This window comes from Oncorhynchus gorbuscha, linkage group LG13 (assembly GCF_021184085.1).
Source record: "Oncorhynchus gorbuscha isolate QuinsamMale2020 ecotype Even-year linkage group LG13, OgorEven_v1.0, whole genome shotgun sequence".
Taxonomy (NCBI): domain Eukaryota; kingdom Metazoa; phylum Chordata; class Actinopteri; order Salmoniformes; family Salmonidae; genus Oncorhynchus; species Oncorhynchus gorbuscha.
In genome coordinates, this window is record NC_060185.1 from 46,047,506 (window position 1) to 46,191,684 (window position 144,179).

General features: G+C 43.2%; 3 protein-coding genes and 1 pseudogene across 4 annotated transcripts; 3 read left to right on the forward strand and 1 right to left on the reverse strand.

Moving 5' to 3' along the window:
- Window positions 1–19,084: 19,084 nt before the first annotated feature.
- LOC123993010 (cytochrome P450 2M1) lies at window positions 19,085–29,968 on the forward strand. Its single transcript, XM_046294737.1, has 9 exons — window positions 19,085–19,378; window positions 22,789–22,951; window positions 26,640–26,789; window positions 27,018–27,178; window positions 27,344–27,520; window positions 27,780–27,921; window positions 28,325–28,509; window positions 28,662–28,803; window positions 29,177–29,968. Exons 1-9 carry the CDS (start codon window positions 19,169–19,171, stop codon window positions 29,365–29,367), a joined length of 1,521 nt encoding a protein of 506 aa, XP_046150693.1. The 5' UTR covers window positions 19,085–19,168; the 3' UTR covers window positions 29,368–29,968.
- Window positions 29,969–41,148: 11,180 nt separating this feature from the next.
- LOC123993011 (cytochrome P450 2M1-like) lies at window positions 41,149–57,293 on the forward strand. The gene is made up of 9 exons (XM_046294738.1): window positions 41,149–41,524; window positions 50,972–51,134; window positions 51,288–51,437; window positions 54,665–54,825; window positions 54,991–55,167; window positions 55,427–55,568; window positions 55,765–55,949; window positions 56,109–56,250; window positions 56,469–57,293. Exons 1-9 carry the CDS (start codon window positions 41,315–41,317, stop codon window positions 56,657–56,659), a joined length of 1,521 nt encoding a protein of 506 aa, XP_046150694.1. The 5' UTR covers window positions 41,149–41,314; the 3' UTR covers window positions 56,660–57,293.
- A 4,333-nt stretch (window positions 57,294–61,626) lies between these two features.
- On the forward strand, window positions 61,627–66,266 carry LOC123993981 (cytochrome P450 2M1-like). Its single transcript, XM_046296469.1, has 9 exons — window positions 61,627–61,951; window positions 62,643–62,805; window positions 62,946–63,095; window positions 63,528–63,688; window positions 64,595–64,771; window positions 64,964–65,105; window positions 65,325–65,512; window positions 65,612–65,753; window positions 65,992–66,266. Exons 1-9 carry the CDS (start codon window positions 61,760–61,762, stop codon window positions 66,189–66,191), a joined length of 1,515 nt encoding a protein of 504 aa, XP_046152425.1. The 5' UTR covers window positions 61,627–61,759; the 3' UTR covers window positions 66,192–66,266.
- A 65-nt stretch (window positions 66,267–66,331) lies between these two features.
- On the reverse strand, window positions 66,332–98,669 carry LOC123993012 (annotated as a pseudogene). Its single transcript, XR_006831345.1, has 14 exons — window positions 98,418–98,669; window positions 77,753–77,923; window positions 77,209–77,305; window positions 76,857–76,964; window positions 74,638–74,759; window positions 74,019–74,129; window positions 72,907–73,056; window positions 72,609–72,768; window positions 72,437–72,497; window positions 72,272–72,341; window positions 71,243–71,331; window positions 70,211–70,349; window positions 69,846–69,887; window positions 66,332–69,377 (listed from the first exon to the last, which is right to left on the reverse strand). The product of XR_006831345.1 is annotated as a glucagon receptor-like (transcript).
- Window positions 98,670–144,179: the final 45,510 nt, after the last annotated feature.

Consider the following 144,179-nt stretch of genomic DNA (forward strand, 5'->3'; position numbering starts at 1 on the left):
TTCTAGGGCCCTGGCTTCCTTATGCCAAGGTGAACGGTCCATAACGGATTATTCTATTGAGTTTCGCACTCTTGCTGCCTCTAGTGAGTGGAACGAGCCGGCGCTGCTCGCTCGTTTTCTGGAGGGACTCCACGCAGTGGTTAAGGATGAGATTCTCTCCCGGGAGGTTCCTTCAGATGTGGACTCTTTGATTGCTCTCGCCATCCGCATAGAACGACGGGTAGATCTTCGTCACCGGGCTCGTGGAAGAGAGCTCGCATCAACGGTGTTTCCCTGCTCCGCATCGCAACCATCTCCCTCCTCTGGCTCAGAGACTGAGCCCATGCAGCTGGGAGGGATTCGCATCTCGACTAAGGAGAGGGAACGGAGGATCACCAACCGCCTGTGCCTCTATTGCGGAGTTGCTGGACATTTTGTTAATTCATGTCCAGTAAAAGCCAGAGCTCATCTGTAAGCGGAGGGCTACAGGTGAGCGCAACTACTCAAGTCTCTCCATCAAGATCCTGTACTACTTTGTCGGTCCATCTACGCTGGACCGGTTCGGGTGCTACATGTAGTGCCTTGATAGACTCTGGGGCTGAGGGTTGTTTCATGGACGAAGCATGGGTTCGGAAACATGACATTCCTTTCAGAGAGTTAGAGAAGCCTACGCCCATGTTCGCCTTAGATGGTAGTCATCTTCCCAGTATCAGATTTGAGACACTACCTTTAACCCTCACAGTATCTGGTAACCACAGTGAGACTATTTCTTTTTTGATTTTTCGTTCACCGTTTACACCTGTTGTTTTGGGTCATCCCTGGCTAGTATGTCATAATCCTTCTATTAATTGGTCTAGTAATTCTATCCTATCCTGGAACGTTTCTTGTCATGTGAAGTGTTTAATGTCTGCCATCCCTCCCGTTTCTTCTGTCCCTACTTCTCAGGAGGAACCTGGCGATTTGACAGGAGTGCCGGAGGAATATCATGATCTGCGCACGGTCTTCAGTCGGTCCCGAGCCAACTCCCTTCCTCCTCACCGGTCGTATGATTGTAGTATTGATCTCCTTCCGGGGACCACTCCTCCTCGGGGTAGACTATACTCTCTGTCGGCTCCCGAACGTAAGGCTCTCGAGGATTATTTGTCTGTGTCTCTTGACGCCGGTACCATAGTGCCTTCTTCCTCTCCGGCCGGGGCGGGGTTCTTTTTTGTTAAGAAGAAGGACGGTACTCTGCGCCCCTGCGTGGATTATCGAGGGCTGAATGACATAACGGTTAAGAATCGTTATCCGCTTCCCCTTATGTCATCAGCCTTCGAGATTCTGCAGGGAGCCAGGTGCTTTACTAAGTTGGACCTTCGTAACGCTTACCATCTCGTGCGCATCAGAGAGGGGGACGAGTGGAAAATCGGCGTTTAACACTCCGTTAGGGCATTTTGAGTACCGGGTTCTGCCGTTTGGTCTCGCCAATGCGCCAGCTGTTTTTCAGGCATTAGTTAATGATGTTCTGAGAGACATGCTGAACATCTTTGTTTTTGTCTATCTTGACGATATCCTGATTTTTTCTCCGTCACTCGAGATTCATGTTCAGCACGTTCGACGTGTTCTACAGCGCCTTTTAGAGAATTGTCTCTACGTAAAGGCTGAGAAGTGCTCTTTTCATGTCTCCTCCGTTACTTTTCTCGGTTCCGTTATTTCCGCTGAAGGCATTCAGATGGATTCCGCTAAGGTCCAAGCTGTCAGTGATTGGCCCGTTCCAAGGTCACGTGTCGAGTTGCAGCGCTTTTTAGGTTTCGCTAATTTCTATCGGCGTTTCATTCGTAATTTCGGTCAAGTTGCTGCCCCTCTCACAGCTCTTACTTCTGTCAAGACGTGTTTTAAGTGGTCCGGTTCCGCCCAGGGAGCTTTTGATCTTCTAAAAGAACGTTTTACGTCCGCTCCTATCCTCGTTACTCCTGATGTCACTAGACAATTCATTGTCGAGGTTGACGCTTCAGAGGTAGGCGTGGGAGCCATTCTATCCCAGCGCTTCCAGTCTGACGATAAGGTTCATCCTTGCGCTTATTTTTCTCATCGCCTGTCGCCATCTGAGCGCAACTATGATGTGGGTAACCGTGAACTGCTCGCCATCCGCTTAGCCCTAGGCGAATGGCGACAGTGGTTGGAGGGGGCGACCGTTCCTTTTGTCGTTTGGACAGACCATAAGAACCTTGAGTACATCCGTTCTGCCAAACGACTTAATGCCCGTCAAGCTCGTTGGGCGTTGTTTTTCGCTCGTTTCGAGTTTGTGATTTCTTACCGTCCGGGTAGCAAGAACACCAAGCCTGATGCCTTATCCCGTCTGTTTAGTTCTTCTGTGGCTTCTACTGATCCCGAGGGGATTCTTCCTTATGGGCGTGTTGTCGGGTTAACAGTCTGGGGAATTGAAAGACAGGTTAAGCAAGCACTCACGCACACTGCGTCGCCGCGCGCTTGTCCTAGTAACCTCCTTTTCGTTCCTGTTTCCACTCGTCTGGCTGTTCTTCAGTGGGCTCACTCTGCCAAGTTAGCTGGTCATCCCGGTGTTCGAGGCACTCTTGCGTCTATTCGCCAGCGCTTTTGGTGGCCGACTCAGGAGCGTGACACGCGCCGTTTCGTGGCTGCTTGTTCGGACTGCGCGCAGACTAAGTCGGGTAACTCTCCTCCTGCCGGTCGTCTCAGACCGCTCCCCATTCCTTCTCGACCATGGTCTCACATCGCCCTAGACTTCATTACCGGTCTGCCTTTGTCTGCGGGGAAGACTGTGATTCTTACGGTTGTCGATAGGTTCTCTAAGGCGGCACATTTCATTCCCTCGCTAAACTTCCTTCCGCTAAGGAGACGGCACAAATCATTATCGAGAATGTATTCAGAATTCATGGCCTCCCGTTAGACGCCGTTTCAGACAGAGGCCCGCAATTCACGTCACAGTTTTGGAGGGAGTTCTGTCGTTTGATTGGTGCGTCCGTCAGTCTCTCTTCCGGGTTTCATCCCCAGTCTAACGGTCAAGCAGAGAGGGCCAATCAGACGATTGGTCGCATACTACGCAGCCTTTCTTTCAGAAACCCTGCGTCTTGGGCAGAACAGCTCCCCTGGGCAGAATACGCTCACAATTCGCTTCCTTCGTCTGCTACCGGGTTATCTCCGTTTCAGAGTAGTCTGGGTTACCAGCCTCCTCTGTTCTCATCCCAGCTTGCCGAGTCCAGCGTTCCCTCCGCTCAAGCGTTTGTCCAACGTTGTGAGCGCACCTGGAGGAGGGTGAGGTCTGCACTTTGCCGTTACAGGACACAGACTGTGAGAGCCGCCAATAAACGCAGGATTAAGAGTCCAAGGTATTGTTGCGGCCAGAGAGTGTGGCTTTCCACTCGCAACCTTCCTCTTACGACAGCTTCTCGTAAGTTGACTCCGCGGTTCATTGGTCCGTTCCGTGTCTCCCAGGTCGTCAATCCTGTCGCTGTGCGACTGCTTCTTCCGCGACATCTTCGTCGCGTCCATCCTGTCTTCCATGTCTCCTGTGTCAAGCCCTTTCTTCGCACTCCCGTTCGTCTTCCCTCCCCCCCTCCCGTCCTTGTCGAGAGCGCACCTATTTACAAGGTACATAAGATCATGGACATGCGTTCTCGGGGACGGGGTCACCAATACTTAGTGGATTGGGAGGGTTACGGTCCTGAGGAGAGGAGTTGGGTTCCGTCTCGGGACGTGCTGGACCGTTCACTCATTGATGATTTCCTCCGTTGCCGCCAGGATTCCTCCTCGAGTGCGCCAGGAGGCGCTCGGTGAGTGGGGGGGTACTGTCATGTTTTGTCATTTATTATCTTGTCTTGTCCCTGTGCTTCCTTCTATTCGTTTCCCTCTGCTGGTCTTATTAGGTTCTTTCCCTCTTTCTATCCCTCTCTCTCCCCCTCCCTCTCTCACTCTCCCGCTCTCTCTTCTCTCTATCGTTCCGTTCCTGCTCCCAGCTGTTCCTATTCCCCTAATCATCATTTAGCCTTCCCACACCTGTTCCTGATCCTTTTCCCTGATTAGAGTCCCTATTTCTCTCCTTGTTATTCGTTTCTGCCCTGTCGGTTCCTTGTCTTGAATTCACCGTGCTGTGTTTGTGTATCGCCCTGTCGTGTCGTGTTTTCCTCAGATGCTGCGTGGTGAGCAGGTGTCTGAGTCTGTCTGGTTCAAGTGCCTTCCCGAGGCAACCTGCTGTTCACCTGCTGTTCAAGATCGAGTCTCCAGTTTGTCCTCGTCATTTCGAGTGAAAGTTGTGTTTTTTTGATTGTATTTACTTTACTGGATTAAAGACTCTGTTTTCGCCAAGTCGCTTTTGGGTCCTCTTTCACCTGCATGACAATTAAAACAAGACACAGATGACAAATATAAAGACTCAGTCTATCTAAAAAACTGGAGGCCCCTTACACTTCAATGTTGTGATGCAAAACTACTAGCAAAATGGAGAGCATTCAGAATTAAAAGGGTTTTACCAGGTATTGTTCATCCTGATCAGACAGGTTTTTTACATGGAATATACATTGGAGATAATATACGACAACTACTAGAAATAATAGAACATCATGAAACATATAAGAAGCCAGAAATGGTATTTATAGCGGATTTTGAAAAGGCATATGATAAAGACTGGATTTTATTTATAAATGTCTGGATTTTTTCAATTTCGGTAATTCTCTTATAAAATTGGTAAAAATTATGTATAGCAACCCCAGGTGTAAAATAGTAAATAACGGCTACTTCTCAGAGTTTTAAATTGTCAAGAGGAGTTAAACACGGGTGTCCGCTGTCACCATATCTATTTGCTATGGCCATCGAAATGCTAGTTATTAAAATAAGATCCAATGACAACATTAGAGGATCAGAAATCCAAGGCTTAAAAACAAAGGTGTCCATGTATGCCGATGACTCAAGTTTTATATTAAGTCCGCAAGCTAGACTCTGTATTCATATCACAAAGGATATAAATAAGCTCTCCACAATGAATTTCAATAGAAAACTTGTAAAAAATAGATAAGATCCTGCCACCATGGAGAGGTAGATACCTGTCTATTTATGGAAAAATTGCCCTGATTAACTCCTTAGTCATATCTCAGTTTACTCACTTACTTATGGCACTGCCTACTCCTGATGATTTGTTTTTCAAATCATGAGCAAAAATATTTTGCTTTATCTGGGATGCTAAACCAGACAAATTAACACATGCCTATCTATATAATGAATTATTAATTGGGTGGGTTGAGATGATTAAATATAAAATCACTAAACCTCTCTAAAAGCTTCACTCATTCAAAAGTAGTTTTATTTGAACTTTGGTTCTCAAGGAGATTACTAAGAAATCATCAATTGTTTAAAAATGGCCTTTTTGCCTTTGCCATGTCTCATTTTCGATTAATTGAAAATGATACTTTTTTCAAAGTATCTCTCTTTTTCAAACAAGCATTGCAGAACTGGCTACAATTTCAATTTCATCCCCCTGAAAAGATATTAACAAATATTACAACAAATGTTATGGCTGAACTTAAATGTGCTGGTTGATGAAATACCTGTATTTATGGGAAAGATGTTTGAAAAGGGTATTTTGTTCTTAAATTATATTGTAAATTGGAATGGTAGAGTTATGTCCTTCATGGAGTTATCAGAATTGTACAGAAAGGTCTGCTCAATCCAAGAGTACAACCAATTGATTACAGCATTACCCCAAAAACGGAGGAGGTAGGTGGCAGCGGGAGGACGTAGGGAATTGGAGATAAAGTTCCTCCATCCAGGAATGAACAGATGCGCTTGAAGACATGTAGGTGCTTGTAGGAGTTATATAAAAGGCTATGGACATTATATGATTTTTAGAGCTCTCATGAATAAACTACAATGAACCTTTTGCAGAATCTGAGTCTTTGCCTAATTCTTACTAACCTTAGCTTTACAACCTAGGGGGAATTGGTCAAAGCTATAGTGATTGTTATCATCATTGGGATTGAAAATTCTCCTGACAGTGTACAAGTTGATAAATAAAACAACGAGAGATTCAAGACTTTGTGCTTTTCAGCTAAAATTATTATAAAGAATACTTGCCACCAACAAAATGTTGAATATTTGGGGTATAAAATCATTGAAGCTCTGCAGATTTTGAGGATACAGAATCAATAGACCATTTATTTTGGTATATCCCTCAGATAGCCTGTTTCTGGTCTCAGGTTCAGGAATGGCTGAAAATGCATAGCATTGATCTAAAATTGACCCTAGAAATAGTACTGTTAGGAGATCTGGAGAGACCGGGTCAGTCAATTACTAATACTCTTAGTAAAAGTATTTATCTTCAACTCGCAATCTGTGGATTCTATTCGATTAGATAGATTGAAATTGTACGTTAAACATCACAGCATAGTTGAAAGCTATGTGTAGCGTAGAAACCCGAAGTGGGTGGCCAACAGAGATAGATGGGATGGGCTGAGGGAAGCTGAGGGTTGGTATGTGGAATTGGAGACAAGTGGGAGTGGAGTTGCTGTGTGGGAGATAGAATGATGGTCAAAGATAAAAGTTTTAAAAAAGTTTTTAAAAAAGGTCAAAATAAAGCATAATAAAAAGTACATTTGAATGACACTAAGTGGTGGTGTTTTTTATAACTAATGCCGGTTTGCCTGAGGCTGATGCCATGCAGGTGTTTGTACATATGCATATACACACACTCTCATTCAAATAAGCACATACAAGAACACACACATACATGTAATAGTGCCAGACATGCACACTAACATATACAGTTGGTATTGCTGTCATGATTTTAGTTGTCCTTGATTTCCTTTGTCTAAGATGTATTATTTAAAAAATAAAATGTTGCATTGTAGTTTGCTGTTTTTCTTTCCTTTTTTCTCTTTAGTTCATTCTCTTGGTTGTTGGTGCATTGGGTCGGTTCTTGGGGGTGGGGAATGGAATTAATTGTATTTTTTATTTTTATTCCTGGGGGGGGGGGGGACTGTGGGAGGGGAATCGAATGGTTGAGGGACAGCTATTGGGGAACTGTGGGGGTGGATCTTGAAGGGTTCGGGTTCACTTTGTTTGGCCTGGTGGTAGATCGGTCAACATGCCCTTGAGCAGGGCATTGACCCTGGGTGCTTCTGTGGTTCGCTCTGAATGGGAATCTGTTGAATGACTGGTATGATGTAGTTGTTGAGCGGCTTCACTGCAAGTATATTGTATGTTTTGAATATTCAATAAAAAATAAATACAAATGTTTATAATAGAGTTGTTGGTGGCACAATATAACCATGATTTTAATGAGAAATCCACAGAGGAAGAACTGAAGAAATCAAGAGGACCTGAAGTTGAAGGAAATAATGGATTGTTCAGTTCACTTCAAGAGGACCATTACTGTATGGTCCTGCTGTTCAAGAGTGACATCACCATGCCTAACAGTCACTGTATTGTTGAGCAGTGTGTGCCGAGTTTGAAGAGAAAGTTGAGAAGTATCATGAAGAATATACAGCTTCTCTAACTGATGTTATTGACAAAGGGTATGCTGAGGTCGTGCCAGATCATCAGTTTAACCACAACGATGGTAAGAATTCCACATCATGGTGTGTACCACCCAAAAAGAAAAGCTTGAGAGTGGTGTTTGACTTTGGGTCAGTTTTTCAGCAGAACATCCATGAACAGCCAACTGCTACAAGGTTCAGACCGCCACAAATACTCTCCTTAGAGTCCCGACGAGGTTTAGAGAGGAACCTGTCGCTTTAATGGCAGACATACAAGCCATGTTCCACCAAGTGAAAGTGTCGGAGACTTTCTACGTTTTTTGTGGTGGCCTGATGAAAATGTTACACAGGACCCAGTGGAGAACAGGATGCTGGTGCATCAGTGGAGGACAGCATGACTCTCTTTGTGACTGATGTGTTTGATACTGTGCTTTATAATTTATTTGTGGATGATTGTCTGAAATCCCTACCTTCAGAAGAAGCCATGCAGATGGTAAAGGATTTTACTGCTATCTATTCCCGAGGAAAGAAGATCCAAAGCGACCAGAGAGCTGTGTTTGGATAAAGATGACTTACTAGTGTAAAGGGCTCTGGGATTGCACTGGTGTGTTGAGACTGACACGTTCCAATTCAAGACCTCTTGTTTAAACACCCATATACAAGATGTGGACTCTTGTCGGTGGTCAGCTCAATATATGACCACTTGGGCATTCTATTTCAGTTTACTCTTTCTCCAACTGTTGCTATAGGAGTTGTGTAGCAGGGACATCAGCTGTGATAACAACATACACCAATCTATCTCACAGCAATGGCAAGAATGCATGTCGCATTTAGGGAAAGTGGCAGAACTTAAGGTGAAAAGGTGCTTCAAGTCCGAAGACTTTGGAATGCCAGAGCATGCAGAACACATCATGAACACATCATCCCCACTGTCAAACATGGTGGTGGCAGCATCATGGTTTGGGCCTGCTTTTCTTCAGCAGGGACAGGGAAGATGGTTAAAATGGATGGGAAGATGGATGGAGCCAAATACAGGACCATTCTGGAAGAAAACCTGATGGAGTCTGCAAAGGACCTGAGACTGGGACGGAGATTTGTCTTCCAACAAGACAATGATCCAAACCATAAAGCAAAATCTACAATGGAATGGTTCAAAAATAAACATATCCAGGTGTTAGAATGGCCAAGTCAAAGTCCAGACCTGAATCCAATCGAGAATCTGTGGAAAGAACTGAAAACTGCTGCTAACAAATGCTCTCCATCCAACCTCACTGAGCTCGAGCTGTTTTGCAAGGAGGAATGGGAAAAAAAATTCAGTCTCTCGATGTGCAAAACTGATAGAGACATACACCAAGCGACTTACAGCTGTAATCGCAGCAAAAGGTGGCGCTACAAAGTATTAACTTAAGGGGGCTGAATAATTTTGCACATCCAATTTTTCAGTTTTTGATTTGTTAAAAAAGTTTGAAATATCCAATAAATGTCGTTCCACTTCATGATTGTGTCCCACTTGTTGTTGATTCTTCACAAAAAAATACCGTTTTATATCTTTATGTTTGAAGCCTGAAATGTGGCAAAAGGTCGCAAAGTTCAAGGGGGCCGAATACTTTCGCAAGGCACTGTATATCAGCATCAAGGAGAATCCTGCTGATGAGGCCTCTAGAGGTTTGTTGGCTGACAGCTTTTTGGCTTGTAAAAGATGAATAGAGGGCCCAGACTTTCTCTTGAAGTCAAAGGAAGAATGGCCAAAGCTGTTCTTGGATCCCACTCCAATCTCATCAGGTGATCCAGAGAAAAACGTGACCTGACGGTGAACTTTGTTGTTGTGAAGGACTCTGAGAGTGCATCTACTTTTCTGATTGGAGTCATTGCAAAGCCTTTTAAACTCAGAGATGCTCTTCTAGAGCTCAGAAGAGTAAAGAAATACTGGCCTCTGCGGATGACTCCCAAGCACAGTCAGTGGAAGTAGGAACTGAGAAGGAGGTCAGAGCTGCATTCGGTGGTTAACTTTTGACTACAGATTTCTCAAGGGCTGAAACCTCAATCATTTGTTTCAGTCAGAGGGAACGATTCCCTGCTGAAATATTTGCATTGGAAAACTGAACATGTGGTATAAAAGTAAAACTATGCTGGAAGATGGCTTGTTAAGGGTAGGAGGCAGACTCAGTAAGAGGGCCATGCCTGAAGAGGTGAAGCACCCAGTTATATTGTCAAAACATCAACATGTACCAACACTTATCTTACAGCACATTCACAAGCTGTTGGGAGATTCTGGAAGGAACCACATGTTACACTATCTACACTTCTAAAGAAGTATTGGATCACAAGTTCCAACTCTGCCTCCAAAAAGTTATTTCTGATTGTGTAGTCTGTCACTGTCATCAAGGGAAGTGTCATGACGTTGGCCTGTGGGTAAGATTTATGAACCTCCCATAAATACCTTTCTCCCTTCCCTCTCTCTTTGACTCAACTGAAGGACTCTTGAATAGCCTTTGTTAAACATAGAGAGCCTAGGAACATCAAACAAGTGGGGGGAACGGAACAATATTTCGGTAATAGAACAAGTTGAAAATATGCTATGGTACTTAATGAATATGTTGTCAGTTCGGTTGTCATCTGAGACATTATGACTGATGACAGGATGACATAAACTGTATCTGGGAAAATATTACGTGTAATTTTAGCTTCCAAATGAGAGAATTGGGTTTTCATAAAGGTTAGAGCTGTAACGACTCTCGTGGGTTGAAAAGGAGACTAAGGTGCAGCGTGGTAGCCGTTCATGATTTTCAATAAAACTGAACACCGCAACAAAATAACAAAGTAGAAAAACGAAAGCGCACAGTTCTGTCAGGCAAACAAAACAGCTAAACAGAAAATAACTCTCCACAAAACCCAAATGGAAAATCACAACTTATATATGATCCCCAATCAGAGATAACAATAGGCAGCTGCATCTGATTGGGAACCACACTATGCAAAAACCACAAAGAAATAGAAAACATAGATTCTCCCACCCGAGTCACACCCTGACCTAACCAAACATAGAGAATAAATAAGGATCTCTAAGGTCAGGGCGTGACAAGAGCTCTGCTCAATCAGTAGCCCGCCCCTGTGAAGAGACATGGGTTATAAACTATGAAACACACCCATCTCTCCCTCCACTATATAAGCCCTTGACGAAAATGTAACCTTCTGTTCTGAGGACTATAGGACGACGGTCCATACGTTTAAAAGGACTAACATGTCAACTAAGACAACCTCAGCATGAGCTTTGGTTGTGAATGCTATGAACTTTGACCTCTTATTCCCTAAAGAAGTGAGACATCCTAGCCGTTGAGTTAGCAACAGCAGCTATGGGCTAGGAAAGGACGGACAACGTATCCAGTCTAACACACAACAAAGATACTACAACGTATTCAATTTAGCACCAGAGACATTCTTCCGAGGACAGGAATATCTCTGTTGGCCAACACCGCCAGCATCTTCGACCAACCTACCGAAGCGCAGCTCAGAGTAAATATTTATTGCATTTTCCTTTTCCAAATGGGTGGTAATTTAGAATGCATAAGATACTGTATTTACAATAGCACAGCTTCTCCCTTTTTTCCTCAGTCTTCCCGCTCTTTCACTCAAACCCAACCCCCTTTCCTTTGTGTAACCAGCCGTCATATCGGCTCTGTCCACCAGGAACATTTTCTGTTTGACATAATTTGCATTCTGTGTATATGTAATTCTGTGTGATTAGTTAGGTATTTAGTAAATAAATAATTAAACCCAATTTTGTATTGCTGATTCAACTTGTTAGCCAGGGTGAAGACAACTTTCAGATGAGACTGAAATAAGGTGAAGATTAATATTGACTGCTATTGATGTAAAATATTACTAGGTCTTTCAGTTTATTTGGAAGACAACAGCTCTATAAACACTCTTTCGTGGTGCCCCGACTTTCTAGTTAATGTTATGCAGGTGAGTGAGGACCCAAAAGCGACTTAACAGAAACTGAGTTTATTAAAGTCCAAACAGGGAAAACATAAATCCTCTAGTTGTTGAGGAGAATTGCAGGACAAGCGGCAACAGACTGCAGGTCCCTTCGGGTAGGCACGGGCCGTAGCGGACAGAGACACCTGCTCACACGCAGCATCTGATGAAAAGGCAAAACACGACAGGACAGAACAAGGACACAGCAAACAAGAATCCGACAAGGACAGAGGCAGAAACCGAGAGAGAAATAGAGACCTAATCAGAGGGCAAAATAGGGGACAGGTGTGAGAGAGTAAACGAGGTCGTTAGGAGAATGAGGAACAGCTGGGAGCAGGAACGGAACGATAGAGAGAGAGAAAGAAACCTAATACGACCAGCAGGGGGAAACGAAGAGAAGAGAAAGCACAGGGACAAGACATGACAATATATGACAATACATGACAGTACTCCCCCACTCACCGAGCGCCTCCTGGCGCACTCGAGGAGGAAGAGGGGGCAGAAGAAACAGGAGGGATAGCAGACATTAAACATTTCACATGACAAGAAACGTTCCAGGATAGGATAGAATTACTAGACCAATTAATAGAAGGATTATGACACACTAGCCAGGGATGACTCAAAACAACAGGTGTAAAAGGTGAACGAAAAATCAAAAAAGAAATGGTTTCACTATGATTACCAGAAACAGTGAGGGTTAAAGGTAGTGTTTCACATAATATACTGGGGAGAGGACTACCATCCAAGGCGAACATGGCCGTGGGCTCCCCTAACTGTCTGAGAGGAATGTCATGTTCCCGAGCCCAGGCTTCGTCCATAAAACAGCCCTCAGCCCCAGAGTCTATCAAGGCACTGCAGGAAGTTGCCGAACCGGTCCAGCGTAGATGGACCGACAAGGTAGTACAGGATCTTGACGGAGAGACCTGAGTAGTAGCGCTCACCAGTAGCCCTCCGCTTACTGATGAGCTCTGGCTTTTACTGGACATGAAATGACAAAATGTCCAGCGGAACCGCAATAGAGACAGATGCGGTTGGTGATTCTCCGTTCCCTCTTCTTAGTCGAGATGCGAATACCCCCCAGCTGCATGGGCTCAACACCTGAGCCAGTGGGGGGAGATGGTAGTGATGCGGAGAGGGGGGACACTGTTAACGCGAGCTCTCTTCCACGAGCTCGGTGACGAAGATCAACCCGTCGTTCTATGCGGATGGCGAGTTCAATCAAAGAATCCACGCTGGAAGGAACCTCCCGGGAGGGAATCTCATCCTTAACCTCAGCGTGGAGACCCTCCAGAAAACGAGCGAGCAACGCCGGCTCGTTCCAGTCACTGGAGGCAGCAAGAGTGCGAAACTCTATAGAGTAATCCGTTATGGATCGATTACCTTGACATAGGGAAGCCAGGGCCCTGGAAGCTTCTTTCCCAAAAACTGAACGATCAAAAACCCGTATCATCTCCTCTTTAAAGTTCTGATACTCGTTAGTACACTCAGCCCTTGCCGCCCAGATTGCCGTGCCCCACTCACGAGCCAGTCCAGTAAGGAGAGATATGACGTAGGCGATACGAGCTCTACCCCTTGAGTATGTGTTGGGCTGGAGAGAGAACACAATATCACACTGGGTGAGAAACGAGCGGCATTCAGTGGGCTGCCCAGAGTAACACGGTGGGTTATTAATTCTGGGCTCCGGAGACTCGGAAGCCCAGGAAGTAGCTGGTGGATCGAGACGGAGATTGTGAAAATGTTTTGAGAGGTCGGAGACCTGAGCGGCCAGGGTCTCAACGGCATGCCGAGCAGCAGACAATTCCTGCTCGTGTCTGCCGAGCATCGCTCCCTGGATCTCGACGGCTGAGTAGCGAGGATCCGTAGTCGCTGGGTCCATTCTTGGTCGGATTCTTCTGTTATGCAGGTGAGTGAGGACCCAAAAGCGACTTAACAGAAACTGAGTTTATTAAAGTCCAAACAGGGAAAACATAATCCTCAATCCTTTACAGGAGATGTCCAAACAGGGAAAACATAAATCCTCTAGTTGTTGAGGAGAATTGCAGGACAAGCGGCAACAGACTGCAGGTCCCTTCGGGTAGGCGCGGGCCGTAGCGGACAGAGACACCTGCTCACACGCAGCATCTGATGAAAAGGCAAAACACGACAGGACAGAACAAGGACACAGCAAACAAGAATCCGACAAGGACAGAGGCAGAAACCGAGAGAGAAATAGAGACCTAATCAGAGGGCAAAATAGGGGACAGGTGTGAGAGAGTAAACGAGGTCGTTAGGAGAATGAGGAACAGCTGGGAGCAGGAACGGAACGATAAAGAGAGAGAAAGAAACCTAATACGACCAGCAGGGGGAAACGAAGAGAAGAGAAAGCACAGGGACAAGACATGACAATATATGACAATACATGACAGTTAATTACATTTACACGATTAGCTCAATCAGGTAATATTAATTACAGAGAAAGGATTTTATAGAATAGCATATTTTATCACTTAATCCGGCATGGCCAAAGACAAGACAGAAGGTTGGTGAACAGAAGATGACAGATTTACTGGTTCGCATCATGTGGAATGTGGGAGCATCTTATTCATCTTGTGAGGAAAGTGCTATACTAAATTCAAACCATTTTGTGTGAAGCAGCGGCAATTCTAATTGACTGTCCCATCAGAAAACCCTCAGATGATCCAAATGATTTGGATGCACACGCTCCAAACCACTTACTGCTTTTGAAGGGGAAAACCACTTCTTGCTCCTAGACTGTTTCAAGACTGTGATCTCTACACCAGAAGGAGGTGGAGACAAGTTCAGTACCTGGGTAATCTATACTGGAAACAATGGGTGAAAGAGTACCTACCATTGTTACAAGAAAGACAGAAGTGGAACAAACATAAGAAATGTTTTTCCGTGGGAAAACTAGTCATCATGAATCCTACTGCTCCAAGAGGTATGTGGCTGATGGGAAAGGTGTTGGAATCCTACCCTGACAAGAAGGGTCTGGTCCGGTCTGTGAGACTGAAAACTAGAAGAGGAGAACTGGACAGACCTGTTACCAAGATCTGTCTACTCCAAGATCTGACTGTGCGTGAAGAAGTCTTTAGTGATTTGGACACCAACAAACTTTGACGCTCTCGACCCACTTCACTGCAGCCCTGTCGATGTGGATGGGGGCGTGCTCAACCCTCACCATTTCCTGTAGTCCATGATCAACACCTTGGTCTTACTGACGGTGAGGGAGAGGTTGTTGTTCCGGCACCACACTGCCAGGGCACCAACCTCCTACCTGTAGGCTGTCTCATCGTTGCCGGTGATCAGACCTACCACTGTCGTGTCATCAGCAAACTTGATGATGGTGTTGGAGTTGTGCATGGCCACGCAGTTATGGGTCAACAGGGAGTACGTGAGGGGACTAAGCACACACCCCTGTGGGGCCCCCGTGTTGAGGGTCAGCGTGGTCGGCTCGTCGGGAAGTCGAGGATCCAGTTGCAGAGAGTGGTGTTCAGTTCCAGTGTCCTAAGCTTGGTGAATAGCGTGGAGGGGACAATGGTGTTAAACACTGAGCTGTATTAATCTATTCTAGGTGGGTGAGGGCAGTGTGGAGAGCAATTGAGATTGCGTCGTCTATGCATCTGTTGGGGCAGTATGCAAATTGGAGTGGGTCTATGGTGTCTAGGATGATGGAGTTGATGTGTGCCATAACCAGCCACTCAAAGCACTTCATGTGCTACAGGGCATTAGTCATTGTGGCATGAAGCATTAGAGTTCTTGGGAACAGGAATGATGGTGGTCATCTTAAAATGTGTGGACTGTGACACCAGGAGGTTGAAATTACTGTAAATATGCCTGCCAGCTGTTCTGCGCATTCTCTGACAAAGCACCGTGGAATACCATTGGGCCTTGAGGGTGTTCACCTGATTAAAGACTTTACTCACATCGGCCTCGGAGAGTGAGATCACCCAATCTTCTGGGTCTGTGGCGGCCCTCATACCCGAAACAATGTTATTATCAAAGCGTGCATAAAATACATTGAATTTGTCTGGTAGAGAGGCATCATTGGGCAGATCACGGCTGGGTCTTCGTTTTGTAATCCATAATGTACCGTAGGGCGTTGGAGCCTCTGTAATATGATTCTACTTTATTCCTATATTGTCCTTTAGCTAGTTTGGTGACTCTGTAGAGGTCATAGCGGGACATCACTTCCGGCGCCGACAGAGATGGCCGCCTCGCTTCGCGTTCCTAGGAAACTATTTTTTTACTTGTTATTTCTTACATTAGTACCCCAGGTCATCTTAGGTTTCATTACATACAGTCGAGAAGAACTACTGAATATAAGATCAGCATCAACTCACCATCAGTACGACCAAGAATATGATTTTCGCGACGCAGATCCTGTGTTCTGCCTTTCAACCAGGACAACGGAATGGATCCCATGCGGCGACCCAAAAAAACGATTCCGTAAAAGAGGGAAACGAGGCGGTCTTCTGGTCAGACTCCGGAGACGGGCACATCGTGCACCACTCCCTAGCATTCTTCTCACCAATGTCCAGTCTCTTGACAACAAGGTTGATGAAATCCGAGCAAGGGTAGCATTCCAGAGGGACATCAGAAACTCTAACGTTCTTTGCTTCACGGAAACATGGCTCACTGGAGAGACGCTATTGGAGGCGGTGCAGCCAGCTGGTTTCTCCACGCATCGCGCAGACAGAAACAAACATCTTTCTGGTAAGAAGAGGGGCGGGGGCGTATGCCTTATGGCTAACGAGACGTGGTGTGATCAAAGAAACATACAGAAACTCAAATCCTTCTGTTCACCTGATTTAGAATTCCTCACAATCAAATGTCGACCGCATTATCTACCAAGAGAATTCTCTTCGATTATAATCACAGCCGTATATATTCCCCCCCAAGCAGACACATCGATGGCTCTGAACGAACTTTATTTGACTCTTTGCAAACTGGAATCCACACATCCTGACGCTGCATTCATTGGAGCTGGGGATTTTAACAAGGCTAATCTGAAAACAAGACTCCCTAGTGTGCGTTCTGAGCCCTCTCCTGTACTCGCTTTTCACCCATGACTGTATAGTCACGCACGCCTCCAACTCAATCATCAAGTTTGCGGACGACACAACAGTGGTAGGCTTGATTACCAACAACGACAAGACGGCCTACAGGGAGGAGGTGAGGGCCCTCGGAGTGTGGTGTCAGGAAAATAACCTCACACTCAACGTCAACAAAACTAAGGAGATGATTGTGGACTTCAGGAAACAGCAGAGGGATCACCCCCCTATCCACATCGATGGAACAGTAGTGGAGAGGGTAGTAAGTTTTAAGTTCCTCGGCATACACATCACAGACAAACTGAATTGGTCCACTCACACAGACAGCATCGTGAAGAAGGCGCAGCAGCGCCTCTTCAATCTCAGGAGGCTGAAGAAATTCGGCTTGTCACCAAAACCACTCACAAACTTCTACAGATGCACAATCGAGAGCATCCTGGCGGGCTGTATCACCGCCTGGTACGGCAACTGCTCCGCCCATAACCGTAAGGCTCTCCAGAGGGTAGTGAGGTCTGCACAACGCATCACCGGGGGCAAACTACCTGCCCTCCAGGACACCTACACCACCCAATGTTACAGGAAGGCCATAAAGATCATCAAGGACAACAACCACCCGAGCCACTGCCTGTTCACCCCGCTATCATCCAGAAGGCGAGGTCAGTACAGGTGCATCAAAGCTGGGACCGAGAGACTGAAAAACAGCTTCTATCTTCAAGGCCATCAGACTGTTAAACAGCCAACACTAACATTGAGTGGCTGCTGCCAACACACTGACACTGACTCAACTCCAGCCACTTTAATAATGGGAATTGATGGGAAATGATGTAAAATATATCACTAGCCACTTTAAACAATGCTACCTAATAGAATGTTTACATACCCTACATTATTCATCTCATATGCATATGTATATACTGCACTCTATATCATCTACTGCATCCTTATGTAATACATGTATCACTAGCCACTTTAACTATGCCACTTTGTTTACATACTCATCTCATATGTATATACTGTACTCGATACCATCTACTGTAGAGCCTATGCTGCTCTGCACCATCACTCATTCATATATCTTTATGTACATATTCTTTATCCCCTTACACTGTGTATACGACAGTAGTTTTGGAATTGTTAGTTAGATTACTTGTTGGTTATTACTGCATTGTCGGAACTAGAAGCACAAGCATTTCGCTACACTCGCATTAACATCTGCTAACCATGTGTATGTTACAAATAAAATTTGATGTGATTTGATTTGACTTCTTTTACTTGTTCCTAGCTGCCTTGTTGACAACATGGCCGAGCGGCACATATAACTTTTTGATTTGAGAAAGGTGCTCCTCCCTCCCCACTTTCGCTCCATGATGTGCCGAGTCATTGCCAGGTTCAAACCGGTCCATCTTAATATAACACCCCCAATATCAGTGTTGCCAATGTAGCGACGTTGTTGCTATATTTAGCGAGTATTAAGACCCCTCTAGCGACACATTTTCAGAAAAGCGACAAGCGACAACTCTAGCAATTTTTTCTGGTGTTATTGGAGACGGATGAGCAGCGGGTGAGTAACGGCCGTTGGTGGAAGAAAGTGAGGACCAAGGTGCAGCGTGGTATGTGTTCATATTGTTTAATAGGAATAGATCACTGAAAATACAAAAAACAACAAAGTGAACGAACGAAACCGAAACAGTTCTGTCTGGTGCAGATACAAACACTCAACAGAAAACAACTACCAACAAAACCCATGTGGGCAAGAGCTACCTAAGTATGGTTCTCAATCAGAGACAACAATAGACAGCTGTCCCTGATTGAGAACCATACCCGGCCAAAAACAAAGAAATAAAAAACATAGAATAAAGAAACATAGAATGCCCACCCTAGTCACACCCTGGCCTAACCAAAATAGAGAATAAAAGCCTCTCTATGGCCAGGGCGTGACAAGGTGCTGCCATGGGCCCCACCCCTGTCCACAGCACTCACAGGCGGCCCAGTCCTCGCGCAGCAGTCCTTCCCAGCTGCAGTCAGAGCAGCTAACCTGAATTAGAGCCAGAATAGTCACCATCATTTTCTCACATTGCCATTGACAGTTTTTTCTATCGTCTCTTTTTTTTTTTTTTTTGGTCCATTTAGATTGTTAATGTAGATTTTATACAAATAAAAATGTAACAAATGTTATGGTTAAAAATGTTCATGTTTTACTGTGACTTGTTGTAGGCTCCTAAGTGGACCATAAGGTTAAAAACCAAACCAAATTAAATAAAATATGAAAAACGATGTAACTCCGCCAGAGTGTCTCTTTTGGGTCACTTTTGCTGGTCCTAAGTCCGGATAAAGGAGGAGGGTTGGAATTGTTACATTAAAAAAACAAGAATCGATAGAAAGTTAATTTGTATTTCTAAACATATTTAGGGTGTTTTTTACTCACTTTCTGTCTCTCCCACTGTGTTATTCCTCTCTCCGACATGGACAGCGAATAGCTACTTTCCTTACTGAGGAGTTGGCAACACTGCACAATATTTGCGGGGTCACTCGGCTTTCTTGTCAATATAATGAATCATCACTGATGAAACTCACAACTGTGCAAACTATTGCACAACTTCAACTTCTATCCACTTTTTGCAGTAGAAGGCTCTGACCTGGTACAGCATAAAGCTTTCCTAACTCTGTAGGTGATCAATGTCCTCGACTCTACTGAAGATGGATGTACTTCATATTTTGCAGACAAACTTTGTGTCTATTGTAATCGGATGTGTCGTTATTATATTATTGTGGATGAATCGAGGCAAACAAAGCAACTCACGTTTGCCTCCTGGTCCTGCATCGATTCCTCTGCTTGGTAACTTGTTACGAATGGATGTGAAAGCGCCATACAAGCTCTACATGGAGGTCAGTGAAATACTTGAGCTAGATCAGTGGGCAAGGTTAGGTCAAAGATGCAGAATCAGGTGTAGAATGGGATATCCATTTAATTAATTTTCCACAGAACTTGGCAAAAAAATATTATTTGCATTAATACAAGCTAAATGTAGGCTAGATTATTATTGTTTTACATTATTTTCTGTGTTGGTTACTGTAGCAACAAAGCAGTTCAGTATTTTCATGTGACTGCTTAGTTACCAGCCTGTACATTTTTATTGAATTGCCCCTCTTGGTTCAATATTCATTCAAAGTATACTACATGCATGTATTTGAGAACTGAAAAAGTGTGTGTGTGTGTGTGTATATATATGATTACATCAATTAATTTGTGGAATTTCTTTCCTTCTTCTTTGAGCCAATCAGTTGTGTTGTGACAAGGACATTTTCTGTTTTGACTGACCTTCATGTCTCAAAGTAATGATGGACTGTCGTTTCTCTTTGATTATTTGAGTTGATCTTGCCATAATATGGACTAGGTATTTTACCAAATAGGGTTATCTTCTGTATACCACCCCTATCTTGTCACAATAGAACTGATTGGCTCAAACTAATTCATTTGTAGAATTTCTTTCCTTCTTATCTTTAGAATTTCATTTGACTTCTTATCAAGATTTTAATAATAATGCACACAGACGCTTTTATCCAAAGCGACTTACAATGCATTCCAGGTGACTATCTCATAAAGCTGGTCAAGATAATGCCAAGAGTGTGCAAAGCTGTCATCAAGGCAAATGGTGGCTACTTTGTAAAATCTAAAATATATATTTTGATTGAACACTTTTTTGGTTACCACATGATTCCATATGTGTTATTTCATAGTTTTGATGTCTTCACTATTATTCTACAATGTAGAAAAGAATACAATTAAAGAAAAACCCTTGAATGAGTAGGTGTCAATTTTTGACTGGTACTGTATTTGCTTGTTTGTGCATGTGTTGGTTTGCATGCTCAAACCCACAGCCTTTGTGCATTTTCTACTACTACTGTAAAATGCAGTGATGAAAATGAAGTACAAACTAACAATTAACGTCACACCTTGCCAAATTTGGACTTTTTGCATAATGTGATATTATACATGATATTGTAGATGAACTTTCGGTTGAACAGATTTGTGGTTGCCAAAAACATTCTGTCTCTCTAGTTGTAGGCCATCTGTCTGATGCTGTCTGGTCCAAACGAGTATGACATTGTTCCAACCTCACTTTGCGGAATTCAAAATGATGATGCTTGTCTTCCATAATTCAGATATACAGTACCAGTTAAAAGTTTGGACACACCTACTCATTCCAGGGCTTTATTTTATTTTTTACTATTTCTGAATGGGGGATCCTGGCGGATCTGGAAGATCCTGGCTAACTGGCGGCTCTGGCTGATCCATGCAGACTGGCGGCTCTGGCTGCTCCATGCAGACTGGCGGCTCTGGCTGCTCCATGCAGACTGGCGGCTCTGGCTGCTCCATGCAGACTGGCGGCTCTGGCTCCATGCAGACTGGCGGCTCTGGCCGCTCCTTGCAGACTGGCGGCTCTGGCAGCTCCTTGCAGACTGGCGGCTCTGGCCGCTCCTTGCAGACTGGCGGCTCTGGCAGCTCCTTGCAGACTAGCAGCTCCTTGCAGACTGGCAGCTCCTTGCAGACTGGCAGCTCCTTGCAGACTGGCAGCTCAGGCAGTGCTGAACAGGCGGGAGACTCCGGCAGTGCTGGAGAGGAGGAAGGCTCCGACAGCGCTGTAGAGGAGGAAGGCTCTGGCAGCGCTGGACAGGCGAGGCGCACTGTAGGCCTGATGTGTGGTGCTGGCACTGGTGGTACTGGGCCGAGGACACGCACAGGAAGCCTGGTGCGGGGAGCTGCCACCGGAGGGCTGGTGTGTGGAGGTGGCACAGGATGGACCGGACCGTGAAGGCGTACTGAAGATCTTGAGAGCAGGGCTGGCACCAACCGCCCTGGCTGGATCTTCACCCTAGCCCGGGCAGATGTGAGGAGCTAAGATGTAGTGTACCGGGCTAAGCACGCGTACTGGAGACACCGTGCGTTCCACCGCATAACACGGTGCCTGATCAGTACCACGCCCGCCACAGTTAGCACTGCTAGGCGCACTGTAGCGCTGAGCTGGCACAGGACGTGCAAGGCTATGGAGGTGCACAGGAGGCCTGGTGCGTGAGGCTGGCACAATCTTCACCAGCCTACTAGCACGCACCTCAGGACGAGTTTGGTGAGCTGAACCAGGTGCCATCAAATCCCCGACACGCTCTGTTGGGCGAATTCCGGGCCTCATGCACCAAAACAGCAACTCCCTCATAACTCTCTCCTCCAATTTCCCCATTAACTCCTTCACAGTCTCTGCTTCACTCACCTCCAACACCGGCTCTGGTTCTGGTTTCCTCATTGGCTCCTTACGATAAACAGGGGGAGTTGGCTCAGGTCTGACTCCTGACTCTGCCACACTCTCCCTGTGTCTCCCCCCAATAAATGTTTGGGGCTGACTCTCGGGCTTCCATCCGCGCCGCCGTGTTCGTCTCTCCAACTCCATTCTCCTATAACGTTCCTCACACTGCTCCAGCGAATCCCAGGCGGGCTCCGGCATTCTCCCTGGGTCGACCGCCCACCTGTCTATTTCCTCCCATGTCGTATAATCCAGACTTCGTTGCTCCTGCTGCCGCTGCCTGTCACCACGCCACTTGGTCCTGTTGTGGTGGGTGATTCTGTTAAGGTTTTCTTCCGGTGAAAGAGAGGAGGACCAAAATGCAGCGTTGTTATCTTCATACATCTTTAATGAAGATAATGACGAAAAATACAAAAACACTAAACGTAACGTGAAAAACCTAAACAGCCCTATCTGGTGCAAACAAACACAGAGACAGGAACAATCACCCACGAAACACTCAAAGAATATGGCTGCCTAAATATGGTTCCCAATCAGAGACAACGATAAACACGTGCCTCTGAGAACCACTCTAGGCAACCATAGACTTACCTAGACAACTATACTACACTACAAAGAAAACACAAAATACTAAGAGCAGGGCGTGACACAGTTCTTATAAACATAAGCAATCTAAATAACTGTGGATGTTACAACCAGCACAAGGGAGCGAACACATAAAGTAAACCTAACCTACAGAATATACAGTCCACCAAGTCCTCACTTACAGGTGTGGTTGAATTATCTTTTTATTTGCTCGACCTTTAGGCCTATATATCACAAGGCATATGAATTTAAAGGTTATGGAGCAAACAATTAAATTATCACAACACAGGTTGTAATATGGCTTGGGGGGGGGCACAATCATTTCACTGTCAGCTGTGCTCCATATAAACCTGGGATCTGAGACATCACTGTCCTGGTTCCCTAACTATAATCCTGTGGTTGTTCTCTCCTCAGCTCAGTAAGAAGTATGGCTCAGTGTTTACTGTATGGCTGGGCTCCGAACCTGCAGTGGTGATCTCTGGCTTTCAGGCTATCAAGGATGCTTTTGTCACACAAGGAGAAGAGTTCAGCGGCAGAGCCAACTACCCCGTGATCATGACAGTCTCTAAAGGATATGGTGGGTGATTTATATATACACTGCTCAAAAAAATAAAGGGAACACTAAAATAACACATCCTAGATCTGAATGAATGAAATATTCTTATTATATACTTTTTTCTTTACATAGTTGAATGTGCTGACAACAAAATCACACAAAATCAAATTTATCAACCCATGGAGGTCTGGCGCCGACAGAGATGGCCGACAGAGATGGCCGCCTCGCTTCGCGTTCCTAGGAAACTATGCAGTTTTTTTGTTTTTTTACGTGTTATTTCTTACAATAGTACCCCAGGTCATCTTAAGTTTCATTACATACAGTCGAGAAGAACTACTGAATATAAGATCAGCGTCAACTCACCATCAGTACGACCAAGAATATGTTTTTCGCGACGCGGATCCTGTGTTCTGCCTTTCAAACAGGACAACTGAATGGATCCCATGCAGCGACCCAAAAAAACGACTCAGAAAAAGAGGGAAACGAGGCGGTCTTCTGGTCAGACTCCGGAGACGGGCACATCGTGCACCACTCCCTAGCATTCTTCTCGCCAATGTCCAGTCTCTTGACAACAAGGTTGATGAAATCCGAGCAAGGGTAGCATTCCAGAGGGACATCAGAGACTGTAACGTTCTTTGCTTCATGGAAACATGGCTCACTGGAGAGACGCTATCCGAGGCGGTGCAGCCAGCAGGTTTCTCCACGCATCGCGCCGACAGAAACAAACATCTTTCTGGTAAGAAGAGGGGCGGGGGCATATGCCTTATGGCTAACGAGACATGGTGTGATGACGAAACATACAGGAACTCAAATCCCTCTGTTCACCTGATTTAGAATTCCTCACAATCAAATGTAGACCGCATTATCTACCAAGAGAATTCTCTTCGATAATAATCACAGCAGTATATATCCCCCCCCCAAGCAGACACATTGATGGCTCTGAACGAACTTTATTTGACTCTTTGCAAACTGGAATCCATTTATCCGGAGACTGCATTCATTGGAGCTGGGGATTTTAACAAGGCTAATCCTGAAAACAAGACTCCCTAAATTTTATCAGCATATCGATTGCGCAACCAGGGGTGGAAAAACCTTGGATCATTGTTACTCTAACTTCCACGACGCATATAAGGCCCTGCTGCCCCGCCCCCCTTTCGGAAAAGCTGACCACGACTCCATTTTGTTGATCCCTGCCTACAGACAGAAACTAAAACAAGAGGCTCCCACGCTGAGGTCTGTCCAACGCTGGTCCGACCAAGCTGACTCCACACTCCAAGACTGCTTCCATCACGTGGACTGGGATATGTTTCGTATTGCGTCAGATAACAATATTGACGAATACGCTGATTCGGTGTGCGAGTTCATTAGAACGGGTGTTGCAGATGTCGTTCCCATAGCAACGATTAAAACATTCCCTAACCAGAAACCGTAGATTGATGGCAGCATTCGCGTGAAACTGAAAGCGCGAACCACTGCTTTTAATCAGGGCAAGGTGACTGGTAACATGACTGAATACAAACAGTGCAGCTATTCCCTCCGCAAGGCTATCAAACAAGCTAAGCGTCAGTACAGAGACAAAGTAGAATCTCAATTCAACGGCTCAGACACAAGAGGCATGTGGCAGGGTCTACAGTCAATCACGGACTACAAGAAGAAATCCAGCCCAGTCACGGACCAGGATGTCTTGCTCCCAGGCAGACGAAATAACTTTTTTGCCCGCTTTGAGGACAATACAGTGCCACTGACACGGCCTGCAACGAAAACATGCGAACTCTCCTTCACTGCAGCCGAGGTGAGTAAGACATTTAAACGTGTTAACCCTTGCAAGGCTGCAGGCCCAGACGGCATCCCCAGCCGCGCCCTCAGAGCATGCGCAGTCCAGCTGGCCGGTGTGTTTACGGACATATTCAATCAATCCCTATACCAGTCTGCTGTTCCTACATGCTTCAAGAGGGCCACCATTGTTCCTGTTCCCAAGAAAGCTAAGGTAACTGAGCTAAATGACTACCGCCCTGTAGCACTCACTTCCGTCATCATGAAGTGCTTTGAGAGACTAGTCAAGGACCATATAACCTCCACCCTACCTGACACCCTAGACCCACTCCAATTTGCTTACCGCCCAAATAGGTCCACAGACGATGCAATCTCAACCACACTGCACACTGCCCTAACCCATCTGGACAAGAGGAATACCTATGTGAGAATGCTGTTCATCGACTACAGCTCGGCATTCAACACCATAGTACCCTCCAAGCTCATCATCAAGCTCGAGACCCTGGGTTTCGACCCCGCCCTGTGCAACTGGGTACTGGACTTCCTGACGGGCCGCCCCCGGGTGGTGAGGGTAGGCAACAACATCTCCTCCCCGCTGATCCGCAACACTGGGGCCCCACAAGGGTGCGTTCTGAGCCCTCTCCTGTACTCCCTGTTCACCCACGACTGCGTGGCCACACACGCCTCCAACTCAATCATCAAGTTTGCGGACGACACAACAGTGGTAGGCTTGATTACCAACAACGACGAGACGGCCTACAGGGAGGAGGTGAGGGCCCTTGGAGTGTGGTGTCAGGAAAATAACCTCACACTCAACGTCAACAAAACTAAGGAGATGATTGTGGACTTCAGGAAACAGCAGAGGGAACACCCCCCTATCCACATCGATGGAACAGTAGTGGAGAGGGTAGCAAGTTTGAAGTTCCTCGGCATACACATCACAGACAAACTGAATTGGTCCACTCACACAGACGGCATCGTGAAGAAGGCGCAGCAGCGCCTCTTCAACCTCAGGAGGCTGAAGAAATTTGGCTTGTCACCAAAAGCACTCACACACTTCTACAGATGCACAATCGAGAGCATCCTGTTGGGCTGTATCACCGCCTGGTACGGCAACTGCTCCGCCCTAAACCGTAAGGCTCTCCAGAGGGTGGTGAGGTTTGCACAACCATACCAAACCAGTCATGCTGGAGGATGTTGCAGGCAGCAGAACGTTCTCATGGCGTCTCCAGACTTTTCACGTCTGTCACGTGCTCAGTGTGAACCTGGTTTCATCTGTGAAGAGCACAGGGCGCCGGTGGAGGTAGCGGTCCTGCTGCTGGGTTGTTTCCCTCCTACGGCCTCCTCCACGTCTCCTGATGTACTGGCCTGTCTCCTGGTAGCGCCTCCCTGCTCTGGACACTACGCTGACAGACACAGCAAACCTTCTTGCCACAGCTCGCATTGATGTTCCATCCTGGATGAGCTGCACTACCCGAGCCACTTGTGTGGGTTGTAGACTCTGTCTCATGCTACCACTAGAGTGAAAGCACCGCCAGCATTCAAAAGTGACCAAAACATCAGCCAGGAAGCATAGGAACTGAGAAGTGGTCTGGTCACCACTTGCAGAACCACTCCTTTATTGGGGGTGTCTTGCTAAATGCCTATAATTTCCACCTGTTGTCTATTCCATTTGCACAACAGCATGTGAAATGTATTGTCAATCAGTGTTGCTTCCAAAGTGGACAGTTAGATTTCACAGAAGTGTGATTGACTTGGAGTTACATTGTGTTGTTTAAGTGTTCCCTTTATTTTTTTAAGCAGTGCATTTTTTAAATGGGCGTGGGTGGGTGGGTGTCATTGTCCTTGACACAGTCAAAAAAAAACATTACATTAGGTTTATGTTATGCTATTCTAATTCTTCCTCTTTGTGCGTCTGTCATACTGTTTACTGTAGGGGTGATGGTGAGCAGTGGGAAGAGATCAAAAGATCTTCGCAGGTTCTCGCTGATGACCCTGAAAACCTTTGGGATGGGGCGCAGGAGCATCGAAGAACGTGTCCAAGAAGAGGCTAAGATGCTGGTGAAAGCCTTCGGTGAATATAGAGGTAGGTTATTCTCAGTATTATCTTCAGCAAGATTTTAATACTAAACATGTCATTGGAAAGGTACCATTTTTACGTTAAAATACATGGAAAATCGAGTGTTTAATTCAAATGTAGTTGTTGCTTCTCACAGCTATTTCTAAAAGTTTCACCATCACAATATTATATATGGATAACCAATCCGGTATTTTAAAAGTATCTGTGTGTTCTTGCCTTCCTTCTCTAATCTAGATTCAGTTGTCAATCCCAAAGAATTGCTTTGCAATTGTGTTGGCAATGTGATCTGCTCCATAGTCTTTGGGCACAGGTTTGAAAATGACGACCCAATATTTCAGCTCATCCAAAAGGCTGTTGATGCCTACTTCCATGTACTCAGCAGCCCTATTGGAGCGGTACAGTAACTTTTCAGCTCATCTCTTTTCATAGAATCTTCCATTGCTCTCAACGCCCTGCTAAACTGAAGGTCTATCACAGTAATTGCACAAAATGGTCTTGGGCTGACCAAGCCATTGTTTTCACTAACAAAACCCCCTCCCCTTCCATCCCCTTTCTTTCAGATGTACAACATGTTCCCTAGAATCGTTTGGTGCTTTCCAGGCAAACACCATGAGATGTTTGCTATCGTAAACAAGGCCAAAGCTTACATACAAGGGCAAGCAGAAATCCGCCTTAAAACCCTTAACATCTCTGAACCTCAGGACTTCATTGAGGCCTTCCTGGTTAAAATGCTGGAGGTAGAAAACACAGCATGATCCTCACATTGGAGGTTGAACCTCTTACACATTATGAAAATATGGAATGTGGCTAGAATTAAGATACTCTCCATGTCCACTTATGTGAGTTTGGCTATCATAAGTGAATAGACAATTGAGAGGCCAATCTCTGATTTCCAAACGTATTTAGTGGCAATAAGTATGTGGAGATGGCAACAACTAGCCACCAGATGTCGCTGTTTACCTACATAACTGATGGTGACTTATTCTCTTCTCTTAGGAGAAAGATGATCCCAACACCGAGTTCAACAATGATAATATGGTGATGACTGCATGGAGCCTGTTTGCTGCTGGAACAGAAACGACATCATCCACCCTAAGACAATCATTTCTGATGATGATAAAGTACCCTCACATTCAAGGTAGCCTGCTACCCAAGTCTTTATCAATTTTAAAAAATGTAAAAAAGATGTACCTTTATTTAACTTGGCAAGTCAGTTAAGAACAAATTCTTATTTTCAATGATGGCCTAGGAACAGTGGGTTAACTGCCTGTTCAAGGGCAGAACGACAGATTTGTACCTTGTCAGCTCGGGGATTTGAACTTGCAACCTTCCGGTTACTAGTCCAACTCTCTAACCACTAGGCTACCCTGCATCCAAGTCTCCTAAATCTATTAGATAACATTGCTATCCAAAAAAGTATCATTCTGGACTATGAATTGTTTAAAATGTGTTATTACGGTGTGACATGTAATAACTCTAACAACAATCCGTACATAGTATCAGTGCAACGTATTATAAAGTGTGACTTAAATCTTCCTAAGAGAGTGTTCAGAAGGAGATAGATGAGGTGATTGGCTCAAGAGTGCCCACGGTTGACGACAGAGTTAAAATGCCCTACACGGATGCTGTCATTCACGAAGTCCAGCGATACATGGACCTCAGTCCCACCTCTGTACCCCACAAAGTGATCAGAGATACAGAGTTCTACAACTACCACATTCCAGAGGTGACCACAATTGTGTAACTGTATAAACACTGAATGTTCAATCTCACTGTATCTTGTTTGACGTGGTGGAACTGTTGTTTTTGATTGACATTTTACGGATCAACATGCAGTTTTCATAGCAAGTGATGGGTGTTATTTTGTCATTCTTTCAGGGTACCATGGTCCTGCCTCTGCTGTCATCTGTGCTTGCTGATCCCAAACTGTTTAAAAACCCAGATGAGTTTGACCCAGAGAACTTCCTGGATGAAAATGGAGTCTTTAAGAAAAATGATGGATTCTTTGCTTTTGGAGTGGGTAAGATCATGGTCCAAGTAGTTTGTGGATTATGTGAGTTAAAAACAAGAAACCTAGTGGCCTGGGGTGGTCTTGCAGTCGACAGTAAGCTGCTGCCTCTCTGGAGGTACTATGTTCCGCTGCCAGCATGGGTTTGGTTTGAATCTGACCCGCTGCTTTTCAGCACACTCTCCTAATAACTTTCCTGTATCTCTCTATCCTATCCACAAAAAAACATTAAAATATATGAGATGATTGGGCCTTTCCTAGCCTGGATATCCCCACTCATTTAAAAAAACTTAACAAGAAACCTGACAACCTCTGGTCAACTTCAATTGAGTTATAGGCTCAGCTATAGGCTCAAATGACCTCTCTCATTTCTCTTTTCCCTCAGGGAAGCGGGCGTGTCCTGGGGAGGCTCTGGCTAGAGTGGAGCTCTTTCTCTTCTTTACCTCCCTCCTGCAACGCTTCACTTTCACCGGCACCAAATCTCCAGAGGAGATCAACATCGAGCCAGCGTGCTCCAGCTTTGGCCGCATTCCGCGTTCCTATGATTGCTACATCAAACTCAGGACTGAGGAGTGACCACTTTACTGTGGAGAGGTCACAGGCTCAGCTTCACAGTCAGCTGCTTGTCATTATACAGTAACCATAGCCTTACATTTACCTCCTTTTTTCTTATAGACAACTATATAAGCGTTAGTGAGTTGTTGTATGTATCTTGCTATTATCCTCAGGTAGGATCTCTAAGGTATGGGTTGATATTTCAAGGCTAATTACGGTCTACATTCATGTCTTTTAAAGCTTGTTCTTGGACAGGTTTCAAGAATTGCCTTCAGAGATGTTGGTCACCATATCTCTATGCTGTATATCACACTCTCCTACTTTGTACCCTTGTAAAATAGGCCTATAGGTTCATATTAAATTCTCTATTGAAACATTATGGTGAAAGGACCAAAAGTTTCAGGTGTTATAATGTAAGCAATTGAAATTGGTCTTGTTTTGTAGGTTGCTACGTGGTTAGGACTGTACATCTATACATGCAAAGCACTTAGGGGTACTGTACACTATGTATACTGTGGGGGTCACTATGTTATTCTGCCTTTGTTTTCAACATGATTGATGTATTGTAACAACATTTGAATGGAACTTTTGCTTCAACTAATAAATAGTACTGCGCACTTCAGCTAGATTCAAACAATATCTTGTGTGTCCAGACCAGTCATTAAAAAGTGAGCTTGGTGTTCGGATTACCTGCTCACATATAACTGTCATTTTGGACTTGTGTAGACATAAGTATGTCCATGTCCACATATAATATCTGTTTCACAGAAGGAGAACGCTGTTACTGGAATGTTAGTGGTTACAAGAAAAATGTATCAATTAACTCATGATAATAGTGACTTGGGCCGGAAAGTATTCAAACACCTTCACTCTTTCTGAAAATGTTTACTTAACAGCCTCATTCTAAAAGTGATTACACACAATAACCCAGAATGACAAAGTGAAAACAGGTTTTTATTCATACCCTTTACTCAGTAAAGAGAAGCCCTTTTGGCAGCGATAACAGCCTCAAGTCTTCTTCGTTTGACGCTACAAGCTTGGCACACCTGTATTTGAGGAGTTTGTCCTCATTCTCTGCAGATCCTCTCAAGCTCTGTCAGGTTGGTTGGGGAGTGTCACTGCACATCTGTTTTCAGGTCCATCCACAGATGTTCGACCGGGTTCAAGTCTAGGCTCTGGCGGGGCACCTCAAGGACATTTGGAGAATTTTCCCAAAGCCGATCCTGCGTTGTTTTGGCTGTGTGCTTAGGGTGGTTGTTCTGTTGGAAGGTAAACCGTCTCCCCAGTCTGAGGTCCTCAGCACACTGGAGCAGGTTTTTAATCAAGGATCTCCCTGTACTTTGCTCCGTTCATCTTTCTCTCGATACTGAGTAGTCACCCAGTCCCAGCTTTATTTGGGGGTATAAGGGGATAAGAAAGTTGTAAGTTCATGAAGAAGTTATATTCTTCAAGAATCAATGGGTTCGTCTTATCTCTCATCAGCTCAGTAAGAAATATGGCTCAGTGTTTACTAGGCAGAGATGGAAAACTTTGCAGCTTCTCTTTGATGTCCCTGGAAAACCTCTGAATAAGATGAAAGAGCCTTGAGGAGAGGGTCCAAGAGTAAGGTTTGTGTGTGTGTGTGTGTGTGTGTGTGTGTGTGTGTGTGTGTGTGTGTGTGTGTGTGTGTGTGTGTGTGTGTGTGTGTGTGTGTGTGTGTGTGTGTGTGTGTGTGTGTGTGTGTGTGTGTGTGTGTGTGTGTGTGTGTGTGTATGCGTGTTTATGCTCGTTTCCAAAGCATGGCTTGTTTGCATCGTAAGCTTGCCTGCCAAAATGACAAAAGAACATGTGTTACCATTAAGTCATAATGACCGAGAACCTGGTGTTTGGAGGATAAATTGACATGGGTGTTGCAAACCGTGCCAATATATCCTCCAAACACCGGCTTAGAGGGCATTATCACTTTTATATAAACGGGTTACCAACATGTTTAAAATAATGATTGGCATAGTTTCATTAAAAAAGTTATTGTGATGAATTTATTCATACTATTTAATCCTTCCACAAGATATAGTCCGACACAAATCTAGCGTTGCTACCCAAGCCGGCTGGTTGTTTCGTTCAATCGGTTCAGTTACTAGACGCGGGCGACCCAGTCGTTCCTTCTAAATGTTTCATTGCCATACTGGCTGGCATAGTTCCTGATTTCTTGCTTGCTAGCTAGCCAACTACGGCTAACTTATAGTCACGTCAAAAAGTGCATCCAGAATAACAGCAAAGTCTCAGCATTTGTATTTGTTTAAGCTGTTTTCTAGTGACATTTATTTGGATACATCCATAACAATGAGCTAATGAGGTGTGATATCGCCTGGCTTAGAAAATGTACTCACTCATAAGGGCACTTGTTCAGAGGAGCTAGCCAACAACACAGCTAACACAATCACTTCAAACTGAAGCTGTAAAGACTGCAAACTAGCTGCACTTCATTTCTTTTGACCTTTCATCAATTGACATTTTCTTTGTATATATCCATAAAAATGATGCCAACTGATTCATTATTCCGACTGGCTGAAAAACGGTGCCTGCTTGTCTGTCTCGTCACGACTCCTGACACGTTCATTATTATGGGACAGCTGGAGATCGAATTTGAATATTGAAACTGTGGCAAATGTCAGAGAGACAGGCTGCAAGAGTTATACAAATCTCTGCTGTTTAAAACTAAATGTTAGTCTCAAAGAAATGTGAGATAATGTCAAGATGCTTTTTATAGTGGAGATCAAGTTTAGAAATTGCTTGGCTGGGCTTATGAGAGAGTGGATTGCACAGTCAGAAGGAACAGAGTGAATTGGCTTTTTAACGTCATAGATTTAGCCGGTGATAATTTGTGGAATAAAACACTCAAGATTAGACCAACCCGTTGTAATATAACAACCACCCCTTCCTTCCTTCCCATGTTTCCTATACTGTCCCTCTTCAACCTTTCCCCCCAGAATCGTTGAGGGCTTTCCAGGAAAACACCATGAGCTGTTTATGGCCATAGACAAGGACAAAGCTTACATACGAGAGGAAGCAGATCGTCGCCTTTACAACCTGGACACCTTTAACCCCCAGGACTACTTCGAAGTCTTCCTGGTTAACACACTGGAGGTAGAACAATGATATATTCCTGGAATTGGATGTTGGACCGCTCTACACATTATCAAAATACAAATCTAGCCACCAGAGCCAAATCTCCTATTGACGTCATTGTATGAGTTAGCAAATTAGTATGTTAAGTTTGGTATGGCTACATAAGACAGAAGGTTACTTAAGGATGGGTTAAATGGAAACTGACATTTTGACACTGACTGTAGGTCTATAACCTCTCACATACTGTGGCCTTGAAATGCTTAATTCTGCTGGAGTTAAATATCTTGCCGTCTAACGATACACCAAATGTAGGCAAAATGTTGACTCGGTAACAGGAGTGGAGAAACATGATTTCTTTCTTTCAGCATCTTGAGAGAATGCGAATGTTCAGTTAGATACCGTCTGTAGCGGTTGCCAATAGGTTATTAGCCATTTCGGGAGGGTGAACAAACAGCTGACCCGAGCACCACTATCCCACACATGAAAACAAGTTGTCACAGTTTAACCCGATCCTTCTAGGAAGATCCTTCTAAATTCAGCCTGGTCTCAGAGCATTTTGTATTGTTTTGTATGTAATACTCCTTTTCGTATGTATTCATTTGTGGATGTCCACCATCCACTTTGTATGCTAAGAATGACTGGAATAATCATTCAGTTTGGTCTCCTAAACCGAAGCTCTAATCTCGTTCTTGGTACAACATAGTACCAAGACATTACCTCATCTAATGGTATATATCAATTGTCAATTTCTAGATACTCCCATAAAAAAATACAACCCCTCCTGGACAAGCTTACAGAGAGAAGTGACTGCCACATAGAGATTGTGGAGCCACCTAACTGGTTCCCCATTAATCACACCATCCCTTCACATGGTTTAGGAATAGTTAGACACATTCAGATAAGACTAACCCGACCTCTCCCCTCTCTGGGCCCAAGTAACTTTTCTCACATAAGCATACTATAAAAAAATCATAAAACATCTTATTTATCAATGTTACCTAAATTATTCTGATTCTGCTACCACAAATGTAATAAAGTAAAAACTTTTAAAATAAATGACCTTCCACGTTATGTTGGCTGAAAATTGTTTAGCTACGCTTGTCCTTACGAACCACATACCATATCATTACAGCAGTATGTACTGATGTTGTTAGCTAGCTACCTAACGTTAGTTGGCTATTTATACATCAAACTTGCCAGTATATTAACTATAGGCTAACTAACTAACTACCCAACTTTTATTGACTTGATTATTCCAGTCATTCTTAGCTTAGCTAATTGGTAGTTGTTGTGCGTTCTCAATGGACATTCGGGTGCTTTCGTAAATTCTCTCTGGCTATCTACTCTGATTTCAGAGCACTCTCATCTGAGTATACCAGAGCGCAGAATAATGAATTCATGAGCATTCCACACCCATTGAATATGGCCGGTGTGATTATGGCCGGTGTCAGTAAACGTTGGCAAAAAAGCGTAATTAAATTGTTGCCAGCAGCACAGTTACAGTCACCAACTCACCAACTCAGTTCTTTGGATGCAACTCAGCATTCTTTGTCCTCCAAACACGACGAGTTGAGTTTTTACCAAAAAGTTATATTTTGGTTTCATCTGACCCTATGACATTCTCCCAATCTTCTTCTGGATCATCCAAATGCTCTATAACAAACTTCAGACGGGCCTGGACATGTACTGGCTTAAGTATGGGGACACGTCTGGCACTGCAGGATTTGAGTCCCTGGCGGCGTAGTGTGTTACTGATGGTAGGCTTTGTTACTTTGGTCCCAGCTCTCTGCAGGTCATTCACTAGGTCCACCCGTGTGGTTCTGGGATTTTTGCTCACCGTTCTTGTGATCATTTTGACCCCACGGGGTGAGATCTTGTGTGGAGCCCCAGATCGAGGGAGATTATCAGTGGTCTTGTATGTCTTCCATTTCCTAATAATTTCTCCCACAGTTGATTTCTTCAAACCAAGCTGCTTACCTATTGCAGATTCAGCCTTCCCAGCCTGGTGCAGGTCTACAATTTTGTTTCTGGTGTCCTTTGACAGCTCTTTGGTCTTGGCCATAGTGGAGTTTGGAGTGTGACTGTTTGAGGTTGTGGACAGGTGTCTTATATACTGATAGCAAGTTCAAACAGGTGCCATTAATACAGGCAACGAGTGGAGGACAGAGGAGCCTCTTAAATAAGAAGTTACAGGTCTGTGAGAGCCAGAAATCTTGCTTGTTTTTAGGTGACCAAATACTTATTTTCCACCATAATTTGCAAATAAATTCATTAAAAATCCTACAATGTGATTTTCTGGATTTCTTTTCTCATTTTGTCTGTCATAGTTGAAGTGTACCTATGATGACAATTACAGGCCTCTCATCTTTTTAAGTGGGAGAACTTGCACAATTGGTGGCTGACTAAATACTTTTTTTGCCCCACTGTATACTGGGGTGTGAGGTAGAGGAATATGCAGCATAGGGGAAAATGGATATTATAACATTTAAAGTAAAACTATACTACTGGAGGAATAATGATTATAGACATGTGAAGACAGGACATATGATACGCCACGTAGCAACAATAGCTAGAGATATTAAAGAAGCGTGGATAACAGTAGGTATGAGAGTATGGTCGAGCAATCCACTACTTAACAGAGATAGTCCAGGAAGGACAGGGATATATATTAAAGCAACAGAGGAGGATTGGTTTTAAATAGTTATTTTTATTGTGCAATTCACCTAAGACAGCATAATATTATAGGCAGCAATAAATGGTAAATGCAATTTTTGTATATACGGGCTCTCTGTCCCACCTCACAGGGCAAACAGAGAACTGACAGGATGTACGTAAACAGTTGTTTTTATACTGTGATAGGCCAACAGACGGGTTGGAACTGTGTCTATCACACTAGATCCTGAGCGTGGTTTAGACTTTGCTCAGCCTATCACAGGCACTCAGACTAGTCCTAATCTCTTGGCGCTTCTTGGAGTCCACCCTCTGTCGATGTATAGATTCTCACTGTTCTGGTGCCATACCCTAGTTGCTGCAACTACTCAGTTCCCGTTATAAAATGTAAATGTAAATGTAAGTCATTTAGCAGACGCTCTTATCCAGAGCGACTTACAAATTGGTGCATTCACCTTAAGACATCCAGTGGAACAGCCACTTTACAATAGTGCATCTAAATATTTGAAGGGGGGGGGGGTGAGAAGGATTACTTTATCCTATCCTAAGTATTCCTTAAAGAGGTGGGGTTTCAGGTGTCTCCGGAAGGTGGTGATTGACTCCGCTGTCCTGGCGTCGTGAGGGAGTTTGTTCCACCATTGGGGAGCCAGAGCAGCGAACAGTTTTGACTGGGCTGAGTGGGAACTGTACTTCCTCAGTGGTAGGGAGACGAGCAGGCCAGAGGTGGATGAACGCAGTGCCCTTATTTGGGTGTAGGGCCTGATCAGAGCCTGGAGGTACTGAGGTGCCGTTCCCCTCACAGCTCCGTAGGCAAGCACCATGGTCTTGTAGCGGATGCGAGCTTCAACTGGAAGCCAGTGGAGAGAGCGGAGGAGCGGGGTGACGTGAGAGAACTTGGGAAGGTTGAACACTAGACGGGCTGCGGCGTTCTGGATGAGTTGTAGGGGTTTAATGGCACAGGCAGGGAGCCCAGCCAACAGCGAGTTGCAGTAATCCAGACGGGAGATGACAAGTGCCTGGATTAGGACCTGCGCCGCTTCCTGTGTGAGGCAGGGTCGTACTCTGCGGATGTTGTAGAGCATGAACCTACAGGAACGGGCCACCGCCTTGATGTTAGTTGAGAACGACAGGGTGTTGTCCAGGATCACGCCAAGGTTCTTAGTGCTCTGGGAGGAGGACACAAAGTTATCTGTTATTGTGTTATTCAGTATTTTCTAATACAATCAAACCGTGTGATGAGCCTCCCCTCCCTGTTCCTGATTAATCACAACTTTATAAGATAAAGCAAGTCACACCATGTGCTCAATATTGTCACGTACAAACACAAGGAAAAGCATCTGCTGGGCTGTTATCTACAGTTTTGCAACATGCAGCAGTCTCAGCATGTTGCTCGGTCCTTCACAACTGCTGTTCAAACAATTCAATCTTACGTGATATAGTAGTGGGTTCTAGAGCATAGACATAAATCCTCACAATATGTAGGTTGAATATTCTTCCAACTCATTAATCTCTTTCCCAATTTCTAACAGCCGGTGAATACTTGATAGATTACAGGCAGTAGTTATTCTCACAGCAGTTGCCGAAGGGATCGCAATTGAAGGAGATTATAGGCACGGGCCATGTTAGTAGTAGCAGGGGTCACTTAAGTATCATTGTTGGGATATCAGTTTATGAAGACTCATCCCACATGGATTGGTAACTGGTAGACTGGTAGGAGTACAGGGGATGCGGTTATTCAAATGTCACAAATTATGGTGCCAGAAAATAACCCATGTGTTGCAGTGTATGTCCTCAGGTGAAAGCAGAAATAATCAAGGGCATGGGCTGAATTCGGAGATTGAGTGAACATCCACATACACCAGGAGGCGGTGTTGTGACAGATTTGGTCTGGTACACACATACGGTAGTCCTTACAGCAGTGGTAAAGATAGTCATGTCTCTCTTCGGTGGGTGCATAATTCTCACAAGACGTAAGGTCCAGCTGCATAATGGGTGAGTTTAAAAACACCATGACAGAGGAAGCGGAGCTAGAGAGAGAGACTGGATTCCACTGTAGACATACATACAGATGGGTTAAGTCTAGGCGCTACTTGTTCTATTGGTTAATGCATCATAAAAAATGCATCATAAAAAAGTTCAAATGACATGGCTTGGGAACACCTCTCAGAACCTGGGGCCAAAAGGGGAAGACTGGGCGAAAGCATGAGTAAGCTTCTTTAGGGCTTTTATTTTTGTGGAGTCCAGCAGAAAAGTATCCTGGAGGCATAGAATCCGGTGAAGAGAGAGTGGGAATTGTCATGGTCTCAGACTTTGGGTTTCATGAATATACTTATGAATAACTCATCACATGAATAATACTGTTGTGTTTTGTGTTTATCGTTGCTTTGTAAGTCCTACGCTATCTCACTCTCTTAGGAGCCAGCAGGAGAAAGTGGAGAAACTAAAAGCAGCTCAGCTGAAGTGAAAGAAGTCCCCAGCTTCAGCCGGAATAGCATTTTGTTGTGTGATGAGAGATAGAAATAAGATGGTGTAATCATAGAACAGAGGCCATAAAGTCTCGGAGTTTGAAAACCTCAAGCAAATAGTCTGAACCAGGACCCAGAGGTTCCACGTCCGGTGATCCCAGGGGACCAGGACTACATCCGAGTGTTCCGGAGGAAGTGGAACAAGCCAAGGCGAGAGGGTCCCTACAGAGCGGTCCTAGCAACACCAACAGTCGTCCAGGTGAAAGGAAGCAACATCTGGTACCATCTAAACCACTGCACCAGAGTCCTAGCGGGGAGGAGGCGGCGACCACCAAGCCATGAGGATGCTGATACACCAGGTCTGTGTCCGAAGGGAACGGGAGCAGAGGAGGTCGACACGCCAGGAAGAAGCCGAAGGAGAGGAGGATCAAGGAGCATCTTCTGAATAGCCAGAGAGTCCAGGGATAGGGAGGAGTGACATGCCTGTTGCTCCTAATGACATATCTACTCTGGCAGATACCCCTGATGAAGGCACTGTCCAAGGGGACGAAGAAACAACGACAGGAGAATGGGAAGGAGACTTTCTTAATATCGACTTCTCTGCCATCACACGTCTTTCTAACAGAGTGAAAACCAGGACAGACGAAGAACGGTAGAATGGCCTTGACAGCAACAGCGACCAACCTAGAAGAAATTGTAAACTCACCTCCCACATGCACTAGCACACCAACTAAGACAATGACAACTTCAAGAAAGTGGGTTGATGCAGCAAATCTGGACATCTGTTACCAACTGGTGTAGCCATAATAAAGATACTACCCCAGAATCAAACATTGACCAAAAATGTAGAAACGCATTAACAAATGGTCTGGTATAAGTGGGCTCAGTGGGGCCAGAAAAAAGTATTACCATGTCCTCAATGTAACAGTTGCTGAATGATTAATGCTGTTAGTCCTTCTGAATATCTGTTCTAGACATGTGACATAGGGTTTGTCCTCAATCTTCTAACTGGTTTTTCACTTTTGTCAAAAATAGATGTTAGAGAGAGAGAGGTGTCTTTGAGGAAGGGCAATATGTTTAGGTGTCATATTGAGAATGACACTATAAGGGTTTAGGATGTTTAGTTTATTGATTGATTTTATTTATCTTGTATTCAACTGAGAACATCAGGTAAGGCTAAGAAATGCACATGCTTAAACACTATACAGTATGTCCTGACTCACCAGTGTATATGGGAAAGTGGAGCTCAAATTGTTAAGATGGATGTGAGGTTGATTATCTCTATAGAGTTTCAGAAGGTCCCATTCTCATCTATACTGGAAAATGTAATTGTGTGTGACACTGAGTTTCAAAGGGGGGGTTATGTTGGAGATTTTCCAGTCATCTGATGATTTTCAGTAACCTATACTGTTCTCTTTGAAGTAGATAGAATAATCAATATAAGCAAGCAGAATGAAGGCTAAACCTATGAGTGTCCAAGCTAGATCAACATCGAATTGACCATTTGACATGTAAAGAACAGAACATAAGCAGAATCTGTGTACATGCGGCAAGCTAAACCAACAAGACTTGAGTGGTCTGGGCCATATCTAATCTTGTGAATGCTACTGGACACGCACGTAAGTTAAGCATACATTGATAATGTGGGTCTGAACTTGTAAAGACCTTTGGGCAGGAACATTAGCTAAGTGGTGTGCATGTCATGCCACCAATAGAATATATGCCCCAATGTCTGAGCCAATTAGAGAATGGAAACTAAGTAAGACAACAAGATTTGTAAAATTGGGTGATGACAAGGGTAAGACTGTATAAAAACCCCCTTTGCCCTCAGAACAGTTTCATTTTGTCAGGGCATGGACTCCACAGGGATGCTGGCCCATGTTGACTCTGTCACGTTCTGACCTTAATTCCTTTTTTTTATGTCTTTGTGTTAGGTTGGTCAGGGCGTGAGTTTGGGTGGGTAGTCTATGTCCTTTTTCTAGGTTGTTATATTTCTATGTGTTTGGCCTAGTATGGTTCTCAATCAGAGGCAGGTGTCGTTCGTTGTCTCTGATTGAGCATCATACTTAGGTAGCCTGTTTTTCCCCATTTTTGATTGTGGGTGTTTAATTTCTGTTTAGTGTTTGTTCACCTGGCAGAACTGTTTAGTTTTCTCTTCGTTGTTATTTTGTGTAGTGTTCAGTTTTTTCAATTAAATTATGACGAACACTTACCACGCTGCACATTGGATCCTTCTTACTCTTCCTCAGATGATGAGGGATATCGTTACAGACTCCAATGCTTCCCACAGTTGTCAAATTGCCTGGATGTATTTTTGGTGGCGGACCACTCTTCATATACACGGAAACTGTTGAGCGTAAAAAAAAAAAAAACGCGTTGCAGTACTTGACACACTCAATCTGGTGTGCCTTGTACCTACTACCATAGCCTGTTCAAAGGCACTTAAATATTTTGTCTTGCCCATTCACCCTCTCAATGACACATATGCACAATCCATGTCTCAATTGTTCTTTATCCTGTCTCCTCCCCTTCATCTACAATGATTGAAGTGGATTTATCATAGCTTTCACCTGGTCTATGTATTTGGATGCCAACCGCCGTAAAACCTAATCCAAGAAGAACAATGTCTATAATTCATATTTTTTGCTAGACTAGAAGTTTGGTAATGTTTAGGCATCCTCCGATACACAACCCAACCAAGCCGCACTGCTTCTTAACACAGCGCCATCCAACCCGGAAGCCAGCCGCACCAATGTGTCGGAGGAAACACCGTGACCCTGGCCCGTGACATTTTCTGGTGTTATTGGAGACTGATGTGAAAGCACCTATCGTTCTTACTCTTCTCAACGAGCAGCGGGTGCTGCCGTGGGCCCCACCCCAGTCCAAAGCACTCACAAGGTGGCCCAGTCCTCGCGCTGCAGTCAGAGCAGGAGATGTTCAACCCTCCACGTCCAGAATGCAAATGAACCTCGCACGAAGGAAGCTGCCGCTGGCTGATCCCGCCCTGGTTTACATTTAAAAAATCAATTAACCTGAATTAGGGCCAGACTAGTTACCATAATTTTCTCACATTGCCATTGACAGTTTTTTCTATTGTCTCTTTTTGGTCCATTTAGATTGTTAATGTAGATTTTATACAAACAAAATGTAACAAATTTTATGGTTAAAAATGTTCATGTTTTACTGTGACTTGTTGTCGGCTCCTAAGTGGACCATAAGGTTAAAAACCAAACCAAATTAAATAAAAAATTAAAAACCATGTAACTCCGCCAGTGTCTCTTTTGGGTCACTTTTGCCGATCCCAAGACCGGATAAAGGAGGAGGGTTGGAATTGTTACATTTAAAAAAACAAAACAAGAATCGATAGAAAGTTCATTTGTAGTTCTAAACATATTTAGGGTGTTTTTGACTCAGTCTCTCCCACGATGTTATTCCTCTCCCCGATAGCATCACAGTTACATTCACATTGGCAATTATGCAAATTAGGCAATGACGTGATTTAGCGACTGAACTAGAGACTTTTGCGACAGCCAATAGCTACTTTCCTTACTGAGGAGTTGGCAACACTTGGCTTTCTTGTCAATATAATGGATCATCACTGATGAAACTCACAACTGTGCAAACTATTGCACAACTTCGATCTACTTTTTGCAGTAGAAGGCTCTGACCCGGTACAGCATAAAGCTTTCCGATATCAGATGTTCTGTTAACTCCGTAGGCGATCAATGTCCTCGACTCTACTGAAGATGGATGTACTTCATATTTTGCAGACGAACTTTGTGTCTATTGTAATCGGATTTGTCGTTATTATTTTATTGTGGATGAATCGAGGCAAACAAAGCAACTCACGTTTGCCTCCTGGTCCTTCACCGATTCCTCTGCTTGGTAACTTGTTACGAATGGATGTGAAAGCGCCATACAAGCTCTACATGGAGGTCAGTCAAATACTTGAGCTAGATCAGTGGGCAAGGTTAGGTCAAAGATGCAGAATCAGGTGTAGAATGGGATATCCATTTAATTACTTTTCCACAGAACTTGGCAAAAATTGATTATTTGCATTAATACGAGCTAAATGTAGGCTAGATTATTATTGTTTTACATTAGTTTCTGTGTTGGTTACTGTAGCAACAAAGCAGTTCAGTATTTTCATGTGACTGCTTAGTTACCAGCCTGTACATTTTTATTGAATTGCCCCTCTTGGTTCAATATTAATTCAAAGTATACTACATGCATGTATTTGAGAACTGAAAAAATATGTGTGTGTGTTTATATATATATCTATATCGATCGATTACATAAATTAATTTGTGGAATTTCGTATCTTCTTCTTTGAGCCAATCAGTTGTGTTGTGACAAGGACATTTTCTGTTTTCACTGACCTTCATGTCTTAAAGTAATGATTTTGTCATAATATGGACTAGGTATTTTACCAAATAGGGTTATCTTCTGTATACCACCCCTACCTTTTCACAATACAACTGATTGGCTCAAACAAATTCATTTGTAGATTTTCTTTCCTTCTTATCTTTTAAGAAGGCACACCGGTTAATTGAAATGCATTCCAGGTGACTATCTCATAAAGCTGGTGTTGGTGTTTCATACTGGAGAGGGAATGCAAAACAACGACGCTGGACATAGTGGAATCAGGTGTATCAAAAAGGCTGTTTATTGGTCAAAGATATCTTGTCCTGCCGTTTACGTGCACGGATCTAGTTCATATAACTCGGCAAGGAGTCAGGTGAAAAAGAGGCCTTATTCAAAGGTTACATTCATTGTTATACATATAATAAAGTAGGTGGAGTCTTGTCGTTTTGGTCCTCTGACTGGTCACAAAGAGTTGGAGGCGGACCTTGCTCTAGCCAGAGCGGGCCCCATTTGTGCATAGCAGAGTCTTGTTCTCTGAGCTCCCTTTGACCTGGACTGAGATGTGGTAAGGTGTGTGTGTTCATACAAGAAAGTATTTGTGTGTCAGGAAATCTGATACAGGAGATTAGAGGGGGTTGTGAAACAAGAGAACAGAGGGGGTCCGTTTTATGGCTGGGTGTATGTGTTCTTGCGATGGAATGTCTTTGTTTCCTGGGGTGGTAAGACAACAGAGCTGAGGGGATAGTGTTAGTGGGGGGGTAGTTTTATTGCAGGGAGAGTGACCTGGTTCCTGTTTTAGTAGGGGTATGTGAAATGACTTTGAGTCAGGCGGTTTGGCTTAGCGCTGTATAATATATGAGCTATGTGTATGAATGTTTACATATATATATATGACAAATCCCCCTCTTCACGTCTACTAGACGTGAAAACTATAATGCAATGTTGGTGGTTGCATTCGTGGGTATACATAAGGTGGTGCTTCTAACCTTGTCTGGTGTGCATGGTGGGTCTGTAGGTGTAGTGCTACGTTTGGTGCGTGTGAGATTGAAGGGAGTGGTGCTAGGAATGGTATCAGGGATAGGGGTTGGGGTGAGAGGGGTTGATGCTTTAGTATGTGTTTGTTGTTCTATTAACCATGTGAAAGTTCCCAGGGACACCCTAAAGATCAGTAGGAATATCACAAACAAAGGGCCAGATACTCCCTCCCTGGGTGGGGCTGGGGATAATGTCCCTCTATCTGGGCGAGGTTCCTTTTTCAGAGGAGGCGGAGTTTGATGCCGCATCACCTGAGTAAGGAGTGTCTTCATTTGGAATCGAATTTAGGCCGCTCAAATCAGCTCTGACTTCAGTCAGTGTTCTGGAAGGAGTTGGGGCTGGAGTGCAATGTGTAAGGTGGTGCCAAGGTGCGCCTGATTTACCTTTAACCTGGACTGAGTGTGAAGTAACCTCCTTCACTTCGTACGGTCCAGTCCACCTGGGTTCCAGCCACTTTCTCTTGTGGACTTTTAACCCTCACCCAGTCACCCAACCTTTACCTTCAGTGCTTGCGTGTCCCCCGGCAGACTCCCCCTCCTGGACCTTGTGAACCTGGGTAGAGAGTACTGCAGAGAGAACCGTCAGTTTTTTCACATAATTAGACATTACAATTTGTTGTACATCAAGGGCGGGCATATGACCTCCCTCCCTTGGTGGACCAGGCATGACTCTTAGCTATCTTAGCTTTCAGCTTTTGGTTTAACGTTCCACCAGATTTTGGGACCGGGAGTAGTACACAGAACCAAATCTGTGTTATGCCAAATCTTGTGAGCCATTTGTCAAATATGATTTCTCTTGGGATGCCATACCTGGGTATTAGTTTGGTTTGTAACCACTTAACGACTGATCTAGCATCCTCCTTCGCTGTTGGTATTGCTTCTACCCATTTGGAGAACCTATCTATCATAACTAGGAGATAGCGTTTATCTTTAGAATACATTGTCGGGGCCCATGTCGGTGTAATCTATACTAATATCCTGAAAACATGCATTATGTAATGGGCATGAGCCCATTGGTGTTTTGATATGGTTTCTTTTAGGTTGTGGCTGCCACATATGTTGCATTCGTTACAAAATAAATCATCGTCATAAAATAAGTCAGTCATATTTTGTATGTGAGGGTGCCACCAGATGTGCGAGGCCTTTTGGAGGGTCTTTAGTTTCCCTTCGTGTGTGTGGCTATGTGCTTCACGTAAAAGTTCTGGGTCCATCAGTGTGGACTGCTCCATGGGCATAGGCTGAGTCTGTATAGATATTCACAGTTTTTCCTTTTCCTCTGAGGGCCTGCGTCAATCCGACGATTTCCGCTAATTGGGCAGGTGCTGGTTGAGGGATGATGGCTGATTCAGGGGTAACATCACGAGGTGAGCTGTTTTTTTTTTCAATAGCTTTTGCTACTGCAGGAACGTATCTGGAGCATGTTGTCTGTCCTACCTCAATGTGGTCAAGTTTGGAAGAGTAGTACATCAAGACCCTTCTCTCCCCCTCTTGTTTCTGGAATAGGACGGATGAGGTGAATCCTTCCTTTTCAGGAACATCCAAATGGAACTTGTTCTTGTAGTCAGGTGCAGTCAGAGCTGCTGCCGCTGATAGATCTGTTTTCAGGAGTGTTATGGCTGTTAATGCTTCAGCTGTCCAGGCCAGGGGTGCATGGAGGTTCCTTGATCGTAGGATTACCGGTGCTGCCACCCCCTCTGGGCCACACACAATGGTACAACACCTGATAGGTGGGGTCAGGTGCATCATGTCTTCGTCCCAGTCTTCAGTTTAGGGGCAGTCATCAGTTTCTGATGCATTGAGTGTGCAATGGATCTCAGCTTGGGGAGTCTTGTATGGGTGCAGAGTGTAGATATGGGCTGTCCGTTGGTTGAACTTAAACTGGATGTGAGGGGTGGTAGGCCCTGTGGGTAGGCATTTTAGCCAGTATACTTCTTGGGTGTCAGACAGCGTGGGCGTCGGCTGGAGTGGCATCATCATAATTCTTGCTGGGCGATCCGGTGTTGAAGAGGGAGGGTTGGTGGATACTTCCACTCCACTTTCAGTAGTATGTGAGGGAACTTGATAGTAGAATAGGTGCATCCTGTGTCTACCAGGAACTGATGGGGGACACCCTCAACTTCGCACATCATTGTTGGTTCAGTGTGCTATTGAAAGCGTTGTCTCTCTTCTCCTGCCGTGGGTGGTGGGCATTTTTATGGCCAGGGCATGGTGTTCCCTGCCATGCCTTGAAACTGTGGTTGGTTGTGCTCCTGCTGCATGTGGCTAGATTCTGGGTGGTTGTATGCTGGCTGTTGCTGAGGTCCTGGGTGGTTGTAGTGAAAAGGGGGTGGTCCTCCTCTTCCTCTCCATTGCAGTTGGTGTGGGGAGAGTGGTTTCGTGCAATATCTTGCATAGTGACCGGGAATTCCGCAGTTATAACACTGGTAGTTTCCCTTTCTGGGTTGTCCAGTGTAGGGACCTCGTTGAGCCCATTGTGGCTGTTGTTGCATGATATACTGCTGTGGGGGAGGGTATCGGGGTGGTTGGGGCCCCCCTAGTGGCAGTGAGTGAGGCTGCCTGCTGTTGGATCATCTGAGAGACAGTCTGCTATTATCTGAGTGATATCTGGCTGTTCCCCTTGGTCTTGAGTTTCTTCTGCAATCATTTGTTTTTTTAGGTTTCTCACCTTTCTGTGCCTCTTTTAGTTGAAGCTTCAAGAGTTGAATTTGGAGGGACTGGACCTGGCTCTCAACTTCCCCTCTTTCCTTGTTGTGTTGGGATACATGGTGGTGCACATGCGTATTGAATTGGGTCAGAGGAAGTGCAATCAACCCCACTGTTCCTCTGAGTTTGGTTTTAACATCTCCAGGACACCCGTTCACCACCATTTCCTTCCACATGCTGAGTGTGGTATCAGTGTGATCGAATGGTTCTTCGTGGACCGATCTCCATGTGGTCTTAGCCCTGTCCAGGTATGCTGCAGGTTGCTCACCTGGGTTGATTGTAAAGGAGGATAAGGTGGCATGATTTCTTTCTGTAGGGTATGCTCTCCGTAGAACTTCCCATAATCTAGTACGGAAGTTGTCTATGGGGAGTGTTGGGGCCCGCCATTCAAGCCAAGCTGCTGTCATGAGGGCCTCCATGGTTCCGTGATCAGTGGCTCTTGCTAGTAGTGCTTTCATGTCCCCTAGGCAGAGTTGCAGGCCTGATGTAAGAGTCTGCAGTTGGAGTAGCCATGCGGAGGCCCCTCCATGTAGGCTGGGCATCTGTTCCATCATTGTGGTCAGGTCAGTCATTTTCCAGGGTTGGTACTCTACGTAGCGTGGATCAGCTGCTGTCAATAGAGGATGCATGTTGGCTCCACCCCGTTCCAGGTCCCAGTCTTCTCTGGTGGTCACTCCTTGAGATCTTAGTCCAGCCACCCTGGCAGACTTCCGGGTTGCGGTCGCCCCCTGGGTGTTGGTTACGTCAGTCACCTTTCCCTTCATCATGCCTTCAATGTGGTACTCACCCATCCCTCTACATTCATTATTCCTCAGGCCCTTGGCTTAGGCTATTGATTCACTTAATTCTCTCCTTAAGTGTTGTATTTCACAGTCTATTTCTAAACTGGTGGGTATCTTTCTGTTGCTTTCCTCATCATCTTCCGTCGCCTGGCTCACGTGGCTGATATAGGACCCTTCAACTTGGAGGCTATGTGGGGAACACTTTAGATGGAAATAGTTGGGGTTTCACCGCACCTCCGAGATCTATCAGGAGGGGCGCGGCGGAGTTACCAGGGAAAGCTCCTTCCTTGCATTGGTGATCTTGCTTCTGGGGGGTGTGACCTGTATGTGGAGTGCTGGTGGTGGGGAGTGGCTCACACTCTATCTGTCCTCCTGTTATTCCGAAGCTCATAGCCCCATTCAGCTGGCCCGCCTGTACGCTTAGCACTGGGGCCTGTATCGCGGGCTGGGTCCCGGTGAGGAAACGGTTACCTTTGAACGGGTTGTGAGAATGCCCACGTTGGTTATGCCCCATTGAGTATGGTGGAGGTTGGGCCACCTCTAATGGTATTTCTGGGTATAGTGAGGGAGGAGCAGACGCCGTGCTGGCGTTGGCCACTTGGGGTACTGTGGGTAAACTCTCGAGTGGAGTTTTTTTCTCTGCTAAGGCCACACACAACATGTCCAGTTTGTTTTTTGGCAGCACTCTTCTACTTTCTTCTATTGCCCACGTCCCTATTTTTAACTCCGCTTCGGCTCGCTCTCTCTCTTTAGTGCCTTGGTTCTTGAACAAACGATTCTTGTTCCCCTCTGTCTCACTTGCTTTTGCTCCCTTTACGGCTTCTTCCAGCCCTCTTTGCATAGATTGGAGTTCCTCGTCTACTGGAGGTCCCCCTCTAAGGTAACCCGCCTGTATCCATTTCAGTCTTACCCCCTCCCACACTGTTTTCATTGTTTTATACTGGTCTTTCCCTCCCGCTCTATTAGTCATGCGCTGTTCTAAGTATTCATTGAACTTAAGTTTGGGTGTATTTGAGCCAGACATGTTATCACAAAATAATTACGTGAACTGCTAAGGTGTATGAATGTTTACACATATATATATATATATATATATATATATATATATATATATATATATATATATATATATATATATATGACACTGGTCAAGATAATGCCAAGAGTGTGCAAAGCTGTCATCAAGGCAAATGGTGGCTACTTTGAAAAATCTGAAATATATTTTGATTTGAACACTTTTTTAGTTAATAAATAATTCCATGTGTTATTTCATAGTTTTTAGGTCTTCACTATTATTCTACTATTTAGAAAATAATTAAAAAGAAAGACACCTACTCATTCAAGGGTTCACTTTTGACTGGTACTGTATTTGCTTGTTTGTGCATGTGTTGGTTTGCATGCTCAAACCCACAGCCTTTGTGCATTTACTACTACTACTGTAAAATGCAGTGATGAAAATGAAGTACATACTAACAATTAACGTCACACCTTGCCAAATTTGGACTTTTTGCATAATGTGATATTATACATGATATTGTAGATGAACTTTCGGTTGAACAGATTTGTGGTTGCCAAAAACGTTCTGTCTCTCTAGTTGTAGGCCATCTGTCTGATGCTGTCTGGTCCAAACGAGTATGACATTGTTCCAACCTCACTTTGCGGAATTCAAAATGATGATGCTTGTCTTCCATAATTCAGATATACAGTACCAGTTAAAAGTTTGGACACACCTACTCATTCCAGGGGTTTATTTTATTTTTTACTATTTTCTACATTGATGAATAATAGAAGACACCAAAACTATGAAATAACACATGGAATCACGTAGTCAACAAAGTGTTAAACAAAACTAAATATGTTTTTACATGAGATTCTTCAAAGAAGCCACACTTTGCCTTGATGACGGCTTTGCACAATATTGGCAGTCTCTCAACCAGCTTCATGAGGTTGTCCCCTGGAATGCATTTCAGTTAACAGGTATGCCTTGTTTAAAGTTAATTTGTGGAATTTCTTTCCTTCTTAATTAATGTATTTGAGACAATCAGTTGTGACAAGGTAGGGGTGGTACACAGAATATAGCCCTATTTGGTAAAAATCCATATTATGGCAAGAGCAGCTCAAATAGGCAAGAGAAATGACAGTCTATCATTACTTTAAGAGACGAAGGTCAGTCATTCCGAAAAACTTTGAAAGTTTCTTCAAGTGCAGTCGCAAAAACCATCAAGCGCTACGATGAAACTGTCTCTCATGAGGACCGCCACTGGAAAGGAAGACCCAGAGTTACCTCTGCTGCAGAGGATAAGTTCATTAGAGTTGATGAGTCCAGATTTGAGATTTTTGGTCAAGTGAGGCTTCTGTTTGCACACCACGGACCAACAAATATTCTTTACATCAACATAGGAATCACTACAACTATTTATGTGATATCCTATACACTATATTAGGCCCAGCCTTTGGAACGTTGATCTTCCTAGATATGGCTACAATATTGTGATCACTACATCCAATGGACCTAGATACTGCTTTCAAGCCTATTTCTGCAGCATTCGTCATGATTTGATCAATACATGTTGATTTCATTCCTGTGCTGTTTGTAACTACCCTGGTAGGTTGACTGATAACCTGAACTAGTGCGCAGCTCGATGAAAGCCAGTCAATATTTAAATCACCCAGAAAATATACCTCTGTTCATATCACATGCATTTCACAAATGTTATCCAGATACTGACTGTTAGCACTTGGTGGTCTATAGCAGCTTCTCACAAGGATGGGCTTTAGGTGAGGCAGATGAACCTGTAGCCATATTACTTTAACATGAGATCCTCTCTAATCTTTACAGGAATGTGGTTCTGAATATAATCAGCAACACCTCCACCACTCGCATATGTCTGGTCTGTAAATGTTATAACCGTGTATTGCTACCACTGTATCAAAGGTATTATCCAAGTAGGTTTCAGAGATAGTCAAAATATGAATGCCATCTGTTACTAGCAAGTTATTCATTTCATTAACTTTGTTTCTTAAGCTACATATGTTAACGTGGGCTATTTTGAGCACTTTTCTGGATGCTTGCTTGTTTTCATTGCTTTACTGGGAAGTTTAGCAGAAGTAGATATTCTCATGTTATTTATATTAGTCCAGGGTTAAACCATGCATATTGTTTATAAGAGATGTGATTTGGAGACTGTATTCTGTCATTTACTATTGTATCTTTATTTATCTCTTTACTTGCAGACTTCACACACACACACTTTGGTTGAAGCAAGTTGCCAGGCCACTTAGTGCCTTATCCCATCCATACTACATACACTGTGCGGTGCTCTTCTGTGCATCTTAGCCGTTATTAAACCACCTCAACTGGAATCCTACCTGTCTGTCATCTGTGCCTTCACCAGTGTTATGTAGTGATCATTAAACCATAATTCAGTCCGTGTATTGGTACTGAAGGATTCCGGTTCCATGTTTTACAGTAGCCAGGCAGCGGGAGTGATATGCCATGTGAACTGTGTAATACCAGCATACTCCTGAGTAAAGATAAACTAAAGTATACAAACACCCCTACCTCAGTTCTTATAAACATAAGCAATCTAAATAACTGTGGATGTTACAACCAGCACACGGGAGGGAGTACAAAGTAAACCTAACCTAAAGAATATACAGTCCACCATGTCCTCACTTTCAGGTGTGGTTGAATGGTCCGTCACGCTCGTTATAGAGATGGGACCAAGGCGCAGCATGATGTGAATACATCTTCTATTTTAATGAAACAAAGAACACTTCAACAAACTTACAAAACGACCGTGACAGCTATATAGAATAAGTACAGGCAACTAATACATAGACAATCACCCACGAATTACCCAAGGAATATGGCTGCATAAATATGGTTCACCATCAGAGACTATAAACAGCTGCCTCTAATTGAGAACCAATCTAGGCAACCGTAGACATACAAAACACCAAGACTAGTTAACAACCCCATAAACATACAAAAATCCTAGACAGGACAAAAACACAACAAACCACCCCTTGTCACACCCTGACCTAACCAAAATAATAAAGGAAACAAAGATAACTAAGGTCAGTGCGTGACATGGTCTTCTTATTAGCTCTGCCTTTAGGCCTATATGTCACAAAGCATATGAATTAAAAAGTTAAGGAGCAAACGATTCAATTATCACAACACAGGTTGTAATATGGCTTGGGGGGGGGCTCAACTTCCTCAGTGATTTTACCCACACACCGCTACTGTTGGGAACATAAAATGACATGCAATAAATACACTTATTTTGACACATTTTCGATATCTAAGTGAGTATAATGTACACTATCAATTTGCCACTGCATTTCTTGCTCTCTTGTGTCTCTCCATCACTTATCCAAAGGAATAGCAACGCCACAATCATTTCACTGTCAGCTGTGCTCCATATAAACCTGGGATCTGAGACATCACTGTCCTGGTTCCCTAACTATAATCCTGTGGTTGTTCTCTCCTCAGCTCAGTAAGAAGTATGGCTCAGTGTTTACTGTATGGCTGGGCTCCGAACCTGCAGTGGTGATCTCTGGCTTTCAGGCTATCAAGGATGCTTTTGTCACACAAGGAGAAGAGTTCAGCGGCAGAGCCAACTACCCCGTGATCATGACAGTCTCTAAAGGATATGGTGGGTGATTTATATATATATATATTTAATGGGAGTGGGTAGGTGTCATTGTCCTTGCCAAAGTCAGTCTGTGTGGAAATTACGTTACATTAGGTTTATGTTATGCTATTCTAATTCTTCCTCTTTGTGCTTCTGTCATACTGTTTACTGTAGGGGTGATGGTGAGCAGTGGGAAGAGATCAAAAGATCTTCGCAGGTTCTCGCTGATGACCCTGAAAACCTTTGGGATGGGGCGCAGGAGCATCGAAGAACGTGTCCAAGAAGAGGCTAAGATGCTGGTGAAAGCCTTTGGTGAATATGGAGGTAGGTTGTTTTTCTTAGTATTTTTCTTGCCTTTGAAATACATTTTACATTAACTTTATGGACAATATTACTCAGGTTGTTGGAATGTAAGAAACTGAAGATAAATGGTTTATTGCAGAATATAGTAACAGTAAAACCCATGGGGTGTACAGGGTTTTTATAGTATAGACATGTAATTTACCTGTAAACATGTACCTTTTTAAGTTCTGAGGTATTGCTGCTGTTTGAGGTCGTTTTGATTAGAAATCACGGTTTAAATATTTTTTAAAGAAGTGCAGTATGCATTATGTGGGTTGAATGTTGTTATAACACAGAATGAAACCATCAATACAAGTGTTTGCCCGTTATTCATTTATTAATTTCTTCACATTACTTTACTTTCCTTAGTTTCAGCCACTTGTGAATTGATCTCATCGCAGAAAGCATTCGAGCGAAACAACGCCCCTCTGTCTCACGGACACTATTCAGACCCCTTGACTTTCCACATTTTGTTGCGTTACAGCCCTATTCTAATATTGATTAAATACTTTTTTCCCTCATCAGTCTACACGTAATACCCCATAATGACAAAGTGTAAACAGGTTTTTAGAAAATGTTAAAAATGTATACAAATAAAAAAGACACCTGATTTACATAAGTCAGACCCTTTGCTATGAGACCCAAAATTGAGCACTGGTGCATCCTGTTTCCATTGTTCATCCTTGATGTTTCTACAACTTGATTGGAGTCCACCTGTGGTAAATTCAATTGATTGGACATGATTTGGAAAGGCACGCACCTGTCTATATAAGGCCCCACAGTTGACAGTGCATGTCAGAGCAAAAACCAAGCCATGAGGTCGAAGGAATTGTCCGTAGAGCTCCGAGACAGGATTGTGTCGAGGCACAGATCTGGGGAAGGGTACCAAATAATTTCTGCAGCATTGAAGTTTACCAAGAACACAGTGGCCTCAAATGTTTTAATTGAAGAAGTTTGGAACCACCAAGATTCTTCCAAGAAGGCCAGCATCCGAGTCGCCTCTTCACTGTTGACGTCGAGACTGGTGTTTTGCGGGTACTATTTAATGAAGCTGCCCATTTTGGACTCATACTAGACACTCCGTTACTCATACTAGACACTCTAATGTACTTGTACTCTTGCACCACGGCCTCCCACTCCTCTCCGTGAAGGGAGTAGTACACAGCGTTGTACGAGAGCTTCAGTTTCTTGGCAATTTCTCGCATGGAATAGCCTACATTTCTCAGAACAAGAATAGACTGACAAGTTTCAGAAGAAAGTGCTTTGTTTCTGGCCATTTTGAGCCTGTAATCGAACCCACAAATGCTGATGCTCCAGATACTTTAAAGATGGCCAGTTTTATTGCTTCTTTAATGAGAACAGTTTTCAGCTGTGCTAACATATTTGCAAAAGGGTTTTCTTGTTACGGTTGTGTGGAGAGACTGACCAAGGCGCAGCGTGATTAAAGTTCCACATATTTATTTAAGCAAAACTTCCGAACAAAAAGAAACAAACAACGACCCGTGACATCAGCGGTGCTACATGCACTAACTCAAAACAGTATCCCACACAGTATCCCACACAGCAGGTGGAAACAGGGAACCGTTAAGTATGATCCCCAATTAGAGACAAGGAACCTCAGCTGCCTCTAATTGGGAACCATACCAAGAGCACCAACATAGAAATAATTAACCTAGAACAACCCCTAGTGACGCCCTGACCTACTATGCCATAGAGAAGCAAGGGCTCTTTATGGTCAGGGCGTGACATTTCTAATGATCAATTAGCCTTTGAAAATAAATGATATGTTGTGTTAGCTAATTCAAGATTGTCATTGGAACACGAGTGATGGTTGCTGATAATGGGCCTCTGTACGCCTATGTAGATATTCCATAAAAAATCTGCCGTTTCCAGCTACAATAGTCATTTACAATTTAACAATGTCTACATTGTATTTCTGAACAATTTTATGTTATTTTAATGGACACTTTGTTTTGCTTTTCTTTCAAAAACAAGGACATTTCTAAGTGACCTCAAACCTTTGAACAGTAGTGTATGTAAATTAAATATTTCTGTTATTTTTATAAATTTGCTAAAATTTCTAAACCTGTTTTTGCTTTGTCATTATGGGCTATTGTGTGTCGATGGAAGAGGGGGTAAAAATATTGAATCAATTTTAGAACAAGGCTATAACATAACGTGGAAAAAGTCAAGGGGTCTGAAAGGTATGACATGCCATACTTTTTTGTCCAGACAGCATCAGATACATGGGCTACACATACAGGTCCTCAGACCCCACCACAATGGCATTGTCAGCAGCACCTGTCTTTTTTTACCAAATAAATTTAAGATTTAATTTGAACAAGAAATTACCTTTCTTTTCTCTGCCCTGCTCAGAAAGTGCCTCATTTTGCTGCAGCTTAATTTCAATTAAGTTACTTTTGCAATAATATTGCGGGAACTCTGTAAGGGTGGAATGGTCCATTATTATGAAACTGTCCGTGGGTGATTAATGGGGCGGCAGGGCAGCCTAGTGGGTAGAGTGTTGGACTAGTAACCGAAAGGTTGCAAGTTCAAATCCCCAAGCTGACAAGGTACAAATCTGTCATTCTGCCCTTGAACAGGCAGTTAACCCACTGTTCCTAGGCCGTCATTGAAAATAAGAATCTGCTTCATGCAGATGTTTCTGCTTCTGAACCAACCTGATGATGCAAGACAGAATGAGAGCGATGAGCTGAGCAGTACACAACAGCTGGTTGGGGGGCCCTCAAGCTTTGAAATTATTTATTTAAAACAACAAAAATATTATGCCCAGCTCACGACCGAGGCCCCTTGATGATGTGAGCCTAATAGTAATTCCACCATTGGTTAAACCTCCACACTACAAAACCAGACAGAGCACTTTGCCAGGGCCTGCCTGTCCCTCCAGGACCCTAGGGGTAACGTTTGTTTTGTATTCAGTGTAACTGAGATACATTATTCTGTAATCCATGTAACTGTATACATTATTCTCAGTATATTATCTTCAGCAAGGTTTTTACGCTAAACATGTCATTGGAAAGGTACCATTTTTACGTTAAAATACATGGAAAATCGAGTGTTTAATTCAAATGTAGTTGTTGCTTCTCACAGCTATTTCTAAAAGTTTCACCATCACAATATTATATATGGATAACCAATCCGGTATTTTAAAAGTATCTGTGTGTTCTTGCCTTCCTTCTCTAATCTAGATTCAGTTGTCAATCCCAAAGAATTGCTTTGCAATTGTGTTGGCAATGTGATCTGCTCCATAGTCTTTGGGCACAGGTTTGAAAATGACGACCCAATATTTCAGCTCATCCAAAAGGCTGTTGATGCCTACTTCCATGTACTCAGCAGCCCTATTGGAGCGGTACAGTAACTTTTCAGCTCATCTCTTTTCATAGAATCTTCCATTGCTCTCAACGCCCTGCTAAACTGAAGGTCTATCACAGTAATTGCACAAAATGGTCTTGGGCTGACCAAGCCATTGTTTTCACTAACAAAACCCCCTCCCCTTCCATCCCCTTTCTTTCAGATGTACAACATGTTCCCTAGAATCGTTTGGTGCTTTCCAGGCAAACACCATGAGATGTTTGCTATCGTAAACAAGGCCAAAGCTTACATACAAGGGCAAGCAGAAATCCGCCTTAAAACCCTTAACATCTCTGAACCTCAGGACTTCATTGAGGCCTTCCTGGTTAAAATGCTGGAGGTAGAAAACACAGCATGATCCTCACATTGGAGGTTGAACCTCTTACACATTATGAAAATATGGAATGTGGCTAGAATTAAGATACTCTCCATGTCCACTTATGTGAGTTTGGCTATCATAAGTGAATAGACAAGTGAGAGGCCAATCTCTGATTTCCAAACGTATTTAGTGGCAATAAGTATGTGGAGATGGCAACAACTAGCCACCAGATGTCGCTGTTTACCTACATAACTGATGGTGACTTATTCTCTTCTCTTAGGAGAAAGATGATCCCAACACCGAGTTCAACAATGATAATATGGTGATGACTGCATGGAGCCTGTTTGCTGCTGGAACAGAAACCACATCATCCACCCTAAGACAATCATTTCTGATGATGATAAAGTACCCTCACATTCAAGGTACCCTACTACCCAAGTCTTTATCGATTGTGTCCAAGTCACCTAGACCTATTAGATAACATTGTAATACAAAAAAGTATCATTCTGGACTACGAATTGTTTCAAATGTGTTATTATGATGTCGTGACATGTTATAACTCCAACAACAAAATCATGGTATCAGTGAAATGTAAAGTGTGACTTAAATCTTCCTAAGAGAGTGTTCAGAAGGAGATAGACGAGGTGATTGGCTCAAGAGTGCCCATGGTTGACGACAGAGTTAAAATGCCCTACACGGATGCTGTCATTCACGAAGTCCAGCGATACATGGACCTCAGTCCCACCTCTGTACCCCACAAAGTGATCAGAGATACAGAGTTCTACAACTACCACATTCCAGAGGTGACCACAATTGTGTAACTGTATAAACACTGAATGTTCAATCTCACTGTATCTTGTTTGACGTGGTGGAACTGTTGTTTAAAAAAGATTATTTACATTTTACGAATCAACATGCAGTTTTCATAGCAAGTGATGGGTGTTATTTTGTCATTCTTTCAGGGTACTATGGTCCTGCCTCTGCTGTCCTCTGTGCTTGCTGATCCCAAACTGTTTAAAAACCCAGATGAGTTTGACCCAGAGAACTTCCTTGATGAAAATGGAGTCTTTAAGAAAAATGATGGATTCTTTGCTTTTGGAGTGGGTAAGATCATGGTCCAAGTAGTTTGTGGATTATGTGAGTTAAAATCAAGAAATCTAGTGGCCTGGGGTGGTCTTGCAGTCGACAGTAAGCTGCTGCCTCTCTGGAGGTACTATGTTCCGCTGCCAGCATGGGTTTGGTTTGAATCTGACCCGCTGCTTTCCAGCACACTCTCCTAATAACTTTCCTGTATCTCTCTATCCTATCCACAAAAAAAACAGGGAAGCGGGCGTGTCCTGGAGAGGCTCTGGCCAAAGTGGAGCTCTTTCTCTTCTTTACCTCCCTCCTGCAGAGCTTCACTTTCACCGGCACCAAACCTCCAGAGGAGATCAACATCGAGCCAGCGTGCTCCAGCTTTGGCCGAATGCCACATTCCTATGATTGCTACATCAAACTCAGGACTGAGGAGTGACCACTTTACTGTGGAGAGGTCACAGGCTCAGCTTCACAGGCAGCTGCTTGTCATTATACAGTAACCATAGCCTTACATTTACCACCTTTTTTCTTGTAGACAACTATAGACGGGTTATTGAGTTGTATGTATCTTGCTATTATCCTCAGGTAGGATCTCTAAGGTATGGGTTGATATTTCAAGACTAATTTCTGTCCACATTCATGTATTTCTAAGCTTATTTTTGGTCATGTTTCAAGAATTCCCATCAGAGATGTTGCTTACCATACCTCCATACTTTTTATCATACTCCCTTGCTTTGCTCCCTTGTAAAACAGGACAACATTTCTGCACAGGCCTATATGTTCATATTAAGTTATCTATTGAAATGTTATGGAAACAGGACCAGAAGTTGGTGTTAAAATGTAAGCCAATGAAATGTGTTTTGTTTTGTAGGTTGCTACATGGTTAGGTCTGTACATATATACATGCAAACCACTTAGGGGTACTGTACACTATGTATACTGTGGGGGTCACTATGTTATTCTGCCTTTTGTATTCAACATGACTGATGTGTTGTAACACAACGTTTGGTTGTAAAATTTGCTTCAACTAATAAATAGTACTGCGCACTTCAGGCCAGATTCAAACAATCTCTTGTGTGTCCAGACCTGTCATTAATAAGAAAGCTTCGTGTTCCAATTTACCTGCTCACATATAACTGTTGTTTTGGCCTTAAGTGTAGACCCATAAGTATATCCATGTACACATATAATATCTGTTTGACAGAAGCAGAACGCTATGACTGGAATGTTAGAGGCTACCAGAAAAATAAATCAATTAACTCATGATAATAGTCTTGTGATGTTACAACACATTTTGCATATGCTTTTGACACAATGGTTGTGATTGGCACAACTGATATTATTGAGTTGGTTTGCAAACTTAAACCTACAGTGGTGTGAAAGTATTTTTCCATGTCCTAATTGTCTCTACTTTGACATATTTCTGCTATTGAAAGTACTCAGATCTTCAACCGAAATCTATTACATAAAGGGAACATATAACACAACGATTACATACTTCATAAACAAAGTTATCCAACACCCAAATTGCCCCTGTGAAAAAGTAATCGCCCCCTTACACTCATAACTGGTTGTGCCAGATTTTGCTGCAATGACTCCAACCAAACTCTTGCTATAGTTGTTGATCAGCCTCACGTCGCTGTGGAGAAATTCTGTCCCACTCTTGCATGCAGAACTTCTTTAACTTTCAAGCATTAACTGCTCGTTTCAATTCTTGCCACAACAGCTCAATTGGGATTTGGTCTGGACTTTTGATAACTTTGTTAATTAAATACATTCAATAAGTATACATTTGGTTTGTTATTTGTAAACGCAGGTTTCCCTTATCTAATAAGATCTGAAAGTAATCCGTTTTTAAAAAAATGTGCAAAAATAGAGAAAATCAGAAAGGAGGCAAGTACTTTTTCACTGTCAGTGATACTGGCAAGAAACTAGACTGGCTAGCTAACAACGTCATGAAAACAATTTCGCTTCAAATGGACGGAAAGTATGTATGTTATGGTTCTGGATGGCCAGATAGCTAACAACAATGACACAAAACTGCCATGTCGTGGACCGTAAGTGGCTCGTTTCAGCTCATTTGATCTTGCTGGTGATACAATATCTTGTTTTGAGGTGTTTTGATTGTCACATTTCTGCTAATATTAGCTATCTAGCTAGCTACCAACAACCATAACGATGTATTTGAGAGACCGGTGCTCACAAAATATAGTTTACATGTTATCAACAATCTAAGCCAATTCAGTCTGTTTTGCCCCATAGTTGTGCACACATCGGTTTTGTTGCTAGACAACCAACACCATAGTGCACTCCAAGCTCATCATTAAACTTCAAGTTCATCTGCTTCCACATCCCTGACAACCTGAAATTGTCAGTCCATACAGACAATGTGGTCAAGAAGGTGCAAATTTGCCCCTGCCCCTGCCCCTGCCCCATCCTCAAGGAACTCAGCAACCCGAGCAACAGCCTGTTCCCCCCGTTACAATCTAGAAGGAGGAGACAGTACAGGTGCATTAAAGCTTGCACAGAAGAGCCTGAAAAACAGCTTCTATCTCTAGGCCATCAGACTGTTAAATAGTCACCACAAGCTGGCCTCCACCCAGTACTCTGCCCTGTACTTAGTCACTGTTACTAGCCAGTCTCCGCCCAGTACCCTGCCCTGAACTTAGTCAGTGTTACTAGCCAGCCTCCGCCCAGTACCCTGCCCTGAACTTAGTCAATGTTACGAGTCGGCTACCACCCGATACTTTACTCTGCACCTTAGAGACTGCTGCCCTATATACAGTTGAAGTTGGAAGTTTACACACACTTCGGTTGGAATCATTCAAACTCATTTTTAAACCACTCCACACATTTCTTGTTAACAAACTATAGTTTTGGCAAGACGGTTAGGACATCTACTTTGTGCATGACACAAGTCATTTTTCCAACAATTGTTTACAGATTATTTCACATATAATTCACTGTATCACAATTCCAGTGGGTCAGAAGTTTACATACACTGAGTTGACTATGCCTTTGAACAGTTTTGAAAATTCCAGAAAAGGATGTCATAGCTTTAGAAGCTTCTGATTGTCATGCCTTGGTCTTAGTATTTTGTGTTTTCTTTCTTTATTTGGTCAGGCCAGGGTGTGACATGGGTTATTGTGGTGTGTTTTTGTCTTAGGGGTTTTATGGGGTGTCTACGTAGTCTATGGCTGCCTGAGGCGGTTCTCAATCAGAGTCAGGTGATTATCGTTGTCTCTGATTGAGAACCATATTTTAGGCAGCCATATTCTGTGAGTGTTTCGTGAGTGATTGTTCCTGTCTTTGTGTTTGCACCAGATAGGGCTGTTTCGGTTTTCGTTATTTCATTTAGTTATTTTTGTAGTTTCTGTTTGTATAGTTTTTCCTTCATTAAAATATCATGAATCATCATCACGCTGCATTTTGGTGCGATCCTTGTTCTACCTCTTCGTCAGAGGAGGAGATAGAAGAGAGCCGTTACACCGATTGACTAATTGACATAATTTGAGTCAATTGGAGGTGGACCTGTGGATGTATTTCAAGCCCTATCTTCAAACTCAGTGCCTCTTTGCTTGACATCATGGGAAAATCAAAAGAAATCAGCCAAGACCTCAGAAAAAGTTGGTAAACCTCCACAAGTCTGGTTCTTCCCTGGGAGCAATTTCCAAACGCCTGAAGGTACCACGTTCATCTGTACAAACAATAGTACGCAAGTATAAACACCATGGGACCGCGCAGCTGTCATACTGCTCAGGAAGGAGAGGCGTTCTGTCTCCTAGAGATGAACGTACTTTGCTGCAAAAAGTGCAAATCAATCCCAGAACAACAGCAAAGGACCTTGTGAAGATGCTAGAGGAAACAAAGTATCTGGTACAAAAGTATCTATATCCATAGTAAAACTAGTCTTATATCGACAACCTGAAAGGCCGTTCAGCAAGGAAGAAGCCACTGCTCCAAAAACGGCATAAAAAAGTCAGACTACGGTTTGCAACTGCACATGGGGACAAAGATTGTACTTTGTGGAGAAATGTCCTCTGGTCTGATGAACAAAAATAGAACTGTTTGGCCATAATGACTGTATTTATGTTTGGAGGGAAAGGGGTGAGGCTTGCAAGCCGAAGAACACCATCCCAACTGTGAAACACGGGGGTGGCAGCATCATGTTGTGGGGGTGTTTTGCTGCATGAGGGACTGGTGCACTTCACAAAATAGATGGCTGCATGAGGCAGGAAAATTATGTGATATATTGAAGCAACATCTCAAGACATCAGTCAGGAAGTTAAAGCTTGGTCGCAAATGGGTCTTCCAAATAAACAATGACCCCAAGCATACTTCCAAAGTTGTGGCAAAATGGCTTAAGGACAACAAAGTCAAAGTATTGGAGTGGCCATCACAAAGCCCCGACCTCAATCCTATATACAATTTGTGGGCAGAACTGAAAAAGTGTGTGCGAGCAAGGAGGCCAACAAACCTGACTCAGTTACACCAGCTCTGTCAGGAGGAATGGGCCAAAATTTACCCAACTTATTGTGGGAAGCTTGTGGAAGGCTACCCGAAATGTTTGACCCAAGTTAAACAATTTAAAGGCAATGCAACCAAATACTAATTGAGTGTATGTAAACTTCTGACCCACTGGGAATGTGATGAAAGAAATAAAAGCTGAAATAAATCATTCTCTCTGCTATTATTCTGACATTTCACATTCTTAAAATAATGTTTTACTAGGATTACATTGCAGGAATTGTGAAAAACTGAGTTTAAATGTGTTTGGCAAAGCTGTATGTAAATTGCCGACTTCAACTGTAAAATAGTCATTTAACACTGGTGACTTTAATAATGTTTACATACTGTTTTACCCACTTCATATGTATATACTGTTGTCTAGGCAAGGCTCATCCTTATAGAACAGGTGCTGTTCACACCTTTTCACACCTTTTCCATTCATATACTGTCCATAATGTCTATACACACCATCATAAACATATATATTTATATTCTGGAGTCTGACGTTGCTCGTTCTGAAATGGCTTCATTTAATTTTTTGGCTTTGTGTGTATTGTCTTCCATTGTTAGGTATTACTGCACTGGTGGAGCTAGAAACAGAAGCATTTCGTTGCACCTACAATAACATCTGCAACATATGTGTACACAACCAATACATTTTGATTTGAACCCGTCTATTGTGCGGTTTATTTTCTTAACTGATTTTGTCTGCGTAGCGTTTTTACAAATCAGCTATACATGTTGTCTGTTAAAATAGGCTACATACAGTGCAAGAGAGCGTACTCTACATACCCCAAGGGTGTTGGGAGGAGCCCTTAAAAGAGTCACTATTTTTTATGACAGTCGTCAGACACATCTTTCTTGTTTATTAGTCATTCACTAAATGATAGTTCCTGTCTACCCTCCAACCACAGCTTACCTGTAACATCTCGCACACACAACGTTCCACTTTCTCTCTTTGCCTATAGTACATAGCTAAGAGTTGCCACGCTGCTCGGACACATCTTAGTCCTTAAGTGACTTGAACATGGATTTACTACATGTACTGCAGACTAACATTTTGTCCATAATAATGGCTATAGTGGTTATTATTTTACTTTGTAAGTACATGGGGAAACAGAGCAGCTATGGACGTTTGCCTCCGGGTCCTTCACCAATTCCTCTGCTTGGTAACCTGTTACAAATGGATCTGAAACGACCGGACAAGTCCTACATGAAGGTCAGTTAAAAGCTACAATCTGTTTGACTCTCTTAAAGTCATAGATGTAGCTACGGATGCAAGTACTGCAGTAATAGGTCAATATTATAGTTTTAATAATTTTACGCTACAGTATCCATTGTTTGCAGTGTTGAGGACGAACTAATTACATGTACTGTGATCAGTTACATGTAATCTGATTACAATACGAATCAGTTACGTACCACCAAAAATATTGTAATCAGATTACAGATATTTTTGATAAATGAGGTGATTACTTATTGGCTTATTCAGAAAGGATGTTCGCAATAAAAATATATACTTTTTTGTCAATGATATTTAATTCTGCATTTAAAAAAGGCACATGTTGAAGTTTGTTCCACCTGAGCGAGTCTGATCACGAGTCAGAGACCACTATGAAGATACACCAAATGAGTTTGATGGATCCTTTGTCTCTTTTTCTATTGCCTCTTGAGGGGAAACTAATGTTACTGAGTTTGGATATTTCAAAAGTTAACATTACTGATTCTTATTTTGGACAGGTACCTAGCAACTGTAACAGATTATATTTCCAAAATAATCTACTCAACCCTGATCGTTTGCTTAAAGACAATGGGATAAAATGAAGGGATAAGACAGTTGTATTAAGTTCATGAAGGAGTTATAAGTTATATTATTCAAGAATCTATGGGTTCCTCTCATCTCTCCTCAGTTCAGTAAGAAGTATGGCTCAGTGTTTACTGTATGGCTGGGCTCCAAACCTGTAGTGGTGATCTCTGGCTATCAGGCTATCAAGGATGCTTTTGTCAACCAAGGAGAAGAGTTCAATGGAAGAGCCAACTCTGCCATTACCCTGAAACTCGTTAACGAACACGGTGAGTAAAATGACTGGAAGAGGGATGTAGTAAGATACACGTGTCATAGTGTCGTAATATGTGTGGAAATGGACTTTGCTTAGAAAAGGGAAGTACTGTGCATTGTTCATCTCTCTGTCCTGTTGGACACATCAATCTAGGGGTGGGATTGAGTAATGGGCAGAGGTGGAAAACTCTTCGCAGTTTCTCCTTGATGTCCCTGAAAAACCTTGGAAAAGGATGCAGGAGCCTCGAGGAGAAGGTCCAAGAGGAAGCTAAGAGTCTAGTGAAAGCCTTCAGTGAATATGGAGGTATGTTGTTTTTGTCTGTGACATCGGTCGGTACATAATAATGTCTGGAAAAGAGTGAATGGAATGGCATCAAACACATAGAAACCATGTGTTTTAATGTATTTGATACCTTACCACTTATTCCGGCCGGGATATCCTTGTCCCATCGCGCTCCAGTGACTCCTTGTGGCGGGTCGGGTGCATGCACGCTGACTTCGGTCAAGAAGCAGTAAGGCTGGGCAGGGTCGTGTTTCGGAGGACGCATAGCTCTCGAACTTCGCCTCCCGATTCCGTACGGGAGTTGCAGCGATGGGACAAGTCTGTAACTACCAATTGGATATCATGAAATTGGGGAGAAAAAGGGGTAAAATAAATAAATATATATAATTTGCCACCAACCTCCTGTGGTGTGCAAGCATGTGTGTTTATGCTTGTCTGCTGTGTCTATTCCAGATTCCACTGTCAACCCCAAAGAACTCCTGTTCCATTCTATTATCAACCTATTCTGGTCCATCGTCTTTGGGCGCAAGTTTGAATACAACGACCCAGAGTTTCAGATCCTCTACAAGCCTGTCTATACATACTTCGACATGCTAAAAAGCAAAATGGCAATGGTATGGTAGCACATACAGTGCCTTCAATTACCTGTAAGGTCCCTCAGTCAACCAGTGAATTTCAAATGCAGATTCAAACACAAAGACCAGGGAGACCATTTTCCAATGTCTTGAAAAGATGGGCCCCTATTGATAGATGGGAGGGGGGGGGGGTGTCCTTCCTAACTCAGTTGCCAAAAAGGAAGGAAACCGCTCAGCGATTTAACTTTTTTTTTAGGATTGGTTGTATTGATACACAATCTAAAGCCTAATTATTAACTTTACCATGCTCAAGGAGTTATTCAGTGTCTGTAAAAAAATGATCATTTGTGTATACAGTTGGTGCCTTTCTTTGCGAGGCATTGGAAAAGCCAATGTGGTTGAATCTGTGCTCAAAAAACATTACTCAAGGGAAGGTACTTACAGATAATTGTATGTTTGGGGTACAGAGATGGTGTCGTCATTCAATAAATCATGTTAACCCCTATTATTGTCCATGCAACGTCTATGATTTGTTAGGTAAATGGACTCCTGAACCTAAACAAGGCTTGCCACAACAAAGGGGGCAAATACTTATATAACCAATTTAATTTGTAGAAATGTATCGAATGTATCGAATGTTATTTTCACTGACATTATTTGGTATTTTGTGTCGATCAGTGACAAAGAAATCATAAATATATACATTTCAAACCCAGTTTGTAATGCAACAAAATGTGGAAAAATAACAAGGTGGATAAATACTTATGATATGCACTTTATGCCTGTTATTTATCTATACCAGCTCTTCCAAAGCATGACTTGATTGTGTCTTAGAAGCTTGCCTGCCGAAATGGATAATGATAACAAAAGTATGTGGGTCACCATTTGAATATAACAACCACCCCTTCTTTCCTTCCCATGTTTCCAATGTTGCGTCTCTTCTAGCTGTACAACATTTCCCCGAGAATTGCTGAGTGCTTTCCAGGAAAACACCATGAGCTGTTTAAGGCCATAGACAAGGCCAAAGCTTACATACGAGAGGAAGCAGATCGTCGCCTTAAAAACCTGGACACCTTTAACCCCCAGGACTACTTCGACGTCTTCCTGGTTAAAATGCTGGAGGTAAAACAGTGATTGATTCTTGGAATTTGATGTTGAACCTCTTACACGGAATCAAAATATTGTAATAGCACCAACAATATATGATCAATGTTTACGTGGGTCTGAATCTTTGTCTGAATCGTTGTGCAAAAATCGGACTTTTTCACAAATCTATCAGTATAGGATTTAGAGGTGTCTTCCAACTTTCCTTAGGAGAAGGGTCAGCCCGAGACCGAGTTCAACTATGACAACTTGTTTCCGTGTGTGTGGGATCTGTTTGCTGCCGGCACGGAGACTCAGTCCTCCACCCTATCACACGCCTGTCTGATGATGATCAAGTACCCTGACATCCAAGGTATTCTTTCTTCTGTATCACTGTTATTGAAATTATACACATTTATTGCTAAATAGGACATAGTACTGGTAAACCAGCCAAATAGCTGCAATAGAGAGTTTACATTACACACCATGTAAGCAGCACATACATGTGGGCATTTCTTAATTCCCAACAGACTATAAACACTGTATATTAACCCAAATGCTATGAAGGCCTATGACTGTCTCTCTCCCTCAGCGAAAGTTCAGAAGGAGATAGACGAGGTGATTGGCTCAAACAGAGTCCCCACAGTTGACGACAGACATAAGATGCCCTACACGGACGCTGTCATCCACGAAATACAGAGAAGTATGAGTCTTGCTCCCATTGCTTTCCCTCACCAAATGACCCGAGACACAACGTTCCACAACTACCGCATCCCAAAGGTGACCACCATTTCCGCAAACCTATCCTACAAGTCTATTATTTTTTACTTGTTAAACTGTCAATTGTTTTATGTAAGTACTCTTTTGTCATTCTTCCAGGGAACCACAGTGTTTCCACTGTTGTCATCTGTGCTGTTTGACCCCAAACTGTTCAAGAACCCGGATGAGTTTGACCCAGAGAACTTCCTGGATGACAATGGAGTCTTTAAGGAAAACAACGGATTTCTTGTTTTTGGACTGGGTAAAATGATGTTACAATTGTCTAATAGAATAATGTGAGAATGTGAAAAACAATAACCACTCTGTAGTAGCTCTCAGAGAAAAAAGACTCAACATCATCACACAATGTACATACGCATGGCTAGCATCTTGTTTGATAGGTTTTGCATATATCAATCCAGGCCAATGTGTAGGTTTCAGTCTCAGGATTGTAGGTTGACCGCTGAAGGTAACTTCTCTCCTCTCTCACTGTCCATCAGGGAAGCGGTGCTGCCTGGGAGATGAGATGGGGATTCCCAGGACGGTGCTCTTCCTATTCTTTACTTCCCTTCTTCAGCGCTTCACCTTCAGGGGCACCAAACCTCCAGAGGAAATTGACGCCAGTGTAGTATCCTACTTTCATGGTCGCCTGGCACGCCCCTACACCTGCTATGTCAAACTCAGGACACCAAATATTTAATTGCTCAAACAGCTTTTTACTCTGGATGAAATTCAATGTGATTTACTTTTTGAATAAAGGAAGCTCAACAGCAAAGTTGTCATGTCATTATTAATGTCCCATTTTTTGTTAGATACAAAAAAAACAACAGACAAACACTGTCAGATTAAGAATAATTTAATTTAAATAACAAACATGTAAATAAAAAGTGAGTAAAAATAGTGTCCATTCATGTCACATAGTCTTATATGTGAGATTTAGTGCTGCTCTTTGTACAGTAATCTCCCTGTGATGATAAACTACTCACACAGAGTTAAATATCATTTGAGTGTCAGTGCGCCAAGTTTACCCGTTGACGGGTATATAGAACATGTGGAGTCACGTCAGAAGGTCATGTCCGTTTATGTAACATGTTCCACCTCTGCCACAATGGACCCAATGTATTTTGGGTCCAGGGTGACAGTACAGTCCTAACCCACTGCAAGGTTCTAACATAAGCATCCACTGAATCTACCTCCCTTTGACCTCGGTTTACTGGGTCCACTCTCTAGATCCAGGTCACGGCACCACTGTAACACATACTAGCAATGCTAACTAACTATATGCTACATCTGGTCGTTTTTTTTGTCTGACATAAGCTGTTTTACAAACAACACAGTATTTTGTAATGTTTGCCAAAGAAATTCCAAAGGCTACGCGTGCATGTTGCCAAAGGTACATTATACTAGAAGATATTTGTGAAGTGCAATGCTCAGTTTGTGAATGCTATTTCAGTTATGAGGATCAGCCAAGCCACTTTGGAAATTAAGATAATAACACACACACACACACACACACACACACACACACACACACACACACACACACACACACACACACACACACACACACACACACACACACACACACACACACACACACACACACACACACACACACACACACACACACACACACACACACACACAAGGGTAATGATCTATGCCACCAGAGGCGTTGAGGCCCCTCTGTCAACCATCAGTAATGACCCTAGTAGGAATACTCCTGGTGATAAAATGCATGTTCATTAGTATGACATGCTACATTTTGATGACACAGAGATGGTGGACATGTTTGGGTAATGGGTTAGCCCCATTTGGAGTGAATGGGAAGACAGAAAAACAAGGCTACCTCATTACTCCATTGGCATGTGTGAAGATGAGGCCTCTGTGTATGCGGGTTAGAGGAGCCATTTCAAAAGGGAAGTTGGAAATTGTCTGGTTTAATTGCCTACATTTATACAGAACCCCTGTTCAACCGGTGTGGAGCCATTAGGTGCAATGTGACCCTCAAGAAGAGACTAATTACAAACAGTAAAATGAATTGAGGGCTCTGGACGCTCAGACAGATCCATACACACCGAATAGTCAAGCTATATCTGGAGAAGTCAGGGTTGTGCTGTACTAGTTTTAGATTGAAACCCGTCTTTAAATAGGACTGGGGGATTGTTAGCTGGGTTAAAATAAAGCACCTTTAGCTAAACTCATATTGGGTAATTGGTATTTCAAAACTTCACTGAGGGTGAGATCAGTGCAAAACATTTTGTTTCTCACAGATTCCGGCATGGAGTTTTTGGCAACCTTACACAGATGTATGTAACGTACCAGACATCTTCACAGAGGATGAACAGAATGGATCCTAGCTTTGCAAACATGACGTCAGACATGTAGACCTACAGCATACAATCGACACGCACGCAGCAGAATACTAAATGTGTATTTTGTGGCTGTGGTCTATCGTGTAGAGAGTCATTTCCTATTGCCCCATTTTGATTTCAGCTGCATGGCAGCAGGGGTGCTGGGACCTTAATCCCCAGAAGCAGAGGAGAGATGCCATCTTGGCATGTTACGACCTGTGCTCAGCGGGATGTAAAGCCTTCAGCTGGGTGGTAAGTGGTTGTGGTTAGTCTGGAAAAGCTACAAGAAAAAAACAATTTGTGGTGAGTAACAGGCTACCATAACTATGACTATAAGGTTGCCATAAATGTATGACTAGAGAGCAAGTGGCATGACAGGTTTTCAACAGTTGAGTGAGAGGAATTCAAAACACAGAGTTGCCTATGGAAACCATAGTGTGTGTGTGTGTGTGTGTGTGTGTGTGTGTGTGTGTGTGTGTGTGTGTGTGTGTGTGTGTGTGTGTGTGTGTGTGTGTGTGTGTGTGTGTGTGTGTGTGTGTGTGTGTGTGTGTGTGTGTGTGTGTGTGTGTGTGTGTGTGTGTCTAACTCACTGGGGAAGACAATATTGGTTTGCTCACCTCTTGCCTTCTCTAAGTCCCTCACAGAGACTTTTTCCAATACCAACATATAAAACAAACTTTTGTTATAATATCCATTGCACATGAAAAGACGGTCCACGGTTGGTACGTAACCTTTCCATTTTGTCCACAAGTAGAGCGAGAGGTAGAGAACTAAGAGGCAAACCCCCCCAAAACAGTCAAATCTCAGCAGATAAAGGTTGGACGGTGTTCATTTCCTAATTTAAGTATTAGCTTTCCTCAACATCTGGGTCGATTGCGGCAATATTGCACTTGGGATGGGTCATCTTATCTCCCACTGGAAGCCTATGGGAGTCACAACACATAGCCTGATTGGCCAGGGCAGAAAAGGCATTCTGGCAATCATCCAAAGATTCCCGGATCATGTTCACAAAATTATTAAGACATGGGTTCCACGAAACACCAAGTAGGCCACACAGATCTGGGAGTACACAATTGAATTGGAAGCAGGTGATTGTCTGGTTCGGATTCCTTCCACTAGAAATGACAAAGGTAGCCAGCTACTCGTTAGCCCTCATTAGAGCCCAACAGGGCCACTCAGCAGTAGCTCTCAGAGTATTTGATGACTCCTTCTCCTCCCCCGTTGCCCAGCGGAGCTCCATCAAGGCCGTTCAGCACCTGCTTGCGGGCGGAAATGTAGCAGTAGGCCTTGCCCTTCTTGGCCCCTGGGTGGTGGTGTGGGCGTGGGTGGGCATGCGGCCCTGAGGCGGAGGCGTCTGAGGAGAGGTTGTGGGTATCCTCCTGTGGACAGTCAGGCTGGCAGGGCGTGTCGTGGTGGCACTGCCCGCCGCAGGTGCCCCCCTGTAGCGTGTTGCTGCCGGTGTTGCGAAGGTCGTCCAGGACGTTCATGCCCAGCTTCCATCGCTGCCACTTCTTCTTTATCTCTGACTGCACCTGGGACAGATGGACAGAGGGAGAGAGAGGGATGAACGAGGGAAAGTAATGACTTTTCCCTGACCTTTTGATCTGGTCAGACCAAAAGACAAATTATATCAAATTTGATCATTATTCTCTTTACTCACTACTCTGTAGGCTACCTCAACCAAACTAGCCCATATCTCCACACGAGATACATTGGACCCTTCATGTCACAGTGGCCTATACACTTCTTGACTCTACACATGGCAGGGCTCCTCAATGACATCCCGTTGCCCCATTGACGTAGGTAGTGAGCTTCTCTGTGTGACAGCTAACCCACAGTGACAAGGTGACATACCCAGCAGGTCACAGAAAGCGCTGGCTTCTCATAGGAACAAACAGAGATGAATGTGCCATCACCTCAGGTGTTTGCTACTGATGTTCAAGTGCACTTGTTTTGACCTGGGCTTGGTTGAGAGCACACTTCACTTCGTTACTACTCACCTCTTTATTGACGAAGCAGTACAGGATGGCAACCAGGAGACCCTGCGGCAAGAGAGAGAGACAGGTATCAGAAGAAGAGTGCTCTCCATTTTCTAACACACACATCTAACACACACCTAACAGAAGCACCACTGAGAGAAATAACATGCAGTAACAAGAAAGAATGCCTGCACGCACGCGCACACACGCACACACACACACACACACACACACACACACACACACACACACACACACACACACACACACACACACACACACACACACACACACACACACACACACACACACACACACACACACACACACACACACACACACACACACACACACTAATACACAACCTTTGTACCTCATCATATTACCTGGAAAGAATTGAAGAAAAGTTCAAAGAAGAGGTTGATATTTCGGAGGATGCCCTCTGTCTGTTCCTCTGACATCACGGCAAAGACAACCTCATGGATGCCCAGGAGAGGGATGAGGGTCAGAGTGGACTTTGCCAACCTGCACACACAGAGCATCCTTTACAGAGCCAAGCAAGGGCAACTATTAGAGAGGTCTGTTTGGTCCTATATGGTGAATCTCTTTCATCAATGACATCAATGGATGGTTCACGTTTCACACAAACACATAAAATGCCAAACAAGGAAAGCCACAACTTCCACACCTGGACTCAGAGTCAGGGATGGTAAGTAACGGCTTCAAACAAAGCATCTTGGGAAATCAAAAAAAGCCTCCTCTTCCCGTGACTCTTTTGGTGGATCAGAATCTTGTGCATCAGCTGCATTTCTGCTTAGATTCCAATCAGACTCATGTTGTCCAGCGTGCCTCGAGGCCAGGCTTAGTTCAGAGGATGAGGTATGCGACTGGTTTCCTGGATGTGGCTGGTTGCATTTTTTTTAAAAAGTCTATGCCGTCTCAAAGGACCACGACTCACAATCAAAGGACGGGAAGGCCCCTTCGAATACCACAGAAACATCAAAGGGATTCCACAGCTCCCTTTACTCTGCGTGCCATAAAGGGTTAGTAGAAGTGCAAGTCAACTTAGTGATGGATTATTGAGGTAATGGATGTCAACGGACTTTGAAGCAAATGTCTTTAGTGTGGATAGTGTTAGGTCATCACAATGTCTTCTGGCTCGCACAAGAGCAGAGTCCTTGCGTGTTCACGCCAGACGATAGTTGACAACATCGTACAGCAATGATCCGTGAATGGAAGGGCGTTCAACGAGGCATACGACAGAGACAAAAGTTACGTGGCAAGAAACACGTAGACATGTGTAAGCAATGAGTTGAGTAAATCAGTTTCTGCAGCTACAATACGGTGTTTGTTTTGTGTTTTTATTCTGGTTTGCTGTTACGTAATTCATGGATTAGAAGGTGCTGTATCTTTCTTACCTGAATTTATAATCTGTGTACCTCATTTGGCGTGCCTTTAATTTGGAGACGAGGATCTGTATGATCCGAATAAATATGAAAAAGTTGACCTGGAATAAAAAAACAAAATGAACATCAAACCACCCAATATTAGCTTTATTGACGCCAACAAGAAAATGTAACAATCTGACATCTAAAGAGGATATATATCCTAATAGGTCTCTTCTGCGGCATTTCAGTATTATATGAGAAAGGGAAACAAGGATAACTGCTACTGTTGAAGTAGGGTGAGAATGTGAGAATTTTCACAATAATGTGAAAAGCTCAAGTTTGAGTTCCAAAGTCAGACTGCAGCATGTTAGGGGTATTAACTGCTAAGTCCAGGTGACAGAGTGCAGCTGCACGCCATATTACGTATGAATTACTCCTTTTATTTATTTGACCTTTATTTTGACAGGGAGTCATGCTGAGACCAAGGCCTCTTTTACAGACGAGCCGTGTAATTACAAAAATATACACATTAGTACAATACGGAAGGTGTAGCAGAAATGCAAAACACAGTAATTGCCTAACATTAGTAATTATGTCAAACCATGTTAGGCATTTTGTCCTGAGGGGAAATGCGAGAGTTGTGGGACAAATGGCAAGTCATATGTGAATCCTCATCTCTTCTGGCATGTTGCTTCTGATGCAAAATACCACAGAAAAAAAGTATATTCTCTTCCTCGCGGAGTTTCACCGAGAGATGCTAATTAAACACTCTTAACATAAGGTGGATTCAAGCTTCAAGAACATGTTAAGCATAAATATTAAAAGTCTAGGTCCTTATTCCTAAGTGTTACTAAGAAAATAAAAGAAACTAGGTGACATTCATTTTTATCTCTTCTGGGTTTATGAGTCATCCATTCATTTTAAGGCACAATGCATTCCGGAAACCAAAACATCACGTTCGGGGGGGGGGGGGGGGGGGTTGACGAATGACTCACCCATAGGCCCCATTCGCTTTAGGGTCGCACAACACAGTCGACATGCACATCAACACACACTCACCAGAATGGCCAGGAGGATGGGTGTGCGGATGATCCACCAGTGTGCCATGTTCTCGTTGATCTCCCAGCACCTGGGAGGAGGTGAGTCACAATCTCTTAGTTGTAATTTTGTTTTTAGTAACAGATGAGGAGGAAATAAAACGGAATGGAAATGAGAGTGACTCACCGTGTGTTTTCATACAGGTACCGAACTATAATCCAGGGGACCACAAATAACACTGGGGTTCCTACACACAGTGTCATAAACCCATACATTACTGTCAGGAAACAGCATTTATATCATTTATCATATGTGTGTGTGTGTCCATCTGTATGTGTGAGTGTGTGTATGTATCTACCCCAGCCGATGAAGAGGTATCCACAGAAGTAGCTGTTCTCAGAGAAGACCATGAGCACCAGCAGGTTGTGAAGGTACAGTCCTTCCACCAGCAGCCAGTAGTAGTTAGCCCCCACACAGTACTGCATCAGCACCTGGGCCACACGGCAGCCAGAGAGAGCCTGGGGGCAAAGGTCAGGGGAAGAGGTCAAGGATGGCTGTCCAAAGTACGAGTGATGAATTGAGTCTGTAAACTGTTTGTTTGTGTGAGTGTGTGTTTCTATAACCTGCATTAGTGTGTATAGCCTTTAGTTCCCGACCTGATCACTGAGGACATTGGACACGTCTCTGTTGTCTCTGAACTCGGGGGTGTCCCTGGTGAGAACAGCATCTCTGGTGAGGATGGATATGGCTCGCAGGATGAAGGACGCAAACAGATTGGTGTGGATATAGTTCCTGGTGCACCTTAAGTTTCCTAGAGTACAACACTTGACATTGAGATTACTGTATCACAAAATTATTTCCAGCATCATGTATATGTCATATACAGATGTAGGATCTTAATTTGATCACTCTTTTGTTACTGAGAATTTTCCTGCACAGTAGGAAATGCAAACTTGTAGTGTATCCAAGGTTCTAAAATTTGTCATTTACACTTTAAAATGTCAGAATTTGCAGTAACAAAAAATATCCCTTAATTATAATCCACATAATAATTCAAATGTCCTGTTGCTGCAGGGTTATTTCCCTACTACTGTATGATTTACATTTTCCTAATTCACATCAGAATACTAGAAGTGAAGCCATTGCCTTGTCTAAACAGTGTCAGGACCCGGTTACGAACCCGGGTCTCCGGAGTGAGAAACAGTCACTTAACCAACTGAGCCAGTTGTTGGCAGAACCCAGAAGATGAGGCAGACACAGCAGTACTTGAGACGGTGTATTTAATGAAGTAAAAAGTGAAGTTCTTCAGGAAAACATGTAACTCCACAACCTCAAAAGGAATTCCACAAGAACAAAGGTAATCCTCCAAGACAAAAAGGTAAATCCACAAGGTGGAAGGTAAAGCACAAAAAGCCTCAAAAAATACTCAAAAACAAACAAACAAGAACAAAAAACAGAATTCCACAAGAGAGTCCACCGGGATCAACAAGAGTTCACAGAGAACTAGGGCTGGGTGCTAACATACAAACACAGAGCAAAGGACTGAGGAAAACAAAGGGTTTAAATACAATCAGGAGAATCGAGGCACAGGTGCAAATAATAATGGGGATCAAGGGAAAACAAAAGGTCAAAAGGCACAATGGGGGCATCTAGTGACCAAAAACCGGAACAACCCTGGCCAAATCCTGACAAAACAGTCCCATAGAGTCAAATCCTGACATATAAAGATGTACTGTATGCTGTTTACGACTGTGGTCAGAGCCAGTATTTACCTGAAGATGAGCAGTATGACAAGGGCCAGGGAAAGGCTGGCCAGGGACAGAGAGTAGCCCACAGTGTACATCACTCGGAAGTAGGCCAAGATCACTATCTGGTTCTCCTGTGGACACACAAAGACCTGCACTCAAATCCCAAGTAGACGAGGGAACAACATGACCCTGTTTTCATCCTATAACTCTCTGACTCTCTTATGGATGTGCTGTACTGAACAAATGCCCTGTCCTTTTAGTAGAGTGACACAGATACAGACGAAGCAGATGCACTGACTGCAAGAAGTCCTCTTGTCTTGATGCCTATTATGCCTCGGAAAATGCTCATGAACGATTTAATGACGCTCAGTACACTAATAAGCTCCTGTTGAGCTCCCAATGGAGTACCTACTCTATGAATCCTTGCTTTTTGAAAGGCTATATATTAGTTTACCTCTCAAAACATCTGTCAGTACTTGGTGGGTCTCCTAAGACTATTGGTGTAGTTTTCTAAAAGTCACATTCAGTCATTAAAAGCATGAATCCTTTGAAAGTCTACTGTCCTACTCTTCGCCATGCATGTTATTATGTGCTCTGAGAGGAGGGTCTACTTCAGGAATGGTGCATGATGGGTATTACCTGTGCCACCTGCTGGTTATTGTCTGCGTTGCACTGGGAGTGGTCCCTCCAGGTGCTACTGGTGTTGTTAACGGCCCACTGGCCATCAGGCCCACACTCCCGCAACACATATCCATTACGAACTGCACAGACACGGGGATGGGGAGATAAAGGAAGGCGGCAAACAGATGAGACAAATTCAATTCTGCACATAGACATTAAAACCAGCAGATAGAGATAGCGCTGACGTCAGACACGTATTCCGGAGGGCGCATGAAGCCGGAACTATTTGAATGTTAAGCACGCCATATCGCTGAATGGGTCGGAATGGCACCACAAAATTGTTAAGGATCATGTTGAAAGTGGCAATAACTAGCAAAGGATCATGGTTAATGTAGTCGCTTTCATCCTGACTGAGCGTTGAGGGGAGCCTCCTAATAGCCTCCCGGCCCGTGATTGGTCTGTGTCAGCACACGGTCCTGTGTGATGACAAATGTAGTAGTCAGAATAATTCACAATTTAATTTCATATCTCGATTTGTAGTGGACTTTAAAATTATTCACAGTGGGGATCGAACATAATCATAATAAACACATTTTAGAGGCCAAAATAGTTTTTTGCTGGGTCCGTTCTGTCGATCTTAATTTACATAGGCTTTTTAGGGCAGACCAAGGGGCCTCATTTATAAACCATGTGTCTGTACAAAATATAGCCCAAAATGTGCGTGCGCCAGTTTTCACGCAAAAGTTGGTATTTACTTTAAAAAAAATACTTGACATGAGAATGTGTTCACTTTCCTGTAAACTTTAGAACATGCAAAAGCACATCTGCTAGTGGTTGAGATAGTGGTTTGTGGAAATGGGGGATATGATGAAAAGCTTACTCATAAAAAACTAAAATCAGGAAAACATATTAACAAGAATGCAACATTTTCCATTAGTTAGAAGGGGGCGAAAATCTATGTTAGATTCGTTTGGTCAAAAACAATTTGACATAGGAATCTTATCATTTGACGTAGAAATGTCTTTCCTATTTTCATAACTATTGCAGAATATATTCCTCACTTTTCTGTCCGTGATGGGTTCATATTCCCGAAGGAGCCATACAACAATTACCATGTGCATCTCTCGTTTAATTGGACCTAGTCGCCATGTAAAGAGGCTATATGTATTTCAGGATTTTCAATAGCATAGGCAGCGCAGTTTATAATACAGAATTTAGGCTGCAGTCGAATTTAACAGCCGATCGTTTACATTGAAGTAGGTCTACAGTATGAATCAAGTTTCACATTTTAATTGTCACTTGCACAAATACAGTGAAATGCCTTTCTTGCATGCTCTTTCCCAACAATACAGTAATGAAAATCAGTATTACTATAATAAATAAAAAAGCCAAATAGAACTAAAGTACACGAGAAATAGAACTGTAAGTACTATCATTTAAAAAATGTAGCAGCCCTACAATGTTTCAGAATGCGCGGGCAGTCCATCGTATTTAGGTTGGGGGAAAAGTTGATAAAATTGAATTCAAACGTTCTGCTGGCAGGCCCATGACAATTTGCCATTGTTTTCACGTTCAGAAACGGACACAGTCCTGTTCCAGACACATCATAAATCACTGCTAAAGATGAAAACATTTTGCCAACACAGTAAATAGGCTGGTAACTTACGTAAAATATTTGACAGGGTAAGGTTACAGTATTGCTGTGCGATAGGAGCGCGACATCATTGCTTATTTAATCTCAGAGTCTATACCAAGGCAGGACAACCAAAAATCCAATAATCTTTTGATAAACTATTAAACAACAACGTGTCTCTTGTATGCCATGGCGTAATTCCAATAGTTCCAAATTGTACAGCAAATAAAGGGCGTTATTGTCACCATAAAAGGTGAAGCGTTTTCCAGGCAAATTTTTAATGCTTGTTCACGTATCCACAGTTTTACGACAGGGCTGATTTATAATGGGAAATATGCATACACATATGGCGTGCATCAAGTTTATAAATCTCAATATTTTTGTACGTGCGCAGGCTTCCAGAAATGGAGCACGTAGGTTTCTACGCAGTAGCTGACGAGCAGAGCATGTGATTTCACGCACCAGACCAGACACTGGGGGCCTGATTGTGCACGGCTTTAGATAGAAACGGTGTTAGCATTAACCTCCTAGCTAGAAGTTGGATGAAACAGAATCTCATTTCGTCTACCAAACCATAAAGCACTAACCAATGCCACACCAGTACCTTGGTTGTACCAGGGGAGGTACCACGGGCAGGGCACTTTAACGGTGGTGTTGGGGATGCCCTCCGGCCAGCAGGCGTACATGTCAAACATGTGGCTGCAGAATAAGCCTGGGGGTAGAAGTAAGTATATAAGCAGTAAGCAGACCCTGAATGGTACTGAATGGTACTTACATGTATCCTAAGAATTGGGTAGATTCTGTGGATGAAGCTCCTGGTGTTTTTTTATAACTGTGAAGCCAAAGGCATTTTTCCACTGTCTACCCAATAATGTTTTCGATGTTATTCTATTCTATTAGTTAACCCACAATCGGGTGTGCCTGATTAGGACATAGGACAGGTCTTTGAGTCTTACCTGGGGGTGTGGGGTCCGTGCTCATTCTCAGCAGGCACTCGCTCCTGTATTTGTTCCATTCCTCCACTGTGTGCTTCACCGACTTCGTTGACACAAGCTGCCGGACACAAATCACAGGATGGAGGGTCAGGGGTCAACCCCAGCGGGCTCGTCTGGTTAAGCCCCACAATATCTAACTGTAGTGGGCCTGACTGGTTGTAAAATCTGACTGGATATAAAACACAAATTCCTTGGCTTACTGTAGTGGTGTAACTTAAGTTCTCCATAAAAGCTGACACACCCACTAAACCAGCTGCATCGATTGAGGATGCAAAGCACATTACACTGGCACTGCTGTTCGGATCAGCTTCCCAGCACTCTGATTGTGTTCTATATAGCACACTGAGACCATTATGAACCGCAGTGATTCAGAACGGTGAATCATCTTCACATGACTTACATTTCATAACAGCTCCTAAGGATAATCCAACAATGAAGTTGAAAAGTAATGTTAAGTACAATCACTACTGCCGTAATGAGCAGAAACAAAGTTAAAAGTGCCTACCACAGTTCTGCACAGGACAGACAGGGCGAGGAGGAGGATGGCAGGGGTCTTCATCACTTAGAGGAGTGCCAGGGCGGAGGGCCACTCATCATCTCAGGGCTACTGGGTGTTGTTCACCCAGGGGGCCCAGAAACAGGCCATGCCTCAGACCTCCACACCATAGCCCGCACCCTGCAAAACAACACACACAATCAGTTAGACCTACGGCATACAGTACAGAGCAATCACATAGTTTGGGTTACAATCCTTATCACCGATTACGCTAAAACAAGCTTGTGGTCCACAATGGGCATAGGATTTGGCATTTGATTTGTGGAAAGGAAGTGAAAACGTTGGACAATTAGACCATGTAGCTGATTAGAGCACTAGAGGTTTCAGCCCACTATTTCCCAATGACATTGACAACAAGACACCCATTTTGTTGCTACTGTAGTGTAGGCTAATTACGGGCTTTCTCTGTGAGCACGACACTAATGGGGACACTTCTTTACTTGGGACTGGATTGGAGACAATGGCATGCGTTACTAGACAAATGGCAGCACAATTTGAGCATCGACGTCGTGTCCACACCCACGTCTCCCAAAAACTTCTCAATGAAATCTAACCAGAGTGCTATCTGACAATCTGATGGGAGAGCCAATCGTTGTAATGTTGTGAACCTCTACATAAAGAAGCCCAGAGACACGTACTGTATTTAGAGAGGACATTGAGATTTCTGCATTGTGATGCATTTGCATGACACTACAACATTCTATGGCAGCCATGTTTGCCAACCATTGACATTACATGGGGAATATTTAAACGAGTGAGGGATAATTAACACGGGGCTACTGAAGTAGCTAACAAGTTTAATAGATACTGTATCTACAGTAGGTGCCTTGGTAACCATACATACAGACTTGCTAGTTTCGCTAACCAAACCATCAGTCCTAGCTTGCTATTATACATTGTATACCGTGCGTTATAGGAAAATAATCCACATTCTGGAATGCCCTTCAAGCTAATCAGAAACGAGTATTCAACAATGCCATGGTATAATGCTATATAACTGAATATCTCAAATTAAAACAATATTCAAAATTCAAAAAGTTGGCCTAACTCTCTAAATATAGCTGCGAAGAAGCAGCGTGCCTGTATCCAGAGACAAAGTGTTCTGTTAAATCATGTATGACCAGGTTGCGGTCAATTATTAATAGTTTTGTGTGTGTGTGTGTGTGTGGGGGGGGGGGTGTTGTGCTAAACAGTGTAGACAACTGTGTGATTTCTCTTAAAAGAAATACAAATGCTGAACATAACATATTGTCCCTGCTATGTTACTTAAAGAGCTGCAACACATTGGTCTATACAGCAACTCCCTGAATGTACATACTGTACTATGATAGCATCATTGTTTGTGCTTTTGGGGCCTTGCTTCATGCACACAGAGGATCCAATTAAAGTGCTGTAATCTAATCAACTAATCGAATCAATTTATTTTCCTTTATGACGGGTCATTTTTTTTCTGCACAAGTAATTTGTATGCATTAACATCAGTCACATTGACAAGATGTATTTTCTCTGAATTCTATTTTTTCTTGTGGTAATGCTCTCATGATTTGAAAAACGTTCTAAGCCTACAAAAATAACCCCAACTGTGTACATTTATCGAACATGACATGTTTTAAGTTTTAGGCCAGAAAAGAGTTGAGGGGGAGTTGCACTGTATCCTGCTTTCAATCTCAATAGCTTATTTTTCTTTTCAGGGGCCAATTCCCAGCAGGTGTCTCTATTTTTTCCCTCTATACAAAAGAATCCAGTAGGTCTGCAGTCAAACACTTGTATCATACACACAACATCAAGAGTAGCTACTCAAAAGACAGATTGTGATCCAAAGTACACTGTCTGGACTTTATTCCTTCGCAAACTATGAGCAGCCATTTCAAAACACCCTGGAAAGCTTCGACTTCACTCCAGAAAAATGCTCTGAAAATAACAATTAAGGTCCAAAGCTGGAGATGCCATTGGATGAACTTGTTTAGTTACTCCCGAACAAGCACACTAACTGTGAGGGTTTCCTTGACCCATGAAGGTATTAGACTAAAACCAAGAAGCCACATTTAACAACAACCTGATAGGCCATTATTACCATGTCATCTCATCATGATAAGCACCTCTTCGTTTAAGTCAACATGTCAGCCAAGCTACTGAACCCTAATCCAACCCTTACAGGTAATATAGCCGCACAAAACAGAAAAGGAAGTTCCACATTATCCAACAGACAATATTTTACATCGTAACATACAGTGGCGACCCGGCAGAGCCCCACATTTTTTTGCTAAATAAATAAAGAATATCTCTTTTGGGGGGCAGCTCCAAAATGCAGGTGTTTCAGCCTAGCTCAGTGCTTTCTGTGATGGTGGGGCAGTCCAGCAGAAAATAGGAGCATTGCACCATGATTGGCTCAGTGTTCTGTCACTCATGGGGACACTACGTCACCCTCCTTAAGTACAGGTACACATCAAGAATGTGAGCCCTTTGGGTCCTGTCATAGACAGATTAGAAGTTCCCTTCCAAGAGGGCTTAAGGTCATTGGCCACAGATAAAATGACGTCAAATCAAGTTATATCTACAGCAGCTTTGATTGGACTGATCATGTCAACATATTACTTTCAAAATCTTATCTAGCAGACATCACCATGAATCAAGTAGACAATCTACTGGCAAATCCTTTCTAATCATTGTCATATGAAGAGAAATAATGAAGAGAAATTATAGATAAAACGTATCGGTGCTCATCGGCCATTGGATATAAACATTACACAACAAGTTGGAAATCGCAAATTCAACAATGAGTGGTTTGGAAGGAATCGGTGACAATGGCTAACCGCAAGCATTGCAACTGGGAAGTCGGGAATAAATCCGCTCAGACTGGGAAAATACGTTTTGAACGGTCATCCAACTTGGAATTGTAAATCTTTCTCTTTCTTTGATGACAAAATTTACCCATGAAGGACCGCCGTGCCACCTTCCTGTTCAAGTGAGCACATCACAACAAGGTGAGTCCAAAAATGTATTATACTGTATGCTGCTGCATAAATGATGTAATATGCCAGGGAGATATGTATATTGTAGCTAAGAAAGTAATATTAAGTGTATGTTGTGTAGTAAGCTGTTAGTATTTTCACCTCTTAATTTCGCCTAATGTTACTCTTCTGACTCGGCGGTGGACATGTAGCCTATAACCTGTTTTTGAGAAATGCCATCATCTAATATCGTAAGAGCTTTCATTGTCTGCTTAAATGCCCACTTTATTTATCCTACGGTTCTCACTTGGTGTACAGGGAAAATACTGTAAAAGCAGGCCATGTTCTGCATTCTGTTGCTGTACATTTCAAAAGTGCTGAACACATAGTTATATTGACTATGTCCGTCTTAGCTCGCTCATTAATGTCTTAATCGAAATTACGGAATTTTCTCTTATCCGCTCATCGTTCCCTTATGCCATAGTAAGCACATCTCAAATGTCAGTTTAAACCACATTTGTTTAAGCAAGGCTGCCATATCAGCTATGTTGTTTTAAAAGGCAGTAAACAAGGCTGAATGAATTTGTTTCGCTGCAATACAAGGCTCCGCTGATGACCAAGTGAAGCAGGGGGATGGATTCACTCCATGGTGCAGAAAAGAAAGCTCTACTGTTGGGATAGCTTTATGTAGGAGGTAACAGTTTGTGGGCACCGCTTGTCGCCGTTATAGTGCAATTCATGTATTGTTTAGTGTTGTGTTGTGGCTTTGCTGGCAAGCATCTAAAACATTTATTTTGAGTTTGCCCCACCAAGATTTACATGATAAAATTGCCACTGGTAACATATGAGGAAATTATCGCACATCTGCTGGGTGACAGCCTGCTCGTTATGTGGTGGGGGATATTTGCACGTTAATGAATCCTAATTAAAACCCAACTCGCTAGTGAGGCCTCGGGCATTCCAGTGTACCACGGTGAACAAAACATGACTTTTTATGAGAGTTTACATTCTGCCAGAATATTCTGGATTGAATTATCTCATTATTGGAATTGGTCTCACAAAACATCCAGGGGATTCTACCGTTGAAGCTGCTGAAGTTTTAGGCAAACAATTACAGCATTGTCATCTCAAAAATACATGTTTTCTGTGGGGTCTCAGTGGAATGTACAGCTACAGTATGCACCTAGACTGTAGCTATACAAAGAGATAGCCCACACATGTATACTCTGCAAAGAAAGTGAAAAGATAATTGAAATCCAGGCATGAGATGGGAGTGATGATAACCTGCCTCAATGCCAGTCATACCTGGTCAAACCACTCAAACTCGAACCCATCTGACGCCAGAGTGTAGACGGGTAAGAGGCAGCATCATGAGACAACCTGGGCTGCCATAACAGGTTTGGACAACGTTTATGAGACGTGAGCAATAGGGAGAAAGCCAACATAGCAAGGATGACTCACTCTATGTCAAGAAAGGAATTCCTTCTCAAAAACCAAGCTACGGTACAGACACTCATGGTAACATGTGCTTTTCAAAAAGTGATAGAATCTAGATAATTTTATATCATTAGTGGCATGATTACCATGCGTCTTTTCCTGAGGTGTTATACGCTTGCAATGTTTTGACATATCTGGGTAGGTTTAACCATCCCTGTACTGTGTCGGCAGCGACAAGTCTGGTCTATTGAAGGAACACATATCTGGGTAGGTTTAACCATCCCTGTACTGTGTCGGCAGCGACAAGTCTGGTCTATTGAAGGAACACATGTCTGGGTAGGTTTAACCATCCCTGTACTGTGTCGGCAGCGACACGTCTGGTCTATTGAAGGAACACATATCTGGGTAGGTTTAACCATCCCTGTACTGTGTCGGCAGCGACACGTCTGGTCTATTGAAGGAACACATATCTGGGTAGGTTTAACCATCCCTGTACTGTGTCGGCAGCGACACGTCTGGTCTATTGAAGGAACACATATCTGGGTAGGTTTAACCATCCCTGTACTGTGTCGGCAGCGACACGTCTGGTCTATTGAAGGAACACATATCTGGGTAGGTTTAACCATCCCTGTACTGTGTCGGCAGCGACAAGTCTGGTCTATTGAAGGAACACATATCTGGGTAGGTTTAACCATCCCTGTACTGTGTCGGCAGCGACAAGTCTGGTCTATTGAAGGAACACATATCCGCTTCCATCCACCAGATGAAGTGAAGAGTGAAATGTCCTCCGTTTAAGGTTCCTTCAAACATTGGATCAGGTTTTCCCTGACGACACCCTTTGAAGGAGACAACGGATCCTATTCCTGTGTCTTTGGCAAACCTCTGTCAACCCTGCTTTAGCCTGGTGCAATGATAAAAGGCTTCGACTACAACGCAACAAAAATAATCTGCAAAGGCTGTTGTGAAACATCTGACTTAACCTTTAAAGAGATCCAAAGCTCTGACTGACAGTTCACTGCAAAGAGTGAATCATGCACTCAGTGATTTGGAATCTGCTGGGTAATATTACATCAGAATTGAGCAATTTTCAGGGATAGTTCTTACAAATGTAATTTTTAAACCCAAATGACATCTTCATGACATATTTGAGGGAAAACACACAGGGCGTCTATGACTAGATCCATTTGAAGGAAAATTGAAAAAAGAATATCGCTTTGGGGCAGAATGGCGCTTCGCCTGGAATCAAATAGACACAAGCAGGTGAAGAGATGTTGAAGAAAGCCATAAAATGGGACTGTCAGGTGGAGTAATAGTCACCAATGACAGCCTGGAGATTTGGCTGATATAGTGTCTATAGTGCACAGATCCAGACAGTTATTTATTTATTGTATTTCAGGTCTACTTACCATGGCAATGACCTCATGTATCAATGCCAGCCTGGTGATATAGAGTAGAGTCACAGTCTTTTGAGAATGAAAACAAGGGAAACCCAAGGTATAAGGATATCTGGTCAGTTGTGTTATCTAAACTGGAAAGTTTCTACAATAGAGTTAATATTGTGTCCATGGAAGCTGGCATCTTTCACCGACAGTAAAAGGAAGCACATGAACCAGGGGTTGGTTGCGTATAACTTGCAGTAGAGGGACTGTCTCTGACCAGTGCTGTCACAGTTTTTTGTCCTCAAAGGCAGATATGCTTTTAAAACAGAGTGGATGGCGTGTGACCCTCTCCATCATGGTCAAACGGGAAACGGTTTGGGCAGGAGGTGTAAGAGGATCAGAGCTAGGCTACTGGGTCTCCTTAACACCAGGGCTATTTCAGGCCAGTCCAGTGGCCCTTGTGGCCCCTCCAACTCGTTGTCTGTGACTAAGGTAATAACACTAACCAAGGTCTGGAAGCAGGGCAGCTTCAAAACGGGGGAAAGATTAGAACTGGAGATTTGAGCTTGTGTGCATAACTAGGGGAAAGATGGGTGGGACCGGATCTGATCGGTTTCAGACACACAGAGGCCGTCTAGCTACGGCAAGCTGGTGCAAGCCAGCACAACTCACTGCTCCCTTTACACTGCTGTAGACACAGGAAGCGGGGAATAATGAAACCTTCTCTATGCATTAGCACTTTGACATGTAGCCAGCATATTTCAAAAATGAAATGTGTGGTGCATGGATGATGGAATCTACAGCGATAAAACGGATGAATGCCTTTTCAAATTCAGTTTCAGTACTATAGCCTGCAAGGGCAGAGGAGTGGAATTGTTGTTGAATTCCTGCTGCTGTAGTATCGCTGAGGCAGATCAGAGCTCTGATGAGCAGTGGAAGGTTACAAGAAGCTGCGGACACGTTGGCCCCTCTCCCTGTGTGACATCCATTTTCCAATCATCTTGTTGTGTAGAAGAGGGGAGGGAGGGCTTGGGGGGATCCACATAGTAACCAATGAATGATTTTTACTTCAGAGAGAGCTGTCATTTCCACATGGCACTGTTTATGCACAGATACTGGTATACTGTATGGCAAAGTACACAAATATGGGCAAACACATGCATGCAGATATGCACAGGCACGCCAGCCAGCCAGCACACGCACGCACCCACCCACACAATAAAGATAAAACACAATGTCTGACACCTCATAATTATGGCCAGGTGTTTTGGGGCACTTTTGAGGCATTGTGCGTTTATTTGGTATTTCCAGCATTGTCCACTAGTGTTGCTGCAGGTAGGAAATGCTAGGAAACATTCAGTAACGGTTAAAGTGTTGGCATGATAGTTACTGGACCTGGGTTCGAGTCCCGGTCGGGGCTACCCCTGGAATTTGCTCCAATATACTTGCATGGTTGCTTTCATTGACTCTCCACTTTAACTGCCCCAAATTGACCTCTTTTTTAGCAACATCTTCTGAGTCCATTGGAGAGGATCAGCTTGAGCAAATTGAGAAGTAGAATCACTGATAGAATCACAAATAGTATTCCCTGCAAAATAATAGGTTACGTGCGATTAAGATTCGCAGAGCTACGCCTCCCCTGGCTTAGGCAATCCCCCCAACAGACACGCACAACCAGACATTGTTTAACTGATTGTGTCAATTACAGAACATTTCCTAGGATTTCTTATCTGCAGCAACACAAGTGTGTCAAGAAGCAGTGCAGTTTGGCAGGGTTGTGTTTCGGAGGATGCATGGCTCTTGACCATCGCCTCTCCTGAGTCCGTACGGGAGTTGCAGTGATGGGACAAGACTGTAATTACCAATTGGATATCGCAAAATGTGTAAGTAAACATCTTGGCCCTAATTATGAGATGTTAAATATTGTGTTTTATCATTATTGTGTGTATGCATATATAATAGATTGAGGCTACTTCATATTATTTTCCTGATAAATCATGATACAACCCAATGCCAAAGAGGAACGGGTGATTCAATTGCAATTCCAACCACACGGGAGGAGCATTGATGGCAAGACACCAGAGGTTGTAGGTCTACAGAGCACCGGACACAGGTTCCTCTCTGTCTTCTTTTATAAAACATATCTCCACACAAAGTTCACCAGGGCTGATAACATTCCAAGAGAATGTATACAAAGAATTGTGGAGGACGGGCTCATGGTAAAGGAATTAGTGGGACGCTATCAAATACATCAAACACATGGTTTCCATGTGTTTGATGCCATTCCATTTTCTCCATTGCAGACATTATTATGAGCCGTCCTCCCCTCAGCAGCCTACACTGGTATGGATGAAAGAGAACTTCCTCCAGATGAACAGTAGCAAGACTGAGGTTATGCTTATTAGGACACCCAAGCAGGTCACCAGTGCTGGAAACATCTGCCCTACAATCATCGGCCAGGCCATCCACCTGTCCTCTGTCATCTCCATCTTAGAAGTCAAGTTTGATCCTTCTCTGTCTCTGCTGACATAAAACAAATAGGTAAACCATAATTTGTCCATCTTAAAAATATTGCCTGGGTTATACCATCACTCTTCCAGGCATATGCAGAGAAACTCTTCACAACTTCATCTTCGCTCGGATCGACTACGTCAATGTGCGGTTTGGGGGCCTCCAAGCCAAATCATGACAGAGGCTCCAACTAATCCAGATGAGTACTGCCACGGTCCTGACCAGGACCAAGAAGTCAAACCACATCACCCCAATCCTAGCCCAACTCCACCGGTTACCGGTCAACTACAGGACCGACTATAAAATCCTCATGCTTGCATTTAAAGCCTTGATGGATTGAGCCCCATCTACATCAGCAACCTCATCTCAATCAGCGAAAGACCTCGTACTCTTCACTCCAGCCACTTTCAAGTCCCCAATTCACTTGCCCCTTTTAAAACAGGCCTTAAACCCACTTTAAAACTCACTTCTACAGACTATTTTTTACAGTCCCGATCTAAAATATATTTAGCACTAGCACGCTCCCTATTTTACCTGCCTTGATTCTAAATGTGTTGAGAACTTTGTAATTAAAAGCGCTATACAAATGAAATGTATTATTATTATGCACGCACGCACACACACGCACACACACACACACACACACACACACACACACACACACACACACACACACACACACACACACACACACACACACACACACACACACACACACACACACACACACACACACACACACACACACACACACGCTTGTCACCACCCCACCAGGTGTCTCCTATCTCCCCTCATTATCCCCTGTGTATTTATACATGTGTTCTCTGTTTGTCTGTTGCCAGTTTGTTTTGTTCGTAGAACCTACCAGCATTTTTACCCTTGCTCCTATTTTCTGTTTTTTCCCAGCTAACCCTAACCCTAACCCTTCTGCCTGTCCTGACCCTGAGCCTGCCTGCTTGCCGTCCTGTACCTTTGCCCCATTACTCTGCTTTAACGGCCTCTGCCTGACCTGACCCTGAGCCTGCCTGCAGTCCTGTACCTTTGCCCCTGTTGTTATAATAAACATTGTTACTTTGACACAGTCTGCATCTGGGTCTTACCTTGAAATGTGATAATGATAAAACAAACAATAGCAATGTCTGACATCTCATAACAGATAGGTTACATTAGGATCTTTCCCTGATAAATCATGAGGCAACCACAATGACAAAAGAGGAAGGCATCATTAAATTCCCATGTTTATTTTTCTCTGTCCTGAAGGCTTGAGGATAGGCAGATGTTTCCTCATAAGTGGGCCTTAGTCCTTTTAATTAGTACTCAAACACATGACGTGACAGCCATGACTTGGCAAGACAGTTAATCAATCATTAAGCAGACATTCCCTGGGAGTAACTTAGGCTGTAGAAACCATAGATCAGGAAATTGAAAGGTGAAATATGGAGGACTGAGTAAACATAAGAAATGTTTCCCTATAAATGCAATAGCCGACCTACTGTAAACAAAACAAACAGGACTTCACCTACTCTGTCAAGACCAAAGAAGAATCTAACATGAACAATTTGTGCGGCAAGGTAGTGAGAGAAACAGTACATTCATGCGAACTCTATAGCTTCTTAACACAAGCTTGGACTTCTGGAGCTTTGTGTGTTGCTTCACATCCCAATATCAACCTTAATAGGGTAAAGAGATTCAGATCTCATATTTGCACTAATACCTCAGATTCCCTCTCTACACGACACAGATAAGAAAATATCACGGCTGTTGAAGGAAGAACTGGACCAAGATGCGGCGTGGTGAGCGTACATACTTTTAATAGTAGATGCCGCCAACAATAAACAATACCAAAACAAACCATGACGCTTAAGGCAATGTGCCATCAAACAAAGTTAACTTCCCACAAACACAGGTGGGAAAAAAGGGTACCTAAATATGGTTCCCAATCAGAGACAACGATAGACAGCTGTCCCTGATTGAGAACCATACCCGGCCAAAACATAGAAATAGAAAATCATAAAAACACAAAACATAGAATGCCCACCCCAACTCACGCCCTGACCAAACCAAAATAGAGACATAAAAAGGATCTAAGGTCAGGGCGTGACAGAAAAGCTCTATGCGCTGTTGGCCTTCAGCCCAGCTGCAGCAGGGCTATGCCTTGGCACATCGTCAATATTTATTTATTTCACTTTTATTTAACCAGGTAGGCAAGTTGAGAACAAGTTCTCATTTACAATTGCGACCTGGCCAAGATAAAGCAAAGCAGTTCGACACATACAACAACACAGCGTTACACATGGAGTAAAACAACCATACAGTCAATAATACAGTAGAAAAATAAGTCTATATACAATGTGAGCAAGTGAGGTGTGATAAGGGAGGTAAAGACAAAAAAAGGTCATAGTGGCAAAGTAAATACAATATAGCAAGTAAAACACTGGAATGGTTGATTTGCAGTGGAAGAATGTACAAAGTAGAGATATAAATAATGGGGTGCAAAGGAACAAAATAAATAAATCAATACAGTAGGGAAAGAGATAGTTGTTTGGGCTAAATTATAGATGGGCTATGTACAGGTGCAGTAATCTGTGAGCTGATCTGACAGCTGGTGCTTAAAGCTAGTGAGGGAGATAATAGTTTCCAGTTTCAGAGATTTTTGTAGTTTGTTCCAGTCATTGGCAGCAGAGAACTGGAAGGAGAGGCGGCCAAAGTAAGAATTGGTTTTGGGGGTGACCAGGGAGATATACCTGCTGGAGCATGTGCTACAGGTGGGTGCTGCTATGGTGATCAGCGAGCTGAGATAAGGGGGGACTTTACCTAGCAGGGTCTTGTAGATGACCTGGAGCCAGTGGGTTTGGCGATGAGTATGAAGCGAGCGCCAGCCAACGAGAGCGTACAGGTCGCAGTGGTGGGTAGTATATGGAGCTTTGGTGACAAAACGGATGGCACTGTGATAGACTGCATCCAATTTATTGAGTAGGGTATTGGAGGCTATTTTGTAAATTACATCGCCGAAGTCGAGGATTGGTAGGATGGTCAGTTTTACAAGGGTATGTTTGGCAGCATGAGTGAAGGATGCTTTGTTGTGAAATTCTAGATTTAACTTTGGATTGGAGATGTTTTATGTGAGTCTGGAAGGAGAGTTTACAGTCAAACCACACACCTAGGTATTTGTAGTTGTCAACATATTCTAAGTCTGAGCCGCCCAGAGTAGTGATGTTGGACAGGCAGGTGCAGGCAGCGATTGGTTGAAGAGCATGTATTTAGTTTTACTTGTATTTAAGAGCAATTGGAGGCCACGGAAGGAGAGTTGTATGTCATTGAAGCTCGCCTGGAGGGTTGTTATTAACACAGTGTCCAGAAGAAAGGCCAGAAGTATACAGAATGGTGTTGTCTGCGTAGGGGTGGATCAGAGACTCACCAGCAGCAAGAGCGACATCATTGACATATACAGAGAAGAGAGTCGGTCCAAGAATTGAACCCTGTGGCACCCCGATAGACTGCAAGAGGCCCAGACAACAGACCCTCCGATTTGATACACTGAACTCTATCAGAGAAGTATTTGGTGAAACAGGTGAGGCAATCATTTGAGAAACCAAGGATGTCGAGTCTGTCGATGAGGATGTGGTGATTGATAGAGTCAAAAGCCTTGGCCAGGTTAATGAATACGGCTGCAGCTGCACAGTATTGTTTCTTATCGATGGCGGTTAAGATCTCGTTTAGGACCTTGAGCGTGGCTGAGGTGCACCCATGACCAGCTCTGAAACCAGATTGCATAGCAGAGAAGGTATGGTGGGATTCGAAATGGTCGGTAATCTGTTTGTTGACTTGGCTTTCGAAGACCTTAGTAAGGCAGGGTAGGATAGAATAGGTCTGTTTGGGTCAAGAGTGTCCCCCCCTTTGAAGAGGGGGGTGACCGCAGCTGCTTTCCAATCTTTGGGAATCTCAGACGACATGAAAGAGAGGTTGAACAGGCTAGTAATAGGGGTGGCAACAATTTCGGCAGATAATGTTTTTGAAAGAAAGGGTCCAGATTGTCTAGCCCGGCTGATTTGTAGGGGTCCAGATTTTGCAGTTCTTTCAGAACATCAGCTGACTGGATTTGGGAGAAGGAGAAATGGGGAAGGCTTGGGCGAGTTGCTGTGGGGGGTGCAGTGCTGTTGACCGGGGTAGGGGTAGCCAGGTAGAAAGCATGGCCAGCCGTAGAAAAATGCTTATTGAAATTCTCAATTATAGTGGATTTATCGGTGGTGACAGTGTTTCCTATCTTCAGTGTAGTGGGCAGCTGGGAGGAGGTGTTCTTATTCTCCATGGACTTTACAGTGTCACAGAACTTTTTTGAGTTTGTGATGCAGGAAGCAAATTTCTGCTTGAAAAAGCTAGCACTGGCTTTTCTAACTGCCTGTGTATATTGGTGTCTAGCTTCCCTGAAAAGTTGCATATCACGGGGGCTGTTCGATGCTAATGCAGAACACCATAGGATGTTTTTGTGTTGGTTAAGGGCAGTCAGGCCTGGAGAGAACCAAGGGCTATATCTGTTCCTGGTTCTAAATTTCTTGAATGGGGCATGCTTATTTAAGATGGTGAGCAAGGATTTTTTTAAATAACCAGGCATCCTCTCCTGACGGGATGAGATCAATATCCTTCCAGGATACCCCGGCCAGGTTGATTAGAAAGGCCTGCTCGCTGAAGTGTTTCACGGAGCGTTTGACATTGATGAGTGGAGGTCGTTTGACCACTGACCCATTATGGATGTAGGCAATGAGGCAGTGATCGCTGTGATCTTGGTTGAAAACAGCAGAGGTGTATTTAGAGGGCAAGTTGGTTAGGATGATATCTATGAGGGTGCCCGTGTTTACGGCTTTGGGGTGGTACCTGGCAGGTTCATTTATAATTTGTGTGAGATTGAGGGCATCAAGCTTAGATTGTAGGATTGCTGGGGTGTTAAGCATGTTCCAGTTTAGGTCGCCTAGCAGCACGAGCTCTGAAGATAGATAGGGGGAAATCAGTTCACCTATGGTGTCCAGAGCACAGCTGGGGGCAGAGGGTGGTCTATAGCAGGTGACAACGGTGAGAGACTTGTTTTTAGAGAGGTGGATTTTTAAAAGTAGAAGTTCAAATTGTTTGGGTACAGAACTGATAGTAGGACAGTACTCTGCAGGCTATCTTTGCCGTAGATTGCAACACCGCCCCCTTTGGCCGTTCTATCTTGTCTGAAAATGTTGTAGTTAGGGATGAAAATTTCAGAATTTTTGGTGGTCTTCCTAAGCCAGGATTCAGACACGGCTAGAACATCCGGGTTGGCATAGTGTGCTAAAGCAGTGAATAAAACAAACTTAGGGAGGAGGCTTTTAATGTTAACATGCATGAAACTAAGGCTATTACGGTTACAGAAGTCATCAAAAGAGAGCGTCTGGGAAATAGGAGTGGAGCTAGGCACTGCAGGGCCTGGATTCACCTCTACATCACCAGAGGAACAGAGGAGGAGTAGGATAAGGGTATGGCTAAAAGCTAAGATAATTGGTGGTCTAGAACGTCTGGAACAGAGATTAAAAGGAGGTTTCTGGGGGTGATAAAATAGCTTCAAGGTATAATGTACAGACAAAGGTATGGTAGGATGTGAATACAGTGGAGGTAAACCTAGGTATTGAGTGATGATGAGAGAGATATTGTCTCTATAAACATAATTGAAACCAGATGATGTCATCGCATGTATGGGTGGTGGAACTCCTTCTCTGTTCCGCGGGTGATGTGGAGGTAAACCCATGCCCCGCATGTCCCGAGGTACCCTCATTTGTTGACTTCTGTGATCGAAAAAGTCTTGGTTTTATGCATGTCAACATCAGAAGCCTCCTCCCTAAGTTTGTTTTACTCACTGCTTTAGCACACTCTGCTAACCCTGATGTCCTTGCCGTGTCTGAATCCTGGCTCAGGAAGGCCACCAAAAATTCAGAGATTTCCATACCCAACTATAACATCTTCCGTCAAGATAGAACTGCCAAAGGGGGCGGAGTCGCAGTCTACTGCAGAGATAGCCTGCAAAGTAATGTCATACTTTCCAGGTCCATACCCAAACAGTTTGAACTACTAATTTTGAAAATTACTCTCTCCAGAAACAAGTCTCTCACTGTTGCCGCCTGCTACCGACCCCCCTCAGCTCCCAGCTGTGCCCTGGACACCATTTGTGAACTGATCGCCCCCCATCTAGCTTCAGAGTTCATTCTGTTAGGTGACCTAAACTGGGATATGCTTAACACCCCGGCAGTCCTACAATCTAAGCTAGATGCCCTCAATCTCACTCAAATCATCAAGGAACCCACCAGGTACAACCCTAACTCTGTAAACAAGGGCACCCTCATAGACGTCATCCTGACCAACTGGCCCTCCAAATATACCTCTGCTGTCTTCAACCAGGATCTCAGCGATCACTGCCTCATCGCCTGTATCCGCCACGGAGCCGCAGTCAAACGACCACCCTCATCACTGTCAAACGCTCCCTAAAACACTTCTGTGAACAGGCCTTTCTAATCGACCTGGCCCGGGTATCCTGGAAGGACATTGACCTCATCCCGTCAGTTGAGGATGCATGGTCATTCTTTAAAAGTAACTTCCTCACCATTCTAGATAAGCATGCTCCGTTCAAAAAATGCAGAACCAACAACAGATACAGCCCTTGGTTCACTCCAGACCTGACTGCCCTCGACCAGCACAAAAACATCCTGTGGCGGACTGCAATAGCATCGAATAGCCCCGTGATATGCAACTGTTCAGGGAAGTCAGGAACCAATACACGCAGTCAGTCAGGAAAGCTAAGGCCAGCTTCTTCAGGCAGAAGTTTGCATCCTGTAGCTCCAACTCCAAAAAGTTCTGGGACACTGTGAAGTCCATGGGGAACAAGAGCACCTCCTCCCAGCTGCCCACTGCACTGAGGCTAGGAAACACGGTCTCCACCGATAAATCCATGATTATCGAAAACTTCAATAAGCACTTCTCAACGGCTGGCCATGCCTTCCGCCTGGCTACTCCATCCTCGACCAACAGCTCCGCCCCCCCCGTAGCTCCTCACCCAAGCCTCTCCAGGTTCTCCTTTACCCAAATCCAGATAGCAGATGTTCTGAAAGAGCTGCAAAACCTGGACCCGTACAAATCAGCTGGGCTTGACAATCTGGACCCGCTATTTCTGAAACTATCTGCCGCCATTGTCGCAACCCCTATTACCAGCCTGTTCAACCTCTCTTTCATATCGTCTGAGATCCCCAAGGATTGGAAAGCTGCCGCAGTCATCCCCCTCTTCAAAGGGGGAGACACCCTGGACCCAAACTGTTACAGACCTATATCCATCCTGCCCTGCCTATCTAAGGTCTTCGAAAGCCAAGTCAACAAACAGGTCACTGACCATCTCGAATCCCACCGTACCTTCTCCGCTGTGCAATCTGGTTTCCGAGCCGGTCACGGGTGCACCTCAGCCACACTCAAGGTACTAAACGATATCATAACCGCCATCGATAAAAGACAGTACTGTGCAGCCGTCTTCATCGACCTCGCCAAGGCTTTCGACTCTGTCAATCACCATATTCTTATCGGCAGACTCAACAGCCTCGGTTTTTCGGATGACTGCCTTGTCTGGTTCACCAATTACTTTGCAGACAGAGTTCAGTGTGTCAAATCGGAGGGCATGCTGTCCGGTCCTCTGGCAGTCTCTATGGGGGTGCCACAGGGTTCAATTCTCGGGCCGACTCTTTTCTCTGTGTATATCAATGATGTTGCTCTTGCTGCGGGCGATTCCCTGATCCACCTCTACGCAGACGACACCATTCTATATACTTTCGGCCCGTCATTGGAGACTGTGCTATCTAACCTCCAAACGAGCTTCAATGCCATACAGCACTCCTTCCGTGGCCTCCAACTGCTCTTAAACGCGAGTAAAACCAAATGCATGCTTTTCAACCGATCGCTGCCTGCACCCGCATGCCCGACTAGCATCACCACCCTGGATGGTTCCGACCTTGAATATGTGGACATCTATAAGTACCTAGGTGTCTGGCTAGACTGCAAACTCTCCTTCCAGACCCACATCAAACATCTCCAATCAAAAATCAAATCAAGAGTCGGCTTTCTATTCCGCAACAAAGCCTCCTTCACTCACGCTGCCAAGCTTACCCTAGTAAAACTGACTATCCTACCGATCCTCGACTTCGGCGATGTCATCTACAAAATGGCTTCCAACACTCTACTCAGCAAACTGGATGCAGTCTATCACAGTGCCATCCGTTTTGTCACTAAAGCACCTTATACCTCCCACCACTGCGACTTGTATGCTCTAGTCGGCTGGCCCTCACTACATATTCGTCGCCAGACCCACTGGCTCCAGGTCATCTACAAGTCCATGCTAGGTAAAGCTCCGCCTTATCTCAGTTCACTGGTCACGGTGGCAACACCCATCCGTAGCACGCGCTCCAGCAGGTGTATCTCACTGATCATCCCTAAAGCCAACACATCATTTGGCCGCCTTTCATTCCAGTACTCTGCTGCCTGTGACTGGAACGAATTGCAAAAATCGCTGAAGTTGGAGACTTTTATCTCCCTCACCAACTTCAAACATCAGCTATCCAAGCAGCTAACCGATCGCTGCAGCTGTACATAGTCTATAGGAAAATAGCCCACCCATTTTCACCTACCTCATTCCCATACTGTTTTTTATACTGTTTTTATTTATTTATTTTTCTGCTCTTTTGCACACCAATATCTCTACCTGTACATGACCATCTGATCATTTATCACTCCAGTGTTAATCTGCAAAACTGTATTATTCGCCTACCTCCTCATGCCTTTTGCACACATTGTATATAGACTGCCCATTTTTTTCTACTGTGTTATTGACTTGTTAATTGTTTATTCCATGTGTAACTCTGTGTTGTCTGTTCACACTGCTATGCTTTATCTTGGCCAGGTCGCAGTTGCAAATGAGAACTTGTTCTCAACTAGCCTACCTGGTTAAATAAAGGTGAAATAAAAATAAAATAAAATAGTGAACAGGTCTAGAAGCTCTGCAGTGAAATAAGCCATAACAGCAATGGGCAGAACATAGAAACATAAATAGAGGAGGATTAGAAACAAACTAAACCCCTCGGGTCATTTAGAAGTCTACCTAAGTTAGAGGGTGAAGAAAAAGAGGGGATAACTGTTTGTGGGGTTCCCATGTACTGTAGAAGTGCTAACAGAAAGACCTGCAACAATAGCATTCCAGTGAAGGTATTCCCTTCAAATCGAGACGCGAACGTTCCATAGTGAATAACAGGAGTGGGTGTTTAAAGCGAGCTTTTCATTTTTTGTTGTTGTCTGTTGTCTTATTGTTTTTGTTGATGTCTATGCCGGGTGTTGCCTCAAAAGGTGGTCATAGATGCTTTATGTATGCTTATCTGACTGGAAGTTGGTGTTACTGGCCTTTATCCTGCCATGATCAACTTTCTGTACAACTTAGGGACTCCATAGACTTCAGCCAATTGATGCTGACCTCATTGACAAAATTGGATTTATTGGACCTGAGGGCTTGATCAGATCATGGGTATGACTGAATGAAAGGTTATACTGCATGCGTAATTTAAATTAGGAAAGTAATCAACTAACCACCCACAACATGCTTGTCTTGTTTACTTGCATTTTCAAGACGGCAAACAATATAAAAAGGAAATCTCCCTTTGAGACTTTTCCCCGTCTTGATGTCGGTACATAAACACTATTCATGTCGGAAAATCACAAACAGAATCATTGAAAAAAAGTTTGGAAGATCATTGATAATATTCAAGGACAGATACATTTCATAATCTTCAAAAGTAGAAAACCTTGAACAAGCAAGCATTGACCATTCTCCCTAGTTTTTATCACTGTTGGCACAAATATGTCAGGACTCAGGACACAACAAGGCAGTGGAATAATGAAAATATATTTCATCCAGGTGCCATAGGGCAATGCCACACACACACATACACACACACACTTTACTTTGTACTTCAGATAACACTATTTTATCTGCTCAAGACATCCATTTTGTGTCCGTCTACACTTAATCCGGGGGATTCTCTTTAAAGAAGTTGCAAGCCACTGATGTTTATTTACTTTTATTTTATTTATTTTCTACCACTTTTTCTCCTCAATTCCGTGATATCCAATTGGTAGTTACAGTCTTGTCCCATCGCTGCAACTCCTGTACGGACTCGGGAGAGACAAAGGTCGAGAGCCATGCGTCCTGCGAAACACGACCCCACCAAGCTGCACTGCTTCTTGACACACTGCTCGGTTAGCCCAGAAGCCAGCCGCACCAATGTGTCATCGGGAAACCTCTTATAGTTGGCGACCAAAATCAGCGTGCATGCGCCTGGCCGCCACAAGGAGTCGCTAGAGGGCGATGGGACAAGGACATCCCAGTCGGCCAAACCCTCCCCTAACCCGGACGACGCTAGGCCTGTTGTGCGCCGCCTCATGATCAAATCCGGGTCGGTAGTGATGCCTCTAGCACTTGGGAGGCCCCAAGCCACTGATGTTTACCAAGCCAACCAAAGCATTACAGTAATGTACTCATGGACTCCTTGTAAAGTATAGGAGCTGTGGCATATCCCAGCAACCAGATGCCCCTGCTGGTATGAAATTCCATTACTCTCTAAACCGTGAACCCCTTGGCACCACATTCATGGAGTGCCTGATGTCACAACCCTGTCAATCTGACAGGTGCGTGGGCCAGTACATTGACAGACACACAACACAACTGTTTGTGCCTCCTAACAGAGGAGCACACAGAGCCATTAGGTGCCAGCCCAATTAACACTGACACCCCTGACAGAAAGAGCTCTCATTTTACATAACAGGACTCTTACTACAAACTGGCGTCCGTGATCCTCTCTTTCAAAGAGAGGAAGACAGAGAGTGTGTTTGAGAGAGACGGGTATGGAGAGTCAGTATATGTGCATGTGATTTGCTCAGTTGATGTGTGTCTGTGTAGCCTGTGGTGATCTCTGTGAATATGAATGCATCAAGATGTCCAAGGACCGTAAAAATATGTGTATATGCACTGCATGTAACAGCTTTCTGACAGCACTTGCTACCAAAGAAGAAGCAATGAGCCATGCTGAACTGTTACCCAGTGCTTTCTTCTCACATGTTCAAAAAGAAAAAGTAAATTCACCTGTAGTTATGACTTCTTGCAGCTACTTGCTATAACAACTTGGATACCCAGTTTCGAACACATCACATAACTAAATCTGTAATTAACTCACTTTTTTTTACGAGGTCATGTGTTCAATAACCCCTGAAATCACCTCAAACCTCAACAAACGAGCAATAATGTTTTATATGCTTTTTCGTAAAACGCCCCGGAGGTTTCCGTTCTTTGTTGGTTCAAAGATCTTCTCCATATTCAACGCTTGTTCACCACGCCACACAAATAATTGTACAGTCTATAACAGCAAATAGGTAAAACCACACGCGGGCCTCAAACCAAAGACATTTCAGCTTTTTGTCCAACCAATACATTTAAAACGGTTGACCAAGTGATAAAATGATACCAGACTAGCGCGCCTTCCAATCATTCTGCACTAGAGCTGTCAAGAGCAAAGTCATGGGTAGAGAGCGCTAGTTGTGCGCAAGGCACTGAGATGAAGCCTATCCGCAGCCGGCATGCAAAACCATGATTTGTTATCGCCGACGTATCAACCTTCGACCACTTATCATAATCTTGATGTAACAACAAGCATTCTGGCGTTTGAAAACGTGTCATTTAGAAAATGAAACAAAAATGTAACCATCTATTATATCAGATAAATAGGCCTAATGGAAAGGAAAACGAAAAACCCGAATAAGAAAACAAATAGCATGTAGCAATATAAAATATTAATTGCAACATATACAATATAAAGTCTACTCTAATAATATACATATCACTAGGCCTACTACTACTACTAATAATAAGAATAATATAGCCTACAATTTATAATACATTTTCACTGTGATAATGATCAATATATTTTGTAATTAGGTCGAATATCAATTCCTCCAGGCAAGTCTCCTTTCTGATCATGTTAAATAGTATTGCATATGCCTGGACGCCTGAATTGCCCGAATTGTAATCATGTTACACATAATTGGGCAAATGATGCACAATTATTAGTAAGTGGCTTATGTGCCTCACACTGAGCTAAACCACTTAAAAAATGACATTTTTAGATAACTCATGCTCAAAAAGTATCTCACGAATTTCTTTATCAATGCAGACTACAAAGTTGCCAATGCAATAGAGACCATTAATAAATACTATCCCTGAGATTAATACTGAAAGCAGAATCCTACCGTTCGCGGAATCATTTTTTTCCAGTTAATTGTCTAGATCCCGTGCGCAAGTGAAATGGCTTTAAACGCCAAATACAGAGCGTATTTCAAAATTACAGGGTTGCAGCGGAATCCATAAAGTTTCTAGGACAGAGGCGCCTCCACTGAGATACATGTGAAGCATAAAACCACTCTGCAAGGAATTGAACCAAATTAGCATCCGGTTCGCCTACTGTCTGTCGACTGCGCTGTGAGCTCGGAAACACCAGCGAAACACTAAACACTTGGGAAACTATGTCTGTCGCTGACGCAGTCGAAACATTAACAAAGCATTTTCCTTTCCCCGCCACTGTTTCGGTAAAAGATGAAGCGATTTGCCTGTATAAATGTAATCACACTCAAATGCATAGACCGAGCTATGGATGCAAGGACTGACCATCTATGATATCAAAATTATAGTTTTTAACCATGTTTTGAGGCCATACAGTGTTTGTTGACATGTACTTTGTTTACAAACATTGAACAAACAGGCTTATAGTTTGGCTTCTGATGGGTTACAACAGTTGAACTAAACTAGTCTATATCATTCCCTTATAATACCATTAGTGGATGTAGTAACAGCAGATTGCCCCCTTAAACGTACAGCGATGGGTCTAAGAGTATTCATTTTCAAAGCAAAACAATTTGGAAACGACCAAAGATTCACGTGAAGTATTTTTTTTTATTCAAAGTTTATCCGAGAATGACCCTGGATAAAGGATATTTAGAGGTCAAAAGAGAAGAACACTAGACTATTTACTGCTTTGCTAAACCAACAATAATTCAATGAATATTAACTGTGTAAAAGGTGCGTGCCAGAATCACACTGTTTGTTGAGCAACCTATTGTTTCGATGTTTGTTTGTGCTCTCATGCACACTTGTCCACACAAAGGTACTGTGACTGTTGATCCATCAAAACCTATATCTCTCCAATCCCACATGACTGCCCAAACTAGACCCAACACACCAGCAACAAACTGGATCAGGGTTACAATGGACAAGAGTGCAGGGTTCAATGTCAACCAGTTGGGAGACTTTCCTCGCACTCCACCCTCACATTCTGGGACATACAGGGAGACCTTAGTGTACTGCTAAGGTATTGTATTTATTCTGAAGTTGGACCTCCACCCCTCATGGTAAAAAAAGTGACTCATTTATCCATGAACCTGGCTTGTGAGCATGTTATACTAGCACACAATTGTCATAACACTCCCAACTGGCAAAAGCTACCAATGTGTACTCTGAGTAATATGAGTGACACCCTCTCTTTATCAATGACATCATTCTCTATCCATCTGACTTATTGCCCTGTGTTCTGTCTAAAGCCCTCTACTAGGAAACATGCTTTGTGTGTGACCACCATTATCTCTGACAGCCATTATGAGTCTCAGCACACCTCTGGGAGGACACTGGCTGATTCCCTGATAAGCCGTATCTGCTGTTGTTTTTGAAGTGTGCTTCATTAAGTGATGGATTGCAGCTGCAGGTTCCAGCACCGCTTTGGGGCTTCAACGCTGATTGGGATGTATGGGAGAGAAGGGACCCCCAGGCAATTACGGTTAACCACCCTGCTAGCTTAGCCCACTGTTGATTCAGTGGTTTGTTTTTCCTCATGGTGAAGAATGAAAGACTGAGCTTTGTTTCGTAAGCCATAATTCACCCTGAGCACGAGCCCATTTATCGTCAATAAACAGAACTGACGGGGACTCTCACTCACTCTCAAACAGATCATCTCCAGGGTCATCCCTAGAGGTGGGTTTGGGGGGGCTGTGAAGTGGTAACTCCACTGTTTAATCTCCAGGCATATCGATCAAGGACTGTGTATGTGAAAATGTTCCAAGGAAGTTGTTGTAAACATGCTACAGTATATGTGTAAAACCATATATTTAAAATATGAGAAATAAGAGCAGCATGGCTATATTGGGAGAGGAAAGGAGAGAGAAAACATTCTCAAAAAACCATTTTCATTGGTGGGGTGTGAGAATCAATGTTATGGATGGTACAACAGCAGCATGGCTTACTTCCCAAATCCTTGTTCAGCCACCATCTCCAGTTTCAAACAATAGCAACCTTGGGGTGTATCAGGATAAATAGAAACAAACCATTCTAGCAATCCTCAGCACCATGACCATCACAAGGCAAACAGATACTACAGTACCACATCCTGCAGCAGTACAAGGGAAAAGCCAGTCAACAGGAGTCAGACCTGATTTACAGAGCCTCATAAACATCTGAACATCACTCCAAGGGAACCGATACATCACAATTTAGAAGGTTCACCCAGGTCAGAAGAGAGCTGTCAAATTCTTACTTTACAGATTGAAGGAGAAAGGGAACGGGGAAAAGAAGGGAATATTGGTAGGTAGCTCGAGAGAAATAATGAGAGGATTACGATATTATGTACACAGAGAGTTGGATACTGTGACATCGAGTGGGTTATGCATGTAGAAGGAACAAGACCTGCAACAGCAGTCGGAGAGACTATGGTGGCAAAGTCTCTACCTAAACACACTGTAACAATGGCAGCCCACAGTAGCCCTCTAGGCACAATGCTCAAGTTCAAGCATTGCACAAGAGCAAATCAAATCAAATTCTATTGATCACATACACATGGTTAGCAGATGTTAATGCGAGTGTAGCGAAATGCTTGTGCTTCTAGTTCCAACAGTGCAGTAATATCTAACAAGTAATCTAACAAATTCACAATGACTACCTTATACACACAAATGTAAAGGGATGAATAAGAATATGTACATATGGATGAGCGATGGTCGTGTGGCATAGGCAAGATGCAGTAGATGGTGTAGAATACAGTATATACATATGAGTAATGTAGGATATGTAGACATGATCAAAGTGCTGTTATTTAAAGTGACTAGTGATACCTTTATTAAAAACATTTATTACATTTATTAAAGTGGCAAGAGATTTGAGTCTGTATGTTGGCAGCAGCCACTCTATGTTAGTGATGGCTGTTTAACAGTCTGGTGGCATTGCCAAATGTCTTCAGCCTCCTGAGCCTCCTGAGGTTGAAGAGGCGCTGTTGCGCCTTCTTCACATCGCTGACTGTGTGGATGGACCAGGAGGGTGTTATGGTGTTGAATTCTGAGCTGTATTAACAGCATTCTTACAGTACATAGGTATTCCTCTTGTCCAGATGGGATAGGGCAGTGTGCAGTGTGATGGCGATTGCGTCGTATGTGGACCTATTGGGGCGGTCAGCCATGTGGAGTGGGTCTAGGGTATCAGGTAGGGTGGAGGTGATATGATCCTTGACTCAAAGCACTTGATGATGACAGTGAGTGCTATGCTTCATGATGCTTCATGATGACAGTGAGTGCTATGGGGCGATAGTCATTTCGTTCAGTTACCTTAGCTTGAAGCATGTGGGGACAGCAGACTTGGATATGGAATGATTGAATATGTCCGAAAACACACAAGCCAGCTGGTCTGCACATGCTCTGAGGACGCGGCTAGGGATGTTGTCTGGGCCGGCAGCCTTACGAGGGTTAACACATTTAAATGTTTTACTCACGTTGGCCATGGTAAAGGAGAGCCCACAGGCTTTGGTAGTGGGCCGTGTCAGTGGCACTGTATTGTCCTCAAAGCGAGCAAATAAGTTGTTTAATTTGTCTGGGAGCAAGACGTCGGTGTTTGCGACGGGGCTGGTTTTTTTTTGTACTCCTTGATTGACTGTAGACCCTGCCACATACATCTTGTGTTTGAGCCATTGACTTGTGACTCTACTTTGTCTCTATACTGACGCTTTGCTTGTTTGATTGCCTTGAAGAGGGAATAGCTACACTGTTTGTATTTGGTCATGTTTCCAGTCGCCTTGCCATGATTAGAAGCGGTGGTCACACTTTCAGTTTTGTGCGAAAACTGCCATCAATCCACGGTTTCAGGTTAGGGAAGGTTTTAATAGTCACAGTGGGTACATCACCAATGAACTTGCTAATAAACTCGCTCACCGAGTCAGCGTATATGTTATTGTCTGAGGCTCCCGGAACATAACCCAGTCCATGTGATCGAAGCAATCTTGAAGCCTGGAGTCATATTGGTCAGACCAGCGTTGGATAGACCTGAGCATGGGTGTTTCCTGTTTTAGTTTCTGTCTATAGGCTGGGAGCAGCAAAATGTAATCATGGTCAGATTTGCCGAAGGAAGGGCAGGGGAGGGCTTTGTATGATTTGCGGAAGTTAGAGTAGCAATGGCCCAGAATGCTACCAGGCCGTGTCGTCCATTCGATATACTGATAGAATTTGGAAAGTCTTGTTCTCAGATTAGCTTTGTTAAAATCCCCATGCAGCCTCAGGATATGTGGTTTCCAGTTTACCTAGAGTCCAGTGAAGTTCTTTCAGGGCCGTCGAGGTGTCTGCTTGGGGGGCATATACACGGCTGTGACTATAATCGAAGAGAATTCTCTTGGTAGATAATGCGGTCGGCATTTGATTGTAAGGAATTCTAGGTCAGGTGAACAAAAGGACTTGAGTTCCTGTACGTTGTTAGGATCACACCATGTGCCGTTAATCATAAGGCATACACCCCCGCCCTTCTTATCAGAGAGTTGTTTGTTTCTGTCGGCGTGATGTGTGACTAAACCTGGTGGCTATACCGACTCTGACAACATATCCTGAGTGAGCCAAGTTTCCATGAAACAGAGAATGTTACAATCTCTGATGTCTGTCTGGAAGGCAACTTGTGCCCTAATTTCGTCTACCTTGTTGTCTAGAGATTTGATATTGGCGAGTAATATACTCGGAATCGGAGGATGGTGTTCTCGTCTTCTAAGTCTGACCAGTAGGCCGCTCCGCCTGCCTCTCCTGCGACGACCACATTGTTTTGGATCGGCCTCTGAGATAAGATCCCATATCCAGGGTGGAGGTCCGAACAATGGATCCGCTTCTGAAAAGTCGTATTCCTGGTCGTAATGTTGGTAAATTGACGTCGCTTTTATATCCAATAGTTCTTCCCGGCTGTATGTAATAACACGTTATATTTTCTGGGCTAACAATGTAAGAAATAACACATTAAAAAACAAATTACTGCATAGTTTCCTAAGGACCATCTCATCACAAAAAGATTTGTTTTGTTACTCATGCAGCTGAGGCTGGGCTGCTGACAGCTGATATGACTCCAGTCATAGTGTTTGTCCAGAGAGCAGATTATAAATTATCATAGGAAAGAGTTGAATAACTCCCTTTAATAAGCTTTAATAAATATAACCAAGCTTTAATAAATGTTGCTCTAAGGGTGATACAGTATTAAAATCTAAGAGACATAAACTCAGAAAAAAAATAAACGTCCACTCACTGTCAACTGTGTTTATTTTCAGCAAACTTAACATGTGTAAATATTTGTATGAACATAACAAGATTCAACACCTGAGACATAAACTGAATAAGTTCCACATACATGACTAACAGAAATTGAATAATGTGTCCCTGAACAAAGGGGGTTGGAAATCAAGTACTTAAGTACTGCAGTACATCTCCTCCTCATGGACTGCACCAGATTTACCCGTTCTTACGGTGAGATGTTACCCCACTCTTCCACCAAGGCTTTAGTCCTCACCCTCCGATCCAAAAGGTCCCAGACGTGCTCAATGGGATTGAGATCCGGGCTCTTCCCTGGTCATGGCAGAACACTGACATTCCTGTCTTGCAGGAAATCACGCACAGAACAAGCAGTATGGCTGGCGGCATTGTCATGCTGGAGGGTCATGTCAGGATGAGCCTGCAGTAAGGGTACCACATGAGGGAGGAGGATGTCTTCCCTGTAACGCACAGCGTTGAGATTGCCTGCAATGACAACAAGCTCAGTCCGATGATGCTGTGACACACCGCCACAGACCATGACGGACCCTCCACCTCCAAATCGATCCCGCTCCAGAGTACAGGCCTCAGTGTAACGCTCATTCCTTCAATGACAAACATGAATCTGACCATCACTCCTGGTGACACAAAACCGTGACTCGTCAGTGAAGAGCACTTTTTTGCCAATCCTGTCTGGTCCAGCAACGGTGCGTTTGTTCCCATAGTCGACGTTGTTGCCGATGATGTCTGGTGAGGATCTACATTTACATTTACATTTAAGTCATTTAGCAGACGCTCTTATCCAGAGCGACTTACAAATTGATCTGCCTTACAACAGGCCTACAAGCCCTCAGTCCAGCCTCTCTCAGCCTATTGCGGACAGTCTGAGCACTGATGGAGAGATTGTGCGTTCCTGGTGTAACTTGGAACGTTGTTGCTGCCATCCTGTACCTGTCCCGCAGGTGTGATGTTTCGGATGTACCGATCCTGTGCAGGTGTTGTTACACGTGGTCTGCCACTGCGAGGACGATCATCTGTCCATCCTGTCTCCCCGTAGTGCTGTCTTAGGCGTCTCACAGTACGGACATTGCAATTTATTGCCCTGGCCACATCTGCAGTCCTCATGCCTCCTTGCAGCATGCCTAAGGCACGTTCACGCAGATGAGCAGGGACCCTGGGCATCTTTCTTTTGGTGTTTTTCAGAGTCAGTAGAATGGCCTCATTAGTGTCTTAAGTTTTCATACTTGTGACCTTAATTGCCTACCGTCTGTAAGCTGTTAGTGTCTTAACGACCGTTCCACAGGTGCATGTTGATTAATTGTTTATGGTTCATTGAACAAGCAGGGGAAACAGTGTTTAAACTCTTGACAATGAAGATTTGTGAAGTTGTTTGGATTTTTACAAATTATCTTTGAAAGACAGGGTCCTGAAAAAGGGCTGTTTATTTTGCTGAGTTTAATAATAGAATGATATAATCTCCCCCTGGCTGGAGAGATGACAAGATCTGTATATGCAGGGAAACACATGAGAAACATAGAACCATATCAGGCATCAGAAGTGGTAACTTCCCATTGCTGGGCGGTGGTTGTTTCCCGCACTTGTCAGGGATCATTTGGGATGCTGTCTGAATGTCGTTGTATGGCTGCAGACCAAAGTGTTCCAGCTGGTAAGTGGCAGTCTGGCAGCTGCTTAATGCGTGAGCTTCATCGCAGCTGATATCTTTTAGCTCTGCTCCCCATCTCAGGTCCTGAAGGACCAAACTGTATGTCAGATTCACACCTCTACTCCCAGTACGAGAGAGGAAGCTGATCTGGCTCACTCCAACCATCATTAGACAAATGATTCATTGAGTGATTGGAATGAAAGCATTGAGGCTTGTATAGCATGTGTTTTTCTCTTGTCTCGAGGAACTCACACCCTCCTCCTGACTGAGATGAACTTGATCCATTCCTGATAACCCTAAAACAGGGCTCCCCAACTTGTGGCCCGCGGGCCGACTTTTGCCCACGGGTGGTTTCATTTGACCCCCAACATTTTGTGGAACGAAAATATGTACTTAAAAAATTACTTTTACATTTTTTTATTGTTGGACATAAAACGCTGTAAAAACACCAGGATTTGTATCTAAGAAATCTGTTCCCTAGTATTCCCACGCATAATAGAGAGACACATGATCATATACTAAAGTAAGCAAGGTCAGATATTATTATGTTTTAGTCAAACTGTCATGTTTTGTCTTATATTGTCTTGTCATTTTGCTTTTCCTTCTGTTCGTTTTCCCCCTGCTGGTCTTTTTAGGTTCGTTCCCCTTTTTCTCTCTCCCTCCCTCTCTCTCTTCTCTCTATCGTTCCGTTCCTGCTCCCAGCTGTTCCTATTCCCCTAATCAATCATTTAGTCTTCCCACACCTGTTCCCTATCTTTTCCCCTGATTAGAGTCCCTATTTCTCCCCTTGTTTTCCGTTTCTGCCCTGTCGGATCCTTGTATATTGTTCACCGTGCTGTGTCTTTGTATCGCCCTGTCGTGTCGTGTTTCCCTCAGATGCTGCGTGGTGAGCAGGTGTCTGAGTCTGCTACGGTCAAGTGCCTTCCCGAGGCAACCTGCAGTTTATTATCGAGTCTCCAGTCAGTTCTCGTGATTACGAGTGGAATTGTTTTTTATGCTTTATTTACCGCTCCGATTTGTCTAGGAGTATTGCTATTTCCTTTAACTGGATTAAAGACTCTGTTTTCGCCAAGTCGCTTTTGGGTCCTCATTCACCTGCATAACACAAACATTATATCTGTTTGGGCTTCTCGCGGTCAATTTGCAGTCTACAAATTATTTGTCATTTTGTTCCGGTCCCCTGACCATCCACTCAAGAAAAAAAAATCTAGATCATGATCCCTGCCCAAAAGGGTGATTTTCTACCACATTCAGTAAATTAACTACTTGAATCAATAAGACACTGAAGCGCAGCATGGTCCAGCAGACGAGGAACCAGTGGAAGACTGTCCTTGAGCTGGCCACAGAAGGATTGTTGAATGGATTATGACTGTGTTGGCTGATAGCCATCCTTTTTCTCAAGCACTTTCTGGCCTAAAACCAGCTTGTGTCATAACCTTAAGTCAATACATTGACTCTACTAATGTACTGACATCTGTGTTGGGGAAAATATATTGAGTTGTATTGTCACGCCCTGACCATAGTTTGCTTTGTATGTTTATATGTTTTGTTTGGTCAGGATGTGATCTGAGTGGGCATTCTATGTTGTATAGTATGTCTGTTTCTGTGTTTGGCCTAATATGGTTCTCAATCAGAGGCAGGTGCTAGTCATTGTCTCTGATTGGGAACCATATATAGGTAGCCTGTTTTGTCATTGTGGGTGATTGTCTATGTTATGTTGCTTGTTAGCATAGTGTTTCATTAGCGTCACGGCTGTCATGTTGTTGTTTTGTAGTGTTCAGTTTTTCCATTAAAATGATGAACACTTACCACGCCGCATCTTGGTCCGATCCTTACTCCTCTTCAGACGAAGAGCAAATCCGCCGTGACATGTATCAAGGAAAAGCAGTCAGGTAATTATCAGAAATGTTGTAAAATCAGCACTTTCTCGACAGTGATCAAAACTCAAACAAAAACCATGCCTGTTTGAAGACCAATTTTTTTTTTATTTTTATGTTTCGCGCAAATCCAAAAAAGGGCTTGGTACAGCACTCGTGTTAGGCATTATGAAATCACAATGATGGTTATTCCCCTAGCTTTCCAAACCCTGTTGTCCAAAAGTGTGTGTCCAAATTGCCAAACACGCGTCAATACACAAGCTTGAAACAAATATTCTCACTGAAATGTTATGAGTGTGGTCACATACAGCAGCATAGATATAGTACTGGCACGGGGTAACGTGGCATTTCTCATTGATTGCAATCTTAAATAAATGCCCTGTTTGACTTTTTCTGCATTGACCCCTGCTGCAGGCGATAAATGCTCAAGGAAAAGACAGTAGGATAGTTGTGTGTTGATCAGAGGTTTTAAAAGCAACCGTAAACATGAACATTTTTAATATTTTCAATATTTTCTTAATGAGGCAACTGCATCGCTTAAGATGTTGCCGTCAACAGTGCCTCTTGGGAAAATAGGTCAACACTATTTAAAGGGCCAGTGTTCAGTCATGCACCACACAGAGGGATATTCAGCTCAGTAATCATACGTGTCACTGGGTCACCAACTTTTGTGTGGGTGGTTATGGTTCTTCTGGTGTTTTCTTTGAGAAATGTTCCACTTGATTCTTCCACTGGCCCATGAGACCAGGGAATATCTATTTATCATATCTAATGAATAAATTACGTTCTGTCTGTGACAAGGCTACATGACTAATTGTCTCACACCCATCTGTTTCACCTGTGCTTGTCTCCACCCACTCCAGGTGTCGCTCTTCTTCCCCACTTATCCCCTTGGTATTTATACCGGTGTTTTCTGTCCCAGTTTCTCTCAGCACCGGGTATTCCCAGTTGCTCTTTTTCTGGTACTCCTGGTTTTGACCCTTGCCTGTCCTGACTCTGAGTCCGCCAGTCTGACCACTCTACCTGCCCCTGACCTCGAGCCTGCCTGCCGCCCTGTGCCATTTTGGACTCTGCCCTGTCTATGAAAGCTTGCCTGTCCCAGACCTGCCTTTTGTCCATCCCTTGGTTTGAGCTCTGGTATTTAATATAATCCGTCTGCAACTGGGGCTTGTGTCGTGATCGTTTTTTATCCTCACTGACTCTATTCAAGTTCTACAGTGTCATTGTCTCGTAAGTGTCCCCAAAACGAAGTACAGGAGTGATTACACTTCATAGTAGGGCAATTGCCTCCTGTTATTATTCCCACTGCTGGCTGTGCAGAGTTTGGGCTCCGAGAAAAGTGCAAGGGCACATAGCAGCAACAGCTCCCATTTATGCCTCATTTGAAATTAGATTGAGTGCCATACATCCAATACAGACTCTAGATATGCTACATTCAGATCCATTCAAAGAAATTGGATAGGAAATGTTCCTCTCAGGGTCTCTTAAAGTGCTGACCGTTCCCACATGAAACATAATGTGGTCCTTCTGTAGCTCAATTGGTAGAGCATGGCGCTTGTAGCACCAGGGTAGTGGGTTCAATTCCCGGGACCACCCATACGTAGAATGTATGCACACATGACTGTAAGTCGCTTTGGATAAAAGCGTCTGCTAAATGGCATATATTATTATTATTATATTATAATGGATGGTGACAATGACCTCATTAGCAAACAGTCACTCGTGTCTATCTGACGCCCAGGTAAGAACACAGCAGGGGAGGCATTTTTTCTAATGAGTCTCGTTGCAACATGAGAATGGCAATCCAGTGTAGTGCATCATTATGAGGGCATACATGAGCCCTAATGTCAGACTAAGCGCAATCTATGAATTAGCCATGAGAACATAGTCGCTCTCTGCTGTTTGTTCAAAATCATAACCATGGGTCGAACTCCGACAAACCAATTCTACTCCAATTACACAGACTGCACAGTACTTCTCTAGTTTGGAGCCTCAGAATCCAGATGATTGACTGTCTTTAACAATAGAGAACTACTAAAGCATCTCCCTCTTAAATGTGGAAGGCACATTTCAGTTGAATGCATTCAGTTGTACAACTGACTTGGTATCCCCTTTCCTTTCTCTCTCACTGAGGTTTCCATTATAGGAACCAACCAGTGAGCAGAGTAAAACAGTGATACATCATAAGCAGGGGGAACAACACATGAAACAAATAGTGTCACTGATGTGTGCCTTCCCAGCCATGTCTACCCTTCATGCCTCATATTCAAAGAAATTGAACTGTAGCACCTTCCTCGACCCTGAATCTTGAGTGTCATGGTGATTCAGCTCTGTAGAGTAAATAACCGTTTACATTTTGCATGTCGACCCCTGGAAGAAACCCTGGATAAAGCAAATAAACACCAGTAAATAATACCTGCAAATGGAAACAAAGATTGGTTGTTCTTTTGATGGTGTTGGTATGTCCATGAATTTATGTTAGCAGCTATAGCTATGTACAGTATATTAGGAATACAACACATTGGGCTCTCCAGTTCATGTGACGAGTTGTCTAAGGTGTCATGTCATTTGAATATCAAATTTGTTGACATTTCAAGTGATGTGCCTGCAAGGGCTCAGGGCCAGACCCAAATGCAGACACGGGAGGCAGATGGTTTGGGTGTTTGATATTTATTAGTTCCAAAAGGGCTAGGCAAGTGAATGGTCGTGGACAGGCAAAAGGTCAAAACCAGATCAGTGTACAGGAGGTACAGAGTGGTGTCAGGACATTGGCCTCTTTGGGTATAGCAAGCCCATCCCCCTCTCCCTGCCTCCTTCAACTAGACTGCTGTGGTCAGAGGTTGTAAATTCCTGAGAAGACCTCATGGACACACAGTTATAGAGTAGTTTTTCATGGAGACTAAGGAAATCCTTCCACCTCACAGAACTTGAGGTACGAACAAATTTCATGTTCCGGAGAGAGTGTAAAAGATCGGTGAAGAATCCAGCTACGAACTGATTCGGTTCTCACAACTTTGGGAAGCTCAATGGAGACGGTGTGGCCACATTACCATAACGCTGTTTATGTGATAGCCTCAGATATAAGTTTTACATCTAATAGTTGTTTAAGATTAATGAGTGAGTATGATACTGTTTACACAATTTTACAATGTGATTTTGGACTGTTTAACGAAGGAAAACTCAAAAAGGGAATTGGATTTGAACTAAATCAGAGGACCGCCCCTAAGCCCAGTTAGGGTCAGACATCCTGGGACAGCCATTTTTTGCCATTCCGAATAAAACCCAACTTTGAAAAATGATCACTAGACCGAGCTTACCTCAATTACGAGATGACTAAAGGTTGCAGAATTGTTTAACCATACCACGTGGTTAAACTCTTAGGCTATTGATACCGACAGAATGAGAACAAGTCTTTGATATGAATTACTAGTCTGCAGCTTGAATTCGGTATCATTGAACGTGATGAACGACAACTGCCGAAACACCCATTCTATAACGAATGTCACTTTGAACTAACCCCTCTAACCAAGACAGAGAGGGAGCGAGACGGACAATTCTACAAAATAAAGACTTTTCACCAGCGATCAAGACGACACACTGAGCGTAAATATATATATATATATATTCATTGCAATTGTTCCCGAATGAGTGAGCGTTCATGTGTAAAGGAGTAGCATTTCAATTGTTATAATTAACTCTGTAGTGACTTCTTAGTCAACCCGCACTTCTCCTTTGTCTAACAAGCCGCCATGCTGGTTCAGCCCACTAGGGCACATTTTCCTATCATTTCATGTAACCACATTTACCACGTTTGTTTGTTTGTTTATGCATTTCTGTGAGTTACTTAGTTAGTAATAAATAAATAATTTAAGACAATTGATGTATGGATGACTCAGTGAAGACTGGGTTCGTGCAGATAACCAACAATTTATGACGTTTGGAATGAAACTATTGTGAGATCAAATAAATGAATCATTAATCAGAAGACTATTGATCAGATATGAAAATATCAAAGGTTATTTTGGGAAATTATAACTTTAATCTGAATACTTTCCTTGGTGCCCCAACTTATTATTCAGTTTAATCGCGTAATACTAATTACAGGAATCTTTGATTTAAAAACTAAGTCTTCAATTTAATGATAGTAAAGACACGACAGTGGCAGGCAGGCTCGAGGTCAGGGCAAGCAGGCAGACTGGTCAGGCAGGAGGGTACAGAGTTCATAAAACAGGAAAAGGTCAAAACTGGGAGGACTAGCAGGAGCACAGGAAAAACACACTGGTTGACTTGAAACCGAACAAGACGAACTGTACAGAGAGACAGGAAACACAGGGATAAATACACTGGGGAAAATAAACGACACCTGGAGGGGGTGGAGACAATCACAAGGACAGGTGAAACAGATCAGGGCATGACAGTGCCATATCTATTGGTCTTTAAACATGTTGGATTTATCCAACGACAGTTGGAATAATACCCATACTTGCATCCTACATAGTAGGCCGTTTGAGAATGAGAAAAATTAACATTTTATAGTATATACACTTTTGAAATCACAATCCCCATTAGCTGACAACGGTGATAGCTAGTGTTACTGGGGTCTGACAAATAACGAAAAATGTACATGTAGTGTACGTGTTTGTGCATCTATCAGTTACACATACAGTACATGTCAGTACATACACACAGATAGGCGCCGGAGGAGATGGCTGACATTTTATGGGCTCCTAACCAATTCTGCTATTTTGTGTGTTATTTTGCATTGTTTGTAACTTATTTTGTACATAATGTTTCTGCCACTGTCTCTTATGACCGAAAAGAGCTTCTGGATATCAGAACTGGATGAAGATTGTTTTCTTTAACAAGGCGGACGGGAAGGATTTACACCAGATACCGACCAGGCCCAAATCCCCGTCATTCAAACGAAGAGAAGACGCTGATACAGGGGACATAGGTCTGGGTACCATGTCAGAATTCGTCAGCGAGTGGGTAACCCGCCTCTACCATTTGTCCTATTGGCCAACGTGCCATCATTGGAGAATAAACTGGATGATCTCAGTTCAAGACTATCCTACCATCGGGACATTAAAAACTGTAGCCAGGGACGTTAAAGCAGGGAAACATAAATTCATTTTACCAGAATGTTACAAGAGGGAAAAAACTCTAGACCACCTTTACTCCACACACAGAGACGTGTACAACGCTCTCCCTCGCTCTCCATTTGGCAAATCTGATTTAATCAATAAGTGCATTGATGACGTTTTTCCCACAGTGACCGTACGTACATATCCCAACCAGAAGCCATTGATTACAGGCAACATCCACATTGAGCTAAAGGGTAGAGCTGCCGCTTTCACGGAGCGGGACTCTAAAAATCCCATTATGCCCTCAATCGAACCTTCAAACAGGCAAAGCGAAAAAAAACAGGACTTAAATTGAATCTTACTACACCGGATCCGACGCTCGTCGGATGTGGCAAGGCTTGCAAACTATTACAGACTACAAAGGGAAGCTCAGCCGCGAGCTTCCCAGCGACAGAAGCCTACCAGACGAGCTAAATTAATTCTATGTGGGCTTCGAGGCAAGTAACACTGAAGCATGTATGAGAGCACCAGCTGTTCCAGACGATTGTGTGATCACGCTCGCCGTAGCCGACGTTAGTAATCCCTTTAAACAGGTCAACATTCACAAGGCCGCAGGGCCAGATGGATTAACAGGACGTGTACTCCAAGCATGCGCTGACCAACTGGCAATTGTCTTCACTGAAATGTTCAACCTGTCCCTGACCGAGTGTATAATACCTGTATGTTTCAAGCAGAACACCATAGTCCCTGTGCTCAAGAACACCAAGGTAACCTGCCTAAATGACTACCGACCCATAGCACTCACATAAGTAGCCATGAAGTGCTTTGAAAGGTTGGTCATGGCTCACATAATGGCATCCCCTGCTGGACGGTTGAGCTAATGTAGGCTAATGTGATTAGTATGAGGTTGTAAGTAACAAGAACATTTCCCAGGACATAGATGTATCTGATATTGGTAGGAATCTTAAATTCTTGTTAATCTAACTGCACTGTCCAATTTACAGTAGCTATTACATTGAAAGAATACCATGTTTGAGGAGAGTGCACATACTATTGTTTGAGGAGAGTGCACAGTTATGAACTTAAAGTTATTAATAAACAAATTAGGCACATTTGGACAGTCTTGATACAACATTTTGAACAGAAATGCAATGATTCATTGGATCAGTCTAACACTTTGCATGTACACTGCTGGCCAAAATCTAAATTGCACCTGGGCTGGAATAATACATTATGGCCTTTTTCTTGGATTTCAAAGATGGTACAATTTTTTTTTTTAACGCATGTTTTATCTTTTACCAGATCTAATGTATTTTATTCTCATACATTAATTTCACATTTCCACAAACTTCAAAATGTTTCCTTTCAAATGGTATCAATAATATGCATATCCTTGCTTTAGGTCATGCCTGAGCTACAGGCAGTTAGATTTGGGTATGTCATTTTAGGCCAAAATTAAGAGGTTAACTAGGTCTTTCTTTGCAGCACTTGACCATATGACTGGACAATAATCAAGATAAGATACAACTAGAGCCTGCAGGACTTGATTTGTGGAGTGTGGCGTCAAAAAACAGAGCATGTCTTTATGACGGACAGACCTCTCCCCATCTTTACAGCTATTGAATTTATATGTTCTGACCATGACAGTTAACAATCTAAGGTACTAGTCTCCTAAAGATGTTCAGGACCAGTTTATTAACATGGTGCTAGCGACCCACCTCTACAACATCAATTGCAGAGCGTGAAATTCAAATGACAGAAATAGAAATATTTAACATTCATGAAAATACAAGTGTCATACAGCAAAATAAAGCTTAACTTCTTGTTAATCCAGCCCTTGTGTCAGATTTCAAAAAGGCACACAATGCAATTATCTGAGGAAAAAGCTCCGCATACAAAAGCATGAAAAACATTTTTCAACCAGGCAGGTGCGCCACAAAAGTCAGAAATAGCAATATAATAAATGCCTTAGCTTTGATCTTCTTCTGTTGGCACTCCAAAAGGTCCCAGCTACATCTCAAATGTTCCTTTTGTTTGATAAATTTCTTCTTTATATCCCCAAAAAGTTTAGCTGGCACACTTCAATCAATAATCCACCCGTTTCCCTCCTTCAAAATGCATACAAAATGAATCCCAAACGTTACCAATAAACTTCTCCAAACAAGTCAAACAACGTTTATAATCAAACTTCATGTAGGGAACCGGTTACGAACCCGGGTCTCCGGAGTGAGAAACAGTCACTTAACCAACTGAGCCACGAATAGTCAGCAGAACCCAGAAGATGAGGCAGACACAGCAGTACTTGAGACGGTGTATTTAATGAAGTAAAAAGTGAAGTTCTTCAGGAAAACATGTAACTCCACAACCTCAAAAGGAATTCCACAAGAACTAAGGTAATCCTCCAAGACAAAAAGGTAAATCCACAAGGTGGAAGGAATAGCACAAAAAGTCTTAGAAGATACTCAAAAAAACAAACAAACAAGAACAAAAAAACAGACTTCCACAAGAGAGTCCACCGGGATCTACAAGAGTTCACAGAGTACTAGGGCTGGGTGCTAACATACAAACACAGAGCACAGAACTGAGGAAAACAAAGGGTTTAAATACAATCAGGGGAAACGAGGCACAGGTGCAAATAATAATGGGGATCAAGGGAAAACAAAAGGTCAAAAGGCACAATGGGGGCATCTAGTGACCAAAAACCGGAACAACCCTGGCCAAATCCTGACACTTCAGGTACCCTAATACGTAAATAAATGATACAATTTCAGACAGAAATGTGTTATTGTCTTTACTGGAGATAAACTACAAAGAACACACTCAAATCCACGCGCATGAGTACACTAGAGCGAAAATGGAGCCTCTTAGAAAAACTACAAATTCTAGCTAATTTTTCCAAAAACAAGCCTAAAACTCTTTCTAAAGACTGTTGACATCTAGTGGAAGCCCTAGGAACTGAAATCTGTGAGAATTTCGCCTCATAATAAACATGATAGCCATTGGAAACAGTGGTAGGCTGAAAAAATGTATTTTTTTAATGGTTTGTCCTATGGGATTTGCCTGCCGTATCAGTTCTGTTATACTCACATACATTATTTTAACAGTTTGAGAAACTTTAGAGTGTTTCCTATCCAAATCTACCAATTATATGCATATCCTAGCTCCTGGGCCTGAGTAACAGGCAGTTTACTTTGGGCACACATTTCATCCAGACGTCAAAATACTGCCCCCTAGCCCAAAGAGGCCACCCATTCCAAAACTGACTGCAGCTCTTTGTTAAGAGTTTCAGTGACTTCATTAGCTGTGATTGTTAGTCCGTATATGGTTGAATCATCAGCATACATGGACACATGCTTTGTTTAATGCCAGTGAAAGGTCATTGGTAAAAATTGAAAAGATTAGAGGGCCTAGAGAGCTACCCTGTGGTACACCACACTTTACATGTTTGACAATAGATAAGCTTCAATTATAGAAAACCCTCTGTTCCATTTAGATAGCTCTGAATCCACGATATGGCAGAGGTTGACAAGCCATAACTCATTCATTTTCTCAATAATATCAAAAGCTGCACTGAAATCTAACAGTACAGCTCTCACAATCTTCTTATTATCATATAGGCTATTTTCAGCCCTTTCCTGGGTAGCTTATCAGAGGTAGACATAATATGGAAAAGAGCAAGCAAAGCAAGAGAAAAAACAAAACAATCAGCAGTCCATAATCGTGTGTGTGTGTGTGTGTGTGCGTGTGCGTGTGCGTGTGCGTGTGCGTGCGTGTGTGTGTGTGCGTGCGTGTGTGTGTGTGTGTGGTTTGCGTGCTGCTGGGGTGTTGAAGCTACGAACCAATAATCTTGGCTCTCTCATCCTTCCCAAGCTTTTGGGAGGGTGGGTGGACAATGAGAATCTCATAGCGGATGTAAGCAATGTCATCACACACTCTGGCAGCTTTCACTACTGGGATAAGTTCTTTCTTCTGGCGCACAGCTTCAGGATAGAAGATATACATTCCTCTCAAGTTCTTGGCTATTTCCAGAAAAGCTACCTTGTCCTTGAACCTCAAGAACTTTAACACTATCGGGCCTGTCATCTGGACCGGTGGTGGGTTTTCCAGTCCTGTGATCCATCTTCTGTTTCTCTGGGATCATTTCCCTCACTTTGTCCTCAGACTCCGTCCAGGTCTCATTTAGAAATTCTGCAATTCCGCCCACAATAATGTTGTTCCGCCATAATTGTCCCTCGAGATAATCTGATTTTTCTGTCATTGTTATCATGGATTAACATACAGAACTGATGTCCTCCTCTCTCAATGTCATCTTGCCGTTGTCCTGTTTAATCCTTAAGAATCCAGAGCCCAGTTTTATAGATTTCAGTCTAATCCTTCTTTAGACTTAGGGCTATGAGAAAAGTGGTATATTTTATCCTGCTGACTTATGCCAGCCTCTAATTTTTAAGGGTTCACTTGGTCTGAAACATTTCACGTGGATAACCATTTCACAACATTAAGTTCAGAGACAGGTGCTTGGCACAGTACACCAAAGACTCTGACTCACACTATTAACATTTCTACACACTGTGCCAATAAAAACCAAAGAGATGGCCTCAAGATTATGACTGAAGAAAGTGCAAAGACAGCAATAGCACTAAACAGAGCTGTGACAAGATGCATGCAGATCTGTGATAGACATGGCTGGATAAATATACTGCATGTGTTATGTTCGAAGCAACATCGACCAGTTTTGACAAACACATTTCTCACAGGCACAGTAGGTTGAATAATCCAATTTCTATAGACTCAGTATGGGTGGATGTGAAAGCTTTGTCAACTAGTGGTCTGTGAAGAAATGTCCAGTTAAAAGTAGTTGGTCAATAATATTGGTCATTAATATCTTAAATCACGTGTTCTTGACAAGTGATAGTTTAGGCATATATGAGTCTTTTACATGGTTTTTAGATGTACTGTGGTTTGTTGTGCTGGCCAACAATTCCAGTATGGCAGCAATTCCATTACTAAGTTACTATTTACTATAAATAATTTATTCCAAGAAACAAACCATTCAACAAAAATGCAAAAAAGCTCTTTCTCTGCAGTCTGGATTGCATTGCTGTTCAATGATGAATCGTGATTGGCTACATGAGACGTAGATGGAGTATGACCTCTCTAGGCTTACAACAAGCAAAGAAATGATGTCATCCATATAAATGTCTCATCTCACCAAGGTACTAATGCTATGGGCTCTTCATTTGATAACCGGAATGCAAAGGATTTCCAATCTGATCCATATCACTCAGAATGTCTCTCAGAAGATGAGAAAGAAGAAGAAACAAAGAAACGGATGGAGATGATAATGCTTTGATATCTGTCAAATATATCAATTAATCACTGCAGTACAGTCCAAGAGTGGAAAGACAGAAATATGCAAAATATGGGATATTTCTGATGGGGGAACGACCCTTTATTATACTGTTGAACAATCAAACATTAACAATGTGACATTAAAATGCAATAAAGCCCTGTGTAACCATTACTTAAAGGATGAATATGACAAGCATACAAGGTGTAATGAAAATATGATACAGCATACAATAAGTACCTGTATAGATTCTACATTAATGTTACGTGAAGAGTGCTAAAAGAAACAGTAGTCTTTTCAATAAGCTAAATATTCCACATCACACTCGGGGGGGGGGGGGGTGTATTGTTATAATACCCTTTCACAGCTGACATATTACCATTGATGAATGAAAATAACTGTGTAAAGGTTATCCAAGCTATTAAAAAGGGGTAGGTGAATAAACAGTGGATAACCTGTGAAAAAAAGGAATGGAAAGTGTCCATTGCAACAATCCATGACATTGCATCATATCTGTGGCTGAGATGGACGTGATCCAAGCCTTGATTGCTGTAAGCCTCATGAGCTTCAAGAGCACAAACAGGCTGCCAAAATACCCCCATCATCCTGGGTCATGCTTACTGGGCTGGATATAGACCGTTTCACATCGCACGGATAATATCCTTCACCAGTCTGTCACGTATCCTGGATTATTATGTAGAGCAAAGGCACAGACATATTATGACTTTAGGAGCAAGGAGTTTTAGTTTTTTGTGAACAATACCAGTCCATAACTACTGTCTTATACCTGCAAAGGTGTTATTTCCCTAGTCAGTTTATAAACAAACATAGAGGTTGGATCGATTTTTGGTTCTCAGGTACCACATTTCAACCATCACTGAAACTAGGGTTAAAACAAATTGACAGCAACCTTCTATTTTCTCCAACGTTTTCTAAGATGGTTTTCTAACGACTGGTATTCCTTTCATCCGAATGTGGTCCTAGGTCAACCTCTTCAAGTGTTTGTTTGCCACTCTAAGACGTGTTATCGGATTATTGGTGGATGATCATGACGGCCTATCCAGTGTTGATTGACAATGTTTTATATAATGAGGCATTTCAGGAGCTTGCGCCGTACTATAAGCAGTCCTGCAGAATCTGATCAATTTAATTTTAACAACTTAGTTTAAACTGCTTGATCATTGTGAGAGAACTCTGAGCTGATCGTCCCCAGACGTTATCCACCGACTGGCCACGGACTGGAGCCACAAAACGTACCATTGCCGTTAAATGTACCGGAAAAATATCCTTGCTTAGTAAGTGAGCTTATGCAATTTGGCTCTCAAACCAACTACCCGTTTTGTCAAACTAACTCACCCCCGGTTTAAGCCCCCATTTCATGTGATTGGAATTAGGGGGGTGATTAATAAGAAGAGGAATGACTCTTGAATGTGCCAGTTTAGTGCTTTAGCTACTTATGTAATAATGCTGCTGGATTGGTTTAAAAAGGGCCAGAGCCCCTAAGGAATCTTATCTCAGTGATGATGGAGGGGGAAGGACAGGCTCTTTTCACTTTCAGAGGTGCATATAAACACATCATTCAAAAGCAAGCGTGAGCAGGGGAAGGGGAGGAGGGGTGTAAAAAAATGTTTCTCAGCCAATCACTTTCTGAAGGCACTGTCTTGGCCACGGCCACACGCCAAACCCTCCAGAAAAATGGATGGTGGCGTGCTAAAAGATGTCCCTTAGGATGTGATATAGCAGTTGCATTATATTCAGTATAATGTCAGCTATATTATTCTTAGCGGTGATGAAGATGGAAGATGTATTCCATTTAAAAACCACTCACCAACCAGGTTCAACGCTTTGGAGATGAATGTCAGGCAGGTAGCCTAGTGGTTAGAGCGTTGGACTGGTAAGATCGAATCCCCGAGCTGACAAGGTACAAATCTGTCGTTCTGCCCCTGAACAAGGCAGTTAACCCACTGTTCCTAGGCCGTCATTGTAAATAAGAATTTGTTCTTAACTGACTTGCCTAGTTAAATAAAGGTATAATCAAATAAAAAAGACAGTGGAGGCTTGGCACCAGATGGCGAAGTAAGGTCAATCACTAGCCATTCTTTACTAGCCGTCCTGTCCTTCAGCAAATACCTTTCTCCAGGATTGCACGCCAGCATTTCCCCCTTGTTATTAATATCCAGAGGTTGTAAGAAGGGTGTGAGGAAGGTACTTCAGCCTGTGAGGGGTTCAGAGATGTGACCATTTCAGCATTGATTGGACCCCTAAGGAGGAGTCACGGGGAGGGGGGCGGGAGAGGGGTGAATAGGGAAGAGGAGAGGGGAGAAGGGAAGGTAGCGAGAGAGAGAGAGAGAGTAGCTTAATGGGAACTTTAGAGCAGGATGAGGGTGAACTTCAGTACTGCATAGAAAGGAATTTAAAACCATACGTCACTCTATTAAAGACAGAGCATTTACAATCTATTAATATAACTATTGCACTGTCCTCATTTAAAATGTTATTTGTATACTTTTTTTCTCCTATTAGATCAAAAGGATAGCGACATCTAAAAGGCCTAGTACGATTACTGTCATAATTACTACAGGCTTCAGTGCAGACAGGCAACACCGGCCTGGGGCTCCAGATGTCGGAGCTGGAACGTCGTTGGTAAGCTGTCAGAGTTACTCAGTCTTATCTCCTGGGGTGCTCTCTGGATGGATGCTTAATAACAAGACTGTAAAGGAAACAACCATTTTATCATACAGGATTCCTCTAATGCTTAAGTAACTAACATTTTACTGCAGTGGGCTAAATTGGGGTCACACAGAATGTCTCTTGATAGTCTTAAACAAAAGTAAACACCTAATACACATGGTTATGGGCTTAAAAAAGAAGACACATGGTACCATGTCAGATATGGAGTTGAAATGTATTCAGTTTTGAGTTTGAATCCAAACATTACATCACAGAAGACTGAAATATAACAAAACCGTTTGACATAGAAAGATCAGATTTTCACGCAGGTTTAAATTAATAATATTTGTTAATTATGAAATTATGAAAAATATGAATAATATTTCACCCGAGGCCACAAGGTAATTTGACTGCAGGAAAGGGTTTTAAGGAGGGACCTCCACCAAAAACATGAATGTGGTTTCAATTTCAGCTGGAACATGTTACAAGTAACTGCAAATGGAGGAGCCAATACATGGAAACTACCTTTAATCTACAGACCTATTCCCAAGCCCCTTTCTGTCCTCCTATTGGAAAGAGAGAGAGAAAGTACAGGCCATTAGGAAAGTATTCAGACCCCTTGACCTTTTCCACATTTTGTTATGTTACAGCCTTATTCAAAGAAGTTTGGAACCACCAAGAGTCTTCCTAGAGCTGTCAGCCTTGCCAAATTTCAGAGGAGAATGGCCTTGGTCAGGGAGGTGACCAAGAACCTGATGGTCACTCTGACAGAGCTTTAGAGTTCCTCTGTGGAGATGTGAGAATCTTCCCGGAAGGACAACCATCTCTGCAGCCCTCTACCAATCAGGCCTTTATGGTAGAGTGGCCAGACGGAAGCCACTCCACAGTAAAAGGCACATGACAGCCTGTTTGGAGTTTGCCAAAAGGCACCTAAAGGATTCTCAGACCATTAGAAACAAGATTCTCTGGTCTGATAAAACCAAAATTGAACTCTTTAGCCTGAATGCCAAGCATCACATCTGGAGGAAACCTGGCACCATCCCTACGGTGAAGCATGGTGAACCCGATCAAACATCTCTGGAGAGACCTCAAAATAGCCCCATCCAACCTGACAGAGCTTGAGAGAAACTCCACAAATACTGGTGTGCCAAGCTCGTAGCGTCATACCCAAAAATACTTGAGGCTGTAATCGCTGCCAAAGGTGCTTCAACAAAGTACGGAGTAAAGGGTCTGAATACTTATTTAAATGTGCTATTGTTTTTTGGGGTTACATACATTTTCAAAAATTATTTAAAAAGATGTCATTATGGGGTATTGTTTGTAGACTGATGAGGGGCAAAACAATTTAATACATTTTAGAATAAGGCTGTAACATAACAACATGTGGAATAAGTCAAGTGTTCTGAATACCTTCCGAATGCACTGTATATACTGTGTGGATCAGACTGGAAACACCCACACGCTTCCGTAAACCCACACACGCACACACACAAACTCATTCACACACACATTTCTGAATAGACACCAATTAGTAAAAGTTCAACAAACATGTAAACATCCCAGTGTTTCCCTGTAGAGTGTCCGGTCAGACCACACAGCAAATAAAGGCCTTGTTGTTATTGGCAGATGAACAGAGTACACATTGAGAGGCTCTGTCCACAAACACCCACGGATAGTCATCTGCTTTTAAGCTCTCATAGTTCAATTCAATCAGTCTAAATTTTGCTCCCCCCCCCATTACCCAATGAATGACATTCATTGCCCTTTAAAGGATCCAGTAGACTGCTCTGTTGCCCTCTGAGGTCCTCTGTACATAGAAGTGTATGGGATCAACGCCGACACCGAACAAAATAATGGATTGTTCTCTCAACCTTATAATAACCATTTATAATAATTTATTTAACTACAGAATGGTTCTCAAAGCACTTGAAAATAAAAAAAATAAACAAGTAGCACATAAAATCTATATGTAGCTACATAACAGAGAGTAAGTCTGGACTATTGTCAGCTAGAGTTGAAGGTTTTGGGTGTTTCAAACCTCCAACAGATGGGTTCCACATAGCAGGAACAGAGGGAGGGGTTTGTCAACAGGGAAAGATGAGCAGGTACTGTGGTGGCAGGCAGGCAGCACAGTTCATTGTCCATTCAAGGCGTCTCACCAGCGCCTCACCATCCCTGCCGTCTGACTGCCTTATATGAGATGAAGTTCGTTGTTAAGTTCCCTCTCATTCAATGACGACAGTCCGGAGAAAACTTTGAAGGAATCCTCAGACTAAGCAATGGAATTATCACTGCCAGCTGAAAATCCATTGGAGTCCTCAGGGGTCAGGAGACCTTAGAAACAACCAGAAAATAAGGTGGTTTATTCAAATCAAAACACACTAGGTAACTAGATAGCTAACTTGCTAGCATTGTTAGCTAGCTACAGAATGTTCAAAGAGCTGATTTGCCAACAAATTCCAGGTGCACGAAACAAGTAGATGTAACCTAGGCTTAATTTATACGCATTTAGCTATTCAAAACCTAAAATAAAAAGATTCAAACAAAAAACAAATAAAAAATAAAGATTTTTTAAATGTTCAGGAATTCTCTGCCTTGGTAACCTCCCAGCGCCATTGCAAAATGGCAAAATGTAGAATAGCAGGAAACATTTTCTTTCAGTCTCATGACAATTTATGTAAAATAGCATGAGATGTTTATAAAACTGCAAATGTTTGGACTTTTTGGGAGGACCTGCAAAACTGCACGACACTACTGCCTGTCAACAATGGACAACCACATGGTCTGATGGGCCAGAGCAGACAACGACAGCCTAAGAGAAAGTCCTAAAGCACTGATTTCATTAGCCGAATCCTGCATATGTACTAAGACATATAGCCATAGTTTGAATAATAATTTTACAATTTCAGTACAAAGGGAAATCCACTAGAAACATCAGGATCTTGGTGACACAGCAGACTAAGTAGCCTGCAGGGTTTGAAAATGGCAGCTTCAAATCTACTTGATTACCATTCTTTTAAAAAGCTGTAGCTACTGTATGTTTGGACAATACCCTACGAAAATATAATGACGTAAGAAGATTGAAATGCCATTTGTTTCGAAGTTTGGCAACTTCACATAGTGAAGGTGTCATAAGGTGAATGCACTAATTTGTAAGTCGCTCTGGATAAGAGCGTCTGCTAAATGACTTAAATGTAAAATGTAAATGTAATGTTAATATTACATATCAATATGAGCAGAACATTTCGGGAACTACTTGTACTATCGTTAAAGTGTGTTTTTAGAACAATTCTGGGATGATCATGTCATAACCTTACAGAATACCTTTATAAGAGTCTTGCAGGAACGTTTCTTGTTTATTCTTATTCTTGTTGTTAGTGGTAATATCTCCATCAACAAAAGTTCCAACGTTTAATTGCTGAAGTATGTCCAAGGAATGTTATTAGAACCATCAGGTCATAATGTCACACTCTTAACTGTATGAGACCATTGTAGGAATATTCCTGTCTTGTTCTTCAATTGCGCCCACACATTGTTGTGGCAGTATGTTCCAAGAACATTACCCGAATATTGTGTTATTACACCCCCCGGCAACCTAAGGAGAATCTTAACGTTAGCAGAACATTCCAGTAACGTTTTCTCAGGACCAATTTAATTGAATCCTGACATGATTGCTGAAGAATTGTTTGGGGAACGTTGTCATCATAACGTCACAGTATATCTTCATGAGAGCATTGTGGAAATATTCCCTGCTTGTGGTTATGCATGTTTTTAATGACATCTCCATCAACCTTATCAGAATGTTCCCCTAATGTTTTCTCAGAACCATTTAGATTGCTCTGCCATTTTGTTGCGGCAGTACGTTCTAACAACATGACAGATACATTGTGTTATTACGTTACCTGGAAACCTAATGAGAATGTTTGGGGAATGATCTGTGGTGGCGTCACGGCTGCCGTAAGAACGGGACCAAGGCGCAACGGATGTTGAGTTCCACATTTACATTTACATTACATTTAAGTCATTTAGCAGACGCTCTTATCCAGAGCGACTTACAAATTTGTTCATTCACCTTATGGCATCCAGTGGAACAGTCACTTTACAATAGTGCATCTAAATCTTAAAGGGGGGGGGTGAGAAGGATTACTTATCCTATCCTAGGTATTCCTTAAAGAGGTGGGGTTTCAGGTGTCTCCGGAAGGTGGTGATTGACTCCGCTGTCCTGGCATCGTGAGGGAGTTTGTTCCACCATTGGGGGGCCAGAGCAGCGAACAGTTTACACTGGGCTGAGCGGGAACTGTACTTCCTCAGTGGTAGGGAGGCGAGCAGGCCAGAGGTGGATCAACGCAGTGCCCTTGTTTGGGTGTAGGGCCTGATCAGAGCCTGGAGGTACTGAGGTGCCGTTCCCCTCACAGCTCCGTAGGCAAGCACCATGGTCTTGTAGCGGATGCGAGCTTCAACTGGAAGCCAGTGGAGAGAGCGGAGGAGCGGGGTGACGTGAGAGAACATGGGAAGGTTGAACACCAGACGGGCTGCGGCGTTCTGGATGAGTTGTAGGGGTTTAATGGCACAGGCAGGGAGCCCAGCCAACAGCGAGTTGCAGTAATCCAGACGGGAGATGACAAGTGCCTGGATTAGGACCTGCGCCGCTTCCTGTGTGAGGCAGGGTCGTACTCTGCGGATGTTGTAGAGCATGAACCTACAGGAACGGGCCACCGCCTTGATGTTAGTTGAGAACGACAGGGTGTTGTCCAGGATCACGCCAAGGTTCTTAGCGCTCTGGGAGGAGGACACAATGAGTTGTCAACCGTGATGGCGAGATCATGGAAACGGGCTGTCCTTCCCCGGGAGGAAGAGCAGCTCCGTCTTGCCGAGGTTCAGCTTGAGGTGGTGATCCGTCATCCACACTGATATGTCTGCTAGACATGCAGAGATGCGATTCGCCACCTGGTCATCAGAAGGGGGAAAGGAGAAGATTAATTGTGTGTCGTCTGCATAGCAATGATAGGAGAGACCATGTGAGGTTATGACAGAGCCAAGTGACTTGGTGTATAGCGAGAATAGGAGAGGGCCTAGAACAGAGCCCTGGGGGACACCAGTGGTGAGAGAGCATGGTGAGGAGACAGATTCTCGCCACGCCACCTGGTAGGAGCGTCCTGTCAGGTAGGACGCAATCCAAGCGTGGGCCACGCCGGAGATGCCCAACTCGGAGAGGGTGGAGAGGAGGATCTGATGGTTCACAGTATCGAAGGCAGCCGATAGGTCTAGAAGGATGAGAGCAGAGGAGAGAGAGTTAGCTTTAGCGGTGCGGAGCGCCTCCGTGATACAGAGAAGAGCAGTCTCAGTTGAATGACTAGTCTTGAAACCTGACTGATTTGGATCAAGAAGGTCATTCTGAGAGAGATAGCGGGAGAGCTGGCCAAGGACGGCACGTTCAAGAGTTTTGGAGAGAAAAGAAAGAAGGGATACTGGTCTGTAGTTGTTGACATCGGAGGGATCGAGTGTAGGTTTTTTCAGAAGGGGTACAACTCTCGCTCTCTTGAAGACGGAAGGAACGTAGCCAGCGGTCAGGGATGAGTTGATGAGCGAGGTGAGGTAAGGGAGAAGGTCTCCGGAAATGGTCTGGAGAAGAGAGGAGGGGATAGGGTCAAGCGGGCAGGTTGTTGGGCGGCCGGCCGTCACAAGACGCGAGATTTCATCTGGAGAGAGAGGGGAGAAAGAGGTCAGAGCACAGGGTAGGGCAGTGTGAACAGAACCAGCGGTGTCGTTTGACTTAGCAAACGAGGATCGGATGTCGTCGACCTTCTTTTCAAAATGGTTGACGAAGTCATCTGCAGAGAGGGAGGAGGGGGGGAGGGGGAGGAGGATTCAGGAGGGAGGAGAAGGTGTCAAAGAGCTTCCTAGGGTTAGAGGCAGAAGCTTGGAATTTAGAGTGGTAGAAAGTGGCTTTAGCAGCAGAGACAGAAGAGGAAAATGTAGAGAGGAGGGAGCAAAAGGATGCCAGGTCCGCAGGGAGGCGAGTTTTCCTCCATTTCCGCTCCACTGCCCGGAGCCCTGTTCTGTGAGCTCGCAATGAGTCGTCGAGCCACGGAGCGGGAGGGGAGGACCGAGCCGGCCTGGAGGATAGGGGGCATAGAGAGTCAAAGGATGCAGAAAGGGAGGAGAGGAGGGTTCAGGAGGCAGAATCAGGAGATAGGTTGGAGAAGGTTTAAGCAGAGGGAAGAGATGATAGGATGGAAGAGGAGAGGAGTGGAAAGAAGGAGGCAGAGAGGAATGAGTCAAAGGTAGACGTGGGGAGGTTAAAGTCGCCCAGAACTGTGAGAGGTGAGCCGTCCTCAGGAAAGGAGCTTATCAAGGCATCAAGCTCATTGATTAACTCTCCGAGGGAACCTGGAGGGCGATAAATGATAAGGATGTTAAGCTTGAAAGGGCTGGTAACTGTGACAGCATGGAATTCAAAGGAGGCGATAGACAGATGGGTAAGGGGAGAAAGAGAGAATGACCACTTGGGAGAGATGAGGATCCCGGTGCCACCACCCCGCTGACCAGAAGCTCTCGGGGTGTGCGAGAACACGTGGGCGGACAAAGAGAGAGCGGTAGGAGTGGCAGTGTTATCTGTGGTGATCCATGTTTCCGTCAGTGCCAAGAAGTCGAGGGACTGGAGGGAGGCATAGGCTGAGATGAACTCTGCCTTGTTGGCCGCAGATCGGCAGTTCCAGAGGCTACCGGAGACACTCCACGTGGGTCGTGCGCGCTGGGACCACCAGATTAGGGTGGCCGCGGCCACGCGGTGTGGAGCGTTTGTAATTCAAAGCGAAGCTTCCAACAAAACAAAATATATCAATAAACAAACAACTAAACGTGATTGGGAACACTCTAATTGGGAATCATACAAAACGCCAACATAGAAAATATAAACTAGAACACAACATAGAAATTATAAACTAGAACACCCCCTAGTCACGCCATGACCTACTACACCATAGAGAAACAAGGGCTCTCTATGGTCAGGGCGTGACAGGTGGTTGTTACAGATGTTGTGGGAAACATTTTAGTGAACTTTAGGAGAACATTTCAAGAATATTTAATTCGCAAGCCTTTTGAAAAAAAAATAGATTTGTTATCAAAAACATGTTTTGGGGATGGTATCATTTTAATGTTAGATATAACTTTAACTAGAACTTAGTGGGAATGTTTGATAATGTTCTGGGAGTGTTACTGGTTTGTTGGGAGGCGTCTGACATGCAATGTCAAGGACTTATTCAAAACCAATATTGTCTACTTTAGATTTTTACATTTGAGTCATTTAGCAGACACTCTTATCCAGAGTGACTTACAGTATGAGTGCATACATCTTTGTATTGGGAATGTTATAATCATATCCATCCATATGAACTGTCATTTGGTCCTCACTTTCCCAGAAACACACAAGCGTAAGCCTTGTTTAGACCAGGGGCTGGAATTAACAACTGCTGGTCAGATTCTCTATTAGAACGTCAGCTTTTACTGTTCGACTACTCCGCATGGGAAAATAAGATAAAAGAAACCTGAGGAGTATTGGAGATTGTATTGTGCTAGTGACTAATGCAAGTTTGAACCCCAGGAAACCTTTATCATTAGCATACATATTTACATACTACATAGACTCATACTTGCACGAATTTGATTCGTTGGAATATCGCGATTGCAAATATCTTATGGTATCATACAAATTGCTGAATTTGTTATCATAACACGAAATGGATGACATAGTACACAATTAGATGAATTAGTACACTAAATACTACTACACGTTTTGGCTCCTGAGCCCCACTTTCAAAACTAGTGGCTGAAATTATACAAAAGTTTGAGAGTGCATCTTTAAAAGTAACATTTATTTTAATGACACAGAGGTGGAGGGATATGCTAGAATTAGAATGACCTATAGCCTAGGCTACTGCTGTTTTATTAATGTAATGACTCATGTGTAGTCAGAACTGAAGAACACTCAAGGTGTACCTTATGGCAGTGTTGTCTATGCAGCACTTCTTTATTTATGACGAACAAACAAGTTTGAGTTCCATAATGCTCCAATGGCCAGTGGTATCTCATCACCATCTGTTCCGAGCCAGCAGCCTGCCTCAGAACATTGTCCAATCAGGCCTTAACAGGAAGTGATGTGAGTCAGAAGAAAAATGCATGCAGTCAGCTATGCAATGATCGGCCCATATATTTATTTCATGTACAGTGCATTTGGAAAGTATTCAGACCCCTTGACTTTTTCCACATTTTGTTACGTTACAGTGTTATTCTAAAATTGCTTAAATAGTTTTTTCCCTCATCTACACAGAATACCCCATAATGACAAAGCAAAATATATATATATATAAATATATATATCACAAATACATGAGTATTCAGACCCTTTACTCAGTACTTTGTTGAAGCACCTTTGGCAGTGATTACAGCCTCAAGTCTTCTTGAGTATGATACTACAAGCTTGGCACACCTGTATTTATGGAGTTTCTCCCATTCTTCTCTGCATATCCTTTCAAGCTCTGTCAGGTTTGATGGGGAGTGTTGCTGCACAGGTATTTTCAGGTCCCTCCAGATAAGTTCGATCAGGTTCAAGTCCGGGCTCTTGCTGGGCTACTCAAGGACATTCAGAGACTTGTCCTAAAGCCACTCCTGCGTTGTCTTGACTGTGTGCTTAGGGTTGGTGTCCTGGTGGAAGGTGAACCTTTACCCCAATCTGAGGTCCTGAGCACTCTGGAGCAGGTTTTCATCAAGGATCTCTCTGTACTTTGCTCCGCTCATCTTTCCCTCGATCCTGACTAGTCTCCAAGTCCCTGCCGCTGAAAAACATTCAAACAGAATGATGATGCAGCCAACATGCTTCACCATAGGGATGATCCCAGGTTTCCTCCAGACGTGACGCTTGGCATTCAGGTCAAAGAATTCAACCTTGGTTTCATCAGTCCAGAGAATCGTGTTTCTCATGGTCTAAGAGTCGTTTAGGTACCTTTTGACAAACTCCAAGTGGGCTGTCATGTGCCTTTTATTGTGGAGTGGCTTCCATCTGGCCACTTTACCGTAAAGGCCTGATTGGTGGAGTGCTGCAGAGATGGTTGTCCTTTTGGAAAGTACTCGCATCTCCACAGAGGAACTCTAGAGCTATGTCAGAGTGACTATCGGGTTCTTGGTCAACTCCCTGACCAAGGCCCTTCTCCTCTGATTACTCAGTTTGGCTGGGCGGCCAGTTCTAGGAACAGTGTTTGGTTTCAAACTTCTTCAATTTAAGAATCATGAATGCCACTGTGTTCTTGGGGACCTTCAATGCTGCAGACATTTTTTGGTACCCTTCCACACATCTGCACCTCAAAACAATCCTGTCTCGTAGCTCTACGGACAATTCCTTTGACCTCATGGCTTGGTTTTTGCTCTGACATGCACTGTCAACTGTGGGACCTTATATAGACAGGCGTGTGCCTTTCCAAATAATTTACATTTACATTTAAGTCATTTAGCAGACGCTCTTATCCAGAGCGACTTACAAATCTAAATCTTAAGGGGGGGGGGGGGGGGGGGGGTGAGAGGGATTACTTATCCTATCCTAGGTATTCCTTAAAGAGGTGGGGTTTCAGGTGTCTCCGGAAGGTGGTGATTGACTCCGCTGTCCTGGCGTCGTGAGGGAGTTTGTTCCACCATTGGGGGGGCCAGAGCAGCGAACAGTTTTGACTGGGCTGAGCGGGAGCTGTACTTCCTCAGTGGTAGGGAGGCGAGCAGGCCAGAGGTGGATGAACGCAGTGCCCTTGTTTGGGTGTAGGGCCTGATCAGAGCCTGGAGGTACTGAGGTGCCGTTCCCCTCACAGCTCCGTAGGCAAGCACCATGGTCTTGTAGCGGATGCGAGCTTCAACTGGAAGCCAGTGGAGAGAACGGAGGAGCGGGGTGACGTGAGAGAACTTGGGAAGGTTGAACACCAGACGGGCTGCGGCGTTCTGGATGAGTTGAAGGGGTTTAATGGCACAGGCAGGGAGCCCAGCCAACAGCGAGTTGCAGTAATCCAGACGGGAGATGACAAGTGCCTGGATTAGGACCTGCGCCGCTTCCTGTGTGAGGCAGGGTCGTACTCTGCGGATGTTGTAGAGCATGAACCTACAGGAACGGGCCACCGCCTTGATGTTGGTTGAGAACGACAGGGTGTTGTCCAGGATCACGCCAAGGTTCTTAGCGCTTTGGGAGGAGGACACAATGGAGTTGTCAACCGTGATGGCGAGATCATGGAACGGGCAGTCCTTCCCCGGGAGGAAGAGCAGCTCCGTCTTGCCGAGGTTCAGCTTGAGGTGGTGATCCGTCATCCACACTGATATGTCTGCCAGACATGCAGAGATGCGATTCGCCACCTGGTCATCAGAAGGGGGAAAGGAGAAGATTAATTGTGTGTCGTCTGCATAGCAATGATAGGAGAGACCATGTGAGGTTATGACAGAGCCAAGTGACTTGGTGTATAGCGAGAATAGGAGAGGGCCTAGAACAGATCATGTCCAATGAATTGAATTTACCACAGGTGGACTCCAATAAAGTTGTAGAAACATCTCAAGGATGATCAATGAAAAAAGGATGTACCTGAGTTCAATTTCGAAAAGCTCCCCATTCAACCTGAGAGAGCTTGAGATGGTCTGCAGAGGAGAATGGGAGAAACTCTCCAAGTACAGGTGTGCCAAGCTTGCAGCGTCATACCCAAGGAGACTCAATGTTGTAATCGCTGCCAAAGGTGCTTCAACAAAGTACTGAGTAAAGGGTCATATACTTATGCAAATGTGATATTTCATTATTTAAAATTATTATCAAAAATGTAAAAAAAATCGTTTTTGCTTTGTCATTATGGGGTATTGTGTGTAGATTGATGAGGGAAAACAACTATTGAATCAATTTTAGAATAAGGTTGTAACGTAACAAAATGTGGACAAAGTCAAGGGGTCTGAATACTTTCCAAAGGCACTGTATATCAAAGAAGAATATAGCCCAAGGCTGCTGATGGTGGCTTACAGGCGATTGAGAACAATATACCCTGCAAATGAACCACGGTACTGTTAAATGTAAAAGAACCTTTGGTTTAGTCTTCAAGCTGTTTTGATACGTTTTCATGATTCTAACCACTACTGAAAGAACATATGTAAATGGTGTGGGTGGTGTACTTTGAAAATAGCCCGAGGTATTATTTGAATGTGTCCGAACAACGTTGTTAGTCGAAGGGTGAAAACTAATACATTTAGAATCTATTTCCTTAAAATTGCTCGGCCTCCGACTGCAAGGCACTACAGAGGGTAGTGTGTACGGCCCAGTATATCACTGGGGCTAAGCTGCCTGTTATCCAGGACCTCTACACCAGGCAGTGTCAGAGGAAGGCCCTAAAAATTGTCAAAGTCCCCAGACACCCCAGTTATAGACTGTTCTCTCTACTACCACATGGCAAGCGGTACCGGAGTGCCAAGTCTAGGATAAAAAGGCTTCTCAACAGTTTTTACCCCCAAGCCATAAGACTCCGGAACAGGTAATCAAATGGCTACCTGGACTATTTGCATTGTGTGCCTCCCTCCCTCTTTTACGCTGCTGCTACTCTCTGTTTATTATATATGCATAGTCACTTTAACTATACATTCATGTACATACTACCTCAATTGGGCCGACCAACCAGTGCTCCCACACATTGGCTAACTGGGATATCTGCATTGTGTCCCGCCACCCACCAACACCTTTTTTACGCTACTGCTACTCTCTGTTCATCATATATGCATTGCCACTTTAACCATATCTACATGTACATACACCTCAATCAGCCTGACTAACCGGTGTCTGTATGTAGCCCCGCTACTTTTATGGCCTCGCACTGTTATTTTTCACTGTCTTTTTACTGTTGTTTTATTTCTTTACTTGCCTATTGTTCACCTAATACCTTTTTTTCCACTATTGGTTAAGCCTGTAAGTAAGCATTTCACTGTAAGGTCTACACCTGTTGTATTCGGCGCATGTGACAAATAAACTTTGATTTGATTTGATTTCCCAGGATATAGACATATATTGTCAGAACTTAAATATATCTAATATTGGCAGAAAACTTCAATTCTTGTTCATCTAACTGCACTGTCCAGTTTACAGTAGCTATTACAGTAGAATAATACCATTCTATTGTTTGAGGAGAGTGCACAGTTTTGAACATGAACAAATTAGGCACATTTGGGCAGTCTTGATACAAAACAGACTAAAACTTTGCATGTACTCTGCACTCTGTCATCTAGTGGCCAATATCTAAATTGCACCTGGGCTGGAATAATACATTATGGTCTTTCTCATGCATGTCAAAGATGATGATACAAAAACAAATACAAAAAAAATGTTTTTTTTTTCTTTGTATTATCTTTTACCAGATCAAATGTCTTATTCTCCTACATTCCTTTCACATTTCCACAAACTTCAAAGTGTTTCCTTTCAGCTGGTACCAAGAAAATGCATATCCTTGCTTCAGGGCCTGAGCTACAGGCAGTTAGATTTGGGTATGTCATTTTAGGAGAACATTTTTTTTTTATATGGCCGATCCTTATTAATGTAAGCTTGGCAGGGAATGAGAGCTGGGTGGTGACAGCTTTGAATGTAGCCTTACGACTTTCTCTAACACATGTATGAGTAGAAAGTTAAGTCTCCAAACTGCCTGCACATTGCAAGAACAGCTTGGACATACTGTACCCTTACCCGTGCAAAGTATATACTGTATACAGTGCAAGAGTGCATACATATACACTACAGTACATGTCAACATTAAAGCTAGGACACCTGTCTTTGTAAACTCTTTGTGAATCTCTCAATTTCCACTGCAGGAGCTGTTATTATCATGTAGTTATTATCTAACGGCCATAAAGGTGTATACACATACAGGTAAAGGATACTGAATGAGGGGCTGTGGAGTTTGATGGAAATCATTCACGACACTGACCTTTATGCCAACTTAAACTTGCTGCCTGGGACCCAGCACCTTCCTTGTGGCCCATTTCTGACAAAAATCTACTTGGACAGCCTGCTAAAGCCACTAGCGCCGTTCGACCCTGCAGCTGCCCTCAGTATCCTAGTCTAGCTGTGTGCAGATGGCCACGGAGGACCATATCCTTCTTAATATCTCACCAAGTGAACAGTGGCCATACCAGACTGGGTACCAGCTGCTGTCTGTTACCTCATGGCCTTGCTTATGTGACTGGAGGGATAGGTACTGGCATCGTTTCATAGACATGGGCGTGACCCCTTCCCATGTTTATGACACAGGGTAGCCCTATCACAACGAGAAACATTGTCATGTTCACCCAAGCACTCGAGTTCACAAAATTTCAATTGCATTTGAAGCACACAACCTACTAATTATCTTACCGCCCCCCTCTTTTAACTCTTCCTCCATTCACTCAGAGTTCAATGAGCAAACAAACATAGGGGGGAAACAATAAGCTGGAGTTATTGCGGTACACTGGGTGGTATCAATCTTTTTTTTAAAAATGTAAACGGGTGTATTTATAGAACCTGGTTCATAACGGAATATTTCTACAAGCAAACAGTCCTGCTGTGCAGCATCTATGGCATCTGGCCATGTCTTTTCTCCTCAGCTGCAGTTATTCTGAACATGCGGAATTGCTCATTTTGGCATCTCTGTAGATTAGTGTTGTGTATACGTAAAGCAGACATATTACAGACATATTGCTTGTTCCGAGGGATGCAATGGTGGATTTTATGTTCAGACACAGAGAGCTTGCTTCAGTGGACTCAGAGATCACTGAGCAATGAACGACCCTGAGCCAGACATCATGGTTTAGATTCTGTGGGATTGTATCAGATCGTTTTATACATTTGTCAATGAATCCACCATGATACTATTACACTATAATGTTATGTTTGTTTTCGTTGCTCTATAAGACATCATCGGTTAAAAACAAGGGACATCTTGGACTCCATGGATGACCTAAAATCATTCAAGTACAGCAGAAACTCAGCAAGATGCCTGATTGACTACTGCGAAAGGCTGCTTCTTAAAGAATTTAACTGTGGGGAATTAGCAGAATACCAACCATAGAGGAGCAAAGGCTAAATGAAGCCCATGAGTCATTGTCATGGAAGTGTTCCATTTTGAACAAGCAGCCTACCCAGATGGCAAATTTTGCTCCTTGGAAGTTGTGGGAATGTATGTTTTTGGTTTCACATTGGTTGTAGGAACGAAGCCATACGTTTCCTGACTGGTAAAACAGAATGTATTTTATTGTTCTGAGAACAGAAGTGAAAATTTAGCCTGTTCTGAACATTTTTATTTTTAGATTGCAGGGAGGTTCTGAAAACGTTTTACTCTGCTCTGGTTCCTTGGATGTCATCTAGGTGATTAATGGTTTATGTTGGCCTGGTATGTTATGGTTCCCAATCAGAGACAGCTGTTTATCGTTGTCTCTGATTGGGGATCATATTTAGGCAGCATTTCCTCATTGTGCTTTGTGGGATCTTGTCTACAGATAGTTGCCTGTGTGCACACCAGTAGCATCATGTTTTGTTTGTGCTTGTTTGTTTTGTTTGGTGAGTTTCTATTAATTAAAATATGTGGAACTCTACGGACGCTTGGTCCGCTCATTATAACGATTGTAACAATGACATTGCATCAGAATCTGTGATCTTCTTTTTTCTATCCATGGAATTACTCCAATGTGCCCACAGGATAGAGCTAGAATGCCATGTTTTTTTACACATACAAAGTAATACATTTTAGTCTATTCAAACAGACCCCATTTCAAAGGAATCAAGCTCTCATTAAGATCAGGTGAGACCAATTAGTGGGCGTGGCCATCACACCTGAACACACTTAAGGGTGTGTTCGCAAAATCGACCTGGAGTGCCAGAATGTTCTCAGTGTGTTGTCAGATTGTCAGTTCGTAAATTCAGAGCCTTTCGCTCTTGGTCCGTTCAGAGCACACACTGGACGTCTGGCTGAGGAGTAGGGTTGATACGAGCGTTCTGACCTCAATGGCAGTCAAGCATGCAAGTTAACTGGCTAACTTTGGCTACAACTCCCGAGCCCGTACGGGAGTTGTAGCGATGAGACAAGATAGTAACTACTAACAATTGGATACCACGAAATTGGGGAGAAAAGGGGGTAAAAAAATAGTTTTACAGCGCGCATCCAACCCGGAAGCCAGCCGCACCAATGTGTCGGAGGAAACACCGTGCACCTGGCGACCTGGTTAGCATGCAGTGCGCCCGGCCCGCCACAGGAGTCGCTATTGCATGATGAGACAAGGATATCCCTACCGGCCAAACCCTACCTAACCCGGACGACGCTAGGCCAATTGTGCGTCGCCCCACGGACCTCCCGGTCGCGGCCGGCTATGACAGAGCCTGGGCGCGAACCCAGAGTCTCGGTTGGCACAGCTAGCACTGTGATGCAGTGCCCTTGACCACTGCGCCACCCAGGAGGCCCAAGCATTTGTAAATTAATCAGTTATTCTGCGCTCGAATGCACCCCAAGATAAAGGATAGAGTTTAATTAAATGCTGAGAACGGAATGTATGTTTTTAAATAAAAACAATTGAATGTTCTCTGAACATTACTAAAGTTCTCTTGTATTCTTAACGTTTCTCTGAACAATTTGAGAACTTTAAATAGAACCATGAGGACACGTTATGCTTAAGTACTGAATTTCCCACAGAAGAGCGTTGTTTCTTAAAGGTTTAATATGCAGAAATCGCTATGTCGTTTCCTGGTTACTAAAATTCTAATATTTTACCTAATTTCAGTTTGTGACAAAACAATCCTTGCACAATCTAAGCCACTGTGAAATATCTTTTCAATAACTACAAATATTGTATTTTCAGCTATTTGAAGCTGGTGTACAAAAACGAGAGTAAAAGATGCAAAAACAAAAATTGGAAAGCATAGAAAAAGCGCACATAGAAGAGATCTACTGCGTCTTAGACCAGCTTTCAATGAGAATGACAGATCTATAACTAACGTTTCTATGTTAATTTTGCTCGGGGTCGCCCAAAAAGTTACATATTGCAGCTTTAATGTTCTTGGAACAATTTGAGAACATGACTTTAAACAGAACCATGAGGAAACCTGTAGGAAACATTGAACTGAAATTCCCACAGAAGAGTGTTGTTTCTTAATGTTCTCTGAACTACTTGAGATCATTCCCAATGTCAAACCAGTTGGAAAACGTTCCTAGAACATTATCAACATTTAAATGAAATGTAACTATGTTTGAGCTTTTAGGAAACGTTCTGTTAAAGTAATGAAATACCAAGAAATGTGCTGATAATGTTCCAAAGCCAAGCAACTATTCTGCACCATTCCCAAGTTGTGGGAAGGTTGTATGCAAAATAACCATAGGACAACCATGCTCACACCAATCTCTAAGAAACATATTGTTCTCTGAACATTGTGTGCTAGCTGGGTACGCCGTGGAACAACACACCCCACTTAGTGTCCCTGACAAGGTGTCAAAGACACACATCAAGCCCAAACACTGCAGGCTGCATGACACACCACACAGTGGCACAGTTCAAACATCAAACATACATAACCAATCAACATGCCCCCATGAACACACACACACTCACGCATGCACACACACTGAGGCATGCCCCGCCCTTCACCTGTGGGTTGGGACCAAGGCTGACATTGAGTGATTATAACACAGTTTACCGTAAAATGAATACCGGTAAGCAAGTGAGGTCACACCTTGTTATCACAGGCAAGAGCAGAGCATGACAAGTATACTCTTAAACACCCCGCAGGGTTCCTGGATATCATGATACACCCAGTGTGGAATTATTGGATCCGTTGATAAAGATGATAGAAATAATATAAATACTGAGCTATAATGTGTGCAACATTTTTTTTGTATTATATTATATTATTCTATACATTACACAATTGCCGAGTGAAATAGATTTTGTTTAAGAAGTAATGAACAAAAATCTCAAAAAGATTCAAATATGTTTTATGAGATTGGAGAACACATTGGGAAGGGATCTTAGACCATTCATCCATACAGAATTTTTGATTTTCGAGTGTACTTTCGGGTTATTGTCTTGTTGGAAGATTCACTTGCAGACAAGTTTCAGCCTCATGGCACTCAGGTTTTTGGCTAAAATGTCCTAGAACTAGATAACGTTCAAGATGCTGTTGACCTTAACTAAGAGCCCCAGGACCAGTGGAAGCAAAATAACCCCAGAACATCAAAGATACACCACCATATTTTACGGTGAGGATTAGGTATTTTCTGGTTATGCGTTGTTCTTTTGAAGGCCAAATCCACTACTGGTAATCTTGGCCAAAGAGATAGTTCTTCATGTCATATGACCAGTAAGTTGTTAGCTCATCACAACATCAGCAAGGGTTCTGAGAACCCATTTAACAGTAGAGTTTCTCCACTAGGTAACCCAATCACTGCTAATGAAGTGTGTGTCAGGAGTTAGAACAGTCAATCCCAGGATGTGTATACACTACTGGGGATTCCAGGAGCCACAGTACTACTTTCAGAAAAGGGGCCCAGAGTGAGAGGAATGGGACCCAGAGTGAGAGGATAGGGACCCTGAGTGCAATCTGTCCGGTGACCTTATGATCTTCTCTCAACGCCATCTGCTGGGCATTAGCAACAGGTGTGACAGGAGAAAAGCTGAGGGCGTGTCACCACTCTTAAACCGTGTGTGTGTCTGTAGGAAACTCTAGGGGCGAGGTTGACATATTGTAGAACTGTCATATATTCTCTAAATTCAAAAACAGTGGTGTGAGGGTATATAGAGTGGGTGCTCTATAATCATGCTTCTACATGTAAAACATTACTCTTCCTAATGGGATGCCAAAACAGAAAATGGCTGGAATGTCACACCAAACATAAGAAATATTTCAATGTTACTGAGACACTTTCTTGCATTTATAAACAATTCTTCTGATCATCAGTCAAGGATAGTAGTCAAATAGGAGTGTAGCAATGCCAAATGTTGCAAGAATATGGAATAGGTCAATATTCTCACTCATCATCCTGTCCTAGAACTCATTAACGTGTTGTTTGTTACCAAAACACTTTCCCAGAAACATGTGGTATTTCATTATTACGTAATGGTAAAGGAATGAAGGCTCCATTTTGGAATTGAACCACATGTACTCTACATGGCAAGGATCAATCAGAGAGGGACAGTTGTTGATTTACTGTATCTAAAAACAGCATGCCTTCATGGAGTGTCTGTCAGGTACTGATGAGTACAACATGTTGGATGACCAAACACACCTAAAATCAAATCAGATGCTCGTCTGCAATGGAGGGCCAGCCATTTTATGTTTATCAAAACATCTGCTTTGAATTTCAACAGAGAGAAACCACAATCTTTTTTCCATATAACCCTCTAAGTTTTCCTAAAACATGGTGACTCAATCAAAAATAAATCCATTATTATTTAAGAGCGACTGCACTTCTGATTTCACTTTGTTTTCATGAATGCTCATAACAAATGACTGAAGGAAAACGAGAGGAGTCTTGGGGTGTGGTTTGAGGGGGTTGTTTCTTGGGTGTGTCTTCACCATTCAATCATAACAAACAAGGACGGAAGCTACCCAGTTCAAGATGAAACATTATTGAAAGCAAGCTGGCAACACGCATCAAACATGACGTCAGGTTTGCTTGATTGTAAGCTAACGTTAGCTAGTAGGGATCAACTTGTCTTCAAGTGAAATGTTAGCTATGCAAATCTTCCTCTCACAGTAAAGTTTGGGAGAGACTATGTATTTAGCTAGTTATATTACAGTATCACAGCCTAGTATCATAACGGCATAGCCTATCAAATAATTACTTGTAGCTTGCTAGCTAATGAAGAAAACTTAGCTACTTAACAACAATACACCAGTGTTGGGTTTGATGGTTGACAGTCCAAGTAGAAGCTAGTCGGATGTAATCCATATCCTGGCCATCTGCCGAAGATTGTTGAACAACTTTATGGAGGCCCATTTTCACTAGAGTAGCTATTTTCAGAGTAAGGGCAAGTACTAACCACACATCTTGTCTAAAGGAAGACGTTCCAGTGGGCGAGTTCGTTTTTCAACATTCCATTGTTCCTCCTAAAGGAGAGGTCTCTGCCCGGGGCATCGGCCAGGCAAAGCGGACTCGCCCAGTCTTTTCCCAATAGGCTCCATTTCCATTTCACTTTCTTAATCAAAGCTTAGCTGTCTACATTATTACAGCTCCTGAGTGGCGCAGCGGTCTAAGGCACTGCATCTCATTGCTAGTGGTGTCACTACAGATACTCTGGTTCGATTTCAGGCTTTATCACAACCAGCCGTGATTGGGAGTCCCACAGGGCGGCGCACAATTGGCCCAGTGTCGTCTGGGCTTGTCCCGTGTAAGCCGTCATTGTAAAGAAGAATTTGTTCTTAACTGGCTTGTCTAGTTAAATAAAAATTTTATTTAGAAAATACTCCAAGGTCAGTGGCCCATTATCTGTCTACGAAGGTGCTGTCCAACCAAAGACGGCTAACTCTTAATGCCACACACAGATGTATTGAGCCAAAAGCAAATGATGGAGAAAAGCAAGTCAGTCATGTAAACATTGACTACAAGGCGTCCAGCAACCTCTCCGAGAAGGCATACATCAACTACAAGGCTTCTATCAAAATCAACGACAAGGCATCCATCAACATCTACTTCAAGGCACCCTCTCCTTAGCAGCATACTCTAAATTCTATGTGTACTGTATGCGGCTCCACAGAAGCAAACACACCTACATTTCAGGCTGAAATTAACTAACAGCAAAGGATTTGACTCTGTAAAAGTACTCTAGAGAATGACAGGTTGTTCAGGTGAAATGCAACCATTTGAAAAAACGGTATGTAGCCTACTGATAGACGGTTTCCCCTTCGCCTGACTAGAAGCTATAGATATTTCAGCAGTCAATTAGTCAATTCAGAACGATTCACAACATGCAGGATGAATAGGTGTTCAGGCAAGCAAGTGCTCAGCTGTTGCCTCTCGGCTGTAGTGAGTGTGTGAAACCAACTTGACCACTCGTTGACAAGCCTGGTGGCAGCTCTCTTTGTGCAAACATGTTAAATAAAACAAAAGCCACAAGCTGGCGAATGGTATCACTTGTACGTTGTTGTTTACATCTATGCAGAGGCCCTTTGCTCCACTAGGAGTAAATTAAGTAAAAGTTAAGTAAGTCATGACATCTATGCATGTGAGTAGCTGTGGAGGCTCCTGAGATGAGGAAGGGGAGGATCATCCTCAGTGAATTTCATAAAAATAACATTTTGAAAACATTTAAAATGTTATCCTTTTTACATGAAACTACACTAAATATATTCATGTCACCAAATAATTGATTAAAACACACTTTTTACAATGAAGGTCTACAGTAGCCTCCAGCACTCTGTAGGGTTGCACTATGGTGTAGCCAGAGGACAGCTAGCTTCCATCCTCCTTTGGGTACATTAAATTCAACAAAACCAAGGAGGTTCATGGTTCTCACCCCCTTCCATAGACGTACACAGTAATTATGACAACTTCTCCTCCAACCTATCCTCCAACCTATCAGAGCTCTTGCAGCATGAACTCATATGTTGTCCAGCCAATAAAAAAGGATCAGTGAATCTAGTACTGAAAGTATAAGCTACAGCTAGATAGCACTGCAGTGAATAAAATGTGGTGAGTAGGTGACTCAAAGAGAGAGAAAGACAATAGTTGTACAGTTTTTAACAAATTGATTTCTTCCAAAATGAATGAGAAGCAAGAGAGCGATGGAGAGAAAGATTGTCATTTATTTTCAGTTTCACTTACTTAGCTAGCAAATGCAGCTAGCTAGTTTAGCCTACTCAAACACCCTGCTCAAACAGAGGGATGCTATATTAGCTTGCTGGCTATGGCTATCCAACACAACACTCTTCCAAGTCAAGGTAAGCTTTTGTTTTTTAAATTTATTGCCCCTGGGTCACCCCGGTGTAATTGCTAAACTGTTTACAGACTGTACCGCTACTGCAAGATTGTGGTGGGTTTACTAACTTGTTAGTTATATAAGCCATGTTGACTATGATGTTACTTTAGCTAATATGGTGACAACGATATAGGCTGTGTGTAGCGGTTATGATATGGTTTGGCTTGGAAAGTATTATTCGCCAGGTCACATACAGCTGATGTGTTGTGCATAGAAGTCCACAAGCGAAGGGAAAAGGTAAGAGGAGGAGAGCGCATACATGCGAGAAGGAATACAACGTGGCTGCTTCATAGTGAATATTGTTTACGAGTGATCAGGACTGTATTCATTGTGCCGATTCTGTTCAATTCTTTTTCTTCAACAGAAGTAACCTGAACGAAACGGGGATAAACATACCTGAATATGTTCAATAGAAACTCTCGTTTTCAACTGTTGGACTAATGATTACACCATGTGTCACTGTCTGTCCATGTGTCACTGTCCATGTGTCACTGTCTGCCACCTCAACATTTTCTCTCGACCTGTGTGCACCTAAGTTGTACACTTTCTTTCATAGGCGAGGTTGTAGCAAGCTCATAATGGGAGAATGGAATATTAACGACAGTCATCCAATATGCTGCAATGAAAAAAAATAAACATCCTCCCTCATCTTAAACGGCACTGACTGATGCTGGTGTGAAGCCATAGGACCACATCGCATCTGACAGCGGCTGCACAGTGTAGCTGTCAAATGCTCACCAGATAATATGCGTCAGTTAACATGACCTTTATGAATTATGAAGCCTTTAGGTGCTTTATAGGTGCTTGTTTTGATTACATACTGTAAATGCATCAACATTCACAAAAAGGGACATTAGCTGATGAATATTATGCCATAGAATAAAACAAATAAGATTTCCCAAGCCTGTGTTTGGGGTGGCAGGCAGGGGCAGAAATCTGATCAACTTTGGAGTGGACAATTACATGACATTTTCTCAAGAGCAATTCCTGAGGGACACACCAAAAGTAGTGCTGTAACACATAGCCTACGTTATATGTTAAATGTATATTGATGAACCATAATTACTACGACTGGATAATTGATACGTAGTTAACTGAAGGGTTTCCCCAACTTGTTCAAGTGTTTAAATCATTATAATACTACTACAAATAATAGTTATAGCAGTGTTCCTTATCAGTCCAGTATATATGCAGGCATTTGTATTTACAACCAGCAATACCAAGAAAAGCCAGTGGGGATCAATGGTACTGTACACTGTGTATGGGTGCAGTTTTCGTAAATACAACGAGCATGGCGTGATCTCATCTAAAATAATCTCCATTGAGAACCAACGTCTCAGTATTGAATTAACTTTTTTATTTGACTTTTTCCGATACATTTATATGGTCATTAAATATGTGCCACTGGCCTGAGTCTACTACAATAGCTTTACAAGAACAAAAAGCTTTCAAAAAATAAGTACAATTCTAAAAGCAAAATAACTAAATCAATGAATAACCCAAATAAATCAACCAAAATATCCTTCAAAAATACTTATTTATTGTTCAGTCAGTGTCTCAACTCTTCAAACAACAGCTATGGACAAATACACTACCATTCAAATGTTTGGGTCACTTAGAAATGTCCTTGTTTTTGAAAGAAAAACAAAAAAAATGGTCCATTAAAATTACATCCAATTGATCAGAAATACAGTGTAGACATTGTTAATGTTGTAAATGACTATTGTAGCTGGAAACGGCTGTTTTTTTTATGGAATATCTGCACAGGCGTACACAGGCCCATTATCAGCAACAATCACTCCTGTGTTCCAATGGCATGTTGTGTTAGCTAACCCAAGTTTATAATTTAAAAAGGCTTATTGATCATTAGAAAACCCTATTGCACTTATGTTAGCACAGCTGAAAACGGTTGTTTTGATGAAACAAGCAATAAAACTGGCCTTCTTTAGACTAGTTGAGTATCTGGAGCATCTGAAACTCGTCAGTCTATTCTTGTTCTGAGAAATTATGGCTATTCCATGTGAGAAATTGCCAAGAAACTGAAGATCTCGTACAACTCTGTGTACTACTCCCTTCACAGAACAGCGCAAACTGGCTCTAACCAGAATAGAAAGAAGAGTGGGAGGCCTGAGCAAGAGGACAAGTACATTAGAGTGTCTAGTTTGAGAAACAGATGCCTCACAAGTCCTCAACTGGCAGCTTCATTAAATAGTGCCCGCAAAACACCAGTCTCAACGTCAACAGTGAAGAGGCGACTGTTTTATTGTATTATGTGGTAGAAGTAAAGAAATGTCTAACATATCCTTTGTTTGAACTACTTACTGGAGGTCAGGATCAAATCATTGTGAGGCAAAGGGTGGAGGGGTCGCAATCTTTTGAAACTTAAAAACACGCTATTAAGTGTCTATAATCATCACAAGTGCATTCATTGCATATTATTAAAATTACAAGTTATGTTTACAGTGAAGTATTGGGGGGGACAAATCATATTTTTTCTAGGATGGGGGGGTCGTGTCCCCTCCCTCTCCCCTGGGATTTCCACCTCTGGCGGCAGGTACCCTAGTGGTTAGAGCGTTGGGCCAGTAACCAAAAGGTTGCTGGATCGAATCCCCCGAGCTGACAAGGTACAAATCTGTTGTTCTGCTCCTGAACAAGGCAGTTTAACCAACTGTTCCCCGGTAGGCTGTCATTGTAGATACAATTTTGTTCTTAACTGACTTGCCTAGTTAAATAAAGGTTCAATAAAAAAATACCAGATTCCTTTTTTTGGCGTTTATCCACAACCCCTTCAAAAACCTGTTAATT

Excerpts from the sequence above, each read along its gene's own strand:
- LOC123993010 (XM_046294737.1), top strand. The coding sequence starts at position 19,169 with ATGTCCTCGACTCTACTGAAGATGGATGTACTTCATATTTTGCAGACA. Across the intron at positions 19,379-22,788 it reads CATACAAGCTCTACATGGAG|CTCAGTAAGAAGTATGGCTC; the intron begins GTCAGTGAAATA and ends TTCTCTCCTCAG. Across the intron at positions 27,179-27,343 it reads TCAGCAGCCCTATTGGAGCG|ATGTACAACATGTTCCCTAG; the intron begins GTACAGTAACTT and ends CCTTTCTTTCAG.
- LOC123993981 (XM_046296469.1), top strand. The coding sequence starts at position 61,760 with ATGGATTTACTACATGTACTGCAGACTAACATTTTGTCCATAATAATG. Across the intron at positions 61,952-62,642 it reads CGGACAAGTCCTACATGAAG|TTCAGTAAGAAGTATGGCTC; the intron begins GTCAGTTAAAAG and ends ATCTCTCCTCAG. Across the intron at positions 63,096-63,527 it reads AGCCTTCAGTGAATATGGAG|ATTCCACTGTCAACCCCAAA; the intron begins GTATGTTGTTTT and ends TGTCTATTCCAG.
- LOC123993011 (XM_046294738.1), top strand. The coding sequence starts at position 41,315 with ATGTCCTCGACTCTACTGAAGATGGATGTACTTCATATTTTGCAGACG. Across the intron at positions 51,438-54,664 it reads AGCCTTTGGTGAATATGGAG|ATTCAGTTGTCAATCCCAAA; the intron begins GTAGGTTGTTTT and ends TCTCTAATCTAG. Across the intron at positions 55,569-55,764 it reads AAAGTACCCTCACATTCAAG|AGAGTGTTCAGAAGGAGATA; the intron begins GTACCCTACTAC and ends AATCTTCCTAAG.